The sequence below is a fragment of the Phragmites australis genome, chromosome 20 (genome assembly GCF_958298935.1).
Source record: "Phragmites australis chromosome 20, lpPhrAust1.1, whole genome shotgun sequence".
In the NCBI taxonomy this organism is placed as follows: domain Eukaryota; kingdom Viridiplantae; phylum Streptophyta; class Magnoliopsida; order Poales; family Poaceae; genus Phragmites; species Phragmites australis.
The window spans coordinates 2035876-2167709 of record NC_084940.1 but is presented as its reverse complement, the minus strand read 5'-3'; the positions used below and the strand labels follow the sequence as shown (position 1 = coordinate 2167709).

At 43.3% G+C, this 131834-nt stretch overlaps 13 protein-coding genes and 2 pseudogenes across 20 annotated transcripts; 8 read left to right on the top strand and 7 right to left on the bottom strand.

The window, feature by feature from the left end:
* Positions 1-12110: 12110 nt before the first annotated feature.
* On the top strand, positions 12111-15152 carry LOC133902438 (mediator of RNA polymerase II transcription subunit 10b-like). The gene is made up of 5 exons (XM_062344026.1): positions 12111-12374; positions 12509-12589; positions 12692-12794; positions 13870-13959; positions 14885-15152. Exons 1-5 carry the CDS (start codon positions 12163-12165, stop codon positions 14954-14956), a joined length of 558 nt encoding a protein of 185 aa, XP_062200010.1. The 5' UTR covers positions 12111-12162; the 3' UTR covers positions 14957-15152.
* A 7644-nt stretch (positions 15153-22796) lies between these two features.
* Positions 22797-24483, bottom strand: LOC133901765 (homeobox-leucine zipper protein HOX6-like). Its single transcript, XM_062343249.1, has 2 exons — positions 23589-24483; positions 22797-23472 (listed from the first exon to the last, which is right to left on the bottom strand). The coding sequence occupies exons 1-2, from the start codon at positions 23940-23942 to the stop codon at positions 23110-23112; spliced, it is 717 nt and encodes a 238-aa protein (XP_062199233.1). The 5' UTR covers positions 23943-24483; the 3' UTR covers positions 22797-23109.
* Positions 24484-28999: 4516 nt separating this feature from the next.
* On the bottom strand, positions 29000-33964 carry LOC133902144 (uncharacterized). Of its 5 annotated transcripts, none has more exons than XM_062343738.1 (4): positions 33835-33964; positions 31460-31691; positions 31056-31359; positions 29000-30637 (listed from the first exon to the last, which is right to left on the bottom strand). In XM_062343738.1, exon 4 carries the CDS (start codon positions 30446-30448, stop codon positions 29369-29371), a length of 1080 nt encoding a protein of 359 aa, XP_062199722.1. In that variant the 5' UTR covers positions 30449-30637; positions 31056-31359; positions 31460-31691; positions 33835-33964; the 3' UTR covers positions 29000-29368. The 5 variants fall into 5 exon arrangements, with proteins under 5 accessions (XP_062199722.1, XP_062199726.1, XP_062199724.1 ...); XM_062343742.1 differs by having other exon boundaries at positions 31460-31678; positions 33835-33922; XM_062343740.1 differs by lacking the exon at positions 33835-33964 and having other exon boundaries at positions 31056-31376; positions 31460-33304.
* A 103-nt stretch (positions 33965-34067) lies between these two features.
* On the bottom strand, positions 34068-34764 carry LOC133902145 (small ribosomal subunit protein bTHXm-like). The gene has a single exon (XM_062343743.1). It carries the CDS (start codon positions 34654-34656, stop codon positions 34384-34386), a length of 273 nt encoding a protein of 90 aa, XP_062199727.1. The 5' UTR covers positions 34657-34764; the 3' UTR covers positions 34068-34383.
* Positions 34765-35584: 820 nt separating this feature from the next.
* On the bottom strand, positions 35585-36925 carry LOC133902319 (kinesin-like protein KIN-7J; annotated as a pseudogene).
* Positions 36926-45996: 9071 nt separating this feature from the next.
* On the top strand, positions 45997-50476 carry LOC133901743 (B-box zinc finger protein 19-like). Its single transcript, XM_062343212.1, has 5 exons — positions 45997-46302; positions 49297-49393; positions 49487-49602; positions 49682-49924; positions 50037-50476. The coding sequence occupies exons 1-5, from the start codon at positions 46210-46212 to the stop codon at positions 50121-50123; spliced, it is 636 nt and encodes a 211-aa protein (XP_062199196.1). The 5' UTR covers positions 45997-46209; the 3' UTR covers positions 50124-50476.
* A 2063-nt stretch (positions 50477-52539) lies between these two features.
* On the top strand, positions 52540-53875 carry LOC133902444 (auxin-responsive protein IAA26). The gene is made up of 5 exons (XM_062344032.1): positions 52540-52752; positions 52854-52981; positions 53076-53166; positions 53277-53396; positions 53588-53875. Exons 1-4 carry the CDS (start codon positions 52631-52633, stop codon positions 53350-53352), a joined length of 417 nt encoding a protein of 138 aa, XP_062200016.1. The 5' UTR covers positions 52540-52630; the 3' UTR covers positions 53353-53396; positions 53588-53875.
* Positions 53876-58134: 4259 nt separating this feature from the next.
* On the top strand, positions 58135-65107 carry LOC133902183 (endoglucanase 23-like). The gene is made up of 5 exons (XM_062343780.1): positions 58135-58620; positions 58702-59001; positions 63609-63770; positions 63882-64157; positions 64271-65107. The coding sequence occupies exons 1-5, from the start codon at positions 58156-58158 to the stop codon at positions 64613-64615; spliced, it is 1548 nt and encodes a 515-aa protein (XP_062199764.1). The 5' UTR covers positions 58135-58155; the 3' UTR covers positions 64616-65107.
* Positions 65108-65336: 229 nt separating this feature from the next.
* LOC133902182 (cytochrome P450 71A1-like) lies at positions 65337-67143 on the top strand. The gene is made up of 2 exons (XM_062343779.1): positions 65337-66307; positions 66400-67143. Exons 1-2 carry the CDS (start codon positions 65426-65428, stop codon positions 67021-67023), a joined length of 1506 nt encoding a protein of 501 aa, XP_062199763.1. The 5' UTR covers positions 65337-65425; the 3' UTR covers positions 67024-67143.
* A 12079-nt stretch (positions 67144-79222) lies between these two features.
* Positions 79223-88929, top strand: LOC133901629 (zinc finger CCCH domain-containing protein 19-like). 2 transcript variants are annotated; one of them, XM_062343048.1, is made up of 13 exons: positions 79223-79523; positions 79641-81154; positions 81255-81334; positions 81872-82059; positions 83675-84704; positions 84779-84906; positions 85146-85205; positions 85291-85341; positions 85441-85511; positions 85718-85866; positions 85962-87107; positions 87298-87351; positions 87556-88929. In XM_062343048.1, exons 2-13 carry the CDS (start codon positions 79725-79727, stop codon positions 88629-88631), a joined length of 5463 nt encoding a protein of 1820 aa, XP_062199032.1. In that variant the 5' UTR covers positions 79223-79523; positions 79641-79724; the 3' UTR covers positions 88632-88929. The 2 variants fall into 2 exon arrangements, with proteins under 2 accessions (XP_062199032.1, XP_062199031.1); XM_062343047.1 differs by having other exon boundaries at positions 87298-87366; positions 87562-88929.
* Positions 88930-93168: 4239 nt separating this feature from the next.
* LOC133902052 (uncharacterized) lies at positions 93169-95871 on the top strand. Its single transcript, XM_062343631.1, has 5 exons — positions 93169-93585; positions 93764-93933; positions 94766-94841; positions 95287-95357; positions 95435-95871. Exons 1-5 carry the CDS (start codon positions 93417-93419, stop codon positions 95552-95554), a joined length of 606 nt encoding a protein of 201 aa, XP_062199615.1. The 5' UTR covers positions 93169-93416; the 3' UTR covers positions 95555-95871.
* Positions 95872-99482: 3611 nt separating this feature from the next.
* On the top strand, positions 99483-103091 carry LOC133901790 (subtilisin-like protease SBT3.6). Of its 3 annotated transcripts, XM_062343288.1 has the most exons (10): positions 99483-99880; positions 99979-100246; positions 100361-100516; positions 100613-100724; positions 100849-101392; positions 101498-101595; positions 101670-101909; positions 102015-102129; positions 102236-102440; positions 102506-103091. In XM_062343288.1, the coding sequence occupies exons 3-10, from the start codon at positions 100432-100434 to the stop codon at positions 103072-103074; spliced, it is 1968 nt and encodes a 655-aa protein (XP_062199272.1). In that variant the 5' UTR covers positions 99483-99880; positions 99979-100246; positions 100361-100431; the 3' UTR covers positions 103075-103091. The 3 variants fall into 3 exon arrangements, with proteins under 3 accessions (XP_062199272.1, XP_062199273.1, XP_062199274.1); XM_062343289.1 differs by having other exon boundaries at positions 99483-100246; XM_062343290.1 differs by lacking the exons at positions 99483-99880; positions 99979-100246; positions 100361-100516 and having other exon boundaries at positions 100844-101392.
* A 281-nt stretch (positions 103092-103372) lies between these two features.
* On the bottom strand, positions 103373-103926 carry LOC133901792 (uncharacterized). Its single transcript, XM_062343291.1, has one exon. The coding sequence runs from the start codon at positions 103803-103805 to the stop codon at positions 103455-103457; it is 351 nt and encodes a 116-aa protein (XP_062199275.1). The 5' UTR covers positions 103806-103926; the 3' UTR covers positions 103373-103454.
* Positions 103927-104225: 299 nt separating this feature from the next.
* On the bottom strand, positions 104226-107933 carry LOC133902318 (uncharacterized; annotated as a pseudogene).
* Positions 107934-119846: 11913 nt separating this feature from the next.
* On the bottom strand, positions 119847-121420 carry LOC133902317 (protein MEI2-like 6). The gene is made up of 4 exons (XM_062343915.1): positions 120573-121420; positions 120325-120444; positions 120084-120225; positions 119847-119999 (listed from the first exon to the last, which is right to left on the bottom strand). Exons 1-4 carry the CDS (start codon positions 121418-121420, stop codon positions 119847-119849), a joined length of 1263 nt encoding a protein of 420 aa, XP_062199899.1.
* Positions 121421-131834: the final 10414 nt, after the last annotated feature.

The following is a 131834-nucleotide window of genomic DNA, read 5'->3' as shown; positions in this document are numbered from 1 at the left end:
TACTTTGTGTAATATCCCAAGACCATAAAGCACATCTAGCATATTATCACCTATATATATTTTGAGTCAAAACTTTTAAAAAATACAAGTTGCTATTTTTAACGGTACTATGTTTTAAAGTGGCTCTAAAAGCTGAGGATATCTAGGCTGGAGGATAGGAAAGAAAATAAAACCAGCGGGACAAACAGAAATAGGACGATGACCTGAGTTTAGTCCGACGTCAGATGGTGTGCTGGAGAGAGCTGCTAAGCGAGTGAGTGGTCCAGCATCAGAGAGTACGCTGACAACACACTGGACAGGTGGGCAGTGCTTGTGTCACGTTGGCTGAGCTCGTGACAGTGCTGCACAGCTTATTTAACTAACCACACTGGCCCTACTGATCAACTCGATGGTCGACAATTAATGTGTAGGCTAGCCCGCTGTACAAGGGCATCACGTAATGGCGACGCAGGAGAGGCTTGCAGTTGAAGTCATGCAACTAGCAAGTACGTATGGTATGCTCACCGTATGTAGCCTAGAAGAATCTTTTGATAATTTCTCGCGTTGATTCTATGCCCAAATTAACCGACAGGTTTTTTCGCCAGTTCTTCTCTCTTTCTTTTCGCATGTTTACCCATAGTGTAGAATACAATTCAAGCAAAGTACCCTTACAGGCTCTTTCAGATATTAGCAACTGTATATATGTTTAAGTAATTTGAAGAAGTAAAAAATATAATATAATAAAAACGAGATTTGTATATTGGATTTTCAAAAACACTCGTACGTGGTGCAAAAAAAATAGCATTAATTCTTTGATTTGTGGGCGAAATGATCGAAAGTATTTTTACAAAGAAGAATATGACTTAACTTTACATGATGATTGTTTTATCACCTCTAGTAGATCGTAGAGATCTTCAAATTCATCAACATTTTTATATTTTATAAGAGTATACGTATTAAAAAAAGACGTAAAATATAAGTGTGTCACGACATGACAATCAGCATCATATCATGTCAGCATGAGGGCCTCACTAAGGCGACCGTCACCATGCACAACGGTCAAACCGCTGTGCGTCGGCAATCGCTTCCGGGTGTTCACCTCCTCGTCCCTGTCGTCCGGCCGGCAGGCAAGCGCCCCGATCTCTCATTCTCTCGCATCCTGATGGATCAGGTGTGCGACCATCGTCGGCTGCTCACTTCTCATGCACGACCGCGACGTCCGCGACAGAGAGAACCTCGAAGCAGCAGGGGGACGAGCCGAGCATCTCATCGGGCCAGGCCAGCTCGCGGCGGAAACGGACATGCATGTCATCGTGCGCGCAAGTGGCGCCGCGGACGGCGACGCGGCCACTGTAAAGGGCCTGGTACATCCGATCGACGGAGAACTGACAGATTCTGCGATATCCGGCCGGGGCGGTGGTGAAGGCTGAACGGCGACGTGACCGCAGCGCGACGCGATCGGTGCAAATCACCGAGCAAAGGAGCGAACCTTGGAGCCGATTGGGCCGCGGGTCGACGCCGGAATCGCTCGGTGCGCCGGCGAACAAGTATCTATCGGGAGTAAAGACGTTAAAGTGGCGCGGCGAGTGCGCGCTGGACGCCGATCTCCGGAGCCCTCTTGGCCAGAGGAGGAGATGCCACGACCAAGAAATGGTTCACGCAGTACGATTGCATTATCCCGGACGGACAGAATTTCGCTGCGCTAAATGTGTCCTGCAGATTCGTCGTTTAGCGGCTTGGAGCTGTTCTTTTCAGGTTAAAATTAATCTCGCGAATCCGATGGCTTTTGCAGAAATGAAATGGAGAAGGATAGAGATCGGAATCGATCGATCGGCCTTGGCGTTCTCGTTAGATGTGCGCATCAGTGCACGGTTGCTTGTCATGGCCATCAAGCTGCCAATGTCACGCGAGAATCACCTTCATATTCTTCTTCTCTTTTTCTTTCTACAAAACACTGTGCCACTACTATTTGCTGATTGGGGAAGCCGGCAAGCTCTCGGCAGTACCGTACCATGTGCTACAGTGGTACAGAGAGACACGTATTAGAGAGATAAAAAATAATAAAAGATAGAAAATAAAGTAGTTGCTTAAGATAAAAAATAAAAATTATTATAATAATATTAAAAGATAGTGTAATAATATTACAGAGAACGAATTTTTAAAATATCTATTAAAAATGATAAAAGAAAGAGAGAAAAAAACCCTTACTTATAAGAACTGCGTCCACCACTGTTACACTGTTTTGATGATATCTAACGACTAAGAATGAAAAAGTTCGCGAGTCTTGGGTCGTTTGTTGATGACATGACCTCCGGTACCGTATTTGTGGTACAGCCTGTATAGCCAGTACGAGATGGCTGGCGAATGTGTAGTACGTGAACAATGACATGATTGCTAATAATCAGTTGCACCGATGTGCATCATCCATCAACAGGGATATAGGGGCGTGGGGGCATGGTGGAGTGATGGACCTCTAAGGCTCCGACGTTCTGGATATGGTACCTAGTGAAATTATGAGCTTTTGTTATCTAAGTGAACCTGTTTAAATTGGTCGTATTTATTAAACTGGCTTGACATCTGGTACTGTAGTCACGTTTAGATATGGTATTGTATAATGCCACGGATCGTATCTAGGTTGAGCGCACAGCATGTTATATCGGCATAATATGGTCTGGTTGAGTCGGGTTGGCATGAACAAGATCCAACTCAGGTTAGCATGGGCGCGACACGAATGCTATGGTATGACCTGGCACGGTCGACCTATCAGGCACATCACAGTAGCGACTAGACTCAGCATGGCTAGCTTGGCACGACATTGCCCACCAAGAGTCGTTGCGTGTGGGGCTAACTCAGTCGGTACGGGTGGCTTGGCCGGGTTAATAGGTTGAATGGGCACTGCATGGCTGTTTAACCCGTTTATTTTGAATTTTATAGTCAATTCGTGACCGATTGAACTCCAAAATTTTGATTTTTTTTTTTTTTTTGCAAAAATCATCATTTTTTAGCTATAAATAGAGATCTATCACACCATTCCATTCCACACCAGCAACAACATTTGCTCTCTTGTTCTCTCCTCTCATTCTTGTATCAAAATTCCTAAGAATTTACGATAATTTGGTAAAATTAGTTTGAATTGTTGCTAAAAATCTGAGAAATCCCAACACCCTCATCCTACTGTCTTGAAAAAATCTTGGTGATTTTTTGAATCGTTGTTCTTTCTTGTTTCTTCCATTCTTTGTATGTTATTTGATTATTTCTAACTCAGAATATTTGAGTTTCTTTTAGTGCCATTCGACATTAAACATGGATGCCGGTGATCATGATCATGATAATACGTCCACTGATCATGATTTTTTTCTTATAGGACTTGAAGGGGACTACAACTCCTTTGATAGCGATGTTGCAGGTGACACACCCGACAGTGACCCTCTAACAACAACCCCATCGTCAGGCTTTACAAGTGCATACACGTCAGCAAACATTGGCTCTAAAAGATCAAGAGTCACTATTTTCGAAGTTTTATAAGACTTTGAAAAGATCTACAGAGAGAAGACGGGTAAATATCAGGTATGTTAAGTGTTATATTTATAAAAATAAATTATCTGCAAAGCTCTTAGGTGAAACGAGATACTTTAAAAGGCACACTACAACTTTCAAGCAAAAGAGTGAAATAGCCATGAAATAGACGGTGTTGCAGTACAACCCTGATAACTCCGTTTGTCATTGTGAGTATGATTCCACCAATGCTCGAAAAGAGCTATGCCACTTCATTGCAAGAACGGATCTACCACTCAATATCGGTGAGTCCGCTGCATTTGAAGATTACATTAAGCAAGCTCATAATACTAAATTCACGCATGTTTTTAGATATATAACTAGTAGGGATGTGGTAAAATACTATATTACGTGTCGTAGCAAGCTTAAAGAAATATTGCAAATATGTATATTTTTAGTTGCTTTGACCTCGGACATATGGGCAGGTAGAGCTATGGAAGATTATTTTAGTATGGTTTTTCATTTTGTTAATAATGATTGAAAACTAGAAAAGAGAATAATAGATTTTAGGTTTATTGATAACACGCATACCCATGAAAATATTGCTGAAAAATATCTCAAGTAGTTAAATACTTTAGTCTAAAATATTTCTATCACTTTAGATAATACCGCTGCAAACTATAGAGCAATGTATATTCTTACTCCATTATTTAGTACATATATGGAATATTTCTTATTACATCAACATTGTGCTTGTCATATTATTAATCTTATAGTAAAATTAGGTTTGAAGATGTTGTTGTAATACCTAGACGATTTTCGTACTGTAATAATCTTTTGTGAACTCCTCTAACCACCGAATTGCAGCATATAAGCAATACTGTGTTGCGATGGGTGTGCGTCTACATAAGTTTGTTGTGGACACGCCGATAAGATGGAACTCTATTTTCTTGATTCTAAAAATATTGTACCATATTTGGTATGTTTATTCATACACACTATCATTAGCATGTAGGTCACACTTTACTCACGGAAGCGTATTTGTATGTTGCCAAAAGAATACTAGAGTTTCTTAAAAAAAATTATGATTTATCTGTGAGTTTATCAGTTTATTATCCAACATCTTGTTTAGTAGTGCATAATATTATTGCAATTGCTACTCATTTAAACAGCTATGAAAATAACAATATTCTAAGAGATTGTGTAGTCCCTATGAAATCTTAATTCTTAAAGTATTGAAAAGAAATTCCTTTGTTGTACACCTTTGTCTTTATCTTATATCCTAGAGCTAAAATGACAGCTTTATGTAGAGCTCCCTCAATTCTAGGTGATGCTCTTAGCGTTTCCATAGACCATTTGCATTGATTAAGTATCGATCGCTGTTTGCCGTTGACTTAAGCATTTTTCATACTTTCACATATTCAATAAATGTACGAATAAGCAGATTATCATACGTCGTGTTAATTGTTACCTTGCAACCCTATGACATGTAAGAGAAAAAAAATGAGAAGCAAGATGGCGGGGAGCTAGAGGTGTATGTGACACGCTCGCGGTAACCTTGGTACCATAGGGGCAAGTGAAGTGGGTATTTTTGGATATGAGAAAGGTTGTCTTAGGGCCAAGATGATGTACCCTAGTTGTGTGAGTAAAGATATACCCGTGCAGGTGTAAGATCATTCGAATTATCATGCTCTTGGTTATAAGCTGTCACGTCCCAAATTTCCCTAATCATGTTATTAAGCATACACATGTCATTAGCATCATAAACATTATGTTTATGTGTTAAGCATTGTGAATTTATTGAATTTCATATGGTGGTTTGCTACTTGTTTCGAATGTTAAAAATGGATGATGTTAGAGTTCGTGAGAATGTGGGAAACACTAGAGTTCTAATCTTTGGGCTATTAGATTGGGTAGAGAAATATTTGTTTTTCAGCTGAACTTTTGTTCTCTCTTATGCATGAGACCCATTTTGGTCGGACCCACACCCTCTCCCTCATTTGGGCAGCAACCCCTCCCCTCCACCTCAGCTCCCTCACTCTCCTCTCCTCTCCCCCACGCCCAAACAGTAGCAGGGGCTGCTGCTCCCTCCCTCCCCACTCAAACTATCTCACTCTCCACCCAAATTCCACCCCAAGCCCTTGTATTTGAGGTATGCATATATTATCACTGAAATCCCCTCCTCTCTAGCTCTCTATCCCTCTAATTCTTGCTCACATGCATGAAGGATTGGAGGAGTGACAATCGATTTTGTTGCCCGTTGTGGTGCTAAAAATTACAGCAAGTTGCTCCTCTTATTCAAGTGATCTCCTTCGATTCTTCCTCAAATCAACGTCCTGAAGCTTTGGCAAGGGACTGTGAGTAAGTACCACAAGTTTTTCCTTGATGACATTTGTCGGTGTATTCAGAACCAGAGGTCCCTAAGTCCCGAGGCCAGGCCGGCTATCCACCACATGTCACCACCCTGCGAGGTAAGAAAAAGCTAAGTCCCGGGAGAAGGTGCTCGGGGCCGCCGCCTCTGGTTCCCGAGCACCCTAGTCCCCCGATGATCTGCAGGGTCCAAATACTAAGACCAAAGTGCTCGGGAGAGAGTGCTCGGGGCTGCACGTGGCAGCCCCCGAGGACTCGGTGCCCCGAAGGTCCCACCGAAGTGCTCGGGAGAGAGTGCTCGGGGCTGCACGTAGCAGCCCCCGAGGACTCGGTGCCCCGAAGGTCCCACCGAAGTGCTCGGGAGAGAGTGCTCGGGGCTGCACGTGGCAGCCCCCGAGGACTCGGTGCCCCGAAGGTCCCACCGAAGTGCTCGGGAGAGAGTGCTCGGGGCTGCACGTGGCAGCCCCCGAGGACTCGGTGCCCCGAAGGTCCCACCGAAGTGCTCGGGAGAGAGTGCTCGGGGCTGCACGTGGCAGCCCCCGAGGACTCGGTGCCCCGAAGGTCCCACCGAAGTGCTCGGGAGAGAGTGCTCGGGGCTGCACGTGGCAGCCCCCGAGGACTCGGTGCCCCGAAGGTCCCACCGAAGTGCTCGGGAGAGAGTGCTCGGGGCTGCACGTGGCAGCCCCCGAGGACTCGGTGCCCCGAAGGTCCCACCGAAGTGCTCGGGAGAGAGTGCTCGGGGCTGCACGTGGCAGCCCCCGAGGACTCGGTGCCCCGAAGGTTCGCGCAAGATCATTCAACGACCCGAAGGGTCCCGTCGTCAGGGTGTCATCCAGTCAAAGGCCCAATGCCGCATTTAATAGGCACGCGCGGTCTGACATCCTGACATCCTGACATTCTCAGCTGCCCACGCCCCAGTGTCAGACCCTGCCATGCACTAGCAGGGGGCCGTGGGTCCATTAAATGCACGGGTCCCGTCCCGTTTTTATCCAGGTGCCTCGGGATAACGTTGCCAGAATCGAAGCACTCCGCCTGCCACCCTGCCCTGGCAGAAGAACAAGACAGGGTGGGCGCACTGGGCACCTCTGAGGCTGACCGGTGGGCCCCTTTTAGGGCGCCCCGAGGCTTCCGCAGCGGCTGGTGGTCGAATGCGCGCCGCATTTCTCCACCGCCCCTGTCACTTCGCCAAAATGAAATGATTACGCCTTTCTCCGTGGCACCTTGGCATTCGTGTCCCCTCTTTCCCATTCAGGATATGTTGAGGTCGGCGCGCCTATAAAAGGAAAGGATGGAGAACACTAAAAAAGGAGGGAGAAAGCCTTCGACCACCAGACGACCGACAATCTCCGACGAACCAGGCCAAAGATAGATCGACAGACACTCGAACCAGCTCGAGTTAAGCTAGAACATAAGAGCCTCAAGCTCTTTGTAAACAGCTCTCCCCTTAGAACCAGATACCTCCTTGAAGAATTCTCTTCAAGGATAAATATAGTGTTCATACAGGAGTAGGGTGTTACGCCTCCGTGCGGCCCGAACCTGTCTAAAACCCGGCGTACCCACTTTTTCTTGCATTAGGGTGATCGTCTCCCGCCAGCCATCGCATCTATTTCCGTTCCCGCTTATTTCCCAAACAAGCTTTTCCAGGATCATCCCCCGGCCGAATCTCTAAAAAGGGGTCTCTCGGGATCCCTGCGACAGGAGTTCACTCTCCGACAACATTGCATATTTTAACTCAATTTTAGATGGTGTTGAGGGTTGCAAATTGAAGATTGGCGAAGCACATCATGTTCTTCAGGTTTTGAGCTTTAGGAGTGAAATGAGGTGCAGATTAGTGATTCGTATTGCTAGAGTGAGTGTATCAGGTCTAGAACTAGTGTATGAGTACCATTGCATGTTTATGTGGTAAGGATTTTAACATGCAAATCAAATCCATCGAAATTTTTGCTTTGCAAAGTGCTCTCTAGAGAGCCCAGAGTATCCGGACTAACCTGGATAGTATGGATGGCACAACGAGCATCCTGTTGATTTATATTCAAAAATCGTTGCAATTTAGAGTGTGTTTTGAGTTTAGAACTCTTGTACTAGTCCTTATGCATATTCGGATGGAAGAGATTTAACATGCACTTTTGAATCAATCGCGAGAATCGCCGCGAGTTTTGGGGCTGCTATAATCCAGAGTGTTCGGATCCACCCGAAGACTCTGGGTAATTCGGGTTAGAACTTCTCGAGAGTCCCCTCGTGGAATATAACCCGGACAATCCGGTTGACCCGAAGTATCCGATCCAGTCCAGATAGTCTGGACCAATTGAGTTAGAAAAATACCAAGAACCCAGGTTGACCCGGATGGTTCAGCCCCACCCGGAGGGTCTGAACCCAGATACTCTGGCCTAACCCAGACTATCCGGGCAGCTGTTATTTTCCAACGTTGTTTAGTTCGCAAATCTTCTTTGTTTCTTTGTATGTCATGTGCCTTTAGCTTGTGTTTATGATGCATATTGTACTGTTATACATCATGTAGCACATATCATCGCACCTCTTTCATACTCATTATTAGATGTGTTCTTATTTAGTGAATGAAGGACTAGAGGGTGACGAGGCCGCAATCGAGGGCGATCTGGAGGTTGTTTCTGTTGTTGGTGAAGCTAATCAACAAGGCAAGCATCTAAGTATACTGCACCTATTACTTTGGATCTCATATGATATAATTTGATAAGATATGCTTTATGTATGTTTGCATTGTTATGAGTCAAGTGTCGGGTTGAGACGGGTATATCCTAATTGTTGCACTATCCTCCCTTGACGTTGTTTATCCCTTAGTCCGTTGTAACCTGAGTTGTTCATGTCACTTAATGGTCTAACTTAAAAATGAACGTATTATGCTTAGTAAGACTTAGGTCCTCGGTAGAAGTCGAGCGATGGTTTGGCCGTCGTTCGTGAGCTTAGGGCTTACTATTCTACACAATGATATGGAAGACAGTGGATGGTGAGAATGAGCTGAGATTTGGGTGGGCAATAAGGATTGCTCGAGAAGGGAGTCTCGGATGCTATAGACCCGCTTGAGTCGATTAAACATCGTTTATTGTTGTAGTTGGTTTTAGCATTTGTCCGTACTTACCACATATCCAAATATGAGACGGATGAGCCGAATACCTTATGTAGCTGTGATATTTTGGCGTGCTAGTCTCGGGTGTCGTCAGCATAATAGGCTTGGAAGGGGTGTCTAGTTTGCTCTGGGAGTAGTTCTAGATGACCCTAGCATGCCGAGGTGTATGTTCAAACGGTTAGGACTTATTTAGAAATGGTTTACATGAGTACCCCCTTGTGTGGACCTGTGTGGTCACCCAAGCCATATGGTCCTTAAGTTATGTGGGTAATAGAGTACCTTGCAAGGTGTAAAACAATTTAAATTGTCGCACTCTAGATTATGAGCACGCTCCTGTCTATTTGCATCAATCGTAGAGTTTCAGTTGTGGTTGTGATGGTATGTTGGGAAATGTATGGTGATGCTGTTAAAGTTTTGATATAGTTAAAGTTATAAATATGGTATGATAATGATCTCAGGATAGAAGGTTGTTTATGGTTAGGTGTAGATACTTACACTTGAGTCAAAATTACTGCATTTGCTTAAGAACTTACTTAACCTTGAGGCCGAGTTCTTACTAATTATCCAAATTGTATTCTCCTTGGAGTCGGGCTATTTATAAGTGCTCATTATGAATTAAGTCTTGCAAGTATCTTCATACTCACGCGTTTTGTTTGATTTTTAGATGAGGAAGCATTAGTTATTGGTTACTTTACGCCCGCCGACGTTGGCGACGGGCAGGAGTAGTGCCTACTACTCGTGTGTGTGTATTTGGGGGTGATGCCTTAGGGCAAACGGCGCTACCCACCTTTTGTAGTTATATACTTTCCGCTGCACAGATACTCTATCGTTGTTTGGATCATTTATTTCTGTTGTAAAGTTTAATTTGTTTAAAGACTTATAATTTATTTTTAATTACTCGCTCTTTATTATATTTTGTGATGATGTGTTTGTTGTAAAGGCGTGTGTTTCAATCCTGGAAGAAAAACACATGTCGGGACTACCGGGGTGATATTTCGGTTAGTCATGAAAGTTGTGATTACACAAATGATCCACTTAATAACTAATTAGAATATTATCTGGACAGTTCCTCATATAAACATACTTATGTCCATTCACATCAATTATAGAGTTTCGATATATGGATGTTTGTGGTATGTTGGGAGGTGGCTATGTTGGTTATGTAGAAAAGAATATGATCAGGTGATGGATACATGTATGGTTATGATTTCGTGATAGGAAGGTATGAGTTGTTAAATTGTAGATGCTCACACATTTGAGTCGATAAAATACTTTTTGTGTATGTATTTATTTAACTTTGTGGTCAATTCTTTGCTTGCTACGTATCCCTAAATGCATAATCTTTGGAGTCAAGTTATTATATGTACCTAATATAGAATAAGTCTTGCATGTACCTTCATTCTCACCTTGAATTTATTGAGTTTTGCAGGTAAGGAAAAATTAGTGTACGGTTACTTCACATCTGCCAATATCGGTAATGGGCAAGAGTAATATGAGTTACTTGTGTTGTTTCCGGGTGGTGTTATAGAGCAAATAGCGTCACCTATCTTTTGCTATTTATAAACTTTAATTTCGTTGTGTAGTAACTATAACCGGCTAAGAGGTGAAACCGTTATATTTTGTTCTCCTAACGTTCCATATTTTGTAAATTGCTGAACTTATAATATCTTAAGACTTGTAATATATGTACATTATTCATCCTTTATTATGTTTTAATGCGATGAAGTTTGTTGTAAAGGCGTACGTTCTGATCTTAAGTATAAAACATATGTTGAGACTACCGGAATTGGATTCGAGTTAATCGTTGTTGGTCATGATCATTGTGGTGAGATATGAGTTAGCACGTGGTATGTCAAAAGACGGGTGGGTGCTACCTCTTATCTTATTAAATGATCATCTTAATAATTAATCTGAATACAAGATCGGAAGTGCCTCGTGCTACCGAGTGGAGTTTCTTTATTTTTATATTTCGAAAATCCAATATTGCAAATATATGCATCTGTTTTAAAATTTTGCAATTCTATATTTCTATCGCTGATTGCAAATATATCATGTGCGTCCATTTTAAATAAAAATTTTGCAAATATATCATTCCAACATGCCACATGAGTTTAGAATTGCAAATTTTCGAAACGGACACATTTACTTGTAAATTTTGGATTTTAAAATATAAATATTTACTGTCAAGTGCCAGGTGATCCAGCGATGAGCCCAAGATGTAGCGGCATCTGGACTCGGAGACTTGATTATTTATTTATATATATATATATATATTTATTTTTTTAATATTTGCAAAAATACATATTTATTTTAAAATAGTGTATATCTAAGTTTATCATCGTCCGCTAGAAGGATGACATCAAGTACTGTCTATCCAATTGGCGATACTTTATAGGGTCTATGACACAAGAGTTGAAAATTAAATACCCTAGCTGATATGGAGTCTATGGAGTCTACGTCAATGTGTCATCTAACCAACTAACGATATATTTGCTGTTGTCTATTGAAAAGATGATAGAGCAACACTAGACCTGTTGTAAAAAGGTATCGCTGGTTCAAGTGACGACACCTTTTCCAGTATACACGGTGTTGTTGTACTGTTCATACATATCTGGAAAAACTAGCCAGTCTGATATTTATTAATCCCAATGGGGCCCAGTATTGTTGTTGCATGCACATGCATGTGTGCATGTATTTTAAGGATCGAAAAAGCTAGCCTAGCACAGTGTATATAAAAATATATCATCTGTAAATGAATGACACTTTTTTCAGTAATTATAAAGATGCCATCCGTTCGTTGAGTGACACGTTGATATAGATGTCACGTCAACTAGGGTATTTAATTTTTTTTACCATTGTGTTGTGGGTCTCATAAGATGTTCTTATTTCCAATGGACGACAGTAGTCTAGATATATAATATTTTTAAATATATGTGTATTTTTGCAAATATTAAAAAATAAAAATATGTAAATAAAAAACTCCCGGAGACACCACCCGGTTGGATATCGAGGCCGCGGCCCGCCCAAACTCTGCTCTGCAGCGGGCTGGAAAACGGGAGCAACACGGATTTTCTCGGCCTACGTAGGAACTCGCGATAGGGCGGCTCGGCCCAGGAGGAGGAGGAGGAGGCCAGAACTTTCGACGGTGAGCCGGTGACTTGCCTCGTCTCCGACCAATTCCCCCCCCCCCCCCCCCAACGAGTTCCGGCTGCGCCATGGACAACGCCGCCCCGAACCCTTCCGCCGCTGCGGCAGGGAACGGCGTCCAAGCGTCGGGGGCCGGCGTGGAGGGGCCCGGGGACGCGTCGAAGCAGAACCTGGCGCAGGTGACGAGCTCGATCCAGAAGACGCTGGGCCTGCTCCACCAGCTCAACCTCACCGTTTCCTCCTTCAACTCCGCCTCCCAGCTCCCCCTGCTCCAACGCCTGTGAGACCCCCCAAGAACACCCCACACATCCCTCTCCTGCGGTTCCGCTTCGTCTTGTACTCTTGCCGCTTTGTGCGTGTGCGGTTGGAGGAATTCTTAGGGTTTGCGTTTCTGTTTTGCGTGTCGTGGCTCAGGAACGCGCTCGTGGCGGAGCTCGACACGATGCAGAAGCTCGCCGAGGGGTGCAACATCCAGGTGCCAATGGAGGTCGTCAAGTGAGCGCCTTGATCTGATTGACATCTCAACCCACCTCCCAGCCCAATTTTGCTTCCAGGTATCATGAGTTGTGTAGTTTTGACTGTTTTTTGTTCTGATAGTTTGATTGATGACGGGAAGAACCCCGACGAGTTCACGAGGGACGTGCTCAACAGCTGCATCGCCAAAAACCAGATCACCAAGGGCAAGACCGACGCTTTCAAGGTATGAAAGTATTGGGACCCCTCAAACGTTATTGAGATTAGTTAATGCGGACATAGCATGCGAGCTTTTGATCTTCTTGGTAAAATTTGTTAGTCAATTAGGATTTTAGATAGGTATTGACATGTGACATATACAATTGCTTTTGTACTGGTGTGCTAATGAACTTTGCGTAGGGGTTACCTGCTGAGCTTCACACAGCTATTCTCACTATCGATTTTCTCAATGAATGGCATTTTTGTGCCTTTGTGTTGTGTCGCAAGAAGTTAGATCTCGTTTTTCAGCCTAGGAGGGTCACATCATTGCATACCTGCGAAAATTATGCTTCTTGTATTGTATGCCGCTACTTCAGTTGCCAAATTGGCTTTTGGTTGTGGAATCAAGCTTATTTTGCCTACGTGCTTTTGATATTAGAAGATATCAGTGTACATTGAAGGGAATACAAATATACCTGTCCTGAGTTGGAGGCAGCATAGGCCCTTCTTTATTTTATTCATAGATTGACATTGGAACCACCTTTTGGCCCTGCTGAAATGTGTTATGGTTTACAGGCTTTTTGTTGTTAAGAACCCTTATCATTTTTTAAAGTTTTTTTATGGTCCAATATTTCCGAGTGCCTATTTAGAACAGTTACATGGATAAGAATAGAAAATTCTCATCCAAAGCTTAATATAGCATTTATGGAAGGGATATGTAGCTGCAAAGTTCTGGTTTGTTTAGCCTTATGGTTATCAGTCTTACAAATGGTTATGAATTTAGCTACTTGTAAAACCTCTCAGTGATCAAATGGTACTGTTTTATGTGAACTTATCTTTAAGTCATTGATAATTCCATTTTTTTTATGTTGGTCTGTGGGTTTATTTCTTTAGGCATTGTCTGCTATTTTGTTTTTGAAATCTTCCAGCCCATGTGATCAATTCCGTGTTAGATTTGTGCACTAATATTAGCCTGAAATATTTCATACCCTCTATTGCCTTGAAAAATTCTGGCTTTATCTTTTCTGATGATTTCTAGAGGAACTTATATTGCATCTTAGTATAAAAATGATTGTACTTCATTGTAAGTTGGTTTGTTTCAGAGCCTACGGAAGCATCTTCTTGAGGAGCTTGAACAAGCTTTCCCTGAGGACGTAGAAGCATACAGGGAGATACGTGCCACTGCTGCTGCTGTAAGTGGAAAGACAACCTTGTTCTGCTATATATTTATATAGGGTCCAACGAGTGAATATGTGTTTTACTATTAGCTGAGCCTATAACAAAATTACATTTCTAGTTTAATTTAGTGACAATACCAAGCTATGCATACACCTTCATTATAGGCTGCCAATTTAAAAGCTATGCTTTGGTTTTTAGGGTTGAATTTAACTTGCGTCAAAATTTTACTCTTTATATTTGACTTCTGTTTTGTATACCTTCGCATTGAGGCTTGTTCATGCGAGAGCACGAGTTTAACTGTTTGATATCATGGATTTGTTTTAGGCAGGGTGGTACCTAGTCAGGGCTAGTTGGCCGCTTAGGCAGACTAGGCGGGAGGGTGGTGCCTAGTGCCTAGGCGCCACCTAGGACTTTGTGGCCACCTTTAAGAACAACGCTGTTAGATCTTATAAGATTAGATTATGAAATATCAACTGAACTTTTAGTCTCAAGTTTGATGTAGCAACCAACATTACAAAAGCTGTTCTGCATCTTATTTGTGTCCAGGACTCCAGGTTCTGGCTAGTACCACATGGTTCCTGTCCAGGGAGAGCTTTACCGTTATCCCCTGATATTCACAAAACCAACTATCTAGCTGTTTTCAAGAAAAGGCAGGAACTGATAAATTACCATTTATCCCCTATTTGCTTTCTATTATTAATATTAGCAATTGTGGACATAACAAAATGTGAAAAGCGTCAGGGTTCTGTTTGAAATATCTAGGTTCCACAAAATCCCGCTGCTTGCTAGGTTTTCTAGGAACCAAGTATTGGGCGGAGTTTTCTCAAACACTGGTAGTGGTGATACGTGCAGATGTTCTTCAGTTGTTGTTTTTGTGCTAAGAATAATTATCATTTGTATCTTGTCACATTAACTTCTTAATTCGCATTATTTATGCAGGAGTCAAAGCGATTGGCTCAGTCCCAGAGTACATTGCCTAATGGAGATGCCAAAGTGAAAGCTGAGCACTGAGAGAAGGATACAGCTGCGAAGGGCGAGTTTTCTAGTTTCTATTTAATTTGGGGATGGCTTTGTTAAGCAACAACATGTGTTCCTTTCTGTAGTTCTGTGCACTCTCCCTTCGTATGATTGATCAGTGAATCTGTGCAGAGTATCATAACATGTGTGGCATAATATATTCAACTTACCCAAGCACTGGTATTAATTACCCGATGCTGCATCTTTATTTATATATATACTAATTGGATGTTCCTCCGGAAGCTCCAGTTAAGCCTAATCCAGATGTGCTAAGAAAAAAGAAAAAAAATAAAAATTCCTATAGAAAAGCAACGCATGTGGCCCTTAATTCGGCTACTTAACAAAACTTGACCTGGTGTGTTTGTACAAAACATTAGATGAAAGTGTTAGTCGGCAATCACAGTACCTTAAAATTTCTAGCAAAGATATGTAGTATTTATCCAAGTCGTCTAAAGCTAACATGCGTTGATTCGACGATCCTCTACCACGTGAAGAAACAAAGAGAAAGGGAAAACCATCGAGGGGAAAAAAGGACAATGTAGGCTCAATGCTCTAGCTTTCCGCCGTTTGCTTCCATGTACCAGCTGCGGCTGGCACTCAAATATCTAGCGATAGCCTCTCACATGAACTTGTGTGAGGTAAGCTAGACTTGGTTCTCTATTTCATATCCAGGACAATTCATGTCTCCACAAGTATGCGCCTTTTTCCTCACCAAAATAAACACATTATATTGATAATGCAAAACTTAGATTTGCTTTCTGTAAAAAAAGCAGGGCCATGCCTTTGTCTATATAATGCAAAACTTAGTGTCACGTCGGATGTAGATTATGAAGCATCCACAACTGTGATGTGTTGAAACATGAAACAAAAGGAGGGAGCGAGGTAGCCAGAGAGATAGGGAGTAATGAGACGATTTTTATTATTTATGGGCCCAGATATAAACGTGTAAAAGGGTTAAGCAATATATGAAAATGTATATAGTTGTGATATGTCAAATAGACCATTAAATACTTTGATTTCATACTATTTCTCTACTATAAAAGGATAGCATCCGCAACTGTTATCGGAGAGGGTATCTTTCCAATATTCAAGAAATATTTTGAAATTTATTTGCGGACCAGAAAAGGTGTAATCACAAAATCATCTTCAGTTTTTCAGATCCTAAATCATGAACATATGACCATTTTTTCAAGGAACTTCTATTGTTCATATGTCCTAAAAAATTGCTAGCCCGTGCAGGTGAGTGGATTGATGAAGTGGTTATCATAACTAGTTCATTTGGTGCTCATCTAGCTCAAGGTAGCTATGGTTTGTCCTATTTTGGTTTATCTAAGGAACGGTGTGCCACATACTCTCCCGGTCTAGTAATGTAATGCAATCGACAATAGAATAATATATTCTTATTCATTAAGTCTTCATGGACCTGCAGGATACTGCTTTGTACTCCATTGACATGCTAATCCAGTTGGCTGTTGCCCCTAGATTCATTCCGTGATGTAGTCTATGCACTATATATTACATAGGATATAGATTGCCTTTTGGTGATTGTTTGATCTTTTTTCTCTCCTGAATAATATAACTGAAAAACGGTTAGCATTATGCTTAGTTTATTACGTACGTGGTTCTTTATTGCCCTCTATATTACGTACTTGGTTGTTTTCCCTTTGGAAGAACTAGCTGAAGTGCCTGTGCAATTGCGCGTCTAGATTTGCTATGTTTTTTTATAAATCTTAATGCCCCGAGGAGTAAAGATATCTTTAATCGTTTAGTGTATATGACAGAAAGAAAGTGGTGCGATGAATTATCATTTAGTCATTCTAAAACTGTTCCAATTCATTTCACATTTCATTACCTAGAAATTTTATTAGAATATATGCATACAGTAAAAGAGAATACTAAGAAAACTAATTAAGTTTGGTCCTTATATTAATATAGTACTCTCTCGGTTCAGAAATAGTAGACCATAAATAGTAGATGCATTTATTTTAGACTCAACGAAGTTAGATTTTAATTAAGGTTTTCTCACAAAATATATCATTTGTAGCTACAACCTATATAGTGTGAAATTATTTTGAATCGTGAATCTAATTATATAATTTTTATACACTAGATATTTTTATAATTTAATTAAATATTAATCGTACATATAGTTTGATTTAAAAAAAAAATACTTTTATTATTTCTGAACGGAAGGAGTAGATGCAAGTAAAACATGTATGGCAATGTTGACTTAATTTTAGGCGGTTGTAATACTCATCTGATTTTCCTAAGGTACTTTAATGATCCGTGTACTTGGCTGATAAAGTAAGCCTCGACATTGACATCTGCTGCGAATATACTCAGTCCGTTTATAAATAAATATTATTTTAAATATCGATACGGTTTCATATTTGACTATTACTTTTTTTCTTTACTGTGTTTATAGAATATACTCCTTATAATCTGAAATAAGTGTCTTTTTAATATTAACACGGTCTCTAAAATATAACTTTGACTACTACTTTATAGTAAATATATATTATTATGAAATTACTTTTAAAGATAAATCTATATGTATTATTTTTAAGTATCTAAATTTCATATATAAAAAGTAATTTGTAACCAAAGTTTAAAATAATTGACTTCATATGATCTAAAACGATACTTATTTTGGACCGGAGGGAGTATCAAAGTTTTGCTATTATAAAACTATTTTTTGAGATAAATCTAGCCGCATCATTATCGAATATCCAAACTCAATACATACAGAGTAGTTTGTAGACAAAATTTGAAAATATTAACCGATATTTATTTGTGATTGGAGGGAGTATAAGTTTATCAAAATGCAGAGGATCTTTAAGACGTATGGATGAGTTGTGTGCAACTGATTGACCTAGTCCATGGGTTGGGTTTGTTTGAAAGATAATGAGCGTATATTAAGCTAGAGTACATTCGAATATGGATAGCTGAGATCATTTTTTCTTATTTGTTCTAAGATCATTCTAATACTCTGACTTGGATTGTTCCCAACTCCAAGGTGCTGGAGCTTTTAATTAATGAGCAATCTCTGGCCAGATAAATCTTTAATGTCATATGTCTAAATTAGCAAGTATTCATGCATCACTAATCAGGTCGAAGACGATTTTATTTCTCTCTCAACATGATGTGTCCATGCTGGACTAATTATATTTGTTTGAACCAATTTAAGTCATTGTCAGTTTCAACTTTTGAACAAGAAAATCTGTAGGAGTTGTTCGATGTCTTGCTAAATTGCTGTGTAATACTAGTACCTCTGCCGCCAACAGTTCCTGAATTATTCTACACGGTTTCAGAATTTCCGTACCATGTTGCTCATTTCTTGCGTGTTCTGTAACCTGTGTGGAGTCGACACCTATTGCCAATTGACTCCTCGTAGGAGAGTCAAACTAATTGCGTGTTTGAGGCTCTAATGGGAATGTAGATACATTGTTTTAGTTCTGCCAAGGTGAGTATAATACTATCTCACTAAGTAAGTGATAAGGAAGCCACGTGTGCATGTGATTATGTCAGAAATCTCTCACTCGATCAACAGGCTGTGCAAATGGCTCCATTTGTCACCAGATTAAGAATTTGATACTGCATGCTAATCTGAATTAAACTATCGCCCTTTCCCTTGTGCGATGGGGTAGTCTTCGCCTTTGACAGGAATGGGTTGTCACATTTTAGTGGACCCATATCGGTTAGATGGAAGCAACACTAACCACCTTCACGATAACACGACAAGCGCCTGTGATATTCCGGAGCCATGGATGCAGTCATGCAGGTGCGAAGCTTGAGCTAAAAGGACCTTGTAGCTATTTTATTATACATCTAGTAACAATATAAATTTATATAATCAATATGAGCAGATTACTAATAAATTTTTTCTTCACGCTATTGGACAGTGCACCATCATAAATTAACGTAGCTTCGCCCCTGGATGGATGGATGGATGGGCTCACACCAATTTCTTTTAGACCCTAGCTATGGCTGGCTAGTGTCAGACTACGAATCTTATATGCTTGATGGAACATATGAAAATAATGAAACATGAAGAAGATTATTTGAAGATGGTGTTCGGAGCAAAAGAATACATCAACAACTGACGCATGGCTATGACCAGCGAGACTCAATCAGGAGATCTAATAGGTTAAATCGCGTACAAGGCCATGTAAAATCTGCTCTTGGCAGCTTCGAGCTGCCATTTCAAACTTCTAAAACTTCGTTCTGAACTCCTTCCTTGCTTAAATGAAGTGGCAGAGCGCCTGCTAATTTGCTTCAAAAAGTGTCATCATTCGTAGAGCTCGCATTCTAGTATCTAGGATTCTAAATTGTCACAGTGTGGCATAGTGACACGTCATTATATGCTGTGGGGCCCCGCACGGCAGCTCACTGAGTGCGAAAGAAAGAGACCTTGCCGGATAAAACAGCTTGAATTCGACGGGTTGCGTATGCATGCATGTATCCAAACAAACACTGGGGTGATTTAGTCTCGAGAGGGTAATCCTGCTCGAGATGATAGAACCGTGTTTTACTTTCACGGTGTGATCGATCGTTTATGGACACCGATTAACAAAGACCGGGTTTTTACCACGTTTATGTTGGTCGCTGTCAAGACAAAACCACTATGGAGTAAAACTCTTATCGTCACTTCTACCATGGTACTGTAGCGAAGGTGTCAATTTCTCCTGCATCATGTCTTGACTTCCTTTGCTAGTTTTGTTCAGATTAGTGGGTCTAGGAAGCTTAGGCATCGGGGTGGGTTCTCAGCAATTCAATATTAGTCCTAGGTATGGTTTTTTGATCCAACTTGAAGCAGCTATTCGTGAGTTATAACCCAGCATGCATGCGTGATTTAGTGATTTTAGTACTCCTTCTCGAATCATGAACACATTCACCATAAAGAAGCAGATACCGATCTTGGGCATATTTGGTGCAACCTTATACTAACATGTAAACTCCCATGTAGACTGTTGCATGAAGGATCAATATGTGTCCGCGTTAATCTTTTCTTCAAAATGGAAGGGGAAGTGCCTCTAATATTTTTTAAACGAACAAGCAGGATATCTGCATATTATATTAATAAAGAATAAGTTGAGCCTACACTGGTAATACACCAATTCCAAATGGATGCACACCACCGCTTACAGCACCATCACACAAACCACACCTGGGGAACCTCAAACTACAACTAGTTTAATTATCACTTAGATAGGATACAAGGGACTAAGGAAACTACAATTACCATAACTACATCACAAAGCGACTACCTGAAAGGGCGTCTAAGAAGCCATCATCGAAGCACTGGCAACGAGGTCCTACAAGGCACGACCATCGGAACGCATGAGTGAATCAGGGAGGTTCTGCAGAATCAACTCTTAAGAGTTTTAGCATATCCATCAATGATTTCTTCACCAATCTCTCCATCCTTCCCAATGACGCATAAACTCTTCAAGAGATTCAAATCGGACATTTTTGCGCAAAGGGGCCTTCTGAGATGGCGGCTTGAGTTCTAAGCACTCCGACTTGGGGGAAGGGTCCAACTTCGGCTTGGAGACATCACTATGAGGCTTTGAGTGTGATGAGAGCAGAAGAGATTGTGAAAAGCCATGATCCATCTCAATATCACTCTCCATGATGTCCTTGTCATCAACAACTAGATAGACCCTAGAAACAGGCAACTGAGTCACGTTCTCCTAGAGCTTTGGATCAACTTGATACACATCATTGACTTGTGGCTCATTCTATATTTGAGGAATGACGCAAGATGAAACCAAGTCTGCTTGTTGGTCGGATGGTAGTGTTGTGACTCAACCTAATCTTCCACGCACAAGTCCATGTGAGAGGCCTCATCTTGCTTGCAAGGAACAACTAAGGGCAAGACCAACTTTGTTTGTTGATTAGTTGCTAGAGTCGTTGTGCCACACTCCAATTGCATCGATGTAAAATTGTCCATATGAAGATTTGCATCAAAGAAGACATAAGGCGATTAAAGGACCTTCTCACTGCATGTAGAGGAGAGTGACCCGACTCGGTGTGATCAATGGTGCTTTCACCACCAGCTATGTTGGAGAAGACCTCTATCTTAAGTGTGTCACTTGAAATGTGAAGCTTGTCACAAATTTCTTAGACGAGGTCCGCTGAAGGAACCGGCGAGGAAAGGCCATCTAAGGACAGAAGAATCAAACAACATCTCGAAGGAGACGCGTCCTTCTTTCCCAAAAGATATGCAATCCACAGGCTCAAACTTATGGCTTGCTTCAGGGGATGAAATGAAGCATGGCATGAATGAAGTAGTGTTGGAGTGAAATGCACAGACAAAGCAACAACAGGTGGTGACCGTGGAGCCAGAGGTGTGCAGTGGCGATTCTTGGAAGGGCACCAACGTGTGAAATGACTGAGGCCCCCACAACAAAGACAACATAGTTGATTCTAGCAATCGACAACTCTATGCTCTGTAGGGAGGTAATTGAAGCATCTTCCATGGAGGCGTGAATGTGATTGTTGAGGGGTCGAAGAGGTACTTCGTCCTTCCTTCCAGCACACATGAATTCAGCCGTTCTCATCCATCTACGGCATGCTCCTTGGTGAGCTTGTGATGGCGAGGGTCTTCCAAGAAATAGGGCAGGATGATGGAGGCTTCCACGGTGAGTTTGAAAATGCTATTGTGAAAGGTGGCGTTGATTTCACGGAGGTCTGGAGGCACCAACGGCTAATAGTCAGATGATGTCACGTCTAGACCAAGCGGATCTGATGTAGTCGGGTTGGAGAGGCTCTTCAGCGGGGTTGTAGATGCAGTGGCGGTGGTGCCTAATGGACAAGAACGGTGTTGGGACGATGGCCTCGGTGGAGGAGGTAGTGGTGCCTGGAGGAGAAGGCGTGTGCGGGGGAAGCTGTGTCCAGAGGAGGAGGATGAGGATGCGGCAACCAACGAAGCAGGCGGGTGCTGAGGCTGCAATGCTTGGTGAAGGAGGGAAGTATGGGGGTGGCGACATCCTGCAGAGGAGTTGGATCGAGGGGTGGGTTGCCTGGCGGAGGGTGTAGGTGTAGGGCAGTGCTGAGAGGAGAGGTGATGCGGTGTCGGTTGGGGCAGCTTGGATGGAAACGCCTACGTTGGAGAGAGCCACCGTCGGGGAAACCGCAGGACGGGTCGCCCCCCGCATTGCGAGAGCCCACAACAGTCATGTAACTATCTCTAATGTATTTGTATCATAAAGAATAATCATGTCTTGGAAGTATTTTTGAAGAGATTGATTACTTATATTACTTTGCATATGGCTGATCTGCATATCCATAGATAATGTTGATCAAAGTTAAAATACTTCAACCGTAACCATCCTAGGACGACACTTGCTTTTGATCGATGGGGGCTTGGGCTATTGTTACCTCCGAGGTCGTAAATTGAATCTGAATAGGCTGTTTGTTTGCCTCCCATCTGACAATCGTTCCAGTCGTTCTACCTAGGTTTGCCGTCCTTAACTGGACTGTGATCCAGGCTACACTGCACTACTCGCTACAGATCGATCTCGTATCAAATTTATATATCATACTTTTCGGCTTGACCTAAACAAGGCGCCTAATTATCATCTGCTTAAAAGAATGGCTGCATGCATGTTACCTATGTGATCTGTGCCACCCTGTATCGATTGCCCCGTACTGTACTGAGCCTTGCTGTTCGATTCCCTTCCCTTCTCCTGCTCGATTAAGAATCTCGATCCACATCGGCATCTTTTTGCAACCTGTACTTTCATGTTCTCTACTAGCTGTTGTTCATCAGCTATCGTTGGAAGAAAGAAATGGGAAAGAAACAAAGAAATAAAGAAAGAGAGAGCAGCCATTGAACAGGGTAAACTGCTAGGTCGCATGTGACCATCTCTATAGGTTTGATCTTTGCTCTACATGTTCCTGGATTACATGATCTGGTAGCGACAACAGGGAATATGGGGAGAGAGAGGAAAAAATTGCATGCTGAGGAGGAGAAGAAATTGCCTGGACAGGATTTCGATCTACTGATGAAGCTATGTACACCGTCACCCTCGACTGATCATCTCTACGGATTCGTACTCGATCGTACGTACGTGTTCTGAATCTTCTGGTCGTGATGTGGATTGTGAATTCGTGATAGTTGCATGATCTAATGATCTACTCGATCACTCACTCAAGGACTCGAATTCCCACCATTGCGAGCTGCTGCAGGTCTGCTCCGTGGACGACGGCCAGCAGCTCGAGTGGAACTGGAACGACTGGTGCTCCGGCGGTCCCGACGCCGTGAACCCGGCGGCCGGCTGGTGCGGGGACGGCCGGAAGAGGCCCCCAGCGTCGTCGTCCGCGAAGTGCGCGAACTTGCCGCCGCCGCGGCCGCCACCATCGGACGAGTAGAGCGCCGCCCCGGCGTCCGCGAACTCTTCCTTCATGCCGGCGACGCCTGAGCGCAAGTCGTCCCCGGCACCGGCGTCGGCATTGCCGCCGTACTTTCCCCGAGGCTCCTGCAGCATTTCGGCCAGCTTCTCCAGCTGCACGCAACACAAGAACCGATCTTTAGAATCAACGATTGTACATGATCATTTCAGCAACCAGATTAACGCGCGCACGAGAGATGGATGCATGATGATGAGCTTGACAGACTAACCTGCTTGAGGAGCGCGTGCTTCTCCTTCTTGAGGGACTCGTAGCTACAGAGGAGGGCATCGTAGTCGTCGCGGAGCGCCGAGTACTCACGCTCGAGCTGCTTGGACTTCCAGCGCGCGCGCTTGTTCTGGAACCAGATGGCGACCTGGCGCGGCTGCAGCCCGAGCTCCCGCGCCAGCTGCAGCTTCTGCCGCGGCTCCAGCTTGGTCTGCGTCGCGAACATGGACTCCAGCGACTTGATCTGCTCCTCGCTGAACCGCTTCTTGTTCCTGTCCACCCCGCCGCCGCCTTTTCCCTTTCCTCCGGCCCCGCCCACCTCCATCATCCACTCTGGCCCGTCATCCTCGCCTTCCATGGCCGGCCTCTCGATCACCGGCCGGCTCACTCCCTCAGATAGAGCTAGTCCCGCCTAGCTCGCTCAACCAGCCTTGCCTGTTGAGGAAGAGGAGGAATGGAGGGAGACGGATCGCATGCGAGAAGCAAGCTAGCGAGCTGGGCGATCGAGTAGTTTAATCAGCGTGATGGCAACGGCGTGGCCAATGGAGCGCGGTGGCGTGCGCGCGCGGCCTGTCCCTCTCCCCCCGGGTCTCTGTAGGTGGCGAGCCGCGCTGTGCCGCTCGGCCCCGCCCGCGTCGCTGTCGCGGGGCAGAGCCGCAGAGGCAAAGAATTCGCTCCCGGCCCGATCCCTATCCCTCTCTCTTCTCTCCAGCCGGAGCCAGAGCCAGGACGCGCGGGGCTAGGAGGGCTTGCAAAGCCGGCGGCGGCCACGTATATATCGCCGGTGGCGCGGCGATTTTACTAGTGCGTACTGCGTGCAAGAGCAAGTGGTTGTGGTGCCTGTTACCGCGCCGCGAGGTGGAGGGCGCCGACCCGGCGCGATCGAGCGCGCGGTTGGTGCGGGAGTCTACGACGTACGCGCGGACGGCCCGGGGTGGGGTAACGTAGTGAGAATGCTCGCGTGGCGTCGCGTTCCTGCGCGGGGGCTGGCTGGTTGGTTGGGAAAACGAGGGGAGGGGACGTGTCGGCCGGGCAGTGGCGTCGTGTCGCGTCTCCGTGCCAGCCTAAGGTTCTACCTGCCGCCCAGCCCTCGGGGCGCGCGCGCGTGGTGCCGTGGTGGTGGCGCGGCGGCAGCTGGTGGCTGGCATTGCGCGTCGTGGCGTGGCGTGGCGTGTGACTGCGCGGTGCGTGGCGGCGGTTTACGGGGTGGGAGCCTAGCGGACGCGGTGCCCGCCGGTGCGCTGGATTTGGCCGGGCCGGACGTGTACGACGGCCGCGCGATACTGTGTGATTACCGTGCGCGTGGCGTGCTCGATCTCGAGACCGCAAGACGCCGCGCCGACCGCGGAATTCCTTTCGGCGAGCGGTAGCTTCTGTTTCTGCGAAGCCAAATCTCGCTTCTTCGCTGCTGAGGAGTTAACCACTTGGTGCATACGAGCAAACAGTGTCACCGAACTCGTCAATGTCTGAACTAATCATCCGCGTACATTTTGGACTCCAAAGTATCATACCCCGTCACCATTTATGCACAGTATCATTCATACGTGGTACACACGTACACACTATTTTTTTTTTAAAAGGAAAATCAAGAGCTCTGTCATTTAATTAAGAAGGTTGAAAATAAAAAAATTTACAGCGTCTAAAGTGAGGCGCAGGGCGTGCAACTTACACAGCCTAGCTGCCAAAGCCCTCGACAGGAAACGAGCGCACGGTGTATGGAGGAAAGCACCAAAAAGATACACACTAAGTCACAAAAATTAATGTAACGTAAAAGCCCTGGTGTCTTTTTTCTATATTTTTTTCCAGTACGCCACCTCTTGCGGTGACCAACCCTTGTATTCGAAGATTCTGCCGATTTTTCTCGTTGCAAATGTTTCACATGATATAATACACACTAGTGTTGCAAACTCGCACCTACATGCACAATACTCCTCGTGAGTCATGTCTATGATGATGTGTGCAAAATTTTCGGTTATCCTGAACACCTGTACCGAAGAAACTGACAGATACCGTAGTATCAAGCAGATGGCACGGTTGAATTCGGTTACGGAAGCCAAGCTGCACATGTCATCCTGGTGTCCTCTTTTTCCGATGCCGCTGGCGAGTTTTGTTTGGACCGTGTGATCACTCGGCTGCAAAGTTTGACACACCTGGCCCCTTGAGTCCACGAACCTGCCTAAACTATCCCTGATTGTTCGCTTGATTCCTTCCTGGGTACTAGACGTGTTTTTTTTGCAAATATCAAATATTATATATTTTAACTAATATTTAATTAAATTATAAAAAATTAGTGTATAAAAATTATACAATTAGATTCATAATTTAAAATAATTTTATACTATATAAATTTTGTAGCTAAAAATGATATATTTTGTGAGCACGACTTAGTTAAAATCCAACCTCAAAGACTAGACTCAAAAGAAATATCTCTGCTATTCTAAACGGAGGGAGTACTATCTTATGCTACGTGACAGAGTATTTCCGTCACCTTTCGGATTTTCGTGTCTTGATAAGTTACTTATCGTTGACTGGCAAAGCCTTTTGCCTTTCTTGCTATGGACTGAAAAGGCGTAGAAGTTTTCCCTTGGGTGCAGCGTTGGATGTGCTACGTGGTAGAGTATTCTGTTCATGTGGGTCTTAGTTTCCTGTCATTTTGGACAGCTAAGAAAACGAAACGTCTCCTTTAATGCCGGTTTTATATAGCTTACGATATACGTTTCGGACATGGCTTTTGTTTGATACGAATTATATTTGAACAGGATATGTACCCTCTTTTTTTTTGCGAATTAAGATATGTACCCTCTGGGAACAGTGCGTATGTACTTCCCTGTTCCAAGCAGGAAAAAGCCTTAACCAATCCAGTAAACCTAGTTTCCAAAGAAGATTTTCCATCCTTACATGTAATCTTTTCCAAAAGAAAAAAAGTTATTGAAGAACTACAATAGTGCATTTGCATACAATTTTCCTGTCCATACTAATTGACAGCACTTGGTCTTACATACTCCATTCATTTACAAATAAGTGTTATTTTGAGTTTTGTGAGTCGACCGTTCTAAACTTTGATTATAAATTATCTTTTATGAGTTGAGTTTAGATATTTAATAATAATATAAGCAGATTTATCTCGAAAAGTACTTTTATAATAATGTATTTTTAATACTTATAAATATATTTCTAAAAAGTTATTAGTCAAAATTATATTTTAAAAACTTGATGATATTTAAAATAACACCTATTTATGACCTGACAGAATAACAAAGAGCCAGTAGTAAGCTAGCTAGACTTCACTGCTAGCAAATTCACAGTTCACATGATACTAGATAACTAGTGTCTACAAAGACTAGATGAGTATCATTTTCTTTCCGAGGACGTGCTAGCATTTCAAAGAGGACCTTATGACTACTACTACCATGAGCATCGTCCTGAATCTCCTTTAAGCAAGGATGGGGAATCCATGCAGTCAAGTCTGACCTACCACCAATACATCATCGTTTCAGATCAGCTCATCCAAACTTATCGCGTCGCATTGAGTAAACCCCGATCGATCTGGAACCGAACCAGAACCGAACCATCAATGAATGAATGCCACACGAACTGTTCATGGACCCTGCAACAGCACACACCCATCGGCTAGCTGGTGATATCTATCACGCAGGGCATGGTCGGAGGCAGCGGCGAACATGAGGCGAGGAGCCGGCCAGCAACACGAACTGCTACAGAGCCCGGCATGACCCCTGACCCCGAGTGCGGATTCGACAAAGGCCACCAGTTCACACACGCATCTCGATCCCGTCACCTGTCGGCGTCAACAGTGCGCGGATTTGGCCTCCGCTGGCCGGCCGGCCGTCCCTTCTTTCTTCCATTCCACACACCTTTGTATCCCCATTGGCCGCCACCTTTCCATGCTGTGGCTAGTAATTTGCTCCACACGCATGTAGGCAATTTGCATAAGTATTAAGAAAATAGATTAAATAATTTTATTATTTTTTATTATACTGTATTAGGAAATGTGTCTTGTTTATTTGTGAGAATAAAATTATTTATTAAGCAAAGGCAAAAAAGTAAGAGAAGGTGTCGATTGGATCGACCAACGGATGTAAACACTCTGATGGAAGAGGTCTCGGAGCATGTGCTGACTCGTGAGAACAGTTCATTGTTATCTTAGAATGCTAAATGGCCGGTGTACGACAAGGTCACAGTGCTGCCTGTACGTGTGAAATCTGAAGCCGCCACGGCCAACGCTAACCGACCTAGGATCTGTTATTCTTCGGCACTGATGACTCCAGCACAGCGTCAAGATTAGCATATTGCCATGGAGGTTTTCTTAGCATGCACCCCGAGGAGTTGTGCCAGCCAGGTGCCCAGGTACAAACAAGATAAGGAGGAGGAGCTAGTACTACTCGCACGGCCAAGAAGCCAAACGCGTGTGGCCGCTCCCTTGTCATGATCGGGCCCTGTTCATCGATCTGTGATCCATTACCTGACGGCAACCTGACAGAGAGGTGTAGATTCAAGAGCAACAGACCATTTGACTAAGGGAAGCAGTGGCGAGAAGAAGATGACGAAGAAATAGCCTTCTTCGTACAGGAATTTCAAGAACCAGAGACAGAAACATTGGTGTACCGCGCAGAGACCAGAGCGTCCCCAGAAGCTCTGCATGGATGGGCTCCATCACGGTCCTTCGAATATGCCGATGGTGTAAGGAAAGACGATCTCACAGCAAAGTTACCGTGCGCAGCCGGAGGGCGCGAGAATTGTAACGGTGGCGCCGAGCCGAGACGGGGGCCAGCAAGAAGAGCTGCTCGGCGTCGGAAAATGGAGATGCGGCCGTGCATGAGGGTGGCAGAGAAGTATGTGTGTGATAGGCTAGCCCCCTAGCCGATTCGACACAGCTGCGGATGTAGGGCCAATCCTGCGGTGATGAAAGCAAACGAGCTTGAGGGGGACCCATCCGCGCGGCGCGACAGCCGGTGCCGGGCTGCGAGCCTGCGATGCTGTCTGGGCTCGCCGCTCTCGACCTCGAGCTGCTCTGCTGCCTGCTGCCGTAGCTGGCATCACGGGCTAACGGCCGAGCGATCGAACCGCTTCCGCCGAGCTGTGCCTGCGCATTACAGTGGTAGCTAAGACCTGTAAGATCGTACTATCTGAAAAACATATCTCGAATGGAGACGAGTTGTCAGGGGCACTCTTACCGTGTCGGCGAGTATCGATCTCGAGTGGCCACTCAAATGGATGTCAGATGATATTAGCAGTCGGAACAATAACTACATGCTATCAAGCACTTGGTCATCACAGATTCACAGATGCTATCTGTTCTTCCTTCGTAGAGCAACCGTTACATATCCTGACAAATGAAATCTGCATTGCAAAACTCCAAAAATGCAAACCAGAAACGAGAACGACAACCACACCATCTCACAGGAGTAAATCATACTATGCAATAACAGGACCGATATTGTCACATACGATACCAAGTTCATGCGACATAATTTCGAAACTAGCATAATTTTAACATGACTCAGATAAGTTCATTTCAGGGGAACACATGGCCCCAGTACCAAATACATGACGGATAGTTTGGTAACAGCCAGTTCGATTTTTCTTCTGAAGGTTCGGCTCCCTTTAGTTCTTGATTTCCCAAAACCCCTGGTAGTAGTCGATGGTATCCTGAGTGATCTGAGGGCAGTCTGCTATGTTTACTCTCCAAAGCTCGGGCAAGAATGATGAAGATAAGATATGCATAGTACTGTCGGTGATCAAGGGGCACCCCATTAGATAAACCTCCTAAAGGTGCTCAAATCCCATAGACACGAGAATCCTGATATGATCATCATTGATTTGCGTACGACTCAAGCCCAACTTGATCAGATTGGGGCAATGCGCTCTAAGAAACAACACAACGTTGCCCAAGATGTGCGAGCACTCGTCCAAGATGAGTTCCTGAAGATTTTCCAGACAGGATTGAACTATAATGCAAACATGTATGTCTTTAATAAGGCAAGACCTCAGTTCAATCTTGGTGATTCCATTGAGTTGCAGGATGCTGGAGAAACAGTCTGAGATACCATGCTCATGTACAGGAGCTGTCAATCCATTAAGCCTAAGCTCCTTAAGCCCACGGCACACCATGCCTACCCATGCCAAGAACAGATCCATAATACTATCACAGTGTTCCAATCTGATCACCTTCAGCTTAGGACACTCCTGGGCCACAGCTTCAACAGGACAGAGCGGCATCACTAGGCCAGAATCACGTGAGTCCAGGGTTATTGATTCAATCGTTTGGCTGAACAAGGACAGCACTTCCACCAAAGCTGCATATGTAAAAAAGTAGAACCTGGCAAGCTTGATGGTCTTAAGCGTCATGGGATTCATGATATTGCCCACCAGGTACATCAGGCCAAACTGTGTTACTCCACTGCAGTCATCAATCACCAAATGTTGTAACATTGGAAAGCGAATATCAGAAAAACTAAGCATGCTCAGGTCCTGTAAACCCGGGCACTTGACCAGAATGAGGCTACTGAGGTGATGAGATATACATAAATTCCTATGGAGGACTGATGATAGTCTTACACCATAGGCTGGAATAACACCATTGTTTGACTCTCCAGCCAACATGCCCTTGAGCTCAAGCTTGTCTAAATAAGGCTGGTCCATCAGGAAGGACATGATGTCATCTTCTCCAATTTGAGGGCAGCTTCCCAGAGCAAGAGACTTGAGGCTCTTGCCATCCTGCACAAGGGCTCTTAGTGACACCTTTGTGATAGACAAGTCCCCTTTGATATGGAGGCAGTTCAAGTAGGTACATTGCTGAGCAACCCAAGAAATGCCATCATCACTAATAGAAGATTGGAACAGCATGAAATTTTGTAATGCGGGGCAATTCAAAGCAATGAACCTAGTAGCTTTGTCCGTGAGAGATAAGCAGTTGATAAGACAAACCGAATTCAGATTAGGGCAGAGCTCCTGATTGATACATGGAAGAACCTAGTTGTACCTTCTGACAAGGTTGATAAGTGGTTCTAAGACAACTTGATTGCTTCATGTCTCCTGCTGTACAAACAAATTAGATCAGCTTTAGAGCCATGAAGAAATAATGGACGGATCATGAACCGAGTTGGGAGCAATTCTATGACATATTAACATGTAAAAGACTCATCCCAATTAAGTAATATAAATATATCTATTTGTGCTGCAATATATTTATTTACTAATATGAATGCATCATGAAGAATAACCAAAAGAAATTCTGCCTATGCATAATCCTAAAAAGGAACCTTTTCATTGCATAAGTAGTTTGTACCACCTACTACGAGCATATAAATTTTTCTAAGTGTGTCAGTCACTATCCAAATACAACAAAGGGTGATTTGCATATTTCCTACTGGACGATATTGGTTTTGCAGATTTACCACTGAAAAATGACTAATGTATTTTTGCTATCAAAATCGTTGGAAACCTAGATTACCTGCCATCGGACCAAAGGACTCCGGCTCCTTCCTGCCGCTGCCCCTGTTGCTCCACTCTTGCTGCCGCCCGCAGTGTTCTTTCCCGTCGACGCTGCTTGATGCTCCCAACGCCTTCCCTATTGACGCCGCACAAATCCAAGTGCCCTTCGTTGATGCGGATCTGACATAAGGGATGAGATCGATCGGCGTCGAATGGAAATATGCTCCCGACACCTTCCCCGTTGACGCTGCACAGATCCAAGTGATCTCCTCTGATGCAGATCTGACCTCAGGGTGACATCAATCGGCGTCGGATGGAAATATCTGCAAACTGGAAATATCTTGGAACATAAAAATCTTTAATACAGAGGTGCGGGATCGACGTGGTTGCAGCTAGGGTATCCGCACCATCCGCGGACCTCACCTCTGCCCTGCCACCCTGCTCACAAGGCCATCGCACCGCTCCTCTACTCGTCGGCGCCTACCTGCCACGACCATCGTCCACATCCGCAGTTTCTTCCTTCCCTCCCACCGCTGCACCGCCGCCCGGGGAGGAGGTGCTTCCCTCGTTAGAGAGGAAGGGGAGGCGGAGGCCGATAAGGAGGGCAGGGATGATGCGGAGGCCAGTGAAGGAGCTCCATATCTGAGCATGTGCACTGAGAAATAAGAAATGGAATGAGGTGAGGAGGACAGAGGTAGGGTACTTATGTCCTTTCCATGCCTTTCATTTCCCCCCTTTTTTTTCATATGAAAAGATGACGGGCGCCTACTAGAATTGAATCTAGTGGACATGGATCTATTTGGATCAGTTTTGATTGCAAATTTGCAATTTCAGTTTTTGAATGGCAAATTTACAATTTTGAGTTTTTCTTAATAGCAAATTTGAGATTTGAGATTTTTTTTAATGGCAAAATTACAATTAGGGGTCGAACTAGTGGCAAATATGGAATAATCTCTACAGCAAAATATGGACATCATAAGTAGTGTTTCACGGAGTATACGTATGAAAGCCAAACAAACTTGACAACATTATGGAAGATGATCTATCGATGTGATTTTCAACTGCCCAATATAGAAGTTTGTTTACATATCAAAGTTCAGAAAACTTGATTGTGTGAATCCATCTTGTAGTGATGCATAATGGGAAACAAAAAGAGTACTAATTGCATACGTTGCATTCAAGAAACAACCTGGGTATAGGTATTGTATTATCACATTAACAAAATTGTTATCGAAGGGCAAGTTTGCTGCTTTTGATCACAAATCGTTGCCAGGCACAAGTGTTGTAAAAGGCGCTAGGTAGGGGGGCACTAGGAGAAGGTGACAGGTGTCTGGAGACCCAACTTAAGATCAAACCGCCAACCACGGTTCACAAATGCGACGGTAACCACCCAAAAATTGTGGTTACCGACCTTCTCGGTCCGGTCCGGTTTCAGAAACCGAACGGTAACCGAATTTAAATTCAAAAAATTCAAAAAAAATAAAAATATTCAAAAAAAATCTTTAAAAAAACTAGACACAATTCTAAGACCTTCTATGAAAAAAAATTCAAAAATAATGTCGTTTGCATCATATTCTATAGGGAGGAAGTTTGAAAAAAATGAAAAAAAATTGAAGCGTGCGGCTCAGTTATTAACTCATGTTAAGGAAAAGTGTAACATGCAAACACATATTTCTCTATGATTTTGACAAAGTTCACAAGCATAAAGTGAATATGTTAATAAACATCACTGTAATTAACTTTTTCATGTCTACTATTATTTTTCCTACGTAAATCATAGTATAAATAAGCTAATGAAAGTGGTTTCACTAATTTTTGAGGTGTGATGGGTCAGTTATGAATTAATCTAGTCGCAACACATTTACACAATCATGCATGTTACAATAACTAATTCATGAGTTCATGTATTTTTAAAAGACATAGGATCATATAAGAAGACTACCAAAATTAGTTTCATGATTTTTGGATTAGCAAAGAGTAAACTATGCATTTAACTTGGTTTAACAAATATAATTTCTCACAGAAAATTTTGAACTTTTTTATGAGTATAAATACTTTTATCATGTAGATCATGTCACAAGGAAACCAACACAATTTGTTTCACTTGATTTGAAGCTCAGATGAATTAGTTATTGATTTTACAAGATTGGGATAATTTTTGGATTTTTTGTTGAACTTCACTGAAAATCGAGAAAACCGCTCGATAAATCGAGAAAACCGAGCGGTTACCGAGAAAACCGAGCGGTTACTGACAATACGAAAAATTCGAGAAAACCGCTCGATAAATCGCAAAAACCGCTCGGTAACCGGTCCAAACCGACCGGTTACCGAACGGCTAAAATCGCGATTTTTTTTTCCAAATTTCAAATTTTGCCAAATGAATTTTGTCCGATTTTTTTGAATTTTTGACTGGTTATCGTGGTAACCGCAAATTTTCGGTTACTGCCGGAGCTCGGTAACCGAGCTTTGGTCAGTAAGGTTAACCCTGCCGCCAACTAGATGATTTTCGCAAACCAGGAGTGGTATCAAAAGCGGGATAACACCATTTTTGGCCCATTGTTTGCATTAGCTATATCTATCACTTATTCTTAACTCTTAAGTGCACAACCAAATAAAATAAGTGCAAGGTTGCTCTCCAAGCTAACACTTTACTGAAAAAATGAGCATTTGTGCTGCACACTAATGCAAAACATACCAAAAGAGTGATCTACACAATAGCAGAACAAAAAGGGTAAGATTTTCATACAGTAAGTTGCAATTTTACACAATTGCAGAACAAAAAGGGCAAGCACATGTACCTTCAACATCTTGTAAATACATGGTCCCAATTGTGTTCATGATGCACTTATAATTTGGATTCATCGTCTTCAACATACCGGACCAGTTTCTCGGCAGTAGCCACTTCATTATGTATGTCATGCGACTGCAACTAGTGACGATAGTAAAACAACACAGAGAGAAAAATCCAATCTAAGCCGACATCCTTTGATATTTCTATTGATGAGCACAGAGAGTCTCGTAAACAGCTGAATGAATAAAAGATCAATAACTATAAATTCATTTTCCAATTATCAGCATCCATATAGCGCATACACCAACAGAAGGATGAAACGGAAACATATTTCACTTCATCCATAAGGATTGCATTGGGCAAAGTTGAATCACAGCAGCACGATAGTACATATCTGACACCACGCAATGGGAAACAACCAAGTAAAAACATAGCAAAAACACGCCCCTGCAGGCATGTAGCTAACTGGAAACGGAGAAAGTAGCAGCAACCGTTGCAGTAAACCCTAGCCTAGGTACCCTCATGAACCGAGGGGAAAGGGAGGGGAAGCCCGCTCTCAGATAAGCTTGAAGGGGAGGGGCCAGGGTGTGGAACGGGGCACCTCAACGCGGTCCTTGATGCGCTCGATCTTCTTCTCCCGCTTCGGCCGCGCGTTGCCGTAGGAGCCCTTGAACCGTTTCCCCCGCTTGGTCTTCTTGTCCCCGCGCCCGCACGTCACCGCCTCCGCCCCCGCCGAAGCAGCCGCCTGGACGGGGACGGGGACGGGGACGGGAGGGCGCGCCGGCGTAATCCGCCGCACAAACGCCGCCGCAGCCAACCGCATCGCCATGCCGCCGCCGCCGCCTTTGGATCGCCCGCTAGAACCGTCGAAGCGAAGACGAAGAGGAGTGAAACGAGGGATCACTAATCAGAACGGTTGCCAGTCCAAAGCCCATCGACAACAAATTAAGCAAAGCCCGGTTTTTTCTTCTCGGGCCACTACTGAAACGGACTTTCTAATTTTTCTACTTTACGGCTGCCCGCAAGGTCGTGATCGAACGGTCGCGGCGATTTTTTTATTTTAAAATCAGAAAATTATAAATATATATATATATATCTGTTTTAAAAAGACACGAGTCTATATTTGCAATTTTTAAAATAAACACATACATTTGTAATTTTTTGATTTAAAAAATATTCCAGTCCCGACTCAGAGCCGCTGTGAGCAATCCAAGTGTTCCAAACCATCGGATTGAGAGCATATTGTTGCTGCAGATGAAAACCTTACCAAAATTTTGAAATTTGGACACCGTTTTATGCACCGCAAACCTCCACCACCCGAGATTCTGAAAGTTAACATTGATGGAGCTTCTGTGGAAGGAAGGAGGCAAAACAGGTGGCTGGGGCTTCATCGTCCGGAACCATCATTGGGCAACTAGTGATGGCTGGCGCCGGGAGAATGGCTCGTGTGCATGAGGCATTGCAGAAGTTTTTTAAAATAATATTAATTTATTAAAAAATTGCAAAAGAACAACTAAAATCCGATATTTACATAAATAAGTAATTGTTGTGGAGTACCAACTGGTAATCTATTGGCACTCCACGAGCCGAAATGCTATGTGTCAGTAGACCTTAGGTCCGCATACGATATTTAAAGAAAAAATTATATTTTTTTCATATTATCTTCGATGAAGTTGATCCTTGTATGAACATTGTATCTATTGATGATATCTACAACTTTATAATTGAATATTTTTTATTTAAATCTATTTATATACCTAAAAAGTGACTAGAAATTTCAGATCTAGTTTCACAGAAAACCTAAAAAATTGTTGATCTGAATAATTTTGATACATCAGAACTATGACTACTTACCTTGAGTTAACAGTAGCATTAGGCTCAACCCCAGCACTGAAAGAGTTTTTAATGAAGGACAATCGCTTGCGCTCTACTTCAAAGTAGACGTTGTCTGCCTTATCTCCATTGAAGAGGAAAGTTCTATGTACTACAGAGACATTGCAGTCATGCCATAACTCAATAATTTCTTGCTGTTTTTTCTCGAAGTTAATAGGCCACCGTGAAGGAGACTCAGCGGTGGTCACTGTTGCTGGTGAATCTGTGCCAACATCTTTACCATTTTTACCAGTCCCAAAATCTTCAGTGGTGTTCTGCTGCTCAAATAAATATATGCAGGCATTAAAATCAGCTTGATGAACTAAAAAAATATGGGGCGTTAAAAAATACTAATATGGGGTCTCATATACAGATAGAACTAGTAAGTTTTCCTATCGTGTAATCGAATGGGCAAACAGTATATATTGGTTATGTATGAAAAGTGTGTTTAAACTGACAAGGTTCGTTAAGCAGAATTTATGGAGAGACCAGACCGTCTCTACAACAAAAAGTATTTTTTTACCTGATTTTCCTCTAGTTGGGATGTAAGGTGCTTTTGACTTCTTTTTCACTTCCGTGATGCAGTTGATGTCATCGGTAGCGCCTTCGTCTTCAGCAATGCAAGTGCTCTTGTCTGTAACTGAATCACATGTAACTCTTCCAGAGGCCACATGACAAATCCAATGAAATATCGTTCTGGTGGTCACTGTTTTCAGGGTACAGGCTTCTCCGGACCTTCTCTGGCCTTGTGGGGGCAAATTTGAAAATCTCACCTGGTGGTGTCATGTTCATGTCCACTGGATCATCAAACCAACTATTTGGAATGACTTTGAAGCTAGCTCTGCAGCTTCTACTTCCAGTTAGTACACTATCCCGGAGCTCACTACACACCTCTTCAGGGCCAAAGATTCGTCACTGTTAGGTTTTTTGGTGTCAGAAGACGGGTCAGAATCACATGTATACAGTTCGATGGCATTGTCTATTGTGTTTGTCATGCTTTCATCATACTTCTCTTCGTCTATATCTGCATCAGCAGGAGATCTATCTGCATGAATAAGTACTTGACTTCTCCTTCTCCTAAGCTCATTTGTTTCAATGCACTGGACTTTCTTGCAATGTTCCTCAGAGAACTCAGATGAAGCCACCCTGTTTGCTTGATGTATCTCTATGGTATTAGAAGCATGGTTGTTTGTTGGATGAAAACTAGATATTGACTGTTCATCCATTGTGTGTTGATGTAGCTTCGTTGTTCTATCTGGGATCTCTGTTTTGTGATGATGACCATTGCAGACATGAGGTTCATCAATGGCTTTTGAGCCAAGATCATCTTGATCTTCGTAAGCAACATCATAATCAGTAGAAGTGCATCTTCAGACACATTACATGGGTAGGGACTCTGTGATGTAGTATGTGCGATAATAAGAGCATATATATCTATATTTCATAAAAAAACATAACAAAAGTTTAACATAACATATAGTATATATATGAACTTGCAAGAATAAACCACAAATACATCAATAACAAAATCATCCATCGTGTATATAAAAGATAGTATTGAACAACGTTGATATATTGAAATACTGTGATATCAGTGCCGGAACAAAAAACAACAACCACCATATATGGATAACAATAGTACTTGGCAGCAAGAAAATGTAAAATTAAGATTGCTCTCAGATGTTTTGCTATAGTTAGCCCCAGAACATTAAGTTCTGCTCCTAACTTATCACTGAATACATCAAAAACTGGTCAAAGATTTTGAGATCACGCCTAGACATAGGATATGACACTTATTCTCTGAAATTCAACATGTATTCCTAGACAAGGCTACAGAACAAACAAATTGATAGAAAGAAACAAGGTCTGTGTAAATTAAGCTACAGACCTACAAACAAATTGAGAAATCAAGTTGTAATATGCATTGATTTTCTTGTGATGAGTGATTGATATTATCATTTATTTGGTTTGATGATCTTTGGTTTTGTATGAGTTTTGATGTGATTTGAATTGATTTGAGATTTTATTTGAGCATATTGATTATGGACTAATTAGAATCGGAGTTGGAGATATGTGTTTACTTGTCTCATGGTGTGCAGGTGATGGATGCAATTTGGCTGTCGACGGCAGGATGATCAGGGCCAAGCGGAGTGCTTGGTGCCAGATGATCAAGGAAACTGGACAGAGTCAAGAGTGATCCTAGCTGAACACGTGAGGGGGGGGGGTCAAGCAAAGCATTGAAGACGGATGGAAACGGCGTATTGACAAAGTCAAACGAAGGGGATGCCGGTGCAGGTGACACGGCGGGCCAAGGGATCGGGAGAGGGAGATACTTGCCGACGGTCAGGATCGCATGATGGAGTACACACGTCGACATCGAAGCGCTTGCTTAAGGTGTAAGCAAGGTAGTGAGTCACGTTTTGAGAAGCGTGCAGGTGGTTTTGTGGTTTGGCCTCAATATCGTGGGAGGGCTGGAGGAGTATGTGGTATCGTCGTGAAGCTTGCGTCGAGGTGAAGCTAAGTCGTGAAGGTGTCGTGACCGTCCGATGAGTGAAGAAGAAAATATACCAAAATACCCTCGGTGGTAGGTAGAAGTACACTACAAGAGAGGGGTATTTTGGGTAAAAGTTAGGAAACTTAAGGGCCAAGTTTTCTAAGCCTATAAATAGAGGGGTAGGGCTAGAGAGAGCTTTGAATTAGCCACTTGAGCCCCTTGTACCATCCATTTGAGAGCTTTAGAGCTAGAGTTTTAGAGGAGAGAATGATGGGTGCTTAGGCTATGTAATAGGTGAGAGTTTTGAAAGATAAATTTTTATAATCCGTCTAAAATAGAGCTGACCTCTTTGAGTAATTAAGTTTAAGTTTTTACATATGCTTAAATTCTTCTCCTTCTAGTTTCCCTCTATTGGTTCCCTTGCAAGTTTGCAAGTTTTTCGATTTTTGGTTTTGATTTTCGTTTTGGTTTTTTGACTGAAATTTCAGCACCTTGTGAGATCATTCTTCTTGTTGCTAGAGGCATAAAAACTCACATACGAGTGTATGCTCATGGGTCTTGAGTACCCTTGCCTCTAGATCATCAACTTAGAGATGTTCTTTCCCCGGAGATCTTTTCTTTGAGCTGTAGTTTTTCACCTTTGCAGAGTTATTTTTCTTGATGCTAATGGCTTAAACACTCACATACTCATGTATTTGAGCGGGTCTTGAGTCCCCTTACCACTAGACTATCATCTTAGAGGATAACCTTGTCCGTTTCTATCTTCTCTAGTTTCTTTGAAAGTTGCGAGTTTTTGTGCACAAAGACACATGGAATGGTCTTGAATGGGACATATGGTTCATATTCTATCTGTAGAGTCATGTTGCCATAGAACTAGTCTTATTTCTTTATCTCTCTAATTCTTTTGCTTCCGCTTGAGCGTTTTGAGCTGCGTTGGGTGAGAAATAGGAAAAGGCCATCTATTTCGAAAGAAAATTGTTGAGGCGTCTATTCATCCCCCTCTAGTCGTCGTTCTCGATCCTACACAAATTGAGCATAAGCTATCATAATTTGCAGAGATCACAACTCTGTAGCCCTAATCTAGGAATTCATCCTACCAGGCAGTGCTCAGAGGATGCAACAAATTCTCAAAGCTCAAAATGAAGAATCAGATCAAAGACTTTCATATCACACGCATCAGCCACTGCCTAGCAAGATAACTAGAGAAATACTTCGAGTTTTATCTATTGTACTCAACAATCTAGCCTAGTTTCAGACCAATACATCACCATCGAGCATGTTACTCCATACTGTCCAAAACCACATAGAGAAGAAAAAGAGTAAAATGAAATACTCACAATGAGAGTTGCTTAAAAGAAGGAGTAAACGAGGTAAGGCACATCTCACTAGCCATTGTCCAAGAAATCCAATTGCCTGCTAGTTGCCACCTGCGAGAAGGAAGACAAAGATACAATGTCTCAACCGTACTCCACTGCAAGTATGGACGAGTCTTGGCAAACATAGCTCCAATCACCCCCCAAATTAGAAGCTCCTCCACTCAGTTCACCAGGCACCGACGCACAAAAGGCCAAAGTCGATCACCACTTGGCTCAAATCAATGCGACGAATCAAATCAGAGAGAGAGGAGTTTGAAACATATGGGGATGCATATTTTCTTTGCATCGACCAGGAACAGGAAGCCGACCTCAAATAGCTAAGAAGATGGCGCCCTCCATCCCCACACTCCCGAAGGAACCGGAAGCGATTGCACCGCCACGGCACCACCGGCTGCCAGCCCTACCTCTCCTTCATCTGCACACAAGTTTTCTAGCTCAATCCTCAACCCTAACAGACATATGCCTCTTGTATACATCAGTACATGGGCTCGGCCCACAGGGAAGCAAGTTTTTAGACTAACCTTTTTCAAACATAACCTTTTTAGATGTAACATTTTCAAACCTATCCTTTTCAGATGTAGCCTTTTCAGATTGAAGCTTTTTAGAAGTAGTTTTTTCAGTTGATATGATCACTCCTTACTTCAGATTCAACTACTTTACCAGGGCCGATTTTTGTGGACTTAGTTCATGTACCAATATGAATCCGTTGTATAAATAGATTATCTCATGGCCAAAAATGTAGAACCAAACCACTAGCCTTAACCTCCATAACTCCGATGAAAATAGCATTTGATCCTTTTCCCGGGAAATGCTTGCCGGATACTATGTCTGATGGGGTTGAAGTGCCCATATACTGGTATAAAGACCTTTGTAGGGTCATAAAGTCCTTCAAGTTCTCCTACACCTACAGAAGAAGGTTCTTCATATGCCGCAACTACTAGTATGATCCATCCAGGGAAGCATTAATGATGGCTCTTGCCATCGGGTAATAACTTCTGGCCAAATTACTCGAAAAATAACTAAGATTTACTACTTAACATTTTGATCTGCATTGTAGTCTCTGTCACCATTATGTGACTTCTTATAGTAGCTGGATACTGAGCAGTCGAAAATGGATGTGTTTATCCTTCATACTCTGAATGTACTTAAAGTCGCCTAGAGGGGGATGAATAGGCGTTTTTGAAAATTAAAATTCAGCAGCGGATTATTCAGAGGCCGAATACTCCGGTGAAGGTCGCATACTCCGGTAAAGGTCGGATACTCCGGTAGTCCAGAGTATTCGATCTAGTCCGAATTATCCAGGTTATACAGGATTTTGAAAACAAATAAATCTAAGCAAGTTTACTAGAATCTAAGGGATACCACAGGTTCTACTATGAGTAAAATGCTTAAACAACAATAGCCTGCGGTAAGATTCTCACGAATACTAGAATTTGGGAAGAATTCCAAAACTACAACAATTAGTAAAGCTTGTACAAAATAAGGAGACAAGAATTTATCCTGAAGTTTGGCCACCTCACAAAGAAGTGCCTACGTCTCCGTTGAGGAGCTCACAAAGAGCCAAGTCTTTTTCAACCCTATCCTCTCCTAGCGACCACAAAGATCAAACTAGGTTTTCCTACTGAAATCGATGGCGATTACAAACTTCCCGTGGTACTCCACAATTCTTGAGTGCTCTACGGGCGACGCCTTGCCGTCTAGGAGTATGAGGCTCCAAGAGAAAAGATCACAAATGAGTGCTTGATGACGAACTCAATGCTCAACAACTCAATTACTCTTCCAAACATAATATCTCAATTTTGGCACAAAGCTAAACACTAGAGATGTTTGGAGGGCTTTTTAATGCTCTTAGGAAGCTTTTTCAAAGTGTAGCTCAGTAGCAACAGCAAGCATTGAATGCTAGGAGGTGTGGAGGTATATATAGTTGACCCTCAAAAACTAGCCGTTACTGTTTTGGTTCACCTAACCCAGAATATCCGACCTGAAATCCAAAATAGGCTCAGAACAGTATCAGAACTAGCCGTTACGGTTCTGTTGAACTGCCCGGAGTATCCGTGAACACCAGAGTATTTGAGTGGGACTTAGTCACCTCAAAGAAACAGTCCAGAGACTTGCCGGACTCTCTAACCTCTCTAGGTACTGGAGTATCCGGTGAATACCGGAGACTCCGGTCATTTAAATTAAATACTAACCGAGACTCTCTAGCGGAGTCTCACTCGGAGACTACGACCAAAAACTACATCTACCCGGAGTATGCGGTGAACACTGGAGACTTCGGTCTTTTTAAAATAAAAGCTTAACCGAGTCTCTCAGCCAAAATTCATCAAGTACTGGAGTATCCGGTGTCACTGGATACTCCGGACAATTAAAAATAATTCGGAACCGAGACTCTCTGGTGGAGTCTCACTCGGAGACTCCGACCTAAAACACTGAGTACCGGAGTATTCGGTGAACACCGGAGACTCCAGACTCAGGACACTCTGCCTATTTTTTGATGTCTGTGGGTGAATGTGTCTCTCAACTATTGATTCTAATAGGTTACTTTGTGCATTGAGACACCATCAAAACTAACAATTGCATCCCTCTTGATAGTACGGCTTTCCTAGACTCAATTTCAAAGATAAAATAAATTAAATCCTATTGAGTACTATAAACCGCTTCTCTTTTCTTTTCGAGGGACGTCAATGTCGTGTATCTTCACCAATGAGACTAAACATATTCATAACTTTAATAAACACATTAGTCCCTTAATTGTTTTATCATCAATAAGCCAAAACTCACTTAGGGGGCCTAGATGCACTTTCATACTCAGTATCGTGTCACTTGGAGACATTTTCGTGAGATGAAAGCTGACGAGAGGAGGGAGCCTACGCGTAAGCACATTTAAGAGAAGCATCAGAAGATGAGGGATGAATATAATTGCATGATAGTGGAGGCCTATGAGGCAGAGAGGGAGAGGAAGCGTGAGATGGCACGTCGGGAGCGTGAGGCAGGACAGGAAACGGTGAGGAAGGGATAATACCTACGTTGCACTCAGTAGACCATATGTTGTAACCCTATTGTTTAAATTCTCTAAGACATGTTAGGTTTAGACACGATACTTGTTTATGTCATAATGATTGTGTACTATCAAATCACCATGTTCAACTTTCGGTTTCGTCAAAACTGAGTATCTAAAATATCGCACAAACATCTAATGTTACTTAGACGAATTTACAATAAAAAGTTGTGACGCGCAGAGCCGCATACGCCTATTCTGCTATAAATAAAATTATTTGGCCATAATAAGATGTCATTTTTTCAACGGACGAGAGCAAGGTCTCACCCATTGAACGGGTGACACGTGGCACGTCAACACTTTTTTTTATTTCTGATCAACAGGGACCCATAAGGTGTCACTCGTTTATGGGGCGAGATGTTGCTCTCGCTCGATAAATAAAGGATTGTAGTTTATTGTTGTAATTTTTTGAAACGGTAGTATAATTTTGTAAATATTAAAAAACACATATGTGGATAAAAAAATCTTTTCTTAGGAGTATGGATCAAAGTGTGTGTATAAGTTGTAGGTCTAGAGCGCGTCTTAGGATATGTATATATGGTGTGGTGTGTATTTAGATGTGTATTCAGATACTACAGTTTGTATCAGTGTTGAGGCTTTAAAAAAAGTGTGTGAGGCTACGGTCCCATCGTCCCGCGCTCGCGTTGCCACGCATCCTGCTCCCTCCCGCCATCTTGCGCCCTCATATGCCCATGCCACCACGCGTCTCGCGGCCTCTCGCCATCCTGCGTCCTCCCGTGTGCATGCGCTGCCACACGTCCCACACCTCATGCCATCCCGCTTCCTCCCGCACCCACCCGCTCCCGTGCCAACATGCGCCCTTCCGCTACCGCGCCTGCCCAAGCTTGCCAGCGCCGCTCAAGTTTCGGTGGCACCCGCAGGTGCAAAAACACACCCGCGCACGAACCCGGTTCAGGTTAGGGCCCTGACCCGACAACCCCGCAGGGTTGATTTTTCACCCGAACCGACCCATGTTAGGTCTGAAACTCGTGGGGATCCGACCGAATATGAGAAATTGCCATCCCTAGCTAACACTTGAATGTTTCTTGGGTCATCTATCATTTGTGCTTGTCTGTTCAGTATTTAACATGCCTATCTGAATGTTGTTGTTTTTAAACGGTGTTTCCCCATGACGTGATCTTTGGTGAGACCTGGAGGATGTGAGACGGGGGCTCGAATCCCGTCACTCGACGCTATCCGAAAGCGTTGTCATCAAGCTCCATGTTTGTCCGCATCTGAATGTTGTTTGAATTTGGATCTGTCGTTTCCATGGTTGTTGAAACGGAACGTTCGGATCATTGTCAAGCCGTCCGAGCAGGAGCAGCGTCCTCCATCCAGAGCGTGCAAACCAAGACAAAACCCCTCAAACACCGCCCCGAATCGGCTGGTCAGGCTGCTCGTGTGGTTCAGGGCCTCACGTACACGAGTGATGTTGATCTCCTTCTCGCTAAGTTGGCGCGACATCAAACAAGCAAGCAAAAGCAGAGGAGCAAAGCCTCAATCCGAGCCACCAGGTTTTTTCCCTGTCATCCTGGTGAGTGGTGAGCAGCAAGAGGAGCCACGTACAACGAGCGCATGGACCATCAACGCATGCAGGGACCAGGACTTCCAACGTAAAAACAAAATGTTACAACCTAAAAATTAAACGATCCACAGCCTGATAAAAATAACCTTCTCCATGAAATCTAGATCGCGACAATTCTATCTCAAATTCTCAACATGTATGCTCCCGGTCCAATTCAGTACATGCTTGTTTTTTTATTACGATTATAACAATTCAGATTTTAATTCTTACAATCTAGAATCTAAATTATTGGAATCTAGATTGTACAATACAAAATAAACAATATCAAATTATTAAAATCTCTCATCTCCCTCTCCCTCCCCTACAGACTCACCTTCTTCAATAGGTCATGATGCTTTTCCCACTCCCAGTCATCGTTGCCGCTATTCCCCACCAATACCAAGTCATCGCTGCTCTCCCTTGTTCGCCTCCATCCAAATCGCACTAAACAAGCTCACCATCACCTGCTCTGCCGAGTCTCGAGCCTGATGTTGCCATTCCCCGGCCAAATCCTCTGCGTGTGATCTCCCTCCCTGACTCCAACAACCAAGTGACGCCGCAAGAAGCCTCATCGTTGACTTGCAGCTACCGTGCCTTTACATGCCAGATTGAGACGTGGTGAGCTCTCACTAGGTCGTGCATGCCGTCATCATCATCGGTTCGATCTGGCTTCGGTTCGGTCTGTCATCGGTGTGGCTAATACCGAGCTCTGCACGGCTACTGCCGTTGCGACTCGCTGCCGAGCTCCCTCCAGCCACGCCCGCTGGCCGATGACCCCGGGTCCGAGCTCGCTGTGATGCGCTGGAGCTTCCCCGCCCCTTAGCTGGCCGAGCCACGCGGCTATGTTGACGGCGACGAGCTCATCTGAAGTTGGAGGAGCTGGCGATTGTGCCCACGCCGATGGAGGAGGGGACTGGCTGCTGCACAGTCGCAGCAGGGAAAGCAGAAAAAAAACGAAATATTATGTTTGTAATAGTATTGATAAGTAAATATATATTATAATCCACTATAATCTAGAATCATCCTTTTTTAATTATAGATTATGATATAATCTTTCTCCAAATTATAGAATCGGTCTAATTTTTTTGATTTTATAATCAAAATTCTATAATTATAATAAAAAAAACAAACATGACCTCACTAGTGGATCAAAGCACGGGCACACAGTTGTGAGTTGTCGTCCCAAGCACGGATCATGGTGGCGATCGGACGGCATGAGTCGACGGCGGCACATGGACGCGGTGCACGGAGGGATCAAGTGTCGACCGGAAGGCAGTAGGAAATAAAAAGGCAGGGAAGAATGCGACCATTGGCGGCGGAGCAGCCAAGCAATTGATCCGGAGCCACACACCCAAAACCCCGCCACTTTTCTATTCTGTGGCGGACGCCGCTCGTGGGCCCACCGCCCCCCAAACCCCATATCCAAACCCAACTAACTCCCACCAACTCGATCCGCAGCAGGTAAGGCAACAGATCAGTGGGACCCAGTCTGGCTTACCCCACCTGTCGGTGAAAGCAGACATGGTAGCAACTGTAGCTAAAGCAACCCGAGAGCATCAATTAGTACTTGGGCCCCACTCGATTTCAGGGTGGCCTGAGCCCGGTCTATAGACCAGTCAGAGCAAGTTATGTGTCGCCCACGCCCTGATGTGATTCAGTTCAATAGGTGCGTAGACCGCGTCTAGGCCTCTAGGGACGTTGGAACTACGATGCCTCGAGAGCCTGGGCCCACCACCTAGGCAGCCCTCGTCGCCACAGGCCACACCACCAGGTGCATCCAAATCAAATACAGTAATAGCTTCCGCCGTGTCGTCCTCCTAGTCCACATCTCTGCGAGTCCAAACTCTTGTGGCTTCTGCTTCTGCTGCTGCTGCTGCTGCTGCTGCGCCTCCTCGGCTGCCGCCGCCGCCTCTACGCGCAGGGGGTCCTCTGGAGGCAACGCGTAGCGGGGAGGTCACGGCTTTGTCGCCGGGATGGTGGGGGGACGATGACACCGACGGCGAGAGCGGCGTGGCGGGATGCGGACGATCTGCGATGTGTGCGAGAGCGCGCCGGCGGTACTCTTCTGCGCGGCCGACGAGGCCGCCCTCTGCCGGCCCTGCGACGGGAAGGTGATCCCCACTCCCCCCTTAAACCCTAGCCGTGGAGCTCCGCATCCTTGTTATAGATCGGGCTAAGTGCTGATTCAATTGGAGTGGCACACGGCCTCAGTGGTTGGTCCGATCGTCCGATTTGAGACTGCGATCTCGCGGATTGCTTCGCTGCGTTCGATTTTGTGAGGCGATCTGCGGTTTTCAGCTTATTTCACCCAAATTTTCTTCCACTTTCTTCATTTCGGTCATCCTGCATCTGTTCCAGTCCATTTTTGGTATTCAGAAATAGTAGAGGTGTTTTATTTTGGAAAATTCTGTGTACTTTGACTAATATTGAATCAAATTATAAGAATGTCTAGTGTATAAAAATTATATTTACAATTCAAAATGATTTCATACTATATAGGTTTTGTAGCTATAAATGGTATATTTTATGAGAAACCTTAGTTAAAATACAACTTCAAAGACCGAGCTAAAAAAATACGCCTACTATTTCTGACATAAAAAGGTCATTAAGTATAGCGTGGGCTCATACTAGTCCAAATCGGTAAGTGTTCAGTTCAGGCGGAGGGTAATGTAGGCATTCAAGCAGCACTCCATTCTGTGCTAATACTGACAAACTTCTCCGAGTTGTTTAGGTGGCAATTGAGTAGGGTCTATACTGTATGGATTCTGGTGATTCTACCCGCACTTGAAACGAGCCTGATTCTTAGAAACGGAAATATGTTTACATGTTTTCGCCATGAGATGAAGCATTCCCTGCATATATTCAGTTTAGTTAGCTGAATCAGATTATCAGATATTCAGAAGAACTTCACTGAGTGACTCATGGAGGGAATTCACTTGAAATATTTCACAAAAACTCGTGTTATCTGGATAGGTGGATGGCTGATGTCACCGGCATGCATGACTGTTTGTGAGAGATGAGCTTGCCATGAATTCGTGGGAATAACAGTGAGCATATTGGTGACAATTAATAGCGAAGCTGTTCATAATTTTGTATATGCTTGAGTTGACCTTGTCAAAAGAAATCATGGAGCAAATAGGCCGATTATAATCTTAGAAGTGTCAACACCACATTGTGGTCCACACGTTAACAACGGTTTTAGCCCTTGGAGTGTAATGCTTCTGAGTTCACTTTAATTGTGGTTGCCAGATGATGAAAACTTTTATGGACACGCTGAATGTGTACATGGAACAGAATGTATTTGCCGGTTTGGTGTTAATTGTGACGTTCCAAGTTTAGTCCCATTATTTACAGTTTCAGTATAATATGAATGGTTTACACATATTAAAATTATGGCAAGGCTGTTGCACCATTGGTTTGGGAGCTATTGTTAGGTTCTGGACAACTTTATTGGCAGTGCTTGATGCTACTAAAGTTATTAACAGGTTATGTCATGTGGGTTAAAACCATGATCATTTGTCAGGAGGACGGTGATTGCTTTATGGGGATGGGCTGGGCCCTAATGATGTCAAGCAATTAAGATTTGACCATTAATTCATTATGCAATACATTTTTTTTGTTCTTTTCCAAAAAAAGAACATTTTTTGACTGGGAATTATGATAATGCAGTTTATTGTGTGAAACATTCTGTATAAATTTCATAGACAACAAAATCCTTAACATTTTTCCTTTTATCAAATATTCTTAAACAATTCGCAACCAAGGACAGTGATAACAGAATAGAAAGGCCAAATGCTTAATGGGTGAATCAAGATACTTAAAAGGACCATCTTTCACAGTGCCAATAGTCTTCATCTTTTAACCAACACTATTTTTCTTCTTCATATTATGCAACACATGTTTAACAAGTTATGTTCATCGGTATTATATCTGTTCAGACACACTATAAACTGATTGCATGCATGCAGCATAAGAAATATTGTCTCATAAACCTGAGGAATGTGTGAGAATATTTTAGCCAAGGTTTGTTATATACGCTTCTGTGTTTGATATGGTGGGATCAAATCCACTTTGGTAAGAGCTCAAGCCATATCCTTTTCTAGAAAAGGAATTTGGCGTCGTATTTTAGATTTTTTTTTTCTACTCCAAGCTTATGTATTTGCGCAGAAGTATGAACTTGGTTTAGGATCACAGTAATCAGTAAGTATACTATCCAGTATAACAATTCCATCACTGGAACCACGGATAAACCCTTCATCAATTTCTGCTGTCAACAGAAGTTCCTTGATTGCCGGTTATCACTGGCTTGTTGCATGTTAGAGCAGACTCATGCAGTTCAATTGAGTCGAAGATTCCATTTGCTACAGCATTATTACCTTCCAAATTTCATTTGCCAAACTGATCTTTAGCAGAAAAATGAGGAGGCAATGTCCTCTTGTTTAGGTAGCTTAGAACTCATCACAAATAGTGTCCCCCAGTAGCCTTTTTTTCTCTCAGCAATCCAATTCAGTTGTATTTGAGGAAATAGTTACTTTTTGTTGTTTTGTAGTTATATGTTCATGCATCCGGAATTTCACACTTGTAATGTCATTTGAGGTTCATCTCCTGATTAGAAACCAGAGTGTGGTTTTTGTTTCTGCAGATGCGATGATAAATTACCACACCTGTTAGTGCGTGCACTGTGTGGTTTTTGTTTCTGCAGATGCTAATGATAAATTGTCACACGTGTTAGTATATGGGAATATTGTATCGGTAGGGATTATTTGTTTATTTGAACTAGTCAAATGCACATCGAGAAGTTAGCTTTGACTTGATAATGACATTTCGTTTTTACCATCAGAAATCTGCTCTCTTAGTAACAACTTTCCAGAGAACTAGCTAGTCTGATGATGTTATCCTGATGGAATCTCTGGTTTGATCCTAAGTTAGTTAGCTAGTGTTTTCCTTTCGTCATAATTGGTGCATGCCTGATGCTTGTGCAATTTCCTTCACGCAGCACCACTAGCATGAAAATAACAAAGATTGGTTAAGTTAACGCCCACCTTGATTGTCAACTGATCATCCTAATGTTACTGCTTCTGATGTTTCTCCATGTTACGATGCAGGTACACATGTGTAACAAGCTTGCCAGTCGGCATGTGAGAGTTGGCCTTGCAGACCCTAATAAACTTGTCCGTTGTGATATATGTGAAAATTCTCCTGGTACGAATTTGGTTTCATGAACCCTCCTTTTTACGTTTAATCAATTAACTTTGATTTTTCTCTGGTTTCATATTGTTTGTCCTGTCAATGTAGCTTTCTTCTACTGTGAGATAGATGGCACATCACTTTGCCTGAGCTGTGATATGACCGTTCATGTCGGTGGCAAGCGAACCCATGGAAGATACCTGCTCCTAAGGCAGCGGGTTGAAGTAAGTTTCTATTCTATAGCCAACCTCAGATGCAATTTCATGCATTTTTCTAGTTCTTAAAGTGGGGAATTTTGATTAGTTTCCAGGAGATAAACCAGGCCATATGGATGATGTCGCAATGCAAAACAATGACCCTGAAAATCAGAGAGACCAGAAGAAGGTACCTCATTCAGGTACAAAGGAGCAAATGGCAAACCACCATAACGTCTCTGATGATCCAGCCTCAGATGGCAATTGTGATGACCAGGGTAACATTGATTCGAAAATGATTGATCTTAATATGCGACCAGTTCGTACTCATGGGCAAGGCTCGAATTCCCAGGTCTGTCTTATCTTTACTGTGATCTAAGTCGTTTAATATCCATAGTGCCGTTTTCATTAGCACTTACACTTTCCGCTATTGCATCAATTATTCTTCCTGATGGCAAATCCAGACTCAGGGGGTGGATCTTAGTGTGAACAACCACGATTCTCCAGGAGTGGTGCCATCAAGTAATTACGAAAGAGACGCAAACAAGTAAGCATCGGAAGATCGGAATGTACATTTCTTCATCTACTGCCGTGTAACAGCCCTCCGGGAACTTGAATGAGCTTGGTCTTAGCTGCCGGGCAGAATACGTGTTATTGCAGTGCTCTGTTACTGGAGTACATTTCTGGCAGAGTTGAAGCTAGCGACTGCATCTCAATTCGGCTTGTCGTGCCCTAGACGCTATTTATTGTCAAGTGTATTCTCGTTGCCATTTTCAGAACTCGTGTCACGTTGCCGTATAGAAGCACGGTGGCTATCACCTGTGCTTTTGGAGTGTTGTATGCCATTAGAAACTGTACAAAAGATTAAGGCTGCCAAAAATTAATAGACTGCTCATTTTTCTGTGGTGGGATTCAATGCCACTGGTTAGTTCAGTTCAGTTCCTGGTAGGAGCATGCGTCATGTATCATGAGACGTGACTAAAGGCCACCCAGTTTCTTCAGCGTTGAGGCGTTTATCAGAGAGTTCCGGTTGGAACCGGAACGAGGACTTATCAGTGCAGCTTGATATCCTCACCAAAAGTAGGATGGTTGGCTGGGACTGATAATTTAAGATGACACGTTTCGTGCCTTCGAGGGTGTGTGAGTGAGCTGGTCAAACATCCATTTTCAGATATAGTTTTTAGTCAAGACATGGCTGCATCAAAAGGCTCTTCGATGTCTTGTAGAACTGGAGTTTTATCCAACCCATGCCACTTCCACCAACTCCGAGGCTAATCCCCTGCCCGCGGCAGAGTTAACAATCGCACACCGCCGCGCGTGTAATCTCGGGGAGACGCGAGCAGAAACAAATGACCAGCCGCCACACGCACCCTCTGCCCTCCGAGCCAGGGGCACGACACCGGGCGCGCGCCAGGACGGGGAGCACGGCAAACATCCGAGCCCAGCTCGTCTACCCAGCCGCGTGGAACGGCACGCGTACATTGAGCTCACGTAGCACGACGCCTGTGCTCCGCGCGAGGCGCAGCGCGCCTTTGCCCGGACACGGCGGCGGCGAGGCCTCCGGGCTGTCGAGCCAGGGCCCGGCCGGCACCGCGCGACCAGCGGCTGCTGCGCGCTGCGAAGCATGGGTAGGGCCAGGGGAGGTGGGACGAGGGAGCGGAAGGCGAGTTGACTTCGTCCGGTGCAGGCACGTTGTTACCGCTCGTCCGCGTGCATGCACATAGAGAGAGCACGAGGCTTTCGCGTTCGCGTCTTCGGTTTCACAGCGGATTAACATGCACTTGCGGGGCGCCTGTCCGCTACCCCCTCGTCAGAATCCGGATCTACTGTGGAGGTTTCCGTGGCTACCGGTTCTCCTGTTTTGTTTTGTCTCCTGAAGATCCTTTCGCAGCCCATGTGAAACGAGACTCTACTACTGACAGGTAGACTGTCGATAGTTTATGAATACTTGAAGATGCTATGCCAGTTCGAGAATAATGGGTTGTACTATAATGTCCTTGGAAGGGGTTTCTAAATTCTCGTTGGTTTACATAACACCGTCGCCTCATTTTCTACAAGATAATATTTGTGCCCAAGTTGTTATAGTTTGTGTTGAGATAAGTGTCGAATATATGACAAAGACGGTTATAGATATACTTGAGTTTGAATTGGATGATATTAGGAATATAGTTATAGTCAGACTCTTAGTTGGATCCTATAAAAATTGAGTAACACTATGTAACCATAAGAACGACAAACAGATATATATGAGAAGATACGTTCGTAATCATATACCAAGAGTATAGATAAGATGATAGAATATTGTTAAAAAATATTATGCTTTGATGTGTTGATCTTATATTTGACTTCTCAATCTTAATATGCTTCCATTAAAACCCTAACCCTTCGGCTCCACAATTTTACGTTAGATTCGCTATTGAAACTTATGGTACCTGTCAAGAATATATTAGTTCATCGTACAGAATTTGATACGTATCAAGATCGTCATAAGCTGGCCGTGAACATGATTCGGCTGTGACCCACTAACCACGGCGTGAGCATTGGCCACAGCAATGACGGCACACCAGATTCCGGCCTAGGGCAACAACGAAGGCACGCTACGCGAGGCAGCAGACCAGGGCATCCATGTGGCAGCAGCCGGTCGGCCCCGCGAGGGACACCGTGCCAGAGTTCAGGCCGGCAGGCTTCGGTGCCGGCCCGCACCCAACCCAACCGCAGGCGCGTCCTGCCAGGCTCCGCAGCCGGGCGGCTGTCCCCGGCCCAACGCCCCCACCGGAACCGGATCGTCTGCAACCACAGCCACGGTGCCGCCGCCATATCGTATCGCCTGCTTGGCACGATGCCGACTTCTCCCTCTCAGTCCCCGCCACAGAGGATCTCCTGCACAGACATCCTGTGCGCCGCACCAACGGTATATATGTATGGGCTAGAGTTGAAGCTCAGTTCACCTTCACCGCTTCACGACCTCGATCTCGAGCGCTGAGCTTCTCATCGTCTTCTCCGATCGCTATCGCCATCGACAGACCGCGCTCGATCGGGACGGACGAAGCTGGTACACATGGCGAGCTACGGCGACGACGGCGTCGACCTCACGGAGCTGACGCTGGCGCCGCCCGGCGCCAACGCGCGCAAGGCGAGACGAGCGAGGAAGAACGGCCAGCCGTCGTCGTCGTCTGCCATGTACGTAACTCAAGTCGATCCTGTCTCATTCCGGCAAGAGAAGAGAAGGATCTCTGCTGTTGATTGATTCAGTCACATTGACCGGCCGACTGCATATGTAGGATGCAAGCGTTCGTGAAGGTGAGTATGGACGGGACGCCGTACCTGCGGAAGGTGGACGTGGCGGCGTACGGAGACTACAGCGAGCTCGTGGAGGCGCTCAACGAAATGTTCTGCTGCTGCTCCATTGGTAAGCTGCTGCGCACAATCCAGACCCACGCGAGCGTTCTTGCACAAGCCGCGGGAAAACTGAAGATTTGCGGATTCTGTCCGTGTCCCTTCAGGGCTCATGGACGGGTACGGCGATTGGGAGCACGCCGTGGTGTACGAGGACGGCGACGGCGACTGGATGCTCGTCGGCGACGTGCCGTGGGAGTAAGCGCCATCAGTACACTGCACTGGCATTGCTTGTTGCCGTTGGTGTACGAATCTATAGGCTCTCTAACAACGGCAACTGAACGTGCTCCTCTCTGTTTGATTTGCAGGATGTTCGTGTCTTCGTGCAAGAGGATGAGGGTGATGCGATCGTGCGAGGCGAGAGGGCTGAGCTCGAACGCGTGACAGACAGAATGCAACGTGCAACCACACAAGATCGAGAAGAGCAGGTGAGGGGACAGTGTACAGAAACGTGTTCTTGTTTTCTGCATGTAGCTGAGCTTCCTTGAGTTGTCTGAACCAGCACTACACATGGAAATATGATCACACATCAAAAGCATACAAACGAGGAAGCAGAAGAAACATTTCTGTTCCTCTTCCTCTACGGCAATAAACTGACTGGCAGTCTGTTTGGTTTCAGAATGTGTAGGCCTGATCCGTACTGAACTTGCACATAGCTTATGCAAGTGGTGACCAAGCTGACGAAGGTGATGACGCATGTACAATTCCATCTACGTAACGACTGCACATCATTGGGAATAAATGTTAGTTGACGCTAGAACGTACGGCCGGTCTCCGGCTTGCTGCTTCTCACATGAGCCAGATAGGGTTGATTTTCCTGATATCCAAATATATTAGCTTCACTGCTGCTGATTTTCTAGTTTTTTTTTTGGATGTATGTCACATGTACATGTATCAAGAGTTGTTTCACCTCCCAAATTTTTATAAGGGTTGCCTCCAGACTGGAATATCTTGGATTTGGGTAAATAACTTTGTTTCGTATTCTCCTTTCTTTGTATTTTTTTTATCGTTATCTATATATAATCTCTAGGGACTAGCTCCCTCCAGTTCCCTTTAAAAAAAACTGTTCATGCCAACTAATTAGATGTCTGACTCTGTATGAACTGTCCCATGTTAGCATTTCACTAGGGCAAGTGTGCAACTCGGTTCAATTGTCGGGATATCGTGTGACAAAGGTTGCATTTGGAGGTTTGCGTGTATGCAAGAGTAGCGAGCACTGAACTTCCATAGCGTGGAATAAATCCTGGTTGCAGATGTCAGTCCCAAATATACAACCTAGCAAAGTAGCAAGTGGCTGTGTTTTGTCCTGCGGATCGCACTAAGATGGTGTTTGGTTCACCTGTCTGTAACGAAATCAGATTACGTTAACGCCGCCGCTCGAACATTGGAAGTTCTAGTGCTATCTGCTATGGCGCTGTCCCGGAGTTGGATCTTGTAGGATAGAGAGCCTTTCTACCCTCCAAAAACTAGCCAATAGGTCAGAAACTCCTCGTTTTTGGATGCACTGCTCTTTCACAACCAATATGAGATTATTCTAACAGATCTCGAGATCAAGCGGGCCTCCGTCGTCGTCCGGAGCCGGATCTCGCGGTCAGGCAAGCCCGCGAGGACGGCCACCCCACGGACCACGCGACGCCATTGTCGTGCTTGCGCGTACAGCGTGATGCATGGAGTTTTTTTTATTTTTTTATTTTTTTATTAAAAAATTAAATAAATAGATTTCTGATGGAAACAATTACAAAACTAGACGTCTAACATCCTTTAAAAGTCTTACCGCCCCTGAGAGGACGGTAAGCAGTCACACAGGCTCTTACCGCCCTTTCAGGGGCGGGTAGAGCTTACAGCCCTCACAGTATGTGAACAGTAATCGGTGATGAACAGTATTTTGAAGTTAAATTTTCATTTCTAACTTCTCTATTCAAAACAATGATGTTCTGTTGCTCCAAAAATTCTAAAACTTTTTGTACGTGTTCCATAATTCATGTGCAACCCATTTTAATTGAATTCACCAAAAAATCTTGTATAGAATTTAAACTAAAATTCTCCAAAAAAAGGCTACTTTTATAATTTCTAGCAATTGTTAGGGCTCAAATAAATTTCTAAAGAACTGGTAAAATTCACTAATATTCTTCTTATGTGATGAGATAATTTCTAAAATTATTTTTAGTAGTAGGTTTATATATGTTTGAATTCAAATTAAGTTAAAAGAAGAATATCACATGAAATTATAAAAATACATATAAATGGTGCATTACAAAGGAATCCACTTTTTTACCATATAATATAGTGCTAAAAATAATTTAGAAATTATCAGATCACATAAGAAGAATATTAGTGAATTGTACCAGATTTTTAAAAATTTATTTGAGCCCTAACAATTGCTAGAAGTTATAAAAGTAGCCTTTTTTTTGGAGAATTTTAGTTTAAATTTTATACAGAATTTTTTGGTGCATTCAATTAAAATGAATTATGGAATACGTACAAAAAATTTTAGAATTTTTAGAGCAACAGAGCCTGTGTGACTGCTTATCGCCCTCTCAGCAGGCAAGAGGCGGTAAGGCCCTTACCGTTCACTGAAAGGGCGGTAGGCGTCTAGTTTTGTAATTGTTTTCATCAGGAATCTATTTATGTAATTTTTTAATTGAAAAAATATAAAAATAAAAAAAAGCTCTGATGCATGGACTGCAGCTTGGGCCGCGGCCGCGCGCTGCTCACGGGCGGAGCGCGGTTCAACGGAAGCGGCGTTTGGGTCGGCCCTACGGTGCGGGGCACTGCGCCGCCCCCGTGCCCCTCGGCGCGCCACTAAACGCTACGGCCGACGTCGTTGGCCCATGGCGCAATCGCAGTTTACAGTCCACGGTGACAGTGGAATATTAGGATTCGCAGTTCCACTCCTTGCGTCTTCCGACACGAGCACATTATCAACACGGGGTCGAATCCCTGGTAAGAAACAGGTTGGGAAGTATGCATCCATTATCTCGATCGTTTAGTTATGTTGGGATTTGTGCGATTTGAAAAAAATAAGGTGGATAAAAGAATTAGATGATCACCTTCTTCTTCACCTTTCCTCTTGATCATCAGGATCTTGAGTTTTGGACTCTCGCACGCAAAGACCTGAAGAACTTGCAATGACCTCCCACGGCCACGGGTGGTGTCTCACAAAACTGAGGCCTTCCTTTTTCTGCTTCCTTGAGAAAGTGCTTCGATGTACCGGGCGCAACCTTTGATCCTGCAAATGTTCCGAGTGTTGCTTCATGAGTAGCTAAGCTGCTTACATTTACCAGCAGACAAAAGCACTGTGGTTGATTTTAGATTTGAAGCAAGACAGTCATGTCAGTGACTACTAATCACACATGTGAAAAATTCGTTAGCCATAGCAACCTCTTCTTTCATCTCAAAGCTAAAATCCATTTTTTCCCCATGAGCCTAAATTTTCATGCTTTGATAGATCAATTTTTATGGGCTGCACCAGTTGAACACATGTGATTTACTAGGTCAACGTGTGCACGGTCCTGCGTTACTGAATGATATAGATCAAAATACTTATCCACGATAATTCTCTTCTGCTTCTTGTTTGTTTTATGCTAGTGGCAATGTTCAGAGGCGGAACCAGGGGGGGCTAGAGGGCTCCAGCCCCCCTCTCGTTGCAGGGCGGATCAAGGGGACTTTAGCTCTCAAAAAAACATTATTTTGTCATGGATGAAGAAGAAAAGAGGAAGTAAGAAGAAAAGAAAGAGAAAAAAGAGGAGGGAGAGAGATGTATGAATCCCTTAACTGGTTTCTCTACATTCGCCACTAGCAACACCCAATGAAGGAGGATTCCTCTCCAATTCGACAACCTTAGCAGGTCCTTTTTTTGGGCAAACGTTGCACATTTACCGTACCCATATGTTCCGTTGTCACGCTGAGTTAACATCTGAATCTTGGATATTCGCCGCATTTTCCGTATCTCCAACGAGAAGCAGGCCGAACTGCCGTTTTCAGTTTCACGCCGATCAGCAAAAACCTCTGCGTTGTCCTCTTGCTAAATTGGAGGCTGGCATGAAGATGGCATTGCTGAGATGGAGTGGAAGCATCAAAGTCCGAGTTGGACCCGATCGATCCTGCAAGATACAGCACCAGGAGATGAAAGTCAGCAAAAACCAACATTTAACGGAAAATTGTTGAGTTCCTTGCACCAATCAATTGGCAGTAAAAGCAACTTTGTTAATGAGTTGCATCAGAACAACTTTTAGGAAAAATTCGTGAATCTTAAAGCAAAATTGTTAGCGTTAGGTGGACTCAAATCTCTATCCGTAATAGTATAGAACATGAATTAAATCAACAATTTTGCTAACTTAATTCTCGAATCATATCTATGTCCAATCATCTACTTGGTATATTCTTTAGATGTACACAAACGTGCATGTTCAGTGGTTTAGGAGCCTAGGATCTTCTCCAACCGGTCAAGTTTCACCAAAAAAAAGTCCGGTTATCCGAAGTTATCAAATCGGTAAAGAAACACAATAACTTAACAGAAAATTCAGTGAAGGGGATCCAATCTCTACTTCCACATTCATGAACATTGCCAACTTCAGAATTTTAACTAGGATGGTCCTACTCCTACATACACCGTGGCCTAGCTCTACCATGCGCTTGCTTAACCGCTGCATGTGACCACACCGAGCCCAGTAGCTGCTGAGGAGTGCTGCTTGCCCGTGTCGGCCATCAAGAACCCTAAAGAAACCTTTGGCCTCACCTCTTCTTACCACCACTCCCGTGACCCTCACCTTGGTCCTTCAACCATTCCCCACCATAAATCCAAGAAGAACCCAGACCCTGAATATATGTATACATCCTGATTCCTGCAGTTACATATATACATTCATTTCATTCCTGCAACCATATATATACATATATATTGATAGCATTCATCACCAGCGGTTTCTACTTAATATACCCAGTGAATGAAGCTATGTTCACAGTACAAATGGTCAGGACCATTTCAGTCGTATCTGTTCAGTATACGTGTAAGTCACCAATACTGAAATTACCAATGCCATGGATAAGTAGCAGTGTATGACACTATGACAGTTTGTCAATATGAGCATGTGCATTGTGACATGTTGATGCCTATAAATGCGCGCCAAAGAGCAAAGACACGCTCTAGACCTCTAGCGAGTTTGTGTGAGTAGCAGCAAGCTCGAAATGGCTCCCTGCTTTGCTTCTTGTTCGTCTCCCATCCGCCACTTGTGCGTGCACATCCTACTAGTGTACGTCCTGGCGCACTGGCTCGCGCCGTCCTGCTCGGCTTCCTTCTTCGCCGCCTCGCGGCACGACTACCGTGACGCGCTGGCCAAGTCCATCCTCTTCTTCGAGGGCCAGCGCTCGGGGCGGCTGCCTCCGGGGCAGCGCGCGTCGTGGCGCGGGGACTCCGGCCTGTCGGACGGCGCGGTGGCCGGGGTCGACCTCGAGGGCGGGTACTACGACGCCGGGGACAACGTCAAGTTCGGGTTCCCCATGGCGTTCACGACCACGATGCTGGCCTGGAGCGTCATCGAGTTCGGCGAGTCCATGCCGCGCGACGAGCACCGCCATGCCGCCGCCGCCGTGCGGTGGGCCACCGACTACCTCCTCAAGACCGTCGCCCATCCCGGCGTCATCTTCATGCAGGCAAGTGCTACGTACATTGCACCTCCACGTTCATTCATGTCACAGCAGAGCAGAGTCGCTGAGAGTGGACAAACAATGCAGGTGGGCGACCCGTGGAAGGATCACAACTGCTGGGAGAGGCCGGAGGACATGGACACGGAGCGCACGGTGTACAACATCAGCGCGGGGCGGCCGGGCTCGGACATCGCGGGGGAGACGGCGGCGGCATTGGCCGCGGCGTCCATGGTGTTCCGCGACGCCGACCCGGCGTACGCCGAGACGCTGCTCGCGAGCGCCAGGAAGGCGTTCGAGTTCGCGGACACGTACAAGGGCGCGTACAGCGACGACCCGGACCTCAGGGCCGGGGGCTGCCCGTTCTACTGCGACTTCGATGGCTACCAGGTCAGATGCTTGTCTCGTTTCCCTGCCTTTGTCAGCAGATGGCGACGTAACCTCTGCTTCATCACTAGAAGACACAGAGCAGCTTACATGGTGTTGCAGTTGCAGTAATGTTACCTTGGAAATTGGTAGTTCATAGTTCACCAAACATTATCCTATCTGTAGACATATCTGATAAAAAAAGAACTGCATAAAAGACCTAGAGAATGGAACAACGTAATTACGTAAATGACTATTAAGTTACATCTACCTGATTGACCAGAAGAAACAAAGCAGCTTACATGGTGATGATCCATTGCTACTTTGGTACCTTGCCTCATAGCTCATGCTAGATACAACTGCACATCTTTAGCATAAGAATGACAGTACAAATGGCCAAAATGAAGTTGCGCCATAAGTGACTGGGTAGAAACGAGATCGACGACTAGAAGAATGTGAATAGACGCATCAATAAATTTCTTGCGAATTTGATAGTTTTCTCCTATTTAGATCATCTAACGCACCTCAAAACTCAAGTAAAAGTAAAAAATCAAGATAAGTTTTAACAAGAGAAAAACGAGGCAACACGATTCTACGGATGATATATGAACCATAGGTTTTATTTAAATTAATTCGTGTGTCTTAGCACTCGAAAGATCATAACTAGCAAAGAAATAAGAAAAGATGAACACCGAGCAACAAAACTCTCCAAATTGATTGTCTAGAGGTAAGAAAATTCAAGACCTCAACACATAAACGCGTGTATGTGAATTTTATGCCTCTGGCAATAAAAAGAATGATCTCACAATGTGTTAAAATTTCAGCCAAAAATAAAAAATAAAAAATAAATCCAGAAAAGAAAAACCTACACACGAACCAAGAGAGAAAAACTAGAAGGATGTAAGGATCGGTGACGTCCTAAGAGGGGGGGTGAATTAGGACACTTAGAACTAAGCTGGCTCAAAAAATAACACAAGGTAAACCTATATCAATTTCTATCTAAATGTGCTCTAGGTTTATCTAGCGTGTCTACTCTACCGATTAAGGAAACTTGCAACCTATCTAGTAAGGTAAATTGCAAGAATGTAAATGCGGAAGTGTAAAGAGGGTAGAGAGAACAAACTCGGCACAACGATTTTTATCCCGTGGTTTCGATGGCATGAAAGCCACCCCTAGTCCACGTTGGAGCTCCACAAAGGATATGCTCCCGGTCGGCACCCGGTCACGGCCTTTTAGCCACCAAGTCACAAAGACAAGGCCTCTACCCGGATGAGCCACCAAACCACCAAGGCAAGGTCTCACCACTAGCCTCTCTTCCGGTTCCTCGCCACCGTGATCACTTCGGAGCTTGAGCCACAAAGGCAAGGGTCTCCGCGTCCCCGCACAAATACCTTGTCGCCTCTCCACACCAAGTCGGAGGGTCAACAAGCTTACCGGCGAGTCACCAAGACTCGAAGGTGCCGGCGTACCACTTGGTACAAGTTAGGATCACTCCTTGATCCACTCTCTATGCAGCTATCAACTAGCTACACTCTCTCTAGGTCTACAAGCACTAATCACTCTCTAATGGTGTGCTTAATCGCCTTGGATTTGATCACTTAAGCACTTTGGTGGCTTGGATGTCTTCTCAAATGTACATGAACTTCTCTGGACTCCAGCACCTTCAAATGACTGAGTGGAGGAGTATTTATAGCCTCAAACCCGCCAACTAGCCGTTGCCCCAACGGCTCAGAAAATTGTGAGCACCGGATAATCCTGTGATGATAGTAGTACAAGCACCGGATTATCCTGTGAGTACATCAGAGAAACTAGCCGTTGGAACCCACTCAAACTCAACTGTGAGCACCGGATTATCCTGTGATGAGTTAGTTAACACCGGACAAAAGCACCGGATTATCCTATGCCCATAAGTTCATTTTGGAGCTCTCTGCAAAAATTAGTCCGGTGAGTTCATTTTGTGAGCACCGGATTATCCTGTGATGAGTTAGTTAACACCGGACAAAAGCACCGGATTATCCTATGCCCATAAGTTCATTTTGGAGCTCTCTGCAAAAATTAGTCCGGTGAGTTCATTTTGTGAGCACCGGATTATCCTGTGAGGCACTGGACTTATGTTGATTTGAGCACCGGAGTTATGTTGATTTGAGCACCGGATATTCCTCTGAAGCACCGGAGTTATGTTGATTTTGATCACCGGATTATCCTGTGAGGCAAATTTCAGCACAACTGTATTTTGGGCATAACTTTTCGCTCCGAACTCCGATTTTGATGATCTTGGGCTCTATTGAAAGCTTGTGAATAGATCTACAAGATTATACAAAAATCCATCCCATTTGATCACATCAAAATTCATTGTGAGCACCGGATAATCCGGTGAGGCAAATTTCAGCACAACTGCGTTTTGTATTTTGGGCATAACTTTTCGCTCCGAACTTCGATTTTGATGATCTTGGGCTCTATTGAAAGCTTGTGAATAGATCTACAAGATTATACAAAAATCCATCCCATTTGATCACATCAAAATTCATTGTGAGCACCGGATAATCCGGTGAGGCAAATTTCAGCACAACTGCGTTTTGTATTTTGGGCATAACTTTTCGCTCCGAACTTCGATTTTGATGATCTTGGGCTCTATTGAAAGCTTGTGAAGAACTCTACAAGATTATACAGAAATCCAACCCATTTGATCACATCAAAATTCATGGAACAAGTCCAATTCATTCCTTTCTTTATTCCGGCTTCGGTGACTTCTCTTTTGTTGCATTCATGAGACCTACTAAAGCATATACTTGACAAACATGTTAGTCTTATTGACTATATTGTCATTAATCACCAAAATCACATACATGCCCTTATGTAATTTAGGCAATCAACCTAAGGGCATGTTTCCTACAAAGGAGCAGAATTCAAGCACATGAAATAAAATAAAAAAAATTTACTCAAAGAGGTTAACCCTATTTTAGACGGATTATAAATATTTTTCTCTCAAAACTCTCACTTATTACATAGGCTAAGCACACATCATACTTTTCACTAAAACACTAACACAATACTCTCATATAGGTGGCATAAGGGACTCAAATGATTAGTTCATCCTCTCTCATAGTCCCACCCCTCTGTTTATAGGTCTAGTAAACTTGACTTCTAAGTTTCTCAAGGTATGACTCACATTTGCTTGCTTTGTCCTCAAGCAAGTCTTCCAATGTTGACGTGTGTCATTCGTCTTGCAATCTTGACCACCTGCAAGTCTCTCCCGCTCTCAGTCCCTCGGACCGTCTTGTTACTTGCACTGGCATCTCTTTTCACTTGACTTTGTCAACATACCATCTTCATCATTCACCTCATGCTTTACTTGACCTCCATATATACAGTTAGGATCACCCTTTACTCTGTCCGGTCTCCTTTATCGTCCAGTACCAAACACTCCGCTTGGCCACGATCACCGGCCATCGACCGCCATGTTGCATCCAGCACCTACACATCATTAGATAAGCAAACATATATCTCCAGAACCATATAATATCATCACATGTTAGTCCAAATCAAAATCAAGTTAAAAAAGATCAGACGTAACAAAAATGTGAACACCGGATGGTCCAACGTTCACACCAGTGCAACACCAGACCATCCGGTAAGTATAATTCTACTGGAGCCTAATTTGCATTCCTCTCTGAAAAAATTAGTCCGATGATCACTTCCGGTGCTCACACTGCCAACACCGGACCATCCGGTGAGCAAAACTTGTCCTGGTACACACATTTTAGCCCTCCTGAAAAATTAGTCTGGTGTGCACCCATTACCAACATCGGATCATCCGACGCTCTCTCTAAATTTAGCGCTAAAAATTCTTCTCTAGAAGAATTAGTCCGGTGCTCACTCTCACACACAACGGACCTTCCGGTGAATGAATTTTTCTCTGCATTTGCGTTGAAAATACTCCGGTGCACACAATTGCCACACACCAAACTATCCGGTGAGGTCAAACACCCTCACATCGGTCTATCCAATGAATGTAAACTTTCTGCACCGAGACAACGATATAATCTCTAATTATTTACTACTTTGGTTAGATAAGATCAATCATTGCATACATAACTATACATTTATAATTAGATGGATATTCAACTAAAGCCGCATATTATCAATCACTCATTATAAACGATAAACCAAGTCACATCTCAATTTAATTTCTCAAACTGCTATTTTCAACGCAACAACAAACTCTGAAGTTTCTATTCCTGAACTTTCAGGACTCCAACGTCTAGCAATTTTAGGTTGATCACCTTCTAGACACTCACTGCACACTGCTCATGTATAATGTGTTGGCCCAAAGGGTAGTATAAGCGACTGGAATTCTAGTGCTAACAGAGCAGAGCAACAAACATTTGAGTTTCTAAACTTCCAGAATTCTGATTTAGCAATTCAGAATGACCCCTAAACATTCAGTGCTCAACAGTGAGTGTAATAACTGTGGGCGAAAAAGCAACTATTTCATCGTCCAATAGGCTCGTATAAATTGAAGAGAATTAAAGGCTGCTTCCACAGATTCCACTATTAGAACATTGAGAACAACAGAAGTTCAGAACTGATCAAGCTGGCGTCAGAAAGCACATAATGAAAATGCTTGACAGGATGAGCTGCTGTGGGGGGCGGCATGGCTAAGCAGAGCCTCCAAGGATGACACATTCCTCCAGTACATTCAGACCAATGGCAAGACCCTTGGTGCAGAAGACAACACCAACGAGTTCGGGTGGGACAATAAGCATGCTGGCTTCAATGTCCTTGTTTCCAAGGTTCAGGACTACTACCATTGATTTCCTTCAATTTCTGAATGCATTTTTTGCTGATAAATTAACAGAGCACAAATGATTGATACAAGAAAGTGAGGACTAATTGCTTTGCAGGAGTTCATAGAAGGAGAGGTGCTATCTTTTCAGTCCTATAAGGAGTTGGCAGACAGCTTCATCTGCACACTCATTCCAGATTCCTCTTCACCACACATCACGTACACACCTGGGGGCATGATCTACAAGCCTGGAGGCAGCAACATGCAGCATGTCACCTCCATCTCCTTCCTGCTCCTGACTTACGCTAAGTACCTCACCAAGTCCTCTCACACTGTCAACTGTGGAGACATTTCAGTTGGCCCTGTAACTCTTCAGCTGCAGGCCAAAAAGCAGGTACTAACATCTCTGACATTTTTCACCATGTATACTTGTGTCACTGACATCCAATTCAGGAACATTGGCAGATTGCCCTCTGAACAATTTTAACTTGTGATACGTACCTGCAGATTGATTATCTACTAGGAGATAATCCGATGAAAATGTCATACATGATTGGATACGGTAACCGGTATCCTCGGCAGATCCATCACCGAGCATCGTCATTGCCCTCGATCAAGGACCATCCTCAACGCATTGCGTGCAAAGAAGGCACACCTTACTACAATTCATCTAGCTCGAACCCTAACCCATTGATCGGCGCAGTCGTTGGCGGGCCAGGGGAGGATGATGCTTATGAGGATGACAGGGCAGATTTCAGGAAATCTGAACCCACCACCTATATCAATGCTCCATTAGTAGGAGTTCTTGCATACTTTATTGTCAACCCTAACCCAGGACATGTCAAACATTGAGCATCATATGTCAGTACCTTGGCTTGTAGATAGAAAAGAGTGGCAGCAGTTATAAATAGGTGCAACTGGAAGTCTGAAACAAGTAGGATTGTGTTTAGATGGAACGACATATTTATATGAGTGAAGTTTATGCAATAGTGAGAGTTTCGTCTTCCATGCTCTTTTTCCTTTTGTTCTTGAACTTCCACTGTATTTATGTGAATGTGTGCAAATGGCATTTTCACTGCACTACTATAGTCATCGGTGAAATGCTTGTGCATTGTGTTTGACATGTAAGGTACTCATATCTGACCAGTCGAATGGAAGGATGTTTTGACTGTCATAGTGTTCTGAAATTGCACAGGATAAATGCTGATCATTTTCAGATGAGGAGGTCGCCAACTGCTGAAAGGCCGCCATAATATTCAGCCATTGTTCAGCTCAAGGATGCCGCTGTTCTTCCCTCCTGGAACTGAAGCAAAATAAGCGCTCGCCATCGCCTATTTACCATAACGTGATAACAAGCGAGGACTTCGTCAGGCTTCAGACCAATCATGCAATACGAGCCTGAGATTTCAATGTCGAAAATTCGCCATAGGCCGGCCCACCAGACGACTTCCCTGATCGAATGGATGAAGTCACATCTAAGCCGATAGGAAACAACAAAAATTGCCGTGGTTGCTCCTCAGCCGTGAAATGATCAGGCCCGGATAATATTTCAACAACTTCAGCGCGCAGTTACCAAGAAATTTTTTTAATCGCAGTGGTCGCAAAATGCTGAGCAAAACCCAATCTTTTCTCCATCAGTAGTAGTCAGCAGAGCAGGAGAAGATGTCTCCTTACGTGTTCGCCGCCGCTGCCGTGCTTATCGTCTTCCTCTATGTCGTCAAGAACCGTCGGAGCGGCAAGCTCCCGCCGTCGCCTCCATCGCTGCCGCTGATCGGCCACCTCCATCTCATCGGCCGCCTCCCGCACCGCTCCTTGCACGAGCTGCACCTTCGCTACGGCGGCGACGGCGGCCTCCTCCTCTTGCAGCTCGGGCGCAGGCGGACCCTGGTCGTGTCCACGGCTGCGGCGGCCGCCGACCTGTTCAAGAACCACGACCTCGCCTTCGCCTCCCGCCCGCGTAGTGCGGCGGGCGACAAGCTGACGTACGGCTGTAGCAACGTGACGTTCGCGCCGTACGGCGAGCACTGGCGCCGGGGAAAGAAGATCGCCGTGGTCCACCTCCTCTCCCCGCGCCGCGTGGAGTCGTTCGCGCCCGTGCGGGCCGCCGAGGTGGCCGCGCTCGTCGCCCGGATCCGCCGCGCCGCGGAGGCACGGGAGGCCGTGGAGCTGAGGGAGCTCCTGCACGGCTACGCCAACGCGGTGGTTACCCGCGCGGCGACCGGCGCCGCCGGGGCTACGGCTGAGAGGTTGAAGCAGCTGTTAGGGAACTCTACGGCGCTGGTGGCTGGCTTGCAAGCGGAGGACGTGCTGCCGGACGCGGCGGCGAGGGTGGTGAGATGGGCGACGGGCCTCGATAAGAAGCTTGACGAAATGGCCGAGGCGTGGGACAAGTTCCTGTCAGAGATAGTGGCCGCGCACAGGGAGAAGGGGCGCGACGGTGCATGGGAGGAGGAGGAGGACTTCTTGGACGTCTTGCTGCGGTTGAGGGAAGAAGCAGCCGACTGGCTCGAGCTCACCGACGATCGCATCAAAAGCATCGTCGAGGTGATCCATTGCACAAATCTTCTTTTGATTTCTCAAGAAATGTCTACCAATCCCGCCCTCCTCTGACCCGTTCTCGGTTCTTGCGTCTGCAGGACATGATAGCCGCCGCAACTGAGACGTCGACCGTCACGCTGGAATGGACCATGGCAGCGCTCGTCGCCAACCCGCGGGTGATGGCCAAACTGCAAGACGAGATCGCGCGAGTCGCCAACGCCTATCAGCCGACCATCGCGGAGTCGGACCTGAACAGAATGGAGTACCTCAGGGCGGTGCTGAAAGAGGTGCTCCGGCTCCACACGCCGGCACCGCTCCTCGTCCCGCACGAATCAACCACGCCCGCGGTCGTGCAGGGCCACGAGATCCCGGCCAAGACCGCGTTGTTCATCAACGCATGGGCGATCGCGCGGGACCCCGCCGCGTGGGACGCGCCGGAGGAGTTCCGGCCTGAGCGCTTCGTGTCCGGCAGCCCGGCGGTGGACTTCAGGGGGGCCGACTACCAGCTCATCCCGTTCGGCGCCGGCCGGAGGATCTGCCCCGGGATCAACTTCGCGCTGCCTGTCTTGGAGCTCGCGCTCGCCAGCCTCCTGCGCCACTTCGACTGGGAGCTCCCCGCCGGCATGCGCTCCGCGGACCTTGACATGGGCGAGGCGCCGGGCCTGACGACGCCGCGGCGTGTTCCCCTTGTCCTAGTCCCCAAGTGCAAAACCCTCGCATAGACGGGACTGCATTAGTAGATAAAATCATCGTGCCTCCATCGGAGCTATGGTTTTTGTATGAACAAGGAGGCGTGGATCAAGCTTCAGAACACGTCGCGTGCAGACTTGCAGACTGAAAAATCGTCGTCTCTTGTTGACCCCAGCGCTCGAGCGAATTGCCGGGCCTGTTTTGCCTGGACCGGGCTGGACAGGCCGGTCTTCGACTCTAGTCCCGAGGGTAGGAAGATAGCACGCCTAAGAGTTTTATTTTTTATTTTTTATCATTAATATTTAAATAAATAAATTCTTATGACAATATTTATACAAATAAGCATCTACCGCACTCTGAAAGCGCTGCAACCCTTATAAAGTGCGGTAAGAATATCATAGTGGTAGTGTCACCTCTTACAACCCTGTCAAATTGAGGGTACTGCACTTTGAAAAAGGCTGCAACCCTTACAAAGTGCGGTAAGAATGTCATAATGTTAGTGCCACCCCTTACAACCCTGTCAGAGGGCGGGTAGGGTCCACCCTCAAGTGTAGCGTTCCTTACCACCTATAAGAGGGTGGGTAGGCCTCACCCCCGCCCGCCGGCCGTACCGCCCATTACCATTCACTGAAAGAGCGGGTAACCCCCTTGCCGTCCTCTCAAGGGGTGGTTAGCCCCCCGCATCCGGCTCCTCCCATTGCTCTCATGCTGTAAAAAGGCTGAAAATCAGTCAAAATAGCTATTTAAATCTAAAAAAAAAGAAAGAGATGGGGGAGAAGAGGAGAGTGAGGTAGCGCAACGAAGCCCTACTGTTTTTATATGTGGATTTTGAACCTCGGTTTTTAGTAATTTTTCTAGACTTATGTTTTTATTAGTAATTAAAGTACCACTAGTTCTAGGATTTAGGGACATAACAATAGTTATATTATATAAGACCTGGGGTTTGAAAAGGTAATCAGGAAATGATGTTTTCTGTCTTTTGTAGTATATTGTAAAGATCAATTTCAATATGGTAGGATAGTCATTAGATGTATAGTAGTATTTAGAGTACGGTAGTTTTGAATATCTAGATTTTACAGAATAATGATGTAGGTAATAATTATAGATAATTAGAAACTTTATTAAATAAATAGATGGTTAATTAGTTTAAATTGGTTAGTTTGCTTATGAGTAATATTGATTGTAGTAAACTAAACGTATTGTTAGGTGATCATCGGTGCTGGTAATTTTATTAGAGTTTCGATAATCAGAAGTATAATTTTTCGGTATTAACATTGGATATGTTTTTGGATGTTTCTAGGGATGTCCGATAGATTATATTTTCAGATATATTATGATGAAAGTCAGATTAATTATGATACTAGTAGTGTAGATCTCTCTCGATTTCAGCATGTCATCAAGGGATTTAGTAGAGCCAATGAGAGGATCATAGTGGGCGTGTGCAAGTGGCTGATGTGCTATTTTCAATTGAATCCCCAGCAACATGAGTTTAAGCTGAGAGCTGTGCTAAGCCGTATTACTCATGGGTACTTCGGGGAGCTCGTCCTGATTAATGCGACATCTACTTAGATGCAATACGTAGATATATCATGTGAACATGGTCTCCCTCTTGTGCTGCTAGTTGAGACATACCAGGAGGATCCAACAGAGATGTTAGTTCAAGGTTGTGAAGTCGAGCAAAAGGCAGTATGATGTCAAGTGTTATGTGCTTGATTGTCCGTGACGGGTGCACTATTTAAGGAAAATAGAGTTCTCTCACCGAAACCTGTCATCTGCTTTTGTTATCAATATTATGTACGAAGAGATTGTGAACAACCTAAAGTATAAGCCACGATCAATAATCCGTGCTATTGAGGAAAGATTTCAGTACATAATAAACTACGCCAAGACATGAACGGTGAAACAGAAGGCTATTGTGATGAGGTTTGAGACATACGAAAATTCGTATGACAACTTACCACGTCAACTAGCTACAATATGTGCGAAAAAACTCTGAAAGTTACTTTGACATCAATCATTACCCCTCTACTGATGTGAAGTATAGAGGAAAGCGAGTATTTCAACATACTTTATTTGTATTTGTGGCAACTATCAAGGCATTTAGGCACCGTCGACCCATCATTTACTTGGACGCGACGTTCCTCACTCGAAAGTATAAAAGAAAGATATTGTCTGTAATTAGGGTAGACGAGAATAGCCAAGTCATTATACTGGGGTTTGCCTTCATGGAGAGCGAGAAACAGAGAGACCTGTTATTGGTTTCTTAAACGGGTCAAGCATGCTATTGTTTTGGACCGATCTGATGTATGTTTGATTCATGATAGACATGCAGAGCTGTTGCAGGCTTTGCTGGATATGCAATACGGCAGTGTTCGACGGTGTGTAAGAGCATAGTGGTCCGACTTGAAGAGTTGGTGGTGCATGAGGCATATAGGTGCAAACTTTTGCAGAATTCAAAAACAAGGACTTGAGAATCTTTCAAGAAACTGTGCAGTCAAAACTACCAGAGAAAGTTCAACGTATTATGGGCAAAACTAGATGAACTAGCCACGAAGTAGACAGCTAAGCTAGCAAACACAAGAGATGACCCGGTTGCTCTTGGACCCATCTCAACAGATACTCCCTAGATAGTCAAGAGGTCAGTGTCAGCTATTAGAAACTTTTTGTAGTGGATACAAATTGAGCCAAGAGAGAAATGAGCATTGATGTACGATACTGGAGGGGTAAGGTGTGGAATAATGACAACTAATCTTGCTGAGATCTACAACTGGAAGAAGTGATTCTCGGAAGAAAGTGATTTTGTGGTTGAAAGTGATTTTCTAGTGATCATATAGGGTATATTCTATGAATAAAGTGATTCTCCAGGAGAAATGAATCAGAGAAAACTGATTTTTTTAGCTCTCAGCATCTAGTAATGTCACGTCCCAAATTTCGTAATCGCGTGATTAAGCTTAATCATGCATCAGTAGCGTCATAATTAAATATGTGGTAAATTATTTTGGCATACTAGAAAACTTCGTTCTGAGTTATTTGAATAAGAGAAAGAAATTCAGGAGAGAAAAGAATAGAATCACAGTTAAAATAGACTCTTTATTTAGCATTGGGTCCCACATATGGGCCAACCACCCCAACCACCCATTGTGCAGCACCACCTGCCCCTCCCTCAGCTCACTCTCTCCCTCACCGTGCTCCCCATTGGACACACAACAGCAGAGAGCTCCCCTCTCCCTCTCTCTCAAGCACTCTCTGCTTCTCCCTCAAAATCCCACCTCAAGAGAAGGAATTAAGGTGTGCATGTGGTGTCTACGCGATCACTAGCTCGTAAGCTATCCATCCCTCCAATTTATTTTCATTTTCCCGAAGGATTCGAACCGATTTTGATGCCTTTTGGTGTTCATGGTTGAAGCACAAGAAGCATCGGTGTTCTTTCTCTTCCTGAACTTTCTTCCTTCAACCGACAAATATCTTGGGTGAGTCCCCTAGGTATCCATGGCAAAAATACGTGTTTTGGTTGGATATATTTTCAATTGGAGTTAGGGTTGTAAAATTCATGAGTTCTTGAGGTTTTGGACTAAATTAAAGGATTTGGGGAGATTTGAGTTAGAAATCGTGTTACTAGGTTGATAAGTGGATTCTAGACTCTCTAAACTATCTCAAACATATATCACCTTGAATTGGAGAAGCTCACGAATCAAATTGGTCATTTTTCCCCACGAAGAACAGCTATTCTGGAAAGTCCGAAGACTCCAGAAATTTTTTCGGAGACTTCGAAAAAATTCACGGATACTCCAAAAAATGCGGAATCTCCATAAAAATTTGTGAAGGCTCCGTATTTACTGTTCATCAGGCGATGTGAGGCTTGCAAAATTAATAATAAATTCTCTGTAGCTCCAAAAATTATGAAACTAGTTTTGTTGGTTTCACAATAACCTTCTCTACATATTAAAAATATCCCCAACCATTAAATAATTAATTAACATTTTGGTATGAATTAATTATGTTAAGGATTCATTAATTCATCGTTAATTCTTTACAAGTCCAAAATTGATGAATCTAATTTTGCTAGTTTTCTTATGACTTGTTGTAACTGGAAAAAATGTTCATACATTATAAAGCATATTGTTCATGACTTTTCTTCATATGCATATGGTGGTATACATTGTTGCACTTCATTCATTCTCATAATTTCATGCATTCTTGTTTAGTGAACGAAGAATCGGTACGTGACCCGGCCATAGTTGAAGGCGACGTCAACCTTCCTGAGTTTTGTGAGTGTTGTGCGGGGCGTATCAGGTGATCACCTGAATAACAAGACAAGCATCTAAGCATATTACACCATTTGAATGAATTGTGGAGTCTAAATTGATAAATTATGGTTTCTGTATGTTTGCATGTTTAATGAGTCGATGTCGGGTCGATGTCGGTAGAACCTATGTTGTTGCATGATCTCTACCTTGACCTATTGATGAATCAATATCCTTTTAACCTTGGTTTTATATAATGTTGTTATATAAAAGTGATACGAGATGCTTAGCAATGCATAGGTCACCAGTAGAAGTTGAGTGGTGGACAGTTCTATCGCTCGCGAGCTATAGGGTTACTTATTGTTCATACTGCAAATATTGATGATGGTTGGATGAGTGGTGAGGATGAGACGAGATGCAGGCGGTGTTAGGGGTATCATTTGCCTTGGAGGAGGTTCCCAGGGCACTAACCGTTGGCTTAAGCACTTATCGTACTCACCACATGCTGATCTAATAGTAAGCCGAATACCTCTGTAGCTGTGATCATTTGGGCCTGAACATCGACGGTGTGAGCGAGCAGGCTTGTAGAGGTATCTAGTTTGCTTCGAGAGTGGTTCTGGATACCTCCGTGCCGAGCGATGCTTGTATCAAATGGTTGGGGCTTATTGAGAAATATTGTCACGAGTACCCCCTTGTGTGCACTTTAGCATGTGGTACAAGCCGAATGGTCCTCATGTCGTGTGGGTAAAGGAGTATCACCTGTAGGGTGTAAAAATATTTTAAAATATCGCGCTCTTAGTCATGAGCATATTTTCTGTCCATGCACGCCATCATAGAGTTTCGTTGTGGGTTAATGATGATATTGGTGATGGTTAGAAATTGTTGATGTTGGCTCCGACATATTACTTTTGTTCCTTTTATACTCTTGTACCAGTTGTTGGATTTTAGTTTATATTGATTAAGTATAGATGCTCACACATATGTCTAGGTTGCTTAAGTATATTAAATGTACTTAATCTTGCGGTTGTTTCTTTGCTAATAGCTCAATTCATGATCCTTGGAGTCGGTTTATTTATATGTACCTATATGGATTAAGTCTCACGAGTACCTTCGTACTCAGCTGCTCTACAAGTTTTACAGGTGAGAAAGAGGTGGTGTTTGGCTACTTCACGCCTGTTGAGGGTAGTGGCGGGCTCGAGTAGTGCATCCTACTCAGTTGGCGTGCTTTGTGATTGAGTCTAAGGGCATATGGCTCCATCCTCCTTTTGTTGTATAGCTTTTAGTGTACCGCTGCTTAATTTTCTTTTGTTGGATAGGAGTTGAGCAGGTTTTAGTCTCCTCCTAGTTCTTTTTTGTTATAAATTGTAATAACTTGTTGCATGCTTAAAAACTGTAATATAATGTTAGTTATTCGCTCTTTTTTAAGTTTTATTGTGTTGTATATGTTGGAAATGCATGTGTTTCGATCTTGAACACAAAACACGTACCGGTACTATCAGGATGATATTCTGGTTAATCATCAAGGTTGTGATTATGAATAATAATCCTCCTGATGATTAGTTAGAATATTATCTGGACGGTTCCTCACAAGTAAATTTCAATGAATCACTTTCACGAAATCACTCTGGAAGCTGAAAACTATAAACTATTGTTTGTTAGATTTCTCACTAATTTCACTCTAGAAACTAGTTTAAGAGTTTTACCAAACCTTCCCTAAACATCCGATGGTTCTATGCTAAAACAACACTATCCCCATGTGCTCTATTTTGGGAAATAGTATTATCCTAGGTTCCTTTTCCCTACATACATCGAGATTCATACGAAGGATAAAGTTTTTACTTTTATATTTTCTAAATTAAAAATTTTCAAATACATACGACAAGTGTCTAAATTTGTAACTTTTTAAAATGGTGCATACATTTTATAATTTTTTGATTTAAAAAATAAAAAATAAAAGAATCAAGGATAATGTGACTATTAGAAGATAGAATTGTGTTTCGAATCTTCAAATTTTGTGGAAGCTTGTAGAACTAAGAATGGCGACTACAGCGGGGTGAATAGATGTCTTATAAATATCTTATGAAATAGATGGTCTACTCCTTGGTCACCCAACGTTCCTCAAAAACACACAAATAAAAGCATAAACTTTAGAGAGATAAAATGAGAAAGAAAGTTCCAAAACAACATGACTCTACTGGTGAAATATGAAACATATGCTCTATTCAAGACCATTTCATGTGTCTTTAAGAACAAAAGGTTGAACGAAGAACAAAGTAAAAAGGCTGTCACCGAAAGAAGCAACTCTCCAAGTTGATGGTCCTGAGACGATGAGATTCAAGACCCTCTCAAATACATGAGTATATGAATGTTTATGCCTCTAACAACAAGAAGAACAACATCTTAATGTTGAAAAATCGTAGCTCCAAAGCAAAAACAAAATTTAACAAGAAAATCATAACCGAAAAAAGAAAATTTGCAAATTTGCAAGTGAACCAATAGAGAGAGACTAGAATGAGAAGAATTCAAGCATATGCAAAACCATAACCTTCATTATTTAAAGAGGTCAATCCTTTTTTAAACGGATTATAAGGATTTTTCTCTCAGAAACTTTCACTTATTACATAGTCTAAGCACTCATCTTCTTGTTCTCTAAAACCCTAGCACTAGCATCTCAAATGGGTGGCATAATGGGCTCAAGTGGTAGGTTTCAAATCCTCCATAACCTTACCCCTCTATTTTATAGCCATAGAAAACTTAACCCCTAAGTTTCCTAGCTTTTTTCTAAAATACTTATTTCTTGTAGTACACTTCTACCTTAACACTCCATTGATCAGATGGCCGCAGTGCCTTCACGACTTAGCTTTGCCTCAACACAAACTTCGTGATGGTGTCACGTACTCCTCGAGTCCTCTCATGATTTTGAGGCCAAACCGTGAAGCCCTAGCACACTTTTCAAAGCGTGACTAGTCGCCACTTGCTTCCACCTGAAGCGAGCACTCTGATGATGATGTGTGTCCTCCGTCTTACGGTCTTGATCGATATCAAGTCTCTCCCACTCTCAATCCCTTAGACTGCCTTATCACTTGCACCAGCATCCCCTTCGTTTGACTTTGTTAACACGCTGTCTCCATCCTCCGTTTCATGCTTTGCTTGACCTCCACGTGTACAACTAGGATCACACTTGACTCCGCTCAGCCTCATTGATCGTCCAGCACCGAGCCTCCAGCTTGGCTCTGATCATTTGACTGTTAAGTTGCATCCATCAACTGCACACTATGAGACAAACAAAGATGTTTCTCCAACTCCAAATCAAGTTAGTTCAAAACCAAAATCACAAATCCTCAATTGAAAATACATTGTACTAAAATGTGAACATCGGATGATTATCTTGCATAATGAGAAGCAATGCAAATGCAAGAAAAGTAAGAGTAAGTACAAAAGAAACTCCTCCACACATAATGTCATAGGGATGACACACATCAAACTCTCCCCTCAAATAGACAAATCTAGTAGCATCTAGAGGCTTGGTGAAAATATCGGCTAACTGGTGTTGTGTATCAAAGTATGTCAAGTTTATGTCTCCCTTCTCAATTTGGTATCTCAGAAAGTGAAATCTCATATTTATGTGTTTAGTTTTGGAGTGTTGAACTAGTTTGTTGGCTAAGTTGATAGCACTGGTGTTATCACACAAAAGAGGCACACTCCTAAAATCTAACCTAAAATCCCTTAAGGTAATAATCATCCACAAAATCTGTGAGCAACAGTTAGTAGTAGCTATATATTCAGCTTCAGTAGTAGACTGTTCAGCACTAGACTATTTACGAGAAGACCAACACACAAGAGAAGTACCCAAAAAATAACAAGTACCAGAGATACTCTTCCTGTTAATTCTTAAACCAACAAAATATGCATCAGAAAAACTTCAAAGAGAAAGCGAAGAGGTACCAGAAAACCAAAGTCCATACTCGAGAGTGTGCTTTAGGTATCTCAGAATGCATTTCACCGCTTGGCGATGAGATGTCCTAGGTGAAGCTTGGAAGCGCGCGAAGAGGCAGACGACGAAGTGGATATTCAGTCTTATCGCCGCCAGGTATGGGAGGGAGCTAATCATACTTCTGAACTCCCATTGGTCCACCGCTTCACCATCTTCATCCGAATCAACCACAACCGAGGTAGCCATCGGTGTCGCCAAGTACTTCACGTCGCTCATATCGAACTTCTTCAATAGCTCCTTGGTGTATTTCGTTTGGTGGACGAATGTACCCTGCTTGCATCGCTTGATTTGAAGTCCAATAAACAAGTTGAGCTCGCACATCATCGACATCTCAAACTCTTTTCTCATAGTTTATGCAAACTTGACCACAAGTGCATGAGAAGAGCTAACAAAAATGATATCATCTACGTAAATCTGAATAAGTAGAAATTTTTTGCCATACCTAAAAGTGAATAAAATTTTATCAACTGACCCCATGACATACCCATGCTCTAGCAAGAATAACCTAAATCTATCATACCAAGCTATAGGTACCTGCTCGAGCCATACAAAGCTTTCTGAAGCTTGTAAACTCTATAATGATATTTAGGGTGCTCAAAGCCTAAGGATTGCTTGACATAGACTTCTTCCTCTATGAAATCATTTAGAAAAGCACTCTTGACATCCATTTGATATAGCTTGAAAAATTGGGATACCGCAAAAGCTAGTAGGATCCTAATAGCTTCTGTCCTAGCTACTGGTGTAAAGGTTTCTTCAAAGTTTATCCCCTATATTTGAGTAAAACTCTGAGCTACAAATCTAGTTTTGTTCCTTTTTACAAACTCATCCTCCCCCTATTTATTTTTTAAAACTCATTTTATGCCTATGGTGTGAAAATGAGGGGTGACTCTACAAGGACTCAAACTTAGATTCTCTCAAATTTTTCAAGCTATTCCTGCATAGCATTGACCTAATTTGAATCAGATAAAGTATGTCTAACATCATGGGGTTCAAAGTAAGCAACGAATCCAGAATTAATAAAATGAGCATGTTGAGTGGATTTAGACCTAGTTACCCTCTCATCGAGATCGTCGATCATCATGTGTGGAGGATATCACCGCTGAATTTGTTAAGGAGCCTCATGCATTGAGAGAACCTCCCCTCATACACGGCTGGTGCAGGCCCAAGAGCAACTGAAATAGAAGTAGAGGCTGTAGAACCCTCTGCTGGAGTAAAAAAAGCAAGAGCCAGCTCTGTAGCAAGTATGATTGAGGAATGTAGTGGATCAGCCTCATCATCACCAAGAGCTGGAAAGTCGCCATTTACAAAGATACTCTCGCTCATCTCCTGATTAGCTGCACATTTAAAGTCAGAACTAGCACAGATGGTTGGCTCATCAAAAATTGCATCACATGATTCTATGATGGTGTTAATGTTAAGATTGTAAACCCTATAAGTATAAGTATGAAAAAAATACCCTAAGAAAATGTCATCAGAAGAGCGTGACTCGAACTTATCAAGATTGCCACGCTTTAGGATGAAACAATAGCAACCAAAAACCCTCAAATGTGAAACTTTCGATTTACAAAACGTTGTAGGATTGAGAAGACGACTAGACGGAGGTGAACATGCGCCCGACAAATATCTTGTGAAATAGATGACCTACTCCTTGTTTACCCAACGTTATTCAAAAATGCACAAACATAAGTATAAACTTTAGAGAGACAAAATGAGAAAGAAAGTTCTAAGACAACATACCTCCACAGATGAAATATGAATCATATGCTTATTCAAGACCATTCCATGTGTCTTTAAGCACAAAAGGTTAAAACTTGAATGAAGAAAAAGCAAAAATACAGTTACCAAAAAAAGAAACTATCCAAGTTGATGGTCTAGAGATAAGAAGATTCAAGACCCTCTCAAATACATAAGTATATGAACGTTTATGCCTCTAATAACAAGAAGAATAACTTTCTAAGGTTGAAAAATCACAGCTTAAAGGCAAAAACAAAAATAATCAAGAAAATCACAACCGAAAAAATAAAACTTGCAAAGGAACCAATAGAGAGACTAGAAGGAGGAAAATTCAAGCATATAAAAAATATAAATTTCTTTACTCAAAGAGGTCAACCCTATTTTAAGCGAATTATAAGGATTCTTTCTCTCAGAAACTCTCACATATTAAATAAGCTAAGAACTCATCTTCCTCTTATCTAAAACTCTAGCACTAGACTCTCAAATAGGTGACACAAAAGGCTTAAGTGGCTGGTTCCAACTCTCCCATAGCCCTATCCCATCGCTTGACTTTATCAATACGTTGTCTTCATTATTCATTTCACGTTTTACTTGACCTCCATGTGTACAGCTAGGATCATCCTTGACTCCGCCTGACCTCCTTGATCGACAGGCACCAAGCCTCCCGTTTGGCCCCAATTATCCCACCGTCGACCGCTAAGTTGCATCCATCACCTACACATCATGAAATAAGCAAACATGTTTCTCCAACTCTAAACCAAGTTAGTTCAAAATTAAAATTATAAATCCTCAGTTCAAAATACATTATACTGAAAACGTGAACACCAGATGATACACGTGTTTTGCCTCTGAACACTGGATCATCCGGTAAGTGTAGCACTATTTGTTTCATAAATTTTTTGCTCTCTATAAGAAAAGGTCCGGTGAAAACTTATGATGATCTCATGCCCATCACTAGATAATCCAGCGTGTGCAAATGTACCAAACCACCCTTCTGCAATCTCTCTACAACAAAAGATCCAACAATATCCTCTGCTCACACTGAAACGCCGGAATATCTGGTGTTTGCTCCTATTTCTTCTTCATCGCTGAAAATGCTCCGGTGCTCACTTCACCGTACCACCAGACTATTCAGTGTGGTAAAAAACTCACATACCGGATGTTTCGATGAGATATTTTTTCTGTACTCTGAAATAGTTTGCTCCGATTAAAACTTTAATTAGCCATAAACAAGAACATGTACAAATACACTCATACCAATCAAAACCCATCTTAAATCCAGCATTATCAATGACTCATCATATACAAATCAAGATACATTTTAACATAGTATCTTAAAACTCGAAGCAAATATGATGGTAACATAGGGGACATACCAAAAGGTATGAAGTGACACATTCTTTTATGGTAAAACTGGTTACAAGACCATATAAGATGATGTCATTTGCCATAACATATCGTAAAGTCCAAACCGAACTGAGCAACATTGCAGGTCGCATGCATTTCTTGTGATGCACCTTTTGATTGATAATGAAGGGAATATGATAAAAGGGAAATATCTATAGAGGAGGGTAACCACAAAGTTGTAGAGGTTCATCAGTGATGATGTGGCTTTTAAACTTAAAAAGGGGTGATGTGTCTTGGCGGTCTTACCTAGGCTGAGCATAGTATGAATTTTGACATATACTAAAGAGAATATGTGTTATGAAAATTTACCTTGGATGATCGATATGTGAAGCTGATTAGTCATGTGCTTGAATATAACTGATAGGGGTTATGTACCGAGAAAAACTAAATCAATTATGAAAACTTTTGAATTTATCTCAACTGAAATTAGATATATCCTCATATGTTTTTTCCTCTCCATGATCACACCGATGAGTATGCCTAAATAATTTGTTTGGGGTCGTATATCGCAGAAGCTGTATTATTACAACCATTTTTTTTTCTATTCTGACTTCTTTTATTCAATACATTTCTTTCTCGTTATAACTACGTCTCATCATTTTAGCTAATTTTACTCTTAATACAAAATCATCTTAAGTCTCTTCTGTTATTGTCATCCAAAATTTACTGCTAAATTATACGATTCGGGATGATCTCTAAACACCTCAATAACATAGTTTTGCAATCGGATCAGACTTCAACCGAACCGGAAGAAAACTAGAAGCGGTGATCTGGACGGCTTGTTTTCCTGGTCCGGCTGAACCAGCCGGTTATAGAAACTGAAAGGTGTTTTTTTCTGCAAAATCGAGGGGATTAGGGGCAAAACTGGAAAAGCTGCAAAAAATTGAGGGGACTAGGTCGAGGTCGAGGGTTTCCTCTCCTGCTCCTATTTCACCGCCGCCGCAAATTCGTGGCGCCTCATCACCGGCGACGGGACACAAACCAGGCCTCCTACCACCGGAGTATCCGCTCTTCGGGAGGCGCCGCCCTCCTGCTCTCCCCTGCCGTCCGAACTCCCGGTCGATTTCCCCTTCAGTCGGTGACCAAGCCAAGCTTGCTTGGACGGGGATTGTTCCAGGCGCTCCTTTTGTTCTAGGGTGTATTTGCCGTGACGGTGAGCAATCAAATTCAAAATTTTCTTCCTCTCCACTCAGTTATCTGCGGATTGTTTTGCTGCGCGGTGCCTTAGCAATCCGTCCCACTCTAATCCATGCATCACTGGTTTGATTAGGTTCGTCTTCAGCGGGCAAGGTCAATCTAGCCAAGGTGCGGGTGCAGTTGTTTTCCAGAAATTTTGGTGGTTCAACTGAACCCCATGACCGACGCCGAGGCCCCTCCTGCAATGGAGGAGGCCGTGCCGACCACCCCGGATATCGTGCTACACGGTGAGGGTTACAAGGATGATAGACCTCCTGAGGGTGAGAAGGACGGTGGAGCTCCTTATGGCGAGGGTGGCAAGGTGGATGAGGGTGCAGAGCTCTGTGGTGATGATGTGGTGGCAGCAGAGCTTGCAGAAGATCCCAATCTGCCCGATGTAGCTAAGGCTGACGAGCCCGAGGAGGATTCAAGTGTGGAGGTGCGAACGGATGATGTTACTGCTTCCGTGGAAGATCCCACAGAGGTGGGTCCTGCCCTGACACCCTCCACATCAGTCAATGCTGTCCTGGTTGATGATGATCCCATCATGGTTTCCGCCGGAGGTGTGTGTAGGTCAGATGGCCAGACTGGTCAGGAGGTTGTTTGTGGCTCCCTTGATGACACCGATGAGGCTGCTCATTTGGTAAATGATGTACAGGATGATGGTCCAATGATGGATAAGATTGTCACAGTTAACGATGATGGTGAGCATGCTCAGGATGAGGAGCGACCACAGATGGATGTAGCTACAGCTCTGTCAAATCAGGTGGAAACCGAGCTTGTGAAAACTGGGCATCATGCTGCAGGGGAGGGCACAAACATGGATACGCTGGTCCAAACTGGAGATGATAATGAGGCGGAAGGTGTTGGCACGATTGCTACTGCTGCTGCAGATGAGGAGGGCAAGCACACGGGTGCAGTTGCCATGACCAGAGATGACAAGGAGGAAGATATTGGGGCAGCGGGTGATGCTGCCGCAGATGAGGGGATACAGACAGATAGAGTTGTACTAACTGGAGACGATAGTGAGCGAAAGGAATTTGCAACAGCTGATGATGATTATGTGGAAGAGGATGGCATGCAGACGGATGCAGTTACCATGACACCAGAAAACGTTGCAGATGAAGCTGTGGATGTTGCAGTTGGTATTGATGTCCCTGAAGAAAAGGCTGTGCAGATGGATGAGGCTGCTGCTGATGTCCCTGAAGAGGCTGCAGTGATGGATGGAGTTGGCCTGACTGGCATTGATGAGCAAAATGAGGCCGTGACAGCTGATGATGATGGAGTGGAAGAGGATACCATGCAGACGAATGCAGCTGCCATGACTAATGTTGAGGATGAAGAAGACGGAATCGGTGGTGAAGATGTTGCAGACGAAGCTGCCGAAGGCATGGTTGGTGATGATGCCCTTGAAGAAGAGGCTGCGCATATGGATGAGGATGACGATGGGCCTCCTCCTTTGACTAGGAAAGGTGGAGGGCGCCGAAAGCGAGGTCGTCCATCTTCCAAGGCCCAGGCTGCGGTGAAGCCATCTGCAAAGAGGAAAGATGAGGAGGAGGTTTGCTTCATATGCTTTGATGGTGGTGATCTTGTGGTCTGTGATCGTAGGTCTGTGCATCACATAGGGTTTCTTTATTTCTTTATTCCAAAATACGGAACATGTTAAGTTGTTGGTTGATCATGGTTCATTTCTGTATCCTCATTTCAGGGGCTGTCCTAAAGCTTATCATCCTTCTTGTGTTAATCGGGATGACGATTTCTTCAAGTCGAAGGGTCGGTGGAATTGTGGTATGTGTGATAATTTTGTCAGAACACCTCTCATTGTCCTTACTTAAATGCTTGTGTTTGAACCATGTGGCCATGTGGGTGTGCATGTACCATCACCCTAAATCCATGTTTTAGAGGCATCTTTGCTATGATCCTGCTATGTTACAAGCCAGAAGGTGTGGTTGCCACACAATTTTCCTGTTCTTTAGCATCATAGCTGACTTAAGAAAATGTGTTATTTGTCCCTGAACTTTGAAATTAGTGAAATCTGTCCAATGTGCGCTTCTCGATTAGTTTAACTTGTATGAATTAGGAGGTATGTTTTCTCTTGCTGATTATGAGCTTGCACTGTATAATCTTGGTTGCCAGCTTACTTATGAAACCTGATATTTTACTGCTATTCTGGTTTCTGAAACAAAGACCTCTACAATAGTTTTTTTTATTTTTTTTATTTATAATAGAGCTGTATTTTTTCTGATGATGATGAGGGCTGTTGCTTAGCACACAGATATAATTTCTCAAAATACTTGTATTTGACTCTATTTACTTTGCTGCCAGGGTGGCACATTTGTAGCAACTGCCAGAAACCTGCTCGCCATATGTGTTACACATGCACATATTCATTATGTAAGGCATGTATAAAAGAGGCGAAGTTCGTCTGTGTCAGAGGATTTAAGGGCTTTTGTGAGACATGCATGAACACTGTGATGCTCATAGAGAACAAAGAGGAGGCAACTGACCAAATGGTAACCTTACCCGTCATTCTTGTTTCCTCGATCTAGTTATTTTCTTTAACTTAGTAATATTTTGGTTCTTTGTGGCGTTGAGGTTACCTGTTTATTATTTTGTAATTTTCTTCATGCTAATGATTTAGACTTGGCATGCAAGGTGCTTATTGCTCATTTTTTTACATGTCCACCCAATATTGGTCCTATAAAAGCAATACATACAATTAAGATGTAGATCCACGCTTGACCCGTCTATTTGACTTGATCAAATCAAATGAGCATATCCATACAACTCGCTGTGTAGTGAGAATTGTGTTTATGAACTGATGTTATATGGTTTTACAGCTTGCTACTCGTCCAGTTAGTAATAAGTAGCGTTTTGAACACTAATGTCTCTAGTATGTATTTGTTCAACTTAGTAAAATTATAGCATTTTGATATTTTTTACAAGACGAATTTTCAAATCTCACTTTAATGTGACCAATCTAAAATGTTAGCAAAGATATGGAAAGAGAAAGTATGTAAAGTTTGACTGCATGCTTACCATAACATCACTTTTGACCGGAGGGAGTAGATTATGGATGGATGGCATTCCCATGCAACACTTGCGTCACAATTTATATCGACACTTTAAATCATTAGTTTTTATTGTTGCTACACTGCACAGACATTAAGAGTAGATGTTCCCTTCATATAAATTTCCTATGGAATTCCTGTATTCCAACTTGTCCCTCAAATTTGTATGCATTTTGGCGACATCCGTTCGGTGTGTGTGTTTTTGGAAACAAACGAGAAATGCATTCTTTTATTCTGGACACTGCAAAATAACATATGTGACTAGTCGAGTGCTTGTGTGTTGCAGTAGATCTAAGTTGAATGCTACTACAAGTTCTAAACTCTATCTGCTGACATATTCATCATGCACAAATGATTATCCTTAGTTAACTACAGAAACTACATTTAGAATCCCAACTGATCAACAAGCTACAGAGAATCATATCATAAGTCATTTGATCACAACTGTGGGCAGATAATCCCATCATCCACAGTGGATGTTCCTTGGTACATGCATATGCGTGCAGAGATCTATCCGTATGAGATCCTCCAAGGTGGATGTGGGAGAACCTACCTACCACAACCACCACCACCCAATCTTAAAGTAAAGATATGTCATAGTACACACGCCAATGATCATTACTGCGGTATGCTGCATCATACAGTTGAAAAGGCAATTATATAGTGCACACAAAATCTACCCTGTTTGGAATACTCATTAATCTACACCAGTATCTTGTAGTCCAGTAAAAAGTTGACTAATGGCAAATTTTCAATTTGGTTACTGTATGTTCAGGTTTTTTTTTTCTGTTATGCTTTGCCCTGTGACCTGCCAATCTTGCTTACTATTGGTGTGTATTACTTTAAACTGTTGCAGTGCCGGCATCTTTGTCTATGAAAAGAACATTATTGATTTTGCTTTTTTTTTCCTGTTATGCTTTGCCCTGAAACCTGCCAATCTTGCATACGGCTGGTGAGCATTACTTTAAACCATTGTAATGTTGGCAGCTTTGCCTGTGGAAAGAACATTATTGAATTTTACAGTGGTGTTTTTGTACTTATGAGATTTTTTTAACAGGATGTGGATTTTGATGACAAAAGCAGCTGGTGGTATTTGTTCAAGGACTATTGGTTGAATTTAAAGATAAACTTGTCATTGACAGTTGAAGAAATATCAGCAGCCAAGTCTCAAAAGAGTGGGTCTTCTTTGGTTATTCGTGACAATGATCATGGTGAACTGCCTGATAATAATGATGAAGAGGCCAATTCTGAGAGTTCATTGGGGCGGCATCTAGAAAGCAATTCATCGAAAAAGAGGGGAAGAAAGCGATCAAAGCAAGCTGTCACCGAGGATGGTTTTGAAGGAAAAGAGAGCACTAGAAAATCTACCAAACGAGGCCTGTCAGCCGTTCGTGATGCTCATGCTTCTTCAGGGAAAAAGACTAGAAAATTATCCAGGCGTGCTTTGAGCAGCCAGCATCAATCAAAGGAATCTGAAAGTGTTGGCACATCTACATCCTCAGCTGAAGAGGCCAGCTGGGCTTCTAAGGAGCTCTTAAATTTTTTAGCTCATATGAGAAATGGTGATAAGTCTGTGTTGACTCAGTTTGATGTTCAAGCCCTTTTACTTGAGTATATCAAAAGCCACAATTTGCGGGATCCTCGTCGGAAAAGCCAGATAGTTTGTGATACTTTGCTTCAAAGTCTCTTTGCAAAAGAACGTGTGGGGCATTTTGAGATGCTTAAGCTTCTTGAATCTCATTTTCTCATGAGTGAGGTTTCACCAATAGATGCCGATGACAACCATGGTGGTGTTGTAGACCCTGACTCTAGTCAGGACGCTGATGGTAACAGTGAAGCTTCAGTTGCAATGAGTTCAGAAAAAAGAAGAAAATCACGTAACCAGAGAGGTCGTCAACCTAATCTTGATGACTACGCGGCAATAGATAACCATAACATTGGTTTGATGTACCTGCGTCGCAACCTAATGGAAGAGTTGATTGGTGATGTTGATACATTTGATGACAAAGTTATTGGATCATTTGTGAGAATAAGAATACCTGGTACAGGGCAAAGGCAAGACATCTATCGACTTGTACAAATTGTTGGTAAGTGGATTTACTTCCAAACTGGTATGGTTGTTTTGGCTGCATTATTCTAAATTTCCCTCTTTTATTTGCAGGGACAGGAAGAGCTGCAGAAATATATAAATCTGGGAAAAAGACAACTGATATAACGCTAGAGATACTGAACTTAGACAAGCGAGAGGTAGTAACTATTGACATAATCTCAAACCAGGAGTTCACTGAGGTATTTTATTATTTCTTAATTCACCCAATAGCTTTGCTGGTATTGTGTTGGTGTTTACTGAAAGCAAGTAGAAAGCCGACCATTTGCTTACATTTGTTATTCTACTAAGTTTATAGTTTTATTTACTTTGACTTTGAGTACTTACATTAATTTCATGGATACAAACACACACTCAATCGGTGAATCTGCTGCTCAGAGTTCATACATTTGCTGATTCGCTATTGTTTTTCCTTTTCTAGGAGGAGTGCAAACGCTTACGTCAAAGCATAAAGTATGGATTCATTCCAAGGCTGACAGTGGTAACGTTACTACAGAATGTTTCTTGCGCATTTTTGTATTGCCTACACTTTTTTTTTCCCTTTCGTTTGACTATCTTTCTTTCAGGGAGAGGTTCAGGAGAAGGCAAGGGTTCTCCAAGCTCTGAAAGTCAATGATGTAAGCAACTAGTATTAAAATGAACTATAAAAGTTTTTTGCCAATTAAATCTGTTTTTTTTTTTGTTTTATTCTTCACTGCCAATTGGAAACTTCGCAGTGGATTGAAAGTGAAAAGATGAGACTCGGGCATCTTCGCGACCGTGCAAGTGATATGGGCCATAGGAAAGAATATCCTTTTTCATGACATTATTGTTATCAACCAATATCATTTATTGTCTGCTTAGTTAATGGTAATTGGTGCTTATGGTCAATTAGTCTGCTTCCGTCATATTTATCAGTAGGCTTTATTCTGTTCTGTGTTCGAGAAGTTTCAGAGAGGGTTGTTCCTTCTTGTTAAATTATAATTTGACTTGTATGCCTTAACCAGTATTCACGCTTAGGGAATGTGTAGAGAAGCTGAAGCTACTAAGCACTCCAGAGGAGCGTGCTCGTAGGCTAAATGAAGAACCTGAAATACATGCTGACCCTGCCATGGATCCGGATTATGAATCTCCAGAGGAACAGGAGCAGGAAATTGAAAGAAGTACTTGGCTTTATTTTACTCCCTCCCAAAGTATTATCTTCTGATCTAAACATTATTGCTCCTCTGACTTCAACTTCCATTTCTCTATTGTGCAGGTAGCTTCAATAAATCAAGAGGTTCTTTCTTAAGGAAAGATGGTAATCTTGCGTCTCCAGGTAAAGGCGATGGTAGAAATTCTGTACAGCGAGATCCAAAAAGTAACTGGGAATCTAACCGAAACACTTGGGCTGAATCAAGTTCTCATATGGAATCCCCACTTGCACGGAGATCTACATTTTCTTCTCAAGGTGAAAGTGCTGGTTATACAAGTAAATCAGAGAGTTTAAACATTGGTGCACAAACAATTAAAATGGAATCTACCACACGCAATGCTCCACAAGGGCCATCTAGTGTCTCATCTGAAACTTTAGCTGCTAACGTAGGTTCTGGGGCAAAACTAGCATCACAGTCAACTGTTAATGAGTCTGAGAAAATCTGGCAGTATGTGGATCCTTCTGGTAAAATTCAAGGCCCTTTCTCAATTGTACAATTGCGGAAATGGAACAGCAGTGGGTACTTCCCTCCTAATCTGAAAATATGGAAATCTAGTGAGAAGCAAGATGATTCAATTCTATTGACTGATGCTTTGATGGGGAAGTTTGAGAAAGATCTGCCTCCATGGGAACCACCACTTGTTAACTCGTCTCAAATTGACAAAACTTATCTGAGAAGCAACTCAGATATTGGTGCTCAACCCCATAACGAGTCTATTCTTGAGGAAAACACAAAAGCTGGCGAACAAACTCCAAAGTCAGCAATTCCAAATAGGTCAGAGTCTTTCTTAGGTAGGGATCAAAGACATGATTATGGTACAACAAACCATGGATCAACCATGATCCAGTCTGGCACACAAGGTTATTATGGAATGCAAAATTCTCAAACTGCATATGCAGGCCAACAATCTCTTATTGGAAGTTGGAATGCTCCCTCAAGTCAGTTTGGAGTTACAGTAAATCCTATGACACCTACGCAGCCTGCCATGGGAGGATTTTCTGCTGGACAGAATATTGTGGTTGCGGGAAATATGGGTAATCTAACTCCCGTACCAGCTCCTGCAACTGCAGTAATGTTTAATTCAGGTTTACCCTCCCAGAACCAAATATCATCTGTTTTGCCACAAAGGGACGGCATGTTAGCTGACGGAAGTGAATCCAAGTTAGCAGAAGATGCTTCACATGGAAGATTGAGCTCTTCGGGTGAAGGTAGGCCCTTAGAGAAAGTTTCGTGCTTCAATGAAATTGCAGAACTGGAATCAAAATCATGGGATCCAAATGGGTCCAACTTGTTTAGGTCGCAACTCTATTTTGTTTTAATAGGTGGTATACATTAAAATTTGGAAATGATAGTATAGAAATGTTTCAAATTGGTGTAAAACAGTTTTGTTCCTTGCAGATCTTGGACCACTTGGTGCACAGCCTGGACCTGCACAACTGAACACTCAGCAACCTCAGCAACTTGAAGGTATTAGCTCAATGCTTGCCCACTTGTCTATACCATGTTTGCTTTCCAATCTTTCTAGAAGTCTTGGATTCTGTTGTTTTCTTTAATTTCAAAGTATATTCAGCAATTTCAATCATAACCATCTCTCGCACAATGAGTATTACTTTGTTTAAGTGTAAAGCCAACCTAATGGCATTGTTCTGGTAACACCTGCAGACACAAGGAGCCGGTTGTCATCGACTGATGCCTCCAACTCAATGATGCCATCTCAGCTGATGTCAGCACCATCTGCTGAATCGGTGCAGCCCTCGGCGACACTCACTGTCGGCGGTGATAGTCAAAGCAGTGGGTGGGCTATGCCTGCACAAGTGGCAAATACATCTGGCCAAGCTCAGGTAGCTGGAAATGTGATCTGGGGAGCTGCACCTCAGGGTGATGCAAGCATGGGCTGGGGAATGATGGGACAGAGCAATATGAACATGCCATGGGTAGCATCAGTTCAAGGTGCGACTGGCTACAACATGGGTTTAACAATGCCAACACAGCCAAATGCAGTCCCAAACATGGGTTGGCTTACACCAAACACAGGAAACACCAACATGAACATGATCTGGACGGCAACTCAAGGCCAGGGGACTCCAAATGCAGCTGCTATGATGGGAGCTCAGATGCAAGGAGTTGGAATGGCCCCTTGGGGTGGCATTGCACCAGGGAATGCAAATCCTTATCCTGGTTGGGGAACCCAAGTTGGAACCATGAACCGAAACGTCAGCTGGAGTGGTCCTGCGCAGGGAAATCCAGGTCAGGGGAACAATAATATGAACTGGAATTCACCAAATGGGAATCCCGATTGGAATAATCAGCAGAGAGACAATGGGGGCAGGCACTCTGGACATCGTGGTGCTTTTAATGCCAGCAACTCAGGTGGAAGGTCATGGAAGCCACGTTCTGGTGGTGATGGAGGGTCAAGGGGACATAGACCTGAGGGAGTCTGCTGGCATTTTCTTGACTACGGGAACTGCAGTAAAGGAGCTGACTGCAAATACAGCCATTCATCAGCCAATGATGGATATCCATCCAGGAATGATCGGCACTTTGATAGGCAACATTCGGGCAAGGAGAGAAGATATGACAATTACAATGAGAGAAATGATCGACAGTTTGATAGGCAGCCTTTGGAGAATGAAAGGCACTATGATAGGCATGATGACAGGCACAATGACAGGGATGACGATGTGCCTGATGACAGGCAAGCTGATAGGTCTCAGTCAAGAGAGCCGCGTTAGAACTAAATTTCTGTTTCTTCCTTACTTTCCTCCGTTTTGTTGTATGTGCAGCAGCGTACTAGCGTATTAGCATCCATGTATGTTTCTGAACTTTATCCAGCATCCATGTATGCTTCTGAACTTTATCCCCTGTTGCGAGTTGCAACCCTTCCGGATTATCTGTAGGAGTACAACAGTTGTAGTTAAATGTTATGTGCATCCTACTCTTAAGTTTCCTTCCTTCGAGTTTAATAATGTATTCGAATAAATCGTGGTGTCTGAAATCTGATGTATAACAGGGACTCCACATCCCGGTTGATATGCTTCTCTATGGTGACGACTGTGCCTTTACTTTTTAGCTTAAAGATAGTGAGTTTCGCATACGAGCAGGTGTTTTCGAAATCCTCATGGTTGAGCTTGTCTACCTATTCGTCATCGTCCAATGAGATGTCCTTGACCTCGGTGGTCAAGTACGTATGCAAATAATACAGCAATTTGGGTGCGTTGTTGCCAATTCTGTGTATCTATTCCTTATTCAATATTTTATGACGAAACTGTAGTTCTCTCCTGCAAAATGCAAATATGTGGCCTAGCTGGTACGCTACATGATTTTCAATTGCACAGACTGACCGTCGGTGTGCTATGTGTAATGAAGGTCTGTTGATTGTTTAGAGGTGTTCAAACTAAACCAGACCTCGAAACTCCATGATGGAGCTTCGCGAGGTCTTGACAAGGTCGGGCCTGGAGCGTACAATTCCTAGGATCACTAGTAGTTCATCAATTGTGCAAACACTACATAAGCTCAGCTCACTGACTAGCTCGAACTATGGGCAATTTTGGTGGTTGCTTAGCTGCATACATAAACTTGAGCAGAATCACCTCCGGTCTGGGCAGGCATGGCGACGACACCGTCCTCGCCCTCGCTCAACGTTCGGGAATGGGTATCACCGGCTGCACCAAATTCTTCCGGGCGATCGGTGTCGACGACCACTCCTCGGACGCCTCTGCTCCAGCTCCGCGCCGACATGGCCGCCACTTCGTGCTCCAGCTCCGTGGCGAGAAGCAGCTTGGTCTCGGTGACAGTCTTTGAGCAACCCAATCCAACGGTGCACGGGGTGACGTTGTCACTGACATGTGTGGCCCATTAAAAATTAGCTCACGCCATGGTACAGTTACAGTAAAAGATCTCTGCCAATCCAATGGGGCACAACTTGACGAGATACCCACAGTCCACACAACGAGCAGCGTGATGAGATGAGATGCGGCCGCGACGGTGGATTAGCTACTCGATCCTGCCCTTCACTTGCCTTGTCCGGACGGTGTGCTCTCAGCTGGCTGGACTGCGGCAAGTCGCACCCCCTGGCGCCGAGGTGTCGAAGGCGAGGTAATCCAAGGTGCAGTCGTCGGCGTCGTACGTGAGGTCGCGGACCTGCTTCACCCATATCTTGACGGCCACGAAGGCCTTGCGTCATCTCCAGCTCGTCGGCGACGAAGGACACGCCTCCTCGCGGACGTCGATCGAGCTCCGTGGCAGGCAGGTGGACCGTGGACGTGACATAGCAGCTTGCCAAGGACAAAACTAGCATGCAAGTTTCGTTATTTTCTTCGTTCGGAAAGAAAAGGTTTCGTTATTTTCCTTCGTCTGGCTGGGGACCCTAACTTCAGCGCCAACGTCGAGACGGTCGGCGGCAGGCGGCGGGCGAGACGGCGCGAGAGTGGAGTGGTTTGCGCGGCCAGGCGCACCCGTGGGCGGGGCTCGCGGCACGGACGGTGGCGCTGTGCAGACGGGCCGCGCCGTTGCGGAGTGGGGGTTGTCTTGGCAGTGGGATGGCCCATGGGCTATTTTCACCACGGGCAAAGGTGGCCGGTGGTGGATAAGGTGGTGACGCGCGGCACCACGCAAGGGGCGGGGACCGGATCAAAGGGCTGCGCTTCCATATTTCGTATTTTCATTTTCATATTTTCTCTTAAAAATACTCTCTAACTATTTTCACTTTTATATTTTCTCTTGAAAATAGAAAAATCGGAAACAGGTACGAATTCAGAAATATTGAGATATAAAAAACAAAATAATCCAAACATAAATTACCAGTATTAATTGAAAACTAATTATTCAATTCGAAAATACCGAACCATACAACTCTGAAGAACAAGTGCTTTTAATATATGATTGCTTGGCTGTACATATATTGTTTGGCTGAATATACGCACGGACAACAACGGATCCTGATTCATGTGTTCGAATAATGTGGTTGAAATTTTTGTGAACTCCGGTTCCCATCTTCCATCGGTTTGTTGTACCTGATCAAGTATGGCTGAAATTTGCAGATATTGCACCATTGGATGCCACAGAAGGGTCATCAGCATAAGCATGAACTTGGATTACATACAGTAGGATAGCTCAATAGACAATAGATGTATGTTTTCTTTGTTGTATTGAGTCAGTTGGATTCATTGTTCACAAATTGAGCTGAACAAAACCAAGAATAAGTAATCCAAAAAACTTACGACGTTTACAGACAAGGCAAAGAGATTAGGTTGCATCGGTGCCGCAAGCCCAGGCTTACCATTGACAAGGTTTACAAATTCGTTTGAGGGTCGAAAACTGGGACTAGCGATTTTATGAAATTCGTGAATATAAAAAAAAAACAACTTAAAATTTGATAAGAATTCGATCGAATTCACTTGGTTAAATTTGTAATCGAAGGTAAAAATTCAACCAAATCGACATTTGGTAACCACTCAAATTCAACCAAAAATAGACCAAATTCAACCGTAAACCAGTTGCATTTCCCGTATTTCATTTGTGGTAAAAAATCGCTCGTTTTTCTCGAATTTCAATGAAGTTAAAAAAACAAAAAAATATAGCTCAACTTTGTAAAATCAATAACTAATAATCAAGTAAAACAAATTTTGTTGGTTTCCTTGTAACATGATCTACATGATAAAAGAATTTATACTCATAAAAAAGTTGTATATTTTCTATGAGAAAATGTATTTACTAATCCTAGTTAAATCCATAGTTAATTATTTGCTAATCCAAAAAATCATGAAACCAATTTTTTTTGTCTTATTGATCCTATGTCTTTAAAAATACATGAACTTATGAAAAAGTTATTTTAATATGCATGATTGTGTAAATGTGTTGTAACTATATTAATTCATAACTCATTCATCACACCTCCAAAATTAGTGAAACCACTTTTATTAGTTTACTTATACTATGCTTTATGTAGGAAAAATGAAGGTAGACATGAAAAGATTAATTACAATGTTGTTTGTGAACTTTGTAAAAATTATGGAGAAATTAATAAAACTCTAAATAAAGTAAAATAAATTTTAAAGATCCTCTTAAGATACACCATATATAAAAAAATATGTGTTTGCACATTAAACTTATCCTTAACTGATGAGCCAAATCATCCTATTCATACGGCCCATTTTAGCATTTTTTTCAAACTCTTTCTCCATGAAATATGATTCAAATGACATATTTTTTTTATTTTTTATAGAAAGTCTTAGAGTTGTCTCTAGTATTTTTAGAATTGTTTGTGATTTTTTATATTTTTAATTCAAATTCAAAAACCGATCGAATTTAAAATACAGTGCGAACTGAATTGACTGGTTTTAATGAATATCGAGGGGTTTTCAACGGTTTTTTAAACCTGATTGACACTCTTCTTATGCAGTCCCTTCACCTCATCAGACTCAGCAGAGCTCAAGCTTTCGGAGCCCTCATCAGTCATCTCCATTATATGTCTCTCCGTTAAGCTCGTGAACCTGCCCATTACCAAAGAGACTCACCATCTTGTTCATAGCCGAACGATCTGCCACGGACGCAGCATTGCAACCACCATTGTACTCATAAGTGTCCAATGCGTCACCCATCGCTATCTGCTCATGCTCTTTAACTAGCACTTTGTCAACAAACTCCAAGATCCGAGTGAGCTCCCTGCAATACAGGAATATTACGGGAATTTTCTATATAAAAACGAGATTTCGAAAAAATAGTAGGAAAAAAAATGCAAAACCGTTTTCAGCTCTATTTTTTATTAAATTTTTCATTTTCGTTCCATTTCTGTTTTAATCCCGAAAATACGAAAACGGCCGATAGAAAAATAGAAAATAGGACGGCACGGGACAGCATTTCTCCCGCCCGTTTTCATCGTTTCTGACGCGGGCAGCGGAATCCCGGCACGCGACGTCGACGGGCGGTGCGGCGGCGAGCAGGCAGGGGCAAGCTACAGTTTCGCTCGACGCGGATGTGGCCGATGAACAAGCGGGCCAGCACTTCTATCACCGGCCGCCGCGACGCTCCTTGGGGTTGGGAAGCGTACGAGGTGGCGGAGTCCAGGCGCGCGACATCTGCGGGTGGGGCGGGGCGGCAGCGTGCCACGAGCGCGGCACGGCACCACCGCTGCGCGGGCCGGGGCAAGCCGCGGCGTCGCTCGCTCGACGCGGATCTGGCAGGGGCAAGCGGGGGCGCGCCATAGCCTCGAGGCGGGGAGAATGGAGAGGACGGGAGGAGGCTAGGGCTAGGGTTTGTGGAGGCGAATCGGGAGAGGAAGACGGGACGAGACCAGAAAGGGCGGCGCGGCTTGAGGGAGGAGGAGATGGGGCTCTATGCCAGCCGCAGGATGCGGATCCGTCGGCTATCGTTCTTTGTTGTTGGGTGTGAGCAAGGAACCAAGTCGCGAAGGTGAGCGGGTCCCATATCGCAGCCGGCGCGGGGGTCCCATTTGACCGAGAGATTTCTCCGTCAGAGGAAGCAGAGGAGGAGGAGACCAGGGAGGGAGATAGCGCGAGATGGGGGAGGCATCGCCGGAGCCCGGCGGCGCGGCGGCCGGAGGAGCGGCGGGTCCGGCGCCGCCGCGAAAGGGGAAGTCGTGCAAGGGCTGCCTCTACTACTCGTCGGTGCTCAAGTCCCGGGGCTACAACCCCATCTGCGTCGGGATCCCCCGGTCCATCCCCCAAGGTCACAAATCCTTGCTCGATAGGCCACAAATCTGCCGTCTATTCGATCGATATTTGCCACCCAGTCCACGGAATTATCTCCTTTTGGATGCGAATTTGTTTCTTTTCTTTAATTTTTGCGGTTTGATTTACGCCTGGTCCAAAGATCTCATGAGGCTATCGATGATTTGGTGTGTTAGTTCCGAGCTACGTTGTGGATGAACCTAAGGAGGAGGCGATGGCGCAGGGGCATGATCTGAGGCAGTTCAGGTACGGGTGCGCGGGATACTCCATGTTCGTGGACAACAGGGACGGTCAGGGTGGTGAGAGCGAGGGCAAGACATTGTTGCCGTATTGCCGGGGAATTGAGGTTGGATTGCCTATCCTGTTTACAGTCTTAAGCTCTGAGATTCGCAGTTGATGTTGTTTGCTCATGCGGCTGACTGACGGCGTGTGGATCTGACCTGTTTCTGTTAATTTTCATTTGTATGAATACCACAGCATATATAATTAGTGAATAGCACATAATACATGGTCACAAATATGTTCAAATTTTTAGTGTAGGAGATACTGATCATATTGGTATCTTCATGATAAGTAGACCTCAGATAAAAGAAACACTGGAAAGAGAAATGATGTGATTTTAATGATACCGTACAATCATAGTCGTGTTTTGCTTGATTTAGCGATCGTTGTTTATTGTGATTCCAAATCCACGCAGAAACCTAAATATTTGCACAAGGAGGAGGCCATGGGTAGATCTCTTTCTACCTTTCCTTTCAACATAATATCAATCAGCTGTAGCAATTTGATAAGATGCCAAGATCATGGGCCAGCCATTGAGCAGAAGATGTACCTTTCCTCTTGTCGTATTTTTCTGCATCCCCCCCCCCCCCCCCTGCAAGCCTTGTCTGTATCCCGACAAATTAGTAATCCATATATCTTTTGTAGGAATTGAAATTCTTGTTTAGAAAAGATTAGTAAGCACTCGTTTTAAATTCACCTTTTTATTTAGTGTTGACTTCCTTTTGACTGGGTTTTGTCTGCCTACCAGCAGAAATATGGAGTGCTTTCTGAATAGTATATTTGACATGTAAGATTCACTAATAGGCAGTGCTTATGTACATTTTCAGTTGTTTTATATTTCTTGTATGCTAGGCTTCTTTACGTGGACCTAATAAAAGTGAGAAATTTCCCTGCAGCTATTGGTGGATAGCAGATTGGTTGAAAGAAAATCGTCGACTGCTGAACAAGCTCCAACATATGTTTCGAAGGATGGTATGTGAAGTTTTGTCTCGACGTTATATCTGGTGGTTCATCACTTCATCCTCTTTGTATTCCTGGTAGCCCTATGTCAAAGCTGGAATTTAGTGTGATCTACCAAGCACATTGTTTGGGACATGGTCATACTTGTTAACCACAGTCAGCTGCAGTGCTATATCCAAAATATAATATACATATGCCCACTTATTTTCTTTTGAAGAAATTGGAAGGATGACGTCGAATTGATGCCGTATTGCCTTTATGTTTAGTCAAACTGATCGGTCATCTTGAAGGGTTTTGGTTTTAGTTTTGTTGGTCAATATTATTTTGAACCCATCAGTCCCTTCTCTTCTCTTCTCTCTCTCTTTTTTTTTTTTTGTTATCTGTGAACTATTTCTGGTGTCATCCTTTGTGGAGATTAATCTTGATTTTAGTACTACCATCCTGCTTCTTTTCGCAGATGCCACCCGCTCTCACAAACAGGGACAACAGAGACCTGGGGATTTGGCCAGACAGGAATTCTTGGGAAGGAAAGCTACCGTTTATATTTCCTCTTCTTGATCCCCAGTTTGTTATATTGACTTGCTGATGTATAAGGATGGTGCAGGTTTAAGAGGAGTGCTGGACTGGTCGCTTCAGGTGTTGCCAAGAATCTAAACAAAACGGCCAATTATATCAAGGAATATATCGAGGACATAGTCTACCCTGACCGTCGACCACCGAAATAGGAGCTGTGCTGTGAGCTCATCTACGTTCAGGTTGAGAGCCGAAGAAAATGCTTCCTGCTGGAAACAAAAAAGCCTACCTGACCGTTCATTCATAATGCTACCGTCCCAGTAAGAAGCAGCTCCGGTTATTGAACAACATGGAACCTTTCTGGGATGTACTAAATTTCACGACTTTGTAATTTATGGCCACATACAAGCCCAATGATGTACATGCTAATGACTTGCTGCATGGTTGAAGCAAGAATCCGATCTGGTCGATGTTTTGCTGAATAACGTCAATCCATCACTGAAGAATTCAAAGGTGCAAGAAAATTCTCGTTGTTCTTCTGTAAACAGGAAGCCCATAATGTTTCCATGTCAAACAGGCGCTCAAGCTGGCTGAGACCTTACTCCAATGACGTATTTTTCACATTCAGAATGGCATCTCGTTGAATGCTTTCAGAATTGAACCGGTCGTCTGCGCTGCACATGGTGTTATCGTACTGTACTTCACAGTTTTCAGAGGGCAGGAGCTATGGTGTTATCGTACTGCTTAGCCAGGGGTCTTGACTACCCACGCTGCGGCAACGGGGGAGATGCAGCATCTCGAACAAATTTAGGTCCTGTTCGTTTGTTCCTAAATTGTGGATTGTGAATTTTACAAATAAACGGTTAAATTTTGAAAATGTATTTTGTAAATATATACTAAATTATAGCACAATCTACTTTAAAATGAGCTTCTACGATCCAAAATTCAGAGAAGAAACAATCAGTACCTTAGCGATTTGGTGAGAAAATCGACTCCAGCGGGCTCCATATCTGGCTCGCTATCGCTCCTCTCGCTCGCCACATCCGGAGTTCTAGAAGGATAGCGTCTGCTCGCCGTCGACAATTGCCGTCCCCTCCCCCGTGAAATCAGATCGTGCCGCGACACAGCACGGAGCGAGACCCGTTGCAACTGCGCCGGATCTTGTCCACCGGCTACAGTCTACAGCTGAACCCAATGCGGTGTGTGCCCCGTGTATGGTCGTCGTCGAGGCGATTCAAACTTGAAGGGGGCAAGGACGGTGAGGCTGACATGACATCACGTCAGTTGCATGAAGATATCCGTGCCCAGTAAATGTTCTACCTACTACTGCCACAGCCCCCAGCTGCCCACAAACGACGTGCTCCAAACGTGGCTTGGCGTCCCAGGGAACGTTGCTACGAAGTACGAACTGCTCGTCTGAAAATTGTTCACTTACATGATAGAGCATGTACCATAGATGTTTAAAGGAAGTCCTTACAGAAAAAACTGTTTTTTTTCCCAAATGCAGTGCACAGTTGCTTAGACGGAGGGCAAAAATACTTATTTCAGCACCGCTATTTATATTAGCACCGCAAGATAGTTAATCATATTTAAACAAATATAATCTTTATTTGTACTGGAAATTACGGTTTTTATGTATATATTTAACACTCTTTTTTAAAACCTAGCAATAAACATATAGCATTATTCATGCCATTAGACATTATTTATTATTACTCAGAGCATTGACTTCAAACACATAATGTAGCCGTATCCTTTGAATTTTGCTGCTGCCACTCTGCACATCAGGATGGATGGGAGGAAAAACGGAAGAAATTGGCTGCAAATCAACAGTGATTTGCTGAAAAGTGCAAACTATTTGGCCTTTCTCAGCACTCATTCGACAGTCAGCCCCGCAAGGAAAGCTGCCGGTCTTCCAAATTGTGAGGTGGTGATCCCATCCCATCCCATCCCCGGTTCCTGGCGGGCGGGGGGCCGCTCCTGCCCTGCGGCACACTGCTATCCCACGCTGCCGCCACCCATCAGGGCTCAGCAAAGGCATCACGACCGAACGCCATTAACGAGGCCTCAGGTTTGAACTTAAAAAGGGGTGGAAAATCTAGCGACGTCTACTGCTGTAATAAAGTTGAAAAAGAGAAGAAAGCAGCTCGGTAGGGACTTGAAACAAAAGCACCCACTGATCAAGCTTCAAAAGAGAAAAATGGCGCCCACTGATCCTAAAAAGTCCACTCCTCGGTCAACTGGATCGTCTGGGTAGTGCTAGTGTGCTATTCTTACTTAATCTAAAGTTACCAGGATAAGTTTTTAAAAAATAAAGTTACCAGATTTGTTAATGATGATCCCATTAAGTACATGGAATGTTCTCTTGAAAATGTACACTACTCCTATATGACTTATTTACGGGGATAAGCCAGCGACATGGTGACGGCGATGCAAACAGTGAATCTAAGAGCTCTGGGTCAAGAGTCATAGGGAGGAACTACTCTCGTGTTGTCTCTCTGAGGTGACTTAAGGGCGACTCCTTCACCTGTCGCTCCCCACCTCGTTGGTCTGCTCGGTGTGATCGTCACCATCATCGTCCCTGGAGGTGGCGGCGATAGCTAGTCGTGGCGGCAAGCGGTAGCTAACGCAGGCCTCTCCTCCCTCTTCTTTTTCCTTCGCTCTCCCTCCTTTCCTTTTGCAGCTCGGGATCTTATGATCGTCGGGTGTCACTGTACCTTTGCCAGCCGGATCTAGCCGCTCTTGGCCTAGATCTGGCCCAACCCGTGGTTGGGGCGCACAGAAGGTGACCTCTTTTCTGTGTCGATTCCTATCGGTGCTGGTGCAACGGTGTGATTGTGCCCATCGGATGCCTGGCGACCAGTCTGCTCTTCGGCGGCTTGGTTGCAGACCTATGCGATGCGTCCGACGTGGGTTTCTTATGTTTGCTATGCATGCTACTGATGGCCCTGCTGTTGAAGCCCATTGTTGCCGTGTTTCCTATCGTGCTGTGGTCTTCTTGCTCCGTGTCGTCGGCCATTGAGGTGGTCGACTCCACAGCATGATGGGCGGCCCGGGCGGCACAGTCGGCGGCTTGATGGGCAGCCGATAGCGCGATGGCCATCCTGGCGACAAACTAACGCGGCTGCTAGCCCTATCCACCCCTGCGGTCACCTCCTAGCCCCCTATCGTTGTTTGTGCTCCTTCCCTTACCAGATCTATCTACTCTCGATGGCATGGTGGCCCAGGGTGCCTTCCTGTGTTCGTGTGGCTGCAGGCTTGGGTGTGGGTATGGATCTTTTGACGGCGATTTCGAACACTTCGAACCTTCTATTCACCGGACATTTTCTTTTGTCGGGTTGTTTGCCTCAGTGGTTGAGACAGTAATTACGGATCGTTATAGGAAGTCGAAGTTGTAGTCGTGCTTAGCAACAATAACCTACGATACATTATATCAATTATAGTGTCAAAGTGATCGTTCTTATAAACTAGATTAACTCTCTTTTACTAATATAAAATCGAATGTAGATATAAGTTTCCGATCTTTGGAGGAATTCCCAAATAGAGGAAAACACTCCTGCCTTTTTAGACTTGCCACTTTTATTTTCTCCAATAAAATGCCATCATTTTGAAGAAAAAATAAAGCTCTGGGTCAAGTTTTTGAGAAGAAAAATGGAACTTAAACGAAGTTTAAAACTTTTGAGGCTCCCATGGAGCAGAGACAGAGTTTCTACTGGAATTTTTCGGAAGGTAGATGAGAAGCCCCAAACGAGGCCGGCAATGATCACCGTGGTCCAACACCCAAGAAGCAATGGTCTTGTATCCTGTCCATGTGTAGAGAAATTCTAGAGAGCTGTCGGGCACATCCCCGTTGGGGAAGCAAGGCCCCAAAAACAAACCACTGAACACGTCACAAAAATGCCGCCTTCTCCCACCCATCACAAAATGCGGAGAAAGCCACACGAGAAGGAAACCAAACCCTCCACCACGAAGCTACCAACTGAGCACGCACCGAGGGAGGAGGCACTCGGCCTTTCGGCCACGAGCACGACACGTTCGGCCGAACGCCACACCGGCCCACGCACGCAGCACACACAGCTTACGGCAGAGAGAGAGAGGAGAGAGAGAGAGAGAGAGAGAGAGACAGAGAGAGATGGACGACACTGGTCACTGAGCAGGCATCTCCATTAAAGAAACCCAGATCGAGGAGCACGTCCCTGCGTCAGGACGGAAGAACAAAGAGTAAACAAACCAATCCGCACCGGAACAGTGCGGTGTTTAGTAAGCACGAGATTTGAATCGAATCCAACCAGGGAAGCCTCCTTGATCCTGTAGCGCGAGGAGGCCGCCGCACATTACACACACCACACCAACCCCCCTAGCTCCTCCTACCTTTCAAACTACTCCACTCCAGTTTCCATCTGCGTCAGCTTCTTCTTGCTTGAGCTGCCGAGTCGAGCTGCTAAGGTAGCTCGCACGCAGTGATGGTGGCCATGCCCTCCTTGCTCGTCTTCTTCCTGCTGCTGCTGCTTCAGCTCGGCCCGTATTCTTGCGGCAATGTGAGTGAGCCTGAGTGGTGCTTCACTTCAGCTTCCCGATCCATGAGCTGTTCTTGGCTGGTGCCTTGAAAAGGTTTGCTTTCTTGGCGTCGCTGCAGGTGTACATTGTGTACATGGGGGAGAGGAACCCCGAGCTGCATCCGGCGCTGGTTCGGGACTCGCACCACGGCATGCTTGCCGCCGTCCTTGGCAGGTGAGGAGGCGACCATTGATTACCTTGATTCTAAGCTTGCCCATGGCTTCCTCACTCTGGTCTTGAGCTTTGCAGCGAGCAGGCGGCCAAGGACGCCATCCTCTATAGCTACAGGCACGGCTTCTCCGGGTTCGCCGCCGTGCTCACGGACAGGCAGGCGGCGCGGCTTGCCGGTGAGCTCACATTTCAGTGATCTCGTGTTCTGCTCAGGCCCTGCGTCTTTTGATGTGTGTTCTTGACAAACCTATGCTATTCTTTTTTTCTCGAATTAAATTGTGGTGTCAAAGATTGGCCTGGAGTTGTGCGAGTGGTTCGAAATCGTGTTCTTGACCTGCACACAACTAGGACATGGGATTTCATGCGAGTGAATCCGTCACCTTCGGGTGGAATCCTCTCGGAGAGTAGATTTGGGGAGGATTCCATTATCGGTGTACTAGATACCGGTGAGACTATTTCTCTTCATTATTTGCAGTAGCAATTGGGCTTGGGACTGACATTGCAGTGCTAAGACTGAGGAATTCTTGGTTTGCACTTCGCAGGGATATGGCCGGAGTCGGCCAGTTTTAGAGACGACGGCGTCGGCGAGGTTCCACGGCGGTGGAAAGGACGATGTGTCGCCGGAGACAGATTCAATGCTTCCAGCTGCAATAGGTTAGCCTTCACTTAAGTTTCACCTTACCATTTGGTTGTAAAATTTTTTGCGACTACTTGCAATACGATAGGAGAGAATTCTACTCGTTATCCTGCTGGTGACTTCAGATTCATGATAGGATAGGAAAATAATAGGCGCGAAATGGTACATCAAAGGGTACGAAGCCGAGTACGGGAAGATGAACACGACCGACATATACGAGTTCATGTCCGCGAGAGATGCTGTCGGACACGGAACGCACACAGCGTCCACTGCTGCCGGTGCTCTGGTGGCTGATGCAAACTTCAGAGGGCTTGCCAGTGGTGTAGCAAGGGGAGGGGCACCCAGGGCAAGGCTGGCCGTTTACAAAGTGTGCTGGGCCACCGGAGACTGTACTTCTGCAGACATCCTTGCTGCTTTTGACGACGCCATACACGACGGTGTCGATGTGCTTTCAGTGTCCCTGGGGCAAGCACCACCACTCCCTGCTTATGTTGATGATGTCTTGTCCATCGGATCCTTCCATGCTGTTGCAAAAGGAATTGTTGTGGTCTGCTCTGCAGGAAACTCCGGACCTTATTCAGAGACGGTGATCAACTCAGCACCCTGGATTGTGACCGTTGCTGCTGGCACCATTGATAGGATTTTCCTTGCAAAGATCACCCTTGGCAACAATAGCACTTATGTGGTAAGAGTTTCATCTGCAATTTTTCGGTTGGGACTTGTGGTTGTAATTTGCAAGCGGATGATATGCCCATCTTTATGCCTCACATTCTGATGTCTGATGATGCAGGGTCAAACACTGTACTCCGGAAAGCATCCTTCCAAAAGTATGCATGTAGTCTATGCTGAAGATATTGCATCTAATAATGCTGATGATACAGATGCAAGGTAAACTTTGTCATCCTCAGTCTCTTCTGATCAATCCTTGAATTCAACTTCCATATTGGCTGATGTCTCTGCAGAAGCTGCACTGCAGGATCTCTGAATTCTACTCTAGTGAAGGGAAATGTGGTGCTTTGCTTCCAAACACGAGTACAGAGATCACCAGCAGTGGCAGTGGAGACTGTCAAGAAAGCTCGTGGTGTTGGAGTCATCTTCGCCCAGTTCTTAACCAAGGATATTGCGTCTTCATTTGATATTCCCTGTCTTCAAGTAGATTATCAAGTTGGAACAGCTATACTTGCGTACACTACTAGCATGAGGTACACAAAACAGTCTTGTATATGTCTCAACAGTTGTGAAAATATAGTAATAAGGTATTATTATATGTCAGCAGATTTCTAATAACTTCTATATTCTCTACACAGAAACCCAACGGTTCAATTTGGCTCAGCAAAAACAATTCTTGGAGAACTGATAGGCCCAGAAGTTGCATATTTCTCGTCTCGGGGTCCAAGTTCTCTGTCACCCTCTGTTCTGAAGGTAAACCATCTCCTCCTGTTGTTCATCCTTAAGTCAGTCAACATTAGTGCCTGTTCTACTTGGTTGAAGAGACCCTGTGCCTTCTTCTGACTTCCAACTTCTGCAGCCAGACATCGCCGCCCCAGGTGTAAACATTTTGGCCGCATGGACACCTGCTGCCGCCATATCATCAGCCATTGGATCTGTGAACTTCAAGATCGATTCAGGAACCTCGATGTCCTGCCCCCACATTTCAGGCGTGGTCGCTCTCCTCAAATCAACGCATCCTAATTGGAGTCCTGCTGCAGTAAAATCAGCACTGGTCACAACAGGTAATCCCTCTTCTGCTTCTATAATCAGAGATGTTTTTTGCCCTAACAAGGTGACATCTTTGCAGCCACTGTCCATGACGAATATGGGTTTGAAATTGTATCCGAGGCAGCACCCTACAGCCAGGCAAACCCATTTGATTACGGAGGTGGTCATGTGGATCCAAATAAGGCCGCACATCCCGGTCTCGTGTACGACATGGGGACATCTGACTATGTGCGCTTCCTTTGCTCCATGGGCTACAACAACTCGGCCATCAGCTCCATGGCTCAACAGCATGCGACCTGCCAGCACACACCAAATTCGCAGTTGAATCTGAATGTGCCATCCATCACAATTCCCGAACTGAGGGGCAAACTGACAGTGTCAAGAACAGTCACCAATGTCGGCCCGGCCATGTCAAAGTACAGAGCTCGTGTAGAAGCTCCTCCAGGAGTGGCCGTCTCCGTGAGCCCCTCCCTCCTGACCTTCAACTCGACAGTCAACAGGTCGACGTTCAAGGTGACATTCCAGGCTAAACTGAGGGTGCAAGGGAGGTACACCTTCGGCAGCCTGACATGGGAGGACGGCGCCCACGCGGTGAGGATCCCTCTGGTGGTTCGGACGGTGATCAGCAAGTTCTACGTCAATGCGTGAACAGGTGTGTGTCACCTTGCATTCACCATCGATGATGATGGTGATGATGAGACAGGCAAGATGTAACTCGCTAATTTCTCCCGATTCTAATGGCATTGGTGATTGGTTGGGGTTCCTTGACTAGAATTCCACTACTGATTAAGATGAATAAAATGCTAAGCTTTTCACACAAAAACTGAATCTTTCTTGTTTGGTAATCATAACTTTCTCTTGTTACACAACAATGGGGGTGAAGTGCCAAAGCATCTCACTCTAGCACATACCACAGCAGGCACAATGATAGTGCAATGTTTCAGTGTCAAGAATTGGTAGTGGAATATCTGATAAGACGGCCAGTAATTCAGTTGGGAACAGAAGAGAGCATACACATGGCACGCGCTTCAGGACTTGGCATCGTCGCTGGGTTTGCTATCAGCGGAGGCCTTGCCGCCGGAGCTTGAGGAGGAGTGGGCGGCGAGGGCCTTGTTGTAGGCGTCGAGCTCGTCGTAGTAGACGTCGTAGACGCAGCGGACGCAGCCGCTGCCGCAGCAATCGCCCGGGAGCGGCTTCTCGGGCGGCTCCGGGGCCGGTGCGGCGTCAGGGCTCTTGGCGTCGGTGTCGCGGACGGAGGCGGAAGCCATGGGCGTAGCGGGAGGGAGGCGGTGGCTGCGGCGGCGGAGGAGGAGAGAGCGCGTCGGCGCGGGGAGGAGAGGCGGGATCGGGGCCGGGACGCGGAGGAACACGCCCAGCATGGAGCCTGGTAAGCACAAGGGGAAGAGACGAGGAGGCTACGCCTGCCCGTGCGCGTGATTGGGTTGGACCATGGAGTTTGGGGGAGTCAGAGTCCAACTGCCACAAGCGAACGAACTGGCACACGGCACGTTGTGTTTGGTTTGTTACCTGAGCGTCGGAATCCGACTCGACTCAGAATTCGGCACGGTTGTTAGACTATTTTTAAAAGATCATCGTCGGAGATAAAAAATTCTTTAAGAATGTATTTTCGTTTTCTTTAATGTTCCAATCGTTTTTTTTTAGTTTTTGTCATAAAATTATTAGAAACGAAATAAAGAATATATGATTAGAGATAGTCTTAAAACTCAACTTAAATTTAAAGGGTTCGGAAAAAAATTAGACACCAGTATCAGCAACACTGGTTTGATTGGTTGTTTCGTCTCCGTTCACTGGGTCAAGACGAGATCGCGTCGTCCAGCTCTATAATTTGGCACGATAACTTTCCAATTCTGATCGGTTTACCTCACTACCAGTTTTTTTATAGGAAAAATCTACCTCGCAAAAAAATCTAACCTCTGTAGTCGGGATGTGCAAGGCATCGACGATCCACCGAGGCATCAGCAGCTGGAGGGCATATATTGTTCAGGTGAGTGATTTGAGTGTCAACATAGATGTAGATGATAATAGCTAAATTGAGAAATCGATTTGGAGGACATGTACATAACTGGTCAAGTTCCCCGATCAAAATCAGGAGCCACCAAGAATTCTTCAACACTTCAAGATCACGTCTGGATCTTCTACATCGCTGATTATATTCGATTTTAGAAGTCTGGTGCCGTGCATCACAATTTCGAGTCAGGCAAAAACCGGAACATCTCGTTACCCCCAACGGGATATACCAGGCAGCCATTCGAGATGAATGCTAAACTGGGAAACTGAAATGCACAATCACTCAAATAAACACAGGCCAACAGCTGCAATCCCGCATTTTTCCTGGCTCTATATCTCTCTTCTCCCGTTTCCTGTGCTTCCCTTGTTGAGCAGGTCCCAGCATCAGTTATATCTGAAAGGCAGAACCTGTTAATAAACAGAGAATGGAATGGAACTTTCAGGTTCTAAACTGTGTGGGGAATAGGGGGGAATGCGCCTACTTTTAGTTCTCTGACAGAACCTTCAAGAAGCTTCACCTGGTGGCTCATCAGACTAGGCCCAAACAGAAAAACCTGTATTGTGCAAAACCGGACCACCAGACATTATATTGTCGGTCCTTGAAGCATTTTGACAACTTCCTCTGTTCTAGCTTTTATCTCTTTTAGATACTCAACAAGTACGCGTCGCTAATAAGAACCACCTTCCTGTCAAAAAAAAAGTGACAAGTTAAAATAGTTCATGCGTTCTGCAGAACTCAGAAGGTTATGGATCTTACTGTGCGAATTAAGACCCTCTCAATTCTCTTATTTATAATAGCATAAAGTTCATCAGATGAAACATCTCCCTTTCCTACTGTAAGTCCATCAAGCAACAACTTGATCCACTCATTCTCAGGCGCTGCATTGCACATTCTCCATCTATCAGAGATGGTAACTAGTAGATGCTAAAGAAAATAATCTCTATGGAGAACAATACAGACCATGTATTACTGATTCGAGAAACTTTTCAGGAACTACAACTTGCTAAAGAAAAAAAGGAAGAAAAGCACTAAGGAATAAAATGAAAGTGTAGTCCTTTCTCAACATCTCTAGTTGAACAGTCTAAAAGTAATGCATAAAGTGTCACCTTTATAAGCGTAACTGCGCTTTTGTAGAGATTTGTAAGCATATAACTGCAACACCTTTTGCAACATAGCTTGAAGCCCTGGCTTATCTCCATCTTGTTTAGCCTAAACACATGTAAATATGTACTATTACATAAAAATAAAATTAATCATGCTAGGAGTAGTGCACAACTTGCTTGCCCAAAACACCAAAAAATAACACTTACTTGCCTCAACTGAGCACTAACTTCAGACAGAAATCCCTCATCTAGCTGACCTTCTTGTTCTCGGTGTGATATTTCCTGGGAATATCAGAGTTGCATAAAAACTCACATAATCTGGAAGCACAAAATCAGTGATGTGGCAATTCTAGGTACACAACGTGACACAGAAAAACCACACTTGAACAATCGAATCTCTGAAGCCCACAAAATGTTTGTTTAGAAGTAGAGACAATAGTAACAACATGCGTTTAAGAAAGTTCAACTTTACACAGCCACAGCAAATACAAAGAACTCGACAAAATGCATATAAAGGGAAGCACCATCATGAAGTGTGCAGAAAAATAGGGAGAGACATGGGCTTACTTTCTCCATCAATTTTATAGCATCTGGATCTCTTGGTGGTCACTTCACATCTTCTCCTTCATGCATTACAGGACTAATTATTGCCTTCAGAACATCAGTTGATTGTTCAATCTTTTGCTGCATAACACATGGGTAAAATTAGCACATGCAAAGCCTATCTGTAATCACAACGGAATTACCAAAGTTTCGGCACTGCACATCAACATGAAGGCAGCATGACTATAATGGGGAACTATGCATGATGGAACACGGTTCTTACATCAGTCTTATGAACGAGACGGTCAACTATGTTCCTGACATTTTCGGCCAGTTCTTCATAATCTTTTTGAAGAGGCAAAGAGAGACATCAATTGCAAGTTAGATTAACTGAGACAGAAGATAATAGCACCCACAGCAAGGAAAGTAGTATCAATATGTGAAACCATGCTTCATCATCATCTGATTAGCACAGATCAATTCTAGCTGCCAGCCGAACTCAGAAACCCGCGTCAAATGCCAGAACATTTTCAACCACTACTTGATCAAGCTGTTAACAAGCAAAAAAAGGTGTATTAGTACTTTAATCAGGTGAACTCATTATGTCAAAACTCAAAAGTAACACTAAAACAAGTGAGGATTCTGCAATTGATTCAACAGAGAATAACCACCTAAAAGTTTTCCAATGATATAATAGACATAGTCTAACCTAGTAACACATTTAGGTACACTTCAAACACTTTTATATGCATATAGAACAGGACAGTAAGGAGACTAAAGGCAATTCGACAGCTTAGAAGTCAACTGTCAACTATCTTGTACAGCTCAAGTAGTTAATCAAATTTGAGCTCCAGTGATAGACTCAGCAATATATGCTCAGTTTGGTTCATTTTAAACAAGTATCAAAGGAAGCAGGCTCAAATGAAGCATAGTTACAGACTAGTGTTTTCCCCCTCAGAGGAAATCAATGGAGTGGAATGTGAACTGCAATCTAGTACAGCACAAAATTGTTGTTCAAGAATGGTGATCTGATCTTACTATGGTCAGACCAGCCAGATTGAAGATATACAGTACATTTACCTCTCTAGGATTTGCGTCCCTCAGCATATCAATCAGCCTATCGACTTCAATGGTCTTCTTTAAGGATTCTTAAGGAGCTTTATTAAGAAATGTCACTGCAGGGTAAAAGGCTAAATCACAAAATCTAACAACTGCAGGGTAGTATCAACATTAATCATAAGTCTGCATCAGCACCCCAAAGTAATCATATCAAAACTTTCTAACAGTAGTCATGCTACTTGACATGTTAAAATTCCAGGGTTACATTTTAATGCTGAGAAACCATAAAAAAATACACAGTGACAGTTCTACGGCCATGTTCATACTGCCACTGTTCAGTCATAAGATTTTCCACGATTCATGGAATTCCTAATCAGAAATCACATTGTACCAAAACAACCAGAACAAATCGAACAATTCGTACCATGGACGTTACTTCCAATCAAGAAGCACCTACCCAATGCGCACAAGCAAATTCAACCCCCCAAAAAAAAACAGAGAGCAAGCACAGAACACGAACCGCCTCCTTTGATCAGCGAGGAATGTTCTCCGCCCAGGTGAGTGAATCGGAATCCCCCAACAACACCGACGAGGCCAACCCAGGAGAGTACAAGCGCGGGCGATTAGAGGAGACCGACGGCGAGAAATCCACGAGATCGATAGAAAAAAATCAGGATGAACAGAGTGGAGACTGTAGCCACAAGGCGATGCGGGAACGGAGACGGCGGCCGGAGCGACGTGGAGGCCGCGGTTACGGCTGCGGCCGTCGCCATCGGCCGTGAGGAGAGCAGAGGGCGCGCGTGCAGCGTGCTCCACAGGTATGGCCGTATGGAAGTGGTAAATAAAGCCGAGGTTTCCGCCTTTATGAGCAATGGTTTACGCCTTCTGCACTGACTTACGTAATCTACCATTCTTCGCGCTTGCGAAGAAATAGGATTTTTTGGCTATATATTCCTTCGTTTAATAATATAAGGTGTATTTTATTAAAAAAATAAACTTTATATATTTTAACTAGCAATTAAATAAATTATAAGTATATTTAATATATAAAAATCATACAATAAGATTTATAATTAAAAATATTTTCACACTATATTAGTTTTGTAGCTGTAAATTATATATTTTATAAGAAAATAATGTTCAAAGTATAACTTTAAAAATCGAGAAAAAAATATGTCTTATATTTTTCAAAGAAGAGAGTATTTTTAAGTATAAATCGGACGTGCACACAGGTACAATATACTCGCATACTCATATAGATATATTGTATCATACATTTAAATAATATTAGAGATATAACCTCATATAATGCAATCACATGCTTTAAGTATTGATGCACTTACGTAAGCATTGTACGTGTAGTACGAAAAGCTTCATGAAATAGAAAAGACATAATGAATAATCGATGGGAAAACGTGAAATTGAAAGCCAATCATAAACTTCACTTCGACACGTTTAATACCACACACGGCATTTACTACGCTGAAACCAAGAATTGATTTAAAAGTATTATTGTTTCTACAGTAATTTCAAAAATATTACGTAAAATCAGCAAATTAAAAAATAGTACATATTCGTATCATGGTCCCGCGAAAAAGGGTTTTCGTACTACCATAATGTAAAAATAGTAATTTTTGCGGGACCAATATGCAAAAATATTTTCACGAGACTAGGACACGAAAACTATTTTTAAAATATTTTTTGCTTAATTTTTTAAGGCCTAGGATGCGAAAACTATTTTTAAATATTTTTGCTACAGTAATCAGATGAACACTTTATTTACGATGTGATATACATTTTTATCATTTCATGTGATATGCCCTTTTTAATTTAATTTGAATTCTAACGAATTGAAAAATGCGTAAATTCATCCAAACTCTTATGAAATACATATAAATATGATTTTGCATAATTTGGAGTGTGACATCAAATAAAAAAAAAGAAACATCAACAATCAGACAAGTAAATGCCCAAAATTAGATGTCCCCGAGATACCCCTCCTCTTCCTTTTCTTCTCGTCATTCGCTTTCTTTGACCTGTCATACCACTGCGCCAAAGACAAGTACCTACAGGTATCTCGAAAATTATAGGTATTTGTGTATTGTGCAGGGTGTGACGAGTCAAGGAAAACAAATGAGTAGAAGAAAAGGAAGAGAAGGGGTATCTCGGAGACATGTAATTTTGTGTAGGTATTTGTTTGATTGCTAACATTTCTCTTTTTATTTGATATCACACTCTAAATTTGTGAATGCTTCCATTTGTTTGAATTCAAATTGAATTAAAAAGAATATGATAAAAATACATATAAATAGTGTATTGCAAAGTAACTTACTTTTTCACAAGTAACATAGGGTTGTAAATAATTTTATAAATTATTATGCCACATAAGAGGAATTTTAGTGAATTTTACTAGATTTTTAGGATTTTTTTAGTGCTTAAAAATTGCTAGAAATTCTAAAATAGTCATCTTTAGAGTTTTTATTTTAAAACCTACATTGGTTATTGATGTGAATCCTTTTAAATGGATTCATTTTGAATTATAGGACCTATAAAAAATTCATGAATTTTAGAGCACGACAACCCACTGTCCAAATAATGAAAGAGGAAAGGAGAAAAATTCAGAAAAAAAAATCTAAAAACATGTGATTACTGTTCATCCGTGGAGTATTAGAAACCGGCCACGCGACTACTCCGGATGAAAAATGGTGGGATAAGATGATTCAGAATTAAAAAATATTCTTCAAATAGTCTAGATGAAGTCGTCTAAAAAAACACCCGAACACAATTGTCCCACTCAAGACGTGACAATAATAATAAATCCAAAATTTAAAATAAATTCGTTTTATCCTACCTATCAAACAGGCATGTAAATAATCACTCCCTTAAATATACATGCATAAGATAATTCTGCCTAAAGTAGCAGATATAGAAGGAATTCATCCCAAATTTACCATTTGGGCCACTAGCACGGATAAAGTTGAATGTAACGGTTAATTCTGAATTTCTGGTGGGCAGGTCTCATGCGATTTGCCGTAAAAGAACACAGTGGTTAGCTATGCCAAGATGTGCATGGGGTCGTGTGCTCGTGCCAGCTTCATAAGATCATCTCTAAGTATATTTTCTTCATTTCGTTCCTATTTTGATTTCTTTTTTCATTTTTATTCTTTTTATTTTCTCTCATCTCTAATAGTTTTCCTTCGAGATGAATCGTGAAGTGAAAGGAGATAATACCGTCTTGAAAGGAATGATCTAGGAATCTTGTCGAAAAGAGAACTGTGAAGGGAAACTGTTGAAGCGTTGAAAGAACGAAAATCCTTTCACGACGGGATTTTGATTCTCGAAGAAAAACGGTTGTGCAAGCCTAATCAGGTGCTCAAGGCTGATCCCGGCAATGCGCCTCAGAGGTCGAGCGAAACCTTCATATATGGCAAATCTGGATGGTCTCGGCCCAATCCAAACCAGTGTCGTACCCGGACAAAAAAATACAATCAAGATTCTGCTGTGTGTGTGTGTGTGTATATATATATATATATATATATATATATATATATATATATATATATATATATATATATATAGGAAAACTAGTATGTACTCCTGGGTGTATGTACTCCCACCTCTCATATACCACTTATACACGTGTGTTATACTTCTTTATCACTTTAAATATACTTCATTAGTAATTATAAGATACTACAATACAAATCCCACGAAATTTTTTATGAAATTCCATGATTTTTATCATAATTTGTGTATATACTTCTTTTATGTATAAAAAAGAGTATATAGCAAAAATGAAAGGCTAACATTGAATTTTTTTTCATACAACTCATATTGGAGTATCTTAGAATTAGTATTAGAGTATACTAAAAATGATAAAAGAGTATAAAGTATTTGTTTAGGTGGTATATTGCATGTGGGAGTACATACTCCTAGGAGTATAGAATAGGTGTCCTATATATATATATATATATATATATATATATATATATATATATATATATATATATATATACGTCATAGATAAATAAGTATAACAACACCAACTTATAATCATCAAATTATCTAAGTCTTATAAAAGGGACCTTAAGGCTGAAAATAGAAAACTGCAGCTACAACAGAAATAAAATCTTCAATTGCTCCTTGGATGGTACAGTGTGGACGAAGAAGTTTTTATAATTTTCAGATCCAATTTTGATATGCAGATGGGAGGAAGATTTATTCGAACCATGTCAAAAGGTTCAACTGCTGATACTTGTTTAATGCATCAAGCGGACAAAAGAAATATTAGAATACACTTTTTAAAAATTATACGAGTCCTGTAATTCTCAATTCTTCGTATCTCACAGAGCAGAGATGTTCTAAGGTGAGCCTTGTTTTGTGCATAGACTAGATGAAGAGATAGCTCTTCAAAATTCTCCTCTACAACTATAAAATACTCATAAGAGCTAGCAGCTAGTTTTTATCTTCACTTTCACTCGCTTCTCTGCCATACACATCTGTAAAATAAAAGCTAGCGGCTAGCTCAACTATTGAAACTGCCCTAACTCTCCTCATAATAGTGATTATTCGTCTGGAAGTGACTATGGTTCTCTCTATGGCGCCAGCGTATAATTTCCACGTTTAATGATTATCTCGTGGTGGTATATTCTACATTTTTATACTGTCTGTTTTATACCATAAGCAAAGAAATCTAACGCTATTTCATGTACTCAATCAAGCTGCTGACCGTGATCGTGCACTACAATTTGGACTGATCAGTACCGAAAGCAAACACTGGTACTTCATAATCCAGCCACCACCGAGGCACTGACCAGTCACCTACGCATTTCTGGCAAAGAGACCTCGCCGGAGGCAAATGGAGTTCGGGCCACATTTTCTTGCTGAAAATAGCTGATTTGCGTTTACCTCCATTGCGTTCACCTCTGACATGTGATGCCCCGAGCGGATCGGCGTTGCCTCATATGCCATGCCCCAATGAGGTAGTAAATTGTATTAGTACGGCACTGTAGCATCGCGATCTGTATCTCTTCGTGTCTTTTCGTAGGTGGATATAAAGGTAAAAATAAAAAAATAGGCAATAAACACCATCATATTTGTTAAAATAAACAATATATTAACGTATTTTTAAATCTATTACCTGTATTCAGCACTTTAAATACCAAAAGATCGATTATAGTACTTAAAACACGGAAAATAATGGAACTGGCCTGTATTTGGCACCTTATGTGTTGAAAATTTCTTGTATTCGGTACCTAGGTGCCGAATATAGTTCGGACGTGCTGCTCGCGTCGCGTCGTGTCCTTGCTTTCGGTGTACCCAGTCACATCGTGTCGCGTTGTTTCACTTTTATCGTCTTTTTGAACCCAAGCGTTGTTGTCCCCGCATTTATTAGTTTGCTTCCGCACTGCAGTCTTTCGCTATAAAATGAGTGTTCGCTGGTAAGGAGATGCAACACGAGGGAAGAGGAGAAGCATGAGAAAAGGGGGAGAGGACAAGCATGAGAAAAGGAGGAGAGGACAAGAGATGCAGCAACGCAGTGTGCGGAGAGGAGAAGCAACACGAGTTATAGTAAATACTTAAAATTTGTAATTAATTAATACTTACAGCAATAATAGTAATCAGAGTCAGTAGATTATTTAATCCATTCAATTACATTTATTTAATTATTTGTTTAGTTAATGTAATAGTAATTAGTGTGAATTTGTATAACAGTAATTATCATGAATTTATATAATAGTAATTTTTTACTTAGTTAGAGTAAGTAGATTGTATAATAATAATTAGCATAAATTTGATTAGTCAGTGTAATTAGATTGTTTAATTAGTTTATAATAGGATAGCCTAGTGGTGGCCCTTTATGCTAGTGGTAGCATAGGGTCATGGTCTAGTATATACATGTTCTCTATAGGTGTAAGTAGGATATTGGTGTAATAAGAGAAAAGGGAGAAAAGAAGCAAAAAGGGAAAACATAAATTCTAGAAAGATCAAAAACTTAGATTGGACACAAAGATTTGATTAAAATCACAATGTACCAAAAAATTGACAAATTAAAAAATAATAATTAATCTGGTGTGCGTCTGTTTAATTAATATTTTATTTTAATCCATTAAAATAGTAGTGCGCACAAGAACTTCTGCTCTTAGTTAAAAAAACAGCTATAAAGTCAAATAGAGTAATATTTTTTTGGCTTCTACTCACCGTAGACTAGTCCATTACTCCATTTAGTTCACTCTGCATAAATAAATCTATAAATAGATTAATAGTGCATTGTTAAAAATGAGCACTGAAATTTAGTCAGGAACTATAGCCATAGTAGTATTCAACGTAAAAAGAAGATGGTCACCGAGATTGAGAGCGGCATGCTAAAAATGCTTCTGACTTATGAAAGAGTAATTGTGGTGTAAAGAAATCTAACGAAACTAGCTTCTAAAATAATTTTGAAGTAAATTTATAATAAGATTGAATATTTACTCAATATAACTTTCATGTTAGTTTAATTAATATTTTTATTCAATATTAAATATTAATTATTTTGTTTGAATTCAATATTGATCATTTAATTAGCATTGTTAATTACTTAAATATTTAGCATTATTAAGTATTGTAATGGTAATTTATTTATTATTTATCGAGGAGCGTAGTTAGTTGTGTATCTCACATATATCTAAATAGTTATTTTATTAGATACACCTTTGTTTAGCAGATACGATATGACTTTTCATATTTATTATAGAGAGCGTCTCGCAATTTTGCACGAGAGGCTTATAACAATTTAGAACTGCTATCACATATAGAGTTCAGTTGAGGTATATAATAAGCTAGATAGCTTGAAATCACATATTATGAGTCTTTTGTGTGTTAACCAGTAATCCTATACTGTTATCCTCGAAGGTGTGCAACCATGGCTTGCTCCAAACAACTCGGTCTTTGTCCATATATTGTTCGAGATGAGAAAGAACAACGTATGGGCTTTTTACTCATGCAAGGAATTAGAGGAGAACTTTGATATGAGGGTGTACGCAAATATAGTACTACGACTCGTGCAAGGTAATGCAGTGACTACGTAGAAGGATCAAACCAGCAGATGGTGCACGAAGAGTATGAAGGACATGTTGGGGAGGGCAATTCCGGTAGAGAGGGAGCTAGAGTGGACTCTTCTGAGGTAGATGCAGGAAGCATGGATGATGAAGCCGGTGGTAGCGGGAATGAAGAAGCTGCTTACAACGATGATCTGGTACCGGCGATCGAGTACTTTTGTGCTGCTGGGTTGTGCCGTCGTTGAGTATAAAACCTTATCTAACTGGGGATGACAGAATAGCGACATCTAGGTTGAGCAACAGTTTCGTAACAAGGATGATGTCATCCACCATATTAGCAACTATGCTGTAATGATAAGAATGGATCAGAAATGTACCTGGTCTAACCCTACGAAGTATGAGTTCATGTGTATTAATACCCCGAATTGTCCATAATTTGTATGAGCACGTAAGTCAAAATATGAGAACTATTTTGTAAACAGTAGAGACACCCTCCATACATACATCAAAGAGGCTATTATGAATGTGAGCCACGCCATTGATGCGAGGTTCATAGCCCAACTCCTCATCGCGCTTGTCGGCACGGATATTTATTTATCACCAAAATCCATTATGGAGGAGGTGCATACTAATACGGGTATGCTGAATAATTACCACACCTTGTGACGAGCGAAGCAGAAGACGTTGAAGATGCTGTTTGAAACTTCAAGAAGTCCTACAACTATGCTTCAAGGTTATTGTAGAAGATTGCTATGACGAATCCAGGGACTCAGCGGCCATGGCGAATGAACGATCAAGCTAGAGGATAGGTCATTCAACACCACTGACAGATACCTCATTAGGTTATTCTGATCCTTTGAATAATGCTTCGAAGATTTTAGACATTGCAGGCCGGTTGTGTGTGTCGATGCCACATTTCTGAGCGGCAAATATCACGGTGCCCTTATGACAGCAATAGTGGCAGATGCAAATAATCATATCATTCCTCTCGCCTTTTCAACGGTTAAGGGTGAAAGCAATGATAGCTGGTTGTGATTCCTCACTTTGGAGGGAACACATGTCGTTGGCAACGTGGAATGAGTTTGCATCATCTCATACCGCAACAAGGACCTTCTACATACATTGGACGTCTATAGGATCTAGGGTACCGACTAGAGGGGATGAATAGGTAGATTTAAAACTAATTGCTAAGCGATCGACGAAACTTGCGAAAACAAACTAAAGATCACTACAGCAATATGAAAATAACTAATAGTTATGTCAAGGATTGAAATCATAGGGTAACATGCAATAATTTATATTGTAGGATGATAAATTGTCTAAAGTAAATTGTATAAAGGTAAATTGCTCAAAGGATGACACACGAAATTTATCTCGTGGTATCGGTGATTTGCTAATCACTTCTAATCCACGCTGAGGTGAGTTCAAACTTCTAACCACTTCTCTATCAAGTATCCAATCCTTACATGAGAAATAGCTCACACTGAGCAACTTGATCTTAAGTCGGAATAGAACAAAAACTATTCAATACATCGATTCCACCGGAGTACCACTTAGCCTTTCCGGCAATGCGTGCTCAAAGCCTCTCACAATCACCGTCGTGACTCCTTCACAATCTTTTTTGAAGGGCTCAACAACGCAACAACCTCCAAGCCGTCTAGGAGACGATAACCTTCAAGAGTAACATGTCGATAACGCTTCTTTGAAGGATCACTAGTGCCCCAGTACTCAAACTCTTCAAAGTTACGCACTAAATGCTCTCACACTCTAATGAGTTGTAGTGAAGTGCTACAGGGCTTGCTTGAACCAGCCAAGCTCTTATTTATAGCCCACACTCAAGAATATGGTCGTTGCAAATCATTTGACATCTATGCGCACTGGGCGGTCAAACTGCAGCACAAACGGTGGTCGAATCGTCGCAAATACAACAACTATAAAATGCGTGATGATGACTCTGATACACGTCTGGCGGTCAAACCGTGACCCCTCACGATCAGACCACAAGCAGGGAACAGAGTGCCAAAACTCTCTATTCTCAGGGCGATCGGACCACGACCCCTCACGGTCAGACTGCAAGCTGGGAACAAAGTGCCAAAACTCTATTCTCAGGGCGGTCAAACTAGCCATGCCAGCGGTCAGATCGCCAGCTATACCAAAGGGTCCAAACCCATTTGTTCGTTTGGCAATCAAACTGACACACTCTTCGGTTAGACCAGGACTGAATTCTACTAAGTATCGACTAAGTTGATATAGCGGTTAGACCGATCTCTCTGGCGGTCAGACCGCCATAGCTAAGAAACATCTCAAAGACAACATTTCCTTAGTTTCTCTCAAACTAAATTTCCCACTCTATATGAAATACAAGCTTAAGCAATTGTGTCACTATAGACATCTCAAGTAAAGCCACATCAACCCCTCGTAATAGTACGTCACTTATCCTATCAATCCGGTCAATTTTTCTTCTCTAATCTTCTTTAACTGGAAAAAGAAAATGCCTTATAATTATACCTTCACCTTCAGCTAGTCGTTTTCATAATTTCCACTAATGTATCTTCTAGCTACATAACATCTTTGTAACTGACCTTTTCATAACTCATTCAAATATGTTAGTCAAAAAAGATATATTATCATTAATTACAAAAACACGAATTAGGGCTTAGTCGTTTACGCAGACATGAGTGGCAACGACGGATCACAGTACATAGTACCGTGCATCACAATCCATGCATTGAGGAGCACATGGCATTCAAAGATATGGTCCTTCAACATCAAAAACAGCTACAAAGTGATCAAGGGGTCTAAGTATGTACCTTATCCTATAGCACGACGCACGGGTCTTAGAAGGCATGGAGCCACGAGGTTGCAATGTGATATGAATGAAGCAGAGGCTATTGACGCCTACGCAAGTGCAAACTTTGCAAACAACCTGGCTAAGATAGGAGGACATGCCGATTCGACAGTAAACAATCATGCCTCTATCGCACTATAGTGTATTAGAGTTGTTGTATTTTAGTTTGTTGTTTGATGTTATTCACAGTCATAGTTTATATTCTAAACTGTTCTTCACCTATTAGTTGTAATACTTATTTTTTTAATATATTATATGTTTTTATTGAACCATGAATCTTATAATATATTTTAATTTTTTATTCGCATACTTATTGAACCGTGAAGTTTATAATATATTCTAATTTGTTATTCACTACATATTGAATAATGTAGTTTGAAATAATTGTCATGACTTATGGTGGTCTTTCTGACCTTCTTCAGCAATGCTACGACGAGAGCCATATGGGACGACTGATTTTCACTGGGCAGCAGATAGTTTGCTACTGATTTAGTACATGTATTAGATACCTTTTACAGTTGATTTCATTACAAGCCCAAAGTGTCCACACGATTAAGAAGTTAGACCATCGATTCTACGAGCCACTCGCACGGGCAGTACTAATATCTTTTGCTCTCATGATGTCCAGAGCTCCAATGGCAGGTTGTGGCAGGATACCTCTCCCGCCAATTGAGGAGTACTGCTCACAGGTCTCATCGACCGGTGGCGTCCTGAGACGCATACGTTCCACTTTTTTTGATAGCTATTACTGGGTGATTAGTGATTTGGACGTACTTTGTGCTGATCTCATGGAGTAGGATCATGGCGTATGGCACGAGTGACCAAAATTTCGACTGAATGTCTCATTGCATCCAATTATTGGTGTGACCAAGACTTATGAAAGACCATATGCTTTTTGTTGTAAATGAACAACGTGAAAATATATTCTTCTAAACGTGTAGAGAGTCAGTTTGTGTATCAATAGAGGGTGTTGTACTTACCCCACGAGATGTCGATCGAGCGTACGAATAAGTGTGTTACTATTTTTAGTCCCGAAATGACACACGATAAGATACGACAAACCGAACTATATCAGGTGCCGAATACATGAAGTTTTTGAATCTGAGATGACAAATACGATAAATAGTGACGTATTTGGTACCAAGTGACTAATACAGGCTAGGCACATCATTTTCAGTGCCTCGATTACCGAAATCAATTTTTAGTTGTTTAAGACGTTGAATACTGGCGCTTGATTTATAAATAAGTCAATATATTATCAATTTTAGTAAATACATGATATTTTTAGCCTTTTTTTAAAATTTCTGACTGATATAAATTGTACATGTGGCAAGCAGTGCTCCGACTCTCCGAGCTGCTCATCAACTACTCAAGCGTCACTGCTTCACCGGACTTTTCACTGTTCTTTCCATGTAGCAGTACTGTAATACACGTAGCACAGTAGTAGTATGTCATGAAGTACAACTACTAGAATAGCGCCGAGATATATCCAGTTGCTCGAGGACAAGGAAGGAAGAACTGCACTAGTGGTGCCCTAGGAATAGTAGAGCTAAGCTCAACAAGCAGCGGTATAAAGGCAGTGCGAGTGGTACAACAGTTGCAGCCCCTGCCACACCCGGTGCAATCGAGTGGTTGCAGGCCATGTCTGGCACTGGTGGCAGCATGCACCTTCCCTCGTCAGATCTCGCAGTTTCCCAATGCATTATACTGTTTACCTTGGGATGCACCTAGCATCTGTAGTAGATGGCTCCAGAGAGCTGCTTCCAGGGTACGGATCAGACAGGAGCGGAGCGAGGCGAGCCTTAGTTCCCCAGCGCGCGCTGCGTTGGGCAATGGGGAAGGAAGAGACGGGCGCCGCAGTGGAAGAGAGTGATGGGCTGATGGAGATGGAGATCGACATCGAGAAAAAGAGAAGGTGATGTTTTCCAAAAAAAGAAAAGAAGGGGATGAGCGCCGTCCTTTCATGATTTTCTTGTCCCAACCTCACATCCCATTAATAGCAACCACATAAGCACAGCGGCGAGTCCGTCGTGCACCGGTCGTCAGCTACAGCACCGAGGGGACCAAGATGGCAAAGGGCACCCGCACGGAGCACAAGGGAGCAACAAGCCACAAGGCTGCAAAACTATCAACACGTCGTACTAGTTCTGTTCTGAAAGGGACCGATAAAAACGCTACTGTCAACTCCTTTTCCCGTACAATTTATTAGGGACAACATCAATGGGTTAATACCTTCAGATAATCAAAATTTCCTCAAAATTCTATATGATTTAATTCATTTTTGACTTAATCAAATGTGCATCGTAAAATTTACGATGAATTTTCTGCCATCCAAACACTCGCGCTAACGGTTCAGAATAAACATGAAACTACGGATCATTACTTTCATCAGCTCAGTGCACTGAAAGACTTCCAATTGATGCCACGCCCAGACGAAATAATTTACTAGTAGCAAGTTACTCATTCATAGACTAATATCGAGAGCCTGGTGGAGCTCATGTTTTTCGTACAAGCTTACAACACATAACACTCAAGAGTCAAGACTCAAACATCAAGATCACACTACCGCCACTTAAAGCTGATATAGCTCAAACAGATTACACAACAGCTGCCCATGAGCTTCGACTTCAGCTAAGTTCAAGATAAAACACACATGCAAATCAAAGTCAAACACGCAAATTACTCAAAGTAGGTAATCGAGCCGGGATCCTCACTCCCGTTCTATCCGTTCATCCCAAGAACATATAGATTGCAAGAAAAGAAGCGGCCGGCGTGCAGGGAGGAGACGATACTGCCCATCACAAGCGGCGAGCGAGGTTGCCCACGACGTGCTGCACGCCCACGGTCGGGCGGGTGCCGTCCCGCGGCGGCTGGAACCACACCGGCAGGAAGTCCTCGGTGTCACAGTCGAAGCGCGACCCGGAGAAATGTTCCACCAACTTATGCCGTCCCTGCAAATCCAAACGACGGCTACGTATGAGTCCGAAGGGCCGCGGCAGCGCAAGCGAAGACGAAGACAGTGGACGGCGACAAACCTGGATGACGGCAAGGTCCACCTCACAGATTTTCTGGCAAGCCCCGACCGTCCAGCGGTGTCTGTGCAGGTGCGCCCAAAGCCGGTGCGCCGCGTCCGGCGTTGTAACGTTCACAAAGGCGTAGCCCTTGTTGAATTTGGTACTGGACCAAGTGCAATGAACGAGGTCACGGATCGAGCAGCAAAAACCCTAGCTTGGTAGAATATCGACTAGCATTCGCAACAAAGGTGACAGATGTTACCGGAAGTCGATCGGCACGTAGAGGAAGTCGTATTCCGACTTGACGCCGCCACCGCCCGATGTGACTTTTGCGTTTTCTTCAGCGCAATGTTGATCGATGATGTTCATTATATTCTTCCTCCTGTGTGATAACGAAGCAAACAATTGATTTTCAGGCATCAACGCCACGATAGATGTTGCAAAGGTTGCGAAGCATAAAATTCCAGTGCATAAAAGTTTGAATAAAAAAGAGGGAAAATAACCACTCACGTGAAATTATTAGGGATATTTCTGATCATTAGAGACGTTCGGTTGGAAGCAGGGTTGAACAAGCGCCGTGGCTTCCGGGGACGAGGCGGCGGTGGGACGCGCGGGCTCCCGGAAGGTGGAACGGAGCGGCGGGAAGGCTCGGTTCCGGGGGCGAGGCCCGTGGGCGCCGGCGACGAAGGGGGAGACGGGTCTAGGTACGGGAAAGACGCCGGGAGTACAACCGGCGGCGAGTCGGGTGGACTCGTGGTATCGAGCACGGAGCGGGGAGAAGGCTCGTTGGCCGGCTCCACCTTCGCTACGCCGTTGCCTCCGTTCCCGCTGACCTCCGTGCTGCGGGACGACGGTGTTGGTTCCGGATGCGGCGATCCCTTCCTCCGTAGCGTGACGACGGGCCTGGGGCGCCGCCGCCTAGTACTGGGAGCACGCCTGATGCGCATGGAGCTCCGGGGACGGTGGCCACCGTCCTGCGGGGCAGCAGTGATGCGGGGCTGCTGAAGGTGCGGGGAAAAGTGCATCCCCGCCGGCGAAACAGGCATCGCCAACGCCCCGAGCGGCATCGCCATCCCCATCGGCGTCGCCCAGGGCGGGTGAGGGAACGCGCCCTGCATCCCCATCCCCATCCCCAGGCCCTGGGCTGGGAACCCACAGAAGCCCGGGTCCGCGAACGGCAGCGGCGGAGGTGGAGATAGGAACGGAAGCGCCGACGACGTCGGGACGAAGCCCCGCGGCGGCAGGGCCTCAACGTACAGCTCCAACCCGGGCGCGACAGGCGGCGGGCCGATGGGAAACGCCAATGGTACGTAGACCGGCGCGTCGGGGCGGAGGTTGGAGGGGACTGAGGACGCCATGGATGCGAGACCTGGCACTACAATCTCTTCGCCCTCGTTTTTGCTTGAGAGATTTTTAGGGCCGAGGGGACGGCCAGGTTATGAAGGGAGTGGAAGTCGCGATAGTTTAGCCCTTTTTTAGAACGCTTGTCTCTGAGCTGTGGGTCCGGTGGCCTACGGCCGGAGACCTTGTGTGTGTTGCAGCCTCGGGCCACGAGGCAAGACCAGGAGGGCGGGGGGCGTGGCGTGCTATTTCATGTGATATGCATGAACTACGGGACATTTTTTACCGGCAGCAAATTATTTTTCTTGATCATTGATGAAGTTACTCACTTAAAATGTTGGATATATGGTGGCCATTTAAATTGATTTAAAACAGGTCCCTCAAAAATAGGAATATATATATAGTTTCAATCTTAAATGATAACGACTAATCTATCTGTAATACTATAATTACGTAAGTTGTAATAGAACTGAAAGACCTTCGCCGTTCTCTCGGATCGATGATACGGTCATCGTGTAAAGATTCTCTCTGTTTTTCTTCTAAAAATACATTAATCTCTAAGGAAAGAAGATCTTGGTGGGTAATAGCAAAAATACAAGTTTTTTGGAAGATGTTTGGATGTCGACTAACTCCCTTAATAAGGGTGCGTTTAGTTGAAGGATAAGTTTAGATGGTATATGATCATCCCTGATTTTTGAGATGAGATAAGTTAGTTTTCTATTTGATTGGATGGATGAGATAAGCTAAGCTGATTGCGTACATTCATATTTATATGCATTATATAAGTGTTTGGATGAATTTGTGCATATTTAAATTTATTTGAATTCAAATTGAATTAAAAAGAGAATATCACATGAAATGATAAAAATGCATATAATAAAGTATTACAAAAGATCTCACTTTTTCACGAAATAATCTAGGGCTAAAAATAATTTTAGAAATTATTACGTCATATGAGAGGAATATTAGTGATTTTTTTAGATTTTTTGGGAATTTGTTCAAGGTCTTAAAAATTGCTAGAATTCCTAGGAGTAGCTCTCTTTGGAGTTTTTTTTTAATCTACAAGAAATATTAGGTGAATCCATTTCAAATGAATTCATTATGAATTGTAGAATATATAGAATTTTTTTTACCACGACAAGAGAAAAAAAGAAAAAGAAATTGGAAACATCTGGAGTCAGGGCTGAGGAGTCACAGACGCAGACCGAAGCGGGTGCCCTCCTATGACTCTATTTTTCGGGATCGCATGATCGAATAGCCTTCCAACTAAACATCTGGATGGGCACTACTTACCTAGACGGGATCATCCTATCCAGCCTCATACACCGAACCAAACTAACACTAAGATGTTTCTTGTTGTTTACTCTATCTACAAGCAAAAAAGTATTATTATCTTTGAATGTTACAGTATGCTATGGTGCCTTGAGTTTAGAAGATAGCTAACTTTGGATCTTCAATCCAAGTGGGACTAGATAATGTTTTTTATTAGTCATGGGATAAGAAAGATACTTTTAATGTCTAACTTCACCTATGGCTGGTTAACCGAAATGCTCCGCATCCACCTTTTAAGCACATCTGGAAAGCAAAAATTCCTTTAAAAATTAAGCTATTCTGACAGCTTATAGAACATGATGCTTTGTTAACTAAATATAATCTTGTCAAAAGAAACTAGAGTAGAGATACCTCCTATTATTTCTATACTCAGCTTGAGACTATTCAGCATGTGTTCTTTCTATGCCCTATTGGCAAGGTGGCATGGGATTTATTGGGACTTTTATTAGTGCTCTTATTATCTCTACTTTCTTAGCTCAGTATTATAAGTGAATTGATTGGATTGATGACTACTTTCTCAATGAAAAATATTTTGCTGCAACTGACATTGTTGTTGTTTGTTGGTCTATTTGAAAGCTCACAATAGGATATGTTTTGATAAAAAGCTCTTGTGTGATGCTACTAACATTATTTTTTATGTTTGTTCTTTCTTAATACTTGTGCAGAGCTTCTTAAGGAGGTGGGTAAGGACGATCTCCCACGTGGTGCTCAAGGTTTACTAGAAACAGTAAATTAATTGTTGTCTGCTCGACATCAAGCTCAACCTGAGGATGAGCATCTGTCAGATGAGAAAGACAAAGATTGATCTTGGCCTACTAATGTTCCATCCTTCAGTCGCTCGGTTGATGCTTCAATTGATTTATGGCTGGAGGGTGCTCTCCCTGTTTCAAAACTTTGCTGTTAATCGGCTTTAATTCAGCCTTTCTACTTTGACTTTAGCATCTGGTGAGTAGTTATTGCTATGTCATCTTGGTTAAGATCTACATGTTTGCGTTGGTGTGCCTTTTATTTGTAAGTTTTCCTCTATTATCTGGTCTGTAATGAATGTGCTTAACTATTCCATTATCACGTAATGAAAATGTGATATCCTGTTGTCGAGAAAATATACTTGATTTCATATTAATTATCTTTCATATCTAGATATCCAATATTTAATTTACATATATTATAAAAATACAATCTCTCGTTGTTGGTGTATTAAGTAAAGGGGTACTTCGGCTAACAAGCCCCACAAAGAGTGCAAACAGCCAGTGGAACATCTCCTAAAAATACTAATCGGTCGATGAGTTACCACGATCAATGCAAAACCTCCAGCGACCAATATCGCTACGCCTTCACACAAACCCCTGACCGGCTCCCTGGTCGCGGGACTGTATTGGACGCAACCCGTCCTAAGCGTCTTTATTGGACACTCACCCGAACGTTTCTCTTCACCAGGCACCGGCTCCGACGGATAAGGTGGTGGGCGGTGCGAGAGGGGGAGGTGTTGTCCCATCCTGTAACGTTAAAAGCTATGGAGTGAGACTTTACAAGCTGGCATGGCACCGCACGACAGATGGGATGTAGTTAGCCATCCGGCAGGGCAAGTGGATGGAGATGGCGTATAGAGGAAAGTGGACGGGGACGACGCAGAGGCAAGTGGATGGGAACGACGTAGAGGCTAGTGGATGGAGACGACGTGGAGAGGCAGGTGGACGGGGATGGTGCAACGTGGAGAGGCAAGCGGACAGAGACGGTGCAGAAGGTCATCATTTTGTCCCGTCGCATTAAATGCGGTACGATAAGGCTCTACGGGCTAAGTAAAGATGTCGCACAACAGCACGATATACAATATTGTCATAGCAAGTTGGCATGCCTCTTATTCCGTAATGATGAGTTGAGTTAGATATTAGAATGAGCAGATATCATTTGTGTAAGGTCCGCATGTAAGTTCTCCCTCTACTTATTATATAAAGGGATGAGGACCCCGTTTCCCTAAAACACCGTTCACACATCCACTGTCCAACATACCCCGAAATCAATATCATGGATTTACCCTCGACACTCGTTGATTTGATTTTCATACTAAAATGTCAAATATTTATCTTCCATACATTGCCCTAGATTGCAATGATTCCACGTATATAAAACATGTGTGCAATTGCTACTAGTACTTTTAAAACAATTTTCGTATAGTAACTTCGTGTAAAGATAGCGTAACAGAGGCGACCTTAATGCTAAATGATGGTGAAGGCGACGTGCGGACAGCGACACACCCTCTTAAAGAAGCCAACGTGTGGAAAGCGGTGTACCATTAAAAAACCCGACGGTGAATACATGGAAGATAAATATTTAATATCTAGATAAGAAATCAAATAATAAAAGATTAATTGTATTTTTAATGTATCTAATATAAATATTAGACGTCTAGATAGGTAAGAAAAAACAAAATATTAAAAATATTTTTAAATAAGAAATTGGATGTAACTTAATATTTTTACTGTTGATAGAGATGGATTGAGCCTATTATAACTCTGTATTTTATATAAATACAAATAATAAAATTAATGTACGTTTGCTACGTGGCTACAGTTTGCCGCACTTTAGACTAGCCGTGGGCCGTGGCATCGGCGTTGGGACAATTGAACGCAGTGTTCTGCTTGCGTTCAGTGCGATTACCAATGGACGAACAGTGACGCGATGGAACATGAATTTAACTATGAATTTCTGTCGCCTCTGGGGACAGCAGCGTACGCAAGATGTCGTAGGTTCATAGGAGAGAATGATTAAAAACTGCTTTATTTAATGCAAAAAATTTGCATCCTTACTCCAATAGGCGTACATATCCTAGAGGATTTTTTTTGGCGCCGGCCATCTCTCCTTCGTCTCTCTTTCTGGGGCTCAGCGCCCGGCCATCAGTCCCTCCTCTCTCTACTTCCTCCCTGGACAGCCGTATATGGCTTATAACTGAAGTCCTATTGTTTCGAATTATAAAAACTGTATTATAATTATAATTTATAAGTAAAGTAAATAGTTGAATTATTCTTATAATCTGTAATTTAAAATAAAATAGTTAGATTTTAAAAGCTAACCGGAAGATAAATTATTATAATATAAAAGTTGAATTGTTACGATCTAACAATTCACATTTCAGTAATTTTTACAACCCATAATCTACTTAAAAAATATTCCTGTGGAATCAAAATGGGGATGCGATTGAATCGAGCAGGTGTACTTGCTAGTAGACAGATTTAGTACTAAAGCATGGAGCAATTACTGTTCGTGTGGCAGGCTAATACGACTTGTAGATGAAGTAGTTGTATTCGATCGTTTTTACGCTTTGCCAATCATTTCAAAATATGTAGCTGCTTGCAGCAGGTTTTACTCGTGCTTTCGCTATTAATAATACATGTCTTTGTTGATTGGGCACTCCGATCCCGACGGAAACAACACCCGAGTGTTCCAGGACATGTAGGAAGCTGTGCTGACAAGATACGGGTGAACTTTCTCCAAAACAAAAGGATATGGGTGACCTTGCTTGCTGCATGAGTAAAAAAGGCTTCCAGGGGGATAAAATGTCCTATAGCTTGTATAAAACGGTAGCGCTCGAAGTAGTTAATTAAACATTTTCATTTCCAAGGTCATTTATGTCACTATATATTTCATCAGTTTTGGTTGATTCAGATGATCTATATTATTCATCCGAGTGGATCAAATAGTCACTGTATAAAATTAGATATTGCTTTTTCTTTAAAAATATATTTAATCTTCTATTATTTATCTTTCATACGTAGGTATGCAACATTGACTTTTATGTATTTAAAAATACATTCAATCTTCAATTATTTACATTTTCAAGTCCATTTGTACTAGAGACTAGATTAGCACATTACTCTAAAAAAGAACCCTGACAACCTTTTTTCCATTTTTTTACTTACACACTTCTCGTTGTTATTGAGTTATTTTTATTTTCTAGGTCATTTACTACTGGAAATTAGAATAACAGTACTCCACAACGAAAAAATAACCATGGCGCCCCTAGGGGTGTGGTTGGTTCACGAATGCACAATTTTGCTGACATGTTACTAGGAAGTAGGAACCAGGGATAGCTGATCAGGCAAACAGCTCTCGATCAAAATCAGTAACACGATTCAAGTCCCAGTTTCTGCGAATGTAATAAAGCTTACGCGATTATGCACGCCGATCTGATATCTGGTTATACAACTAAACAAGGGCCAGAGCAATTCACGGTGAAATTCAAACGCAGGATTAGCCGGGGTGCCGCCCATCGATTCATTGGGACGGAGCTGCTAGGCGAGCTAGGGCGGCAGCAGGTACCAGGTAGTATAATCATGACGCTTACGTACCACATTTCCCTCTTGGCTTGGTTCGATTTAATCCACCGACGTGACGGAGACCGATTGATTGATTGGAGGTGTGTTGGACAGTTCAAACCATCGGCTGATCTTGCCCCAGCTTTTGGCAGCATGGCCCGTATCCGACTCCAATTTTTGATATACTCGTGCTGCGCCTGACACGAGAGACGAGCGGTCTTCCTACAGCGGGAGAAATGCAAAAGCCCCTCAAGTCACTATAATTTTGAGAATCCCTCAAAGTTGTTATATTGTAAACACTTCAAAGTTAGTCTGTCTTTCAGATTCCCTAGTTCTGAATTTGATTGAAATTCAGCTGAAATATATTTGATTTTGATTTAAAATATATTTAAATTTCTTTGATTTTATGTTGATTTAATAATATATATTTGAATTTGATTTAAAAGATCCCTTGATTCATATAAAACCAACATAAAATCTAATTGTTTTGAAATTCAGCTAAAATATATTTGAATTTGATTTCCCCCTAGAACTAACAAAAATCAAGGAAATATATATACGTGGGAATATGAATCAAGGAATATTTTGAATCAAATTCAAATATATTTTAGCTAAATTTCTTTCAAATTCAAATTTGGGGAAATCTGAAAGACAAACTAACTTTCTGAGGGGTTTTTTCAACAAAATAACTTTTGGAGGAATCTCAAAATTAAAGTAACCTTGGCGGGTTGGGTTGCATTTTTCCCTCCTACAGCCAACCTTCCCAACTACATGCCCACTGACCCTGTCGTGGATACGAACGCTGATATGGTGGTGCTGGCTTCGGGTCGAAGCAAAAACCAACTCAAATTTTTATCCGTTGCAGTCGACAGTGGAAGTTGTTCTGGTAGGACTGAGAGGCTGTTTGTTTTAGTTGCTTAGTGTGAAAAGCAGTTCGTAAGTTGTACATTGTAAAAGTTAAGTTGTAAAAGTTTGATTGTATAATCTGTATAATTTAGTGGATAACATATTTCTATATTGTTATGATTTGAGGGTTGAATTGTTAAAAATTGAATTTTAGAATCTGTTTGTTTGTTTTAGATATGAATTTTGTAAAACAGCTTGTAGATTATGAATTGTAAAAAATTATATTGTATTTCAGCTTTTGTAAATTATATAATCTATTTTTTACAACCTAGTATGTTTATTTCAGCTGGTAAATTATAATCACAATCTGTAAATTAAAAACAAATATGCTCTAATTATAAGTGCTGAGTGCTAGCTAGTAGTAGTATTATTTGTTCCTTCTTCGCGATATTAGTGGTGGTAACTCTCAGTATTCCATGGGGAAATTTTGTTAGGAGATCGATACTCTTGCCAATGGTAGCCGTGCGCCAGTGCCATGCTTGCAACAAAAAAGGAAACGAAAACAGCAACACGCACCCATACCTGTGGTCAGTGGAGGACCAGGCAGCGCCCGGGGCCCCGGGCGGAACCAGGGTTTTTGGCATGGTGCGGCAGATTCTCCCGTTCCCTGGAATGGGGCAGCTCGAGTGAATCCACTGCCTGACACAGTTTGAACCTGTCTTACCTCCTCCAGCTTGTGCTCTTGACCTCGAGATCACTGCGACCCACTGCTAGCTTTTGGCTAAAAGAGTACTGCTATTAGTGCTATACGTACGACTTGTCTATGCGTGAAGCGTTATCCTTGGCAAAATATGCCCATTTGATCATCGATATGCTCTTGGAGAGTATAGTAATTGTAACTTTTAGAGTCAATGAATGGCACAGGCTTTCACTTTCTTTTGTTGCCTTTCTGGGAGGTGCGAAGGAGATTCGAAATGTGGGATCGATCACCTTAAAGTTCAGCAAAATCTTTCTCGAAAGGTGTAACAAGGGTATCTTAATGTGGGGTCGACCTCTTTTGTAAGAATCCTGCTAATCTCGAGTTCCAAGTTGCGAGATAAACGAGATGAAATCAGTGGTCAGGCATACCATGCTGACCCTGTCTCACACTCACTGCATCTCATTCACTTGTCTTGGTATGTACTAGAACGGAACGAACACTTACAGTGGGCCATCCAACTGGGCTGGTCTCACGCAGGTCACGACGTGGTTCACGCGCGCGCGACAACGGCTTGCTCCCCCGGCCGAAACCGGCGACAAGGCGGCACGGGACATTGGTACGAGTACGACCACGAGACTCCTATCAAATCTGGTCGCGTTTGGGCCCGGGTGCCGCGCCCGTTCGTACGGCGGTGCGGGGGTTAGGCGTGCACGGGGTTTACTCCGCGCGTGCGTACGTACGATACGAGCTGGACTCCGGACGGTCGGGAAATCGCTGCGCCGGCGGGGTGGGCGATCAGCCGCCGCGTCCTTACTGAACGACGCTGGCACGAATGGCGAAGAAACCATGTCTCCTTGTGCCTACATCTACACGCCGTCAAACGGTCAGAGACTTAGTGTGGCCGTGCAAATGCATGAGATTGATCAAACGTGCTAGCTGCTCTATCAAATGGTAGTACATATCATGTCGATGATGCATCGCAGGAAGGAAACGCACGGTCACAGCAGTTTTCGCCAACAAAAACTGTATAAGGAGGAAAAACAACTTATAGATTATGGAGTGTAAGAAGATGAAATCTAAAAGTTAGATTGTACAATTTGAATAAGCAGTAGAGTCAGATTGCTGAATTGTTACGATATAAAAACTAAATTATTAAAAATTAAACTACACACTCTATCTATTTATTCCAACTTATAAATTACAATCAAACAGTCTATAAGTTGAAATCAAGAGACCTAACAGAGGGAGGGGTGGTATGCTGCTAGTGTCATGAACTCTGGAGCCATCATTTTGCCGTCTGGCCACGGCAGAGCTTCTCCTCTCTCCAAGTCAAAGCACGGGGGACAGAATCCCCTGCGCAAAGAAAAAACGAATGTGCTGCGGCAGACGCATGGGCCCACCAAATCAGTGGTCAGTCACACCACAGTGTGTTGTGTGCTTCTAACATGGTGTACTGCAGTATAGAAGTAGTAGCATGGTACAGTAGTATCATGCTTTGGCCAAGGAAACTCAGCGAGACATCTTTTTCTCTCTGTCGCCTCGTTTGATTGCAAAAAGGAACTGGAGAGGAGTCAACTTTGCGTGTCTCTGCTTCACTTTTCTTTTTTTCTTAATCCCGATCAGTCAAGCGATCGACGAGACGATGACCTTGTGATCAGTGTATGATGATCGCGACATGCTTCCTGTTGCACCGTTCTTAAAGATCTAGCATCGCGTTGCGTGGCGTAGCATTCCCTTCCTATTATACGTACACGACTCACGAGGCAGCCCCAGTATCTGTGATGGATTTTTCGGAACGGAGAGAGATGCATGAGATGGTGAAGTAGCGTGAGTCAAGTAGGAGTAGGTAATAGTATGGCGACTTTTTTTGGGAATAATAGTATGGGGACTATTGTAAGCTTGTAATAACACATGCATGTGCAGCGAATTTATATAGTGCTTGATGGGCAAAACTACGCCAAAAACTGCGAACGGGTAGGTAACCCGATGGCAAGCCGTATGGGAGCGGCAGCGTCCCGCGGTTCGAACCCTAGTGTCGCACGTCCCTTTAAAATGACCTCCAACGAAAGTCCTAGTTAAAAGGGCTCAGTAATAGAAAAAAAAACTACGCCAAAAACCAAAACAATAGACTAAAGTATTTTTTTGATTTTTTTGGTGTATGATGGAAGTTGGCACGCTAGATTCCAAGTAGTAGGAGAAACACGGTAGTGTATTTTTTAGAACCCTTGCTCCTGGTTCTGGTTGGTGCAAACTCCTGCAGAAAATGAGCACGACGACCGCACAGGTCTTGATATCTGATGCTCCTGCTCCGTAAAATCTGAAGCATGCGCATGCATGCATGCATGCATGCATGCATGGGAAGTTTTGCTCCGCAGTTGGCCCCGCCACGAAGATACGCGCTATGGCCCGGTTGTTGGACAGGGTTGTCTAGCACAACTACCGTGGAACGGATCGAGTATCTTGTATGTGGTCTTGATCGTTCACGAAATCAATGACACGCACGCACGCGAATCGACGTATGAGTCGTGAGACCATACCGGACGTGCCTAAGCACGCCGGTGTTACATGCAAAGTTACATACAACACGCCACATGTCGGGCGATTTTGGAGGCGACATCGTCACGGGTGATCCCGTCGTCCCCGTCCCCCCCGCGCTTGCAGGCGGCGGACCGTGATGACCCCGCTCGGTCTGTGTCTGGTAACGTCTTCTGATTGCACTCTGTCGCTGACGGGGGAGACTGCATGGTTGGCGCAATCTGTCACCATTGGCAGACTCTGGGAATGACTTCGGCGACCAGCAAACTCCATCAGCTCGGCAGATCATCCAGCGGCACACCTTACTAGTTTTTTCTGATGAAGATATCCTGCGCGCGAAGGAGAGTATCTTCGAAGACACGACTACTCCAGTGTTGGCCTCACGTTTAGTTGAAGCTGTGGTTCTGCAACTCGGTGTTTGCAATGCGGCTAACCCATCGCTGAGTCCGATAGGTCCTTCTCAAGCGTCTGGAATGGGATTCGGCATGGGAAGAGTTGGGATGGTTGATGCGACCTTGGCGTGGACATCTCCCCAAGCTGCAGGCAAAATCAGTGGTGGTCCTGGGGGATTTCTTTCCGGGAGAAATATCAGCGAAATTTGGTAAGCCCTCATGTAATATCGCAGGTTTCCAATATTTCTACAGTAGGTGAGCTATTTCAGCGCGACCGTAGTAGGAATGATGTTTTTGGTACATACTGAAGAAG

Excerpts from the sequence above, each read along its gene's own strand:
- LOC133902438 (XM_062344026.1), top strand. The coding sequence starts at position 12,163 with ATGGACAACGCCGCCCCGAACCCTTCCGCCGCTGCGGCAGGGAACGGC. Across the intron at positions 12,375-12,508 it reads CTCCCCCTGCTCCAACGCCT|GAACGCGCTCGTGGCGGAGC; the intron begins GTGAGACCCCCC and ends GTCGTGGCTCAG. Across the intron at positions 13,960-14,884 it reads TACGTGCCACTGCTGCTGCT|GAGTCAAAGCGATTGGCTCA; the intron begins GTAAGTGGAAAG and ends TTATTTATGCAG.
- LOC133901765 (XM_062343249.1), bottom strand. The coding sequence starts at position 23,942 with ATGGAAGGCGAGGATGACGGGCCAGAGTGGATGATGGAGGTGGGCGGG. Across the intron at positions 23,473-23,588 it reads AGCACGCGCTCCTCAAGCAG|CTGGAGAAGCTGGCCGAAAT; the intron begins GTTAGTCTGTCA and ends TGTTGCGTGCAG.
- LOC133902144 (XM_062343738.1), bottom strand. The coding sequence starts at position 30,448 with ATGCTGTTCCAATCTTCTATTAGTGATGATGGCATTTCTTGGGTTGCT.
- LOC133902145 (XM_062343743.1), bottom strand. The coding sequence starts at position 34,656 with ATGGCGATGCGGTTGGCTGCGGCGGCGTTTGTGCGGCGGATTACGCCG.
- LOC133901743 (XM_062343212.1), top strand. The coding sequence starts at position 46,210 with ATGCGGACGATCTGCGATGTGTGCGAGAGCGCGCCGGCGGTACTCTTC. Across the intron at positions 49,603-49,681 it reads TCCTAAGGCAGCGGGTTGAA|TTTCCAGGAGATAAACCAGG; the intron begins GTAAGTTTCTAT and ends AATTTTGATTAG. Across the intron at positions 49,925-50,036 it reads GGCAAGGCTCGAATTCCCAG|ACTCAGGGGGTGGATCTTAG; the intron begins GTCTGTCTTATC and ends TGGCAAATCCAG.
- LOC133902444 (XM_062344032.1), top strand. The coding sequence starts at position 52,631 with ATGGCGAGCTACGGCGACGACGGCGTCGACCTCACGGAGCTGACGCTG. Across the intron at positions 52,753-52,853 it reads CCGTCGTCGTCGTCTGCCAT|GATGCAAGCGTTCGTGAAGG; the intron begins GTACGTAACTCA and ends CTGCATATGTAG. Across the intron at positions 52,982-53,075 it reads GTTCTGCTGCTGCTCCATTG|GGCTCATGGACGGGTACGGC; the intron begins GTAAGCTGCTGC and ends GTGTCCCTTCAG.
- LOC133902183 (XM_062343780.1), top strand. The coding sequence starts at position 58,156 with ATGGCTCCCTGCTTTGCTTCTTGTTCGTCTCCCATCCGCCACTTGTGC. Across the intron at positions 58,621-58,701 it reads CCGGCGTCATCTTCATGCAG|GTGGGCGACCCGTGGAAGGA; the intron begins GCAAGTGCTACG and ends CAAACAATGCAG. Across the intron at positions 63,771-63,881 it reads TCAATGTCCTTGTTTCCAAG|GAGTTCATAGAAGGAGAGGT; the intron begins GTTCAGGACTAC and ends ATTGCTTTGCAG.
- LOC133902182 (XM_062343779.1), top strand. The coding sequence starts at position 65,426 with ATGTCTCCTTACGTGTTCGCCGCCGCTGCCGTGCTTATCGTCTTCCTC. Across the intron at positions 66,308-66,399 it reads GCATCAAAAGCATCGTCGAG|GACATGATAGCCGCCGCAAC; the intron begins GTGATCCATTGC and ends TTGCGTCTGCAG.
- LOC133901629 (XM_062343047.1), top strand. The coding sequence starts at position 79,725 with ATGACCGACGCCGAGGCCCCTCCTGCAATGGAGGAGGCCGTGCCGACC. Across the intron at positions 82,060-83,674 it reads AGGAGGCAACTGACCAAATG|GATGTGGATTTTGATGACAA; the intron begins GTAACCTTACCC and ends TTTTTTTAACAG. Across the intron at positions 87,367-87,561 it reads GCAACCTCAGCAACTTGAAG|ACACAAGGAGCCGGTTGTCA; the intron begins GTATTAGCTCAA and ends TAACACCTGCAG.
- LOC133902052 (XM_062343631.1), top strand. The coding sequence starts at position 93,417 with ATGGGGGAGGCATCGCCGGAGCCCGGCGGCGCGGCGGCCGGAGGAGCG. Across the intron at positions 94,842-95,286 it reads AACATATGTTTCGAAGGATG|ATGCCACCCGCTCTCACAAA; the intron begins GTATGTGAAGTT and ends TTCTTTTCGCAG. Across the intron at positions 95,358-95,434 it reads GACAGGAATTCTTGGGAAGG|TTTAAGAGGAGTGCTGGACT; the intron begins AAAGCTACCGTT and ends GGATGGTGCAGG.
- LOC133901790 (XM_062343288.1), top strand. The coding sequence starts at position 100,432 with ATGCGAGTGAATCCGTCACCTTCGGGTGGAATCCTCTCGGAGAGTAGA. Across the intron at positions 100,517-100,612 it reads TATCGGTGTACTAGATACCG|GGATATGGCCGGAGTCGGCC; the intron begins GTGAGACTATTT and ends TGCACTTCGCAG. Across the intron at positions 100,725-100,848 it reads AATGCTTCCAGCTGCAATAG|GAAAATAATAGGCGCGAAAT; the intron begins GTTAGCCTTCAC and ends ATGATAGGATAG.
- LOC133901792 (XM_062343291.1), bottom strand. The coding sequence starts at position 103,805 with ATGCTGGGCGTGTTCCTCCGCGTCCCGGCCCCGATCCCGCCTCTCCTC.
- LOC133902317 (XM_062343915.1), bottom strand. The coding sequence starts at position 121,420 with ATGGCGTCCTCAGTCCCCTCCAACCTCCGCCCCGACGCGCCGGTCTAC. Across the intron at positions 120,226-120,324 it reads TACGTGCCGATCGACTTCCG|TACCAAATTCAACAAGGGCT; the intron begins GTAACATCTGTC and ends CACTTGGTCCAG. Across the intron at positions 120,000-120,083 it reads TGGACCTTGCCGTCATCCAG|GGACGGCATAAGTTGGTGGA; the intron begins GTTTGTCGCCGT and ends TTGGATTTGCAG.